At 44.1% G+C, this 144,179-nt stretch overlaps 2 protein-coding genes and 1 long non-coding RNA gene across 6 annotated transcripts in view; 1 reads left to right on the top strand and 2 right to left on the bottom strand.

Annotated features, from left to right (window-relative positions):
* The window catches only part of LOC139227715 (cell surface hyaluronidase CEMIP2-like), a 198,493-nt gene extending 195,748 nt beyond the window's left edge, over positions 1 to 2,745 (bottom strand). For 2 of the 3 annotated variants that reach the window (XM_070858683.1, XM_070858682.1), the window contains exon 1: positions 2,553 to 2,744. In XM_070858683.1, the coding sequence (XP_070714784.1) occupies positions 2,553 to 2,572 (20 nt within the window). In that variant the 5' untranslated portion in view covers positions 2,573 to 2,744. Of the gene's footprint in view, positions 1 to 2,552 lie in introns of all 3 variants that reach the window. The other variant, XM_070858684.1, reaches the window with a different exon arrangement.
* A 27,266-nt stretch (positions 2,746 to 30,011) lies between these two features.
* abhd17c (abhydrolase domain containing 17C, depalmitoylase) lies at positions 30,012 to 101,855 on the bottom strand. Of its 2 annotated transcripts, XM_070858686.1 has the most exons (3): positions 100,997 to 101,855; positions 55,803 to 55,982; positions 30,012 to 31,694 (listed from the first exon to the last, which is right to left on the bottom strand). In XM_070858686.1, the coding sequence occupies exons 1-3, from the start codon at positions 101,572 to 101,574 to the stop codon at positions 31,475 to 31,477; spliced, it is 978 nt and encodes a 325-aa protein (XP_070714787.1). In that variant the 5' UTR covers positions 101,575 to 101,855; the 3' UTR covers positions 30,012 to 31,474. The 2 variants fall into 2 exon arrangements, with proteins under 2 accessions (XP_070714787.1, XP_070714788.1); XM_070858687.1 differs by lacking the exon at positions 55,803 to 55,982.
* Positions 101,500 to 116,705, top strand: LOC139227719 (uncharacterized). The gene is made up of 3 exons (XR_011587455.1): positions 101,500 to 101,736; positions 105,765 to 105,986; positions 111,746 to 116,705. It is a non-coding gene; the product is annotated as an uncharacterized lncRNA (long non-coding RNA).
* The last annotated feature ends 27,474 nt before the right edge of the window (positions 116,706 to 144,179 follow it).

Below are 144,179 nucleotides of genomic sequence, written 5' to 3' on the forward strand. Positions count from 1 at the left end.
CTGAAGTCCATTATTAAGGAAGCAGTAGCAGGACATTTGGAAAACCATAACTCAATCAAGCAGAGTCAGCATAGTTTTATGAAAGGGAAATCATGTTTGACAAATTTGCTGGAGTTCTTTGAGGATGTAACGAGCAGGGTGGACAAGAGGGAACCAATAGATGTGGTGTATTTGGATTTCCAGAAGGCATTCGATAAAGTGCCACATAAAAGGTTACTGCACAAGATCAAAGTTCACGGGGTTGGGGTAATATATTAGCATGGATAGAGGATTCGCTAACTAACTAACAGTAAACAGAGAGTCAGGATAAATGGATCATTTTCCGGTTGGCAAACAGTAACTAGTGGGCTGCTGCAGGGATCAGTGCTGGGGCCTCAACTATTTATAATGCATATATTGACTTGGATGAAGGGACCGAGTGTAATATAATCAAGTTTGCTAATAATATAAACATAAATGGGAAAGCAAATTGTGAGGACACAAAAAATCTGCAAAGGGATATAGACAGGGTAAGTGAGAGGGCAAAAATTTGGCAGATGGAGTACAATATGGAAAAATGTGAGGTTATCCACTTAGGCAGAAAAAATAGGAAAGCAAATTATAATTTAAACAGTGAAAAATTGCAAACTGCTGCAGTACAGAGGGACCTTGGGATCCTTGTGCATAAACACAAAAAGTTAGTTTGCAGGTACAGCAAATAATCAGGAAGTCAAATGGAATGTTGGCCTTTATTACAAGGCTGATAAGAGTATAAAAGCAGAGAAGTCCTGCTACAACTGTACAGGGTATTGGTGAGGCCACACCTAAAATACTGTGTACAGTTTTGGTCTCCGTATTTAAGAAAGGATATACTTGCATTGGAAGCTGTTCAGAGAAGGTTCACTAGGTTGACTCCAGAGATGAGGGGGTTGACTTATGAAGATAGGTTAAGTAGGTTGGGTCTATACTCATTGGAATTCAGAAGAATGAGTGGTGATCTTACCGAAACATATAAGATAATGAGGGGTCTCGACAAGGTGGATGCAGAGAGGTTTATTTCCACTCATAGGGGGAATAGTCTCAGAATAAAGGGCTGCCCATTTAAAACTAAGATGAGTTTCAGACCCTCTCGGAGGGTTGTAAATCTATGGAATTCTCTGCACCAGAGAGCTATGGAGGCTGGATCATTGACTATATTTAAGGTGGAGATAGACAGATTTTTGAGCAATAAGGGAAGAAAGGATTATGGGGAGCGGGCAGGGAAGTGGAGCTGAATCCATGATCAGATCAGCCATGATCTTATTAAATGGCCTACTCCTGATCCTATTCCTTATGTTCTTAAATTCACTCAGCTATTCTGCTGTAACCATTTACACCTCCTCCAGACCCACCTTTCGTTTCTATACCTGTCCCATTGCCTTACACCATCATCCCTTTTGTCATTTAATCTCTTCTGCCTTCCAACCTTTCCCTTTTGTTCTTTGTCCCCCTTTCCCTGCCCCCGCTCTTGCTTAAAACCCGTCACATCTCTAACATCTTCCAGTTCTGATGAAAGGTCCCAGATCTGAAACTCTCTCCACAGATGCTGCCTGACCTTCTGAAGGTAACCGGGTTATTCTGAGAAGATTAAAAGTAGTTAGTCTTTAGTTGCAATTTCTGTGACTAAAGAGGCCAGATGGCGAATTAGAAATGTGGTTAGCGGAAAAAATGAGACAACTTTATTTGAATTTATGTGCTCTGAAAATTCTAGAAAAAGTAAAAACGGTGGGCTGAAAGATTTGTATTTTTTTTCATCCAAATTACTTCCGGAATAAATGCCAGCGGGGTGTAAGGTGCTGTCGGAGAGTGATGGGAGGATTTCTGGGTCACCTGTGGGGCGCAAAGATCAGGTCGGGAGCACCTGAAATGTAACAAGTGAAATTCACCGAAAGATTCAGTGACATACGGACAGCGGGCTGTGGGCATTGGCACTTAAGAACTTCAAGTCATGTTGAAATAATCGCAGTCTTTATGTTGGAAGTGCACGGGCGGCCATTAATCACTGCTGTACTGCAAGTTCTCCGCACTATTTAATTAAATAGGTCAGTTCAGGAAACCACAATGTCGATTGCATCAGAATGTTTCCTTAAACTAAAAACCCCGAATAGCCTGAGACTGTGGTTCAGTCTGTGACAGGGAATAACGTGTATAGTAAGTGGAATGCAACAGTCCTAATTCACACGTTGTACAACTCAGAACCAAATTATCATCAGCATATGCAATTATTCCAAACTGTGTCTTGACTCCCTTTATGATTGAACCAATCTCACTTTCGTTAAAGGATGGAGGGTAGGATTATCTGTGGATGTAACAGGCCTATGTATATATACACACACTTTTTGTCTTACAATCCCGATTTCACCGGGTTGTGAGTTAAATCTGCAAAAGATTTAAACCTGAAAGACTCTCACTTTCTGCACTTCCAAACTTACACTTCTTTAGGACTTTCAACAAATGTTGCAGCACAATAAGGGGTTAAACGAAAAGTCAAGAACCAGCCCGTCAAGATACAAACGCCTCCAACTCTCACTTACCTTGGTCCAGTCGCTTCCATCCCTGGTTTGTATTTTTTTCAAACTAAGAATAAACTATTTCTCCCCTCCAGCCTGTCTGCTCTCACACTCCCGCCACGCTGCTCCGCTAAATCACAATCTAACATCCCAAAGATCCAACTGCAGACTGGCCAGCCCTCCGACTGATCTCCTCAAGCTTGGACCTGACAACCAACACAGAGGTTAAGTCCCCACCGGAAACAAACGTCTATTTGTTCCCTTTTAGCCACTTTAATTTGTTTTGATGGTTTTTGCAAAGGATTCTGCGCACTGAGATCTGTCTGGCAGATGCATTTGTCAGTTTGCAATAATGTTACACAAGACCCAAGGGCGGGAGCTGCTGCTCTGTCACTTTCCGACAGTTACACGGAAATGGGAAACATGAGCAGAAATAAGGTCAATGGCATTAAAAATTGGATGGAGTTCGGATGGTTGAGGTCATCTGGTTCAGACAGAAACTGAGGGCAATCGAGATTTGCCCTCAAAAGCCGATGTGATGCAGAGCCCTGACAGTCAAACTGTTACAAACACTGAAGTATAAACTAAATTAAAAGTTGGTATCAGTTACATTTTTTTCCTAGATCGAAATATTTAAAGCCTGAATTTTATCCATTGGGTTAGGGAATCTTTTCCACGTGACTTCTGCTTTGCTTTCTAATTTAGAACATTTTTTAACATAATCTGCGTTTCCCGCAGCGCTAGGGAATTAACGTGCAGCCTGGAAGCTTTGCTCCGGCTGCCTGGAAAGACTGGGGGAATGCGAGCAATTGCCGCGGCTTGCTGCTGGAGGTGAGCAGTGCCCGGGGTCCCAGCTTCTCATTCGGGGCTTTCTCCCGCTGACCGCGGCCGGAGCCAAAACACAATCCACGTGGCAGCGCCCGGAGCCCCTGGACCAGTCAGTCCGCACCTCACCTGGAAACAGAACTGTCCGGGACCCTGGGCCACAAATCAGGCTCCTGAGTCTCCCTCCCCCCCGTCCCTCAATTCACAACATAAACCAGCCTCCCTCCCCCAGAGCAGAGTTCGCCCCTCACTCACTGGTCAGTGCAGGAGGTTCTCGGGGGGCTAGGCACCGAGTCCGGGGGCTGCACGCACCTCGGTCACAGCCCAGTGATGGGCTGCAATAGGGGGGTCGCGGAGCCTCGCTTCCACAGCCTGACTTTCAACTCTCTGTGCATCAATTAAAGATACTGCAAGTTCAGCTGGAGACTGCAATCTGCCACGGTTCTCCCTCTGGTACCTGCGATTCGAAGAAAGAAAGACTTGGATTTATATAACGCCATTCATAGCGCTTTACAGCCAATGATGTACTTTTGAAGTGTATCATTGTTGCAATGTAGGAAACGCACCAGCCAATTTGTGCACAGCAAGCTCCCACAAACAGCCATGTGATAATGACCAATCTATTTTTTTTATGTTAATTGAGAGATACCTCCCCTGCTCATCTTCAAATACTGACATGTGATCTTTTACGTCCACCCGAGAGAGCAGACAGGCCTCGGTTTAACGTCTAATCCGAAAGACAGTGCAACACTCCCTCAGCTCTGCACTGGAGTGTCAGCCTAGGTTTATGTGCTCAAGTCCCTGAAATGGGACTTGAACCCACAACCTTCTGACTCAGAGGCTTGTATGCTGCCCACTGAGCCACAGCTGATACTGACAGGATCCCAAAGCCACACAATTACAAATCGAAATAGTGTAACCATTGGATATGAAATGGTATAGATCAACAGATTAGTAACATCCAGGAGGTGGTTAATTCAGTTTTTATTGTATTATGGAATAAAACTGAAAAAAACGTCACATATAATAAACATTTAAATACCTGACCAAAATCATTTGAATTGAGTTATTTGGAGCATTTCTTTCTCAGGAATTTATGCTCCATATATAAAATTGGATCAGGTCCATTCAGCAGGGATGCTTTACAGCCCCTGTAATGCATTATACACGGTGACGTGATCACAATGCACCAACCCCATTCATTTACATCATTCAAGTGTTAGAAAGTGTGACAGTTGCAGACACTGGTGATACCTTGCATGAGTTCTTTTGGAAAATAACTCACCTTAACATGAACCAACATTTGCAAAGTAATAAAATTAGGGAGTGAGTATTGATACGACTGTTTCAGCCAATCAGTTGGAGGCAGGGTGTGACTTACTCTGTTTAAACAGTCTCTGTAAACAGAATCTATTTACTTAGCAGACTCTACTCAAAAAACAGAGTCTATTTACTCAGCAAACAGAGTCTAGTTACACAACAAACAGAAAACAGTCCATTTACTCAATCTCTACGAACTACAGCAAACAGAGCTCATGGCCAAAATTACAGCAGTCTCCCGATAAAAGCAAGATTATTTCTCCAGCAAAATGCAGTGAGTGGGGGATAGTTATATAATACAAATTTTATGCATAAAATTAATCACAGTCATTTGTAAGATTATCATGAATTAGTTTTTATACTTACTTTACTATCTTTAGTGTTATAACCATCAGTAATGGATTTATAATTGTGTATAAGAGGGCTGCTATAGATGAATAGGGAAGTTGTGGGTGAATTGATGGAAGTTGAAAATGAGCTAACAGTAAGGATGAGGCATAGGGTGGAGCTAGCTGTGTATGGGAACCAAAGTCAGTTGTAATTAACCGTGTTGGAATGTTTTGAGAAGGAAAAAGGGAGGAATGGCATCTGGCCGGAAGCTGGAACATGGGACTCTCACAGGACCATCAAGGATGCGGTATTTCTCCAGTATAGAGATATTGTGTTGGCATAACTGCCCCAGATATCAGTCTTGGTCATAAACAGCTGATGTCGGGGGTAACAAGACCAGAAGCTGATTACGCAGAGGTGCAGTGCACGAGGCATCTTCGTGATTGGATTTGGGAGAATTGGGTGTAAGCCAATGATTGGTCAGTGAGGCTCCATTAGTTTTGAATGTTAGTAGGAGTCTAAAAAGGGGGTCCCGACAGCCATAAAGGGTAGAAATTTTCAAGAAGCATTCAGGGGTCACCTGGGAAACAGGTGAGAGACAAAAGAGAAACACAGGGCACAGCCTACTCACAATTGCGACTTCTGCCCAGAGCATAACGGGGTAATATAAGTCTGAGTTATACTCTGTAAACTGCTGCTCCAACACTGTAATGTATTAAGTCTGGCTTCTGCTGAATAAAGTTAAATCACTGTTCCCAATACGAGTCAACTTCGAATCATTCGGAATCAGGATCCCTCTGGGATTCTTCCAAATTGGCAAGCCAGCCAGGTATTGATTGACAGTTGCTCCTTTTATAAACTACTCAGCAATGAAAAGATCCTAGGACTAGCGTGGTTAGTGTGATCTAGCCAGTTAAGGAAGAGAACCTTCGGAGTGTAGGGCATTGCGACCTAGAAGTAGTAATAATAACAAGTCCTATGTGGAGAGATTGAGTAGATTGAGCTGATACTCTCTGGAGTTTAGAAGAATGAGCGGTGATCTCATTGAAACATATAAGATTCTGAGTGAGATTGACAGGATAAATGCTGAGAGATTGTTTCCATTGGCTGGAGTGTCTAGAACTAGGGAGCATAGTCACAGGATAAGGGGCTGGCCTTTTAAGACTGAGATGAGGAGGAATCTTCACTCAGAGGGTTGTGAATCTTTGGAATTCTCTGCCCCAGAGGGCTGTGGATGGTCAGACATTGAGTATATTCAAGGCTGAGATCGATTGATTTTTGGACTCTGGGGGAATCAAGGGATATGGAGATCGGGCGGGAAAGTGTATCTCTGAGGTCGAAGATCAGCCATGATCTTATTGAATGGCAGAGCAGGCTCGAGGGGCCAAATGGCCTACTCCTGTTCCTATTCCTTAATGTTCTTACGTTGAGTTAGTAGAAATGGTGGCTTGCCAGAAGTTGAGCAGGCCATGGATAAAAAGTTCGGAAAATTATGTGCAACTGATTTAGTATCAATTCTGACAAGTCTGGAAGGAGACTCTTATCCGAAGGCGCTAGATTAGATGCAGAGCCAAGTACCTCTGGAAAAGATCAAATTAGACAAAGGGAAGCAATTGTTAGCCTGCGTGGTTCAGTTCTGTGTGCAGCACAGTGAAATATGAGAAGCAAAGCATTTGGAAGCGCATAAAATAATACAGGGAAAAAGAACGGCAGCAGCTAGAGATCAGGAATGGCGATCAAAGCTGTATGCTACCCAACCCCAGGCAGGGAATGCGGTAGCAGTGGCAAAAGCACTGCGAATTCAGCAAAAGAATGGCAAGAAGACGGAGATGGAGAACTAAAACAAGCTGCTGAGACAACAGTTTAAAAGATGTAAGAAAAGAAACTTAAAGTTGAAACCAGCGCTGAAGCTGATGGTAAATGCTTTTTTTTATTCGTTGCGGGATGTGGGTGTCGCTGGCAAGGCCAGCATTTATTGCCCATTCTTAATTCCCCTCGAGAAGGTGGTGGTGAGCTGCTTTCTTGAACCACTGCAGTTCGTGTGGAGAAGGTACTCCCATAGTGCTGTTAGGGAGGGAGTTCCAGGATTTTGACCCAGCGACAATAAAGGAACAGCGATATATTTCCAAGTCAGGATGGTGCGAGACTTGGAGGGGTACTTGGAGGTGCTGGTGTTCCCATGTGCCTGCTGCCCTTGTCCTTCTAGGTGGTAGAGGTCATGGTGTTGGGAGGTGCTGTTGAAGAAGCCTTGGCGAGTTACAGCAGTGCATCTTGTAGATATCATCATCATAGGTGGTCCCTCTAGCGAGGATGACTTGCTTCCATGAGTTCACAGATGTTTCGATGAAGAATCCGATGTTCCAGTCCTGAACTCCAATTGAGGGGGTGGAAGATGCCTATGCGTGAATTTTTTTAATGTGTGGTGACCGTTGCACATCAGCCACCACACGGGCTTGACAGAGCTATGCCTTTATCCAGTGGCAAGGATTAACCAAGACAATTGGAGACCTGCTCTGCTGCACGGACCTAGTGCGCACACATATCGCAGTGTGGGCTGGCCTGTGCTGCTCCTGGGCCCTTGGCTTTTTTGGGCCCCGTACCCTCATCTGTCGCACCTCCACCATAAACATTTACCGTATCTCGCCACAAACACTCGCCGCTCATCCGCCCCGACCTTCCCATTCCTCTGTACCTGGGTCCTGCCGATGTTCCTGCCCACACTCCCAAATGGCGACCAGGGTTTTGATGACGTCACCCAGTCGCTCATGCTGGAGGTTGAAGTGGTATGCTGCTCCAGCTCTTATATAGCCCGACCTGCGGAGCTGCTCTCTCACAGGTTGGGGGGCCACGATGTTCCAAGGCCTGCTGCTCCAGCTCTTTTAGAGCACGACCTGTGGAGCTGTTCTCAGTGGGTAGCACCCTCGCCTCTGAGTCAGAATGTTGTGAGTTCAAGTCCCCTCCAGGGACATGAACACAAAAATCTAGGCTGATACTCCAGTGCAGTGCTGAGGGAGTGCTGCACTGTCAGAGGTGCCGTTTTTCAGATGAGACGTTAACAGGTCTGCCCTCTCAGGTGGCAAAAGGTCCTATGGCATTATTTTGAAGAAGAGCTGGCCAATATTTATCCCTCAATCTGCATCTAAAAACAGATTATCTGGTCATTATCACATTGCTGCTAGTGGGAGCTTGCTGAGTGCAATTTGGCTGCCGCATTTCCTACATTAAATACTTTTTGAAGTGTTGTAATTAGCTGTAAAGCACTTTGGGACGTCTGGTGGTTATGAAAGGTGCTATAGAAGTGCAAGTCTTTGTTTTTTCTTTAATCGCACAAAGCTCGAGGGTATTTTATGCTCAGTGGCGATGCGAAAGCCATTCACGACTAGTTGGGGTGTCACTGTTCAGGAGGAAGCCACCAATCATGTCTTGTTCTGAGCACAGCAGGAATGCCCAATAGAAAGTGCTGAAGGCATACTATCTTGTAGATAGTACACACTGCAGCCACGGTGCGCCGGTGGTGGAGGGAATGAAAATTTAAGGTCGTGGATGGGGTGCCAATCAAGCGGACTGCTTTGTCCTGGCTGGTGTCGAGCTTCTTGGGTTTTGTTGAAGCTGCACTCATCCAAGCAGGTGGAGAGTATTCTATCACACTCCTGACTTGTGCCTTGAAGATGATGGAAAGCCTTTGGGGAGTCACTGCAGAATACTCAGTGTTTGACCTGCTCTTGTTGCCAAAGTATATATGTGGCTGGTCCAGTTAAGTTTCTGGTCAATGGTGACCCCCCAGGATGTTGATGCTGGGGGATTCGGCGATAGTAATACCATTGCATGTCAAGGGACGGTGGTTAGATGTTCTCTTGTTGGAGATAGTCATTGCCTGGCACTTGTGTTTCTTGTCAATTATCAGCTCAAGCCTGAAGGTCATCCAGGTCTTGCTGCATGCAGGCATGGACTGCTCCATTATCTGAGGAGTTGCAGATGGATCTGAACACTGTGCAATCTTCAGCGAACATCGCCACTTCTGACCTAATGATGGAAGGAAGGTCATTGATGAAGCAGCTGGAGATGGTTGGGCCTAGGACACTGCCCTGAGGAACTCCTGCACCGATGTCCTGGGGCTAAGATGATTGACCTCCAACAACCATAACCATCTTTGTGTTAGGTATGACTCCAGCCAGTGGAGAGTTTTCCCTCTGATTCCCATTGACTTCAATTTTACTCAGGCTCCTTGATGTCACACTCGGTCAATTGCTGCCTTGGTGTCAAGGGCAGTCACTCTCACCTCACCTCTGGAATTCAGCTCTTTTGTCCATGTTTGGACCAAGGCTGTAATGAGGTTTGGAGCTGAGTGGTCCTGGCAGAACTCAAACTGAGCATTGGTGAGCAGGTTATTGTTGAGTAAGTGTCGCTTGATAGCACTGTCGACAATATCTTCCATCACTTTGCTGATGATTAAGAGTAGACTGATGGGGAGGTAATTGGCTGGATTGGGTTTGTCCTTTTTTTTTTGGGCAGGACATACCTGGGCAGTTTACCACATTGTCGGGTAAATGCCAGTGCTGTAGCTGTACTGGAACCGCTTGGCTAGAGGCGCGTCTAGTTCTGGAGCACAAGTCTTCAGCACGACAGCCGGGATGTTGTCGGAGCCCATACCTTTGCTGTATCCAGTGCATTCAGCTGTTTCTTGATATAACGTGAAGTGAAGTGAATTGGCTGAAGACTGGTTTCTGTGATGGTGGGGACCTCAGGAGGAGGCCAAAATGGATCATCCACTCGCCACTTCTGGTTGAAGATGGTTGCAAATGTTTCAGCCTTGACTATTCCTCTCGCGTGCTGGGCTCTGCCATCATGGAGCCTCCTCCTCCTGTTAGTCATTTAATGGTCCACCACCATTCATGACTGGAGGTGGCAGGACTGCAGAGCTTTGATCTGATCCCTTGATTGTAGAATCCCTTAACCCTGACTATAGCATGCTGCTTTCAATGTTTAGCATGCATGCAGTCCTGCGTTGCAGCTTCCCCAGGTTGGCACCTAATTTTTAGGTACATCTGGTACAGCTCCTGGCATGCTGTTCTGTACTCCTCATTGAACCAGGGTTGATCGCCTGGCTTGATGGTAATGGTAGAGTGAGGGATATGCCAGGCCATGAGATTACAGATTATGATGGAATATAATTCTGCTGCAGCTGATGGATGCTCAGTTTTGAGCTGCAAGATCTGTTCTGACTCTATCCCATTTAGCACGGTGGTAGTGCCACACAGCACGATGGCAGGTGTCCTCGGTGTGATAACGGGACTTGTCTCCACAATGACTGTGTGGTGGTCACTCCTACAATGCTGTCATGGACAGATGCATTCGCGACAGGTAGATTGGTGAGGATGAAGTCATGTAAGTTTTTCCCTCGTGTAAGTTCTCTCACCACCTGCCGCAGGCCCAGTCTGGAGATATGTCCTTCAGGGCTCGGTCAGTAGTGGTGCTATCGAGCCACTCTTTGTGATGAACATTGAAGTCACCCACCCAGAGTACATTCTGTGCCCTTGCTACTCTCGGTGCTTCTTCCAAGTGGTGTTCAACATGGCAGAGTACTGATTTATCAGCTGAGGGAGGGTGATAGGTCGTAATCAGCTTGATGATGTCCGGAGTCAATGTTGAGGACTCCCAAGGCCACTCCAAGCCTCCCGTATACCACTGTGCCGCCACCCCTGGTGGGTCTATCCTGCCCGTGGGACAGTACATATCCAGGGATGGTGATGGAGGAGTCTGGGACATTGGCTGAAAGGTATAATTCTGTGAGTATGACTATGTCAGGCTGTTGCTTGACTAGTCTGTGGGACAGCTCTCGCAATTTTGGCACAAGTCCCCAGATGTTGGTGAGGAAGACTTTCCAGGGTCGACTGGGCTGGGTGTGCCGTTGTCGTGTCAATATCTGGTGCCGAGTGGTCATTTAAAAAAAATTCTTATTGTTGTATTCTGTAGCGGTTGATACAACTGAGTGGCTTGCTAGGACATTTCAAAGGACAGTTAAGAGTCAACCACATTGCTGTGGGTCTGGAGTCATGTATAGGCCAGACCAGGTAAGGACAGCAGATTTCCTTCCCTAAAGGACATTAATGAACCAAATGGGTAGTTTCTTGGTCACCATTTAGCTTTTTATTCCAGATATTTATTTAATTAACTGAATTTAAATTTCCCAGCTGTCCTGGTGGGATTTGAACTCACGTCTCCGGATCAAGGGAACTAAGGGATATGGAGATTGGGTGGGAAAGTGGAGTTGAGGTAGAAGATCAGCTATAATCTTATTGAATAGTGGAGCAGGCTCGAAGGGCCGTATGGCCTACTCCTGCTCCTATTTCTTATGTTCTTATTAGTCCGGGGCTCTGGATTACTAGTCCAGTAATGTAACCATTATGCTATTGTTCTTGTTAATGCTGCCAGATTCTGTGCTGAAGAAAATGAAGCACCAGAATTACTGAGTGAAAAGAAAGTTAAAGGATGCTGGAATTTCAGTTTGTGTGAGAGCGTGAGTTTTAAAGTGTGGGATTTCTCCTGACTATGAATGTTTAAGAAGTTACAGCATCTCTTTTGTTTGAAAGTCTGTGTTTAAAAAATAACTATTAGTTTGTTTCAGTGTCATTATGAATGTGGTTGATTAAGTAATGGTGTGGTTGATGGGGACCTTACCTAATCATCTCCATTCTGCCCAGGACTTGTGGTGTCACTATAATGCGCCTTGTTTAATAGTAAATTTTCTATAATCATTGAAATACAGGGTATTAACCGGTCTTCAATGTAGATCTAATTTCAAACTGTTTGTTATGGCATCTGGCGGCAAAAGACTAAGTCCTGTGTTTTCCGGTGCCTGTGGGTGTGTATGTGGTGCTTACGCACACGTACGGGCCCCAAAAGCACATGGGCGAAAACACGGAACGTGCAATCTGTCAACTTCTTGACAGATCATAGCCATCTCCAGGAAAAGGACATTTGCCCATCTACTGCCCAGCGAATGCCCATGTCATTCTTACACCTGGTAATAAGAACTTAAGAACATAAGAAATAGGAACAGGAGTAGGCCATATGGCCCCTTGAGCCTGCTCCGCCATTCAATAAGATCATGGCTGATCTGATCATGGAATCAGCTCCACTTCCCCGCCCGCTCCCCATAACCCCTTATTCCCTTATCGTTTAAGATACTGTCTATTTCTGTCTTAAATTTATTCAATGTCCCAGCTTCCATAGCTCTCTGAGGCGGTGAATTCCACAGATTTACAACCCTCTGAAAGAAGAAATTTCTCCTCATCTCTGCTTTAAATGGGAGGCCTCTTATTCTAAGATTATGCCCTCTAGTTCTAGTCTCCCCCATCAGTGGAAACATCCTCTCTGCATCCACCTTGTCAGGCCCCCTCATAATCTTATACGTTTCGATAAGATCACCTCTCATTCTTCTGAATTCCAATGAGTAGAGGCCCAACCTACTCAACCTTTCCTCATAAATCAATCCCCTCATCCCCGGAATCAACCGAGTGAACCTTCTCTGAACTGCCTCCAAAGCAAGTATATCCTTTCGTAAATATGGAAACCAAAACTGCACACAGTATTCCAGGTGTGGCCTCACCAATACCTTGCATATCTATAGCAAGACTTCCCTGCTATTATACTCCATCCCCTTCGCAATAAAGGCCAAGATACCATTGGCCTACCTGATCACTTGCTGTACCTGCATACTATCCTTTTGTGCTTTTGTAAGGCCTGCTTTTACCAGCACAATAGTGTAAATGAATATAATAATTTTTAAAATCTTAAACTTTAAAACACCTGTAAAATAAATTAAGGTTATTTTTAGCCTCTTTAAAACATTTAAATTTATTTTTCAAAAAATTATATTCTTGTTTTAAATGTTTAATTAAATTGTATTTAAATTAAATTAAAATATGTAATTTTTTGTTCATTTGTTTAGTATGTAAACGTGTTTTTTTATGTGATCCACATTCATACATACAGAATCCTCATAAGCATGAATGGGGATCCTCCTTTTTTCATTGGTTGGGCCGGCCCATATGATACCAGGGGCACTTGTGAACTGCCTGCGCCCCTGCGATACATGGGCCTCTACGTATGTCTGTGGATTCCGAGGCAAAAGGTAAGCGTGGATTTTATTTGCGGATCGGAGGCATTTCCCCCGCGGAAGCCTCAAATTCAGGCCCTAAGAGTCCAGTTACCCTGGAGACACCTTATAGGAGAGAAGTATTTGTTATCAGGGCTATGAACTGCAGTAGAAATTGTAGTCTTAAATATGATTTAGGGCTGCTGACCAAGGGCCGTGCGGCTCTTTGTCGGCCAGTGCGGACATGATGGGCCGAAATGGCCTCCTTCTGCGCTGTAAATTTCTATGTTTCTATGACTCAATATTGTGCTCCCAGCTCCAAGATCTCAGCAGAAGCACGGTCAATTGTAACCATGCTATTAACGATAATAGGGACAAGAGTATCACAGAAAACCACCAAGGCAGAAGTACAAGACACACAAGGTCAATGAGGAATAATGAGTAGCTGACATTGAGTTTGGTTTTGAAATGTTTGGAGATTGGAAGAGTAAGGAGAGACAGAGGAGTTTTGGTTTTAAGATCCACGTATTGAGTTTCAATTTCAACACGGTGAGGATGTAGTGAGGAAGAAGTGTAGGTTGGTTAAAATATTTGGAGCTTGGAGGAACAAAGAAAGTTGAGTGGAACACAGTGTTTATAAACTAAGGAAAGACAAGAAAGAATCACCGGAAAAGTTGGAAGCTAGTGGTGAGAGAGATTGCCCAGCAAACAGCTGGTTTATTTTCCATAACCCGTCCAGGAGTGTGTGAAAGGTGAGGGCAGTGCCTTCCCAGGTATGGGGTAGGATTCAAGTCTTGGATGGACTTGGGCTTTATACAGAGTTAAGAGTTGTTGAGGAGAAAAGCAGTGATTGATATGAAAGAGGAAATGGAGCTTATTGGAATCAGCTTTAGCAATGGTGAAGGTGTGAAGTTCAATTTGTGGTCACCGCCCCATCAATGCATATAGAGGCGATATGGCAATTCAACCAACATGCTGCAAGACAAATAAAGATTGTGTGTACTGTAACCTACAGGGCTACGGACCAAGAGCTGGAAAGTGGGATTAAGCTAGATAGCTCTTGGTTGCTCGGCGCGGACACGATGGGCCGAAATGGCCTCCTTCCATGCTGTAAATTCAATCTGCAAGACATTCATTTTTGTAAAGTGCAGTCATCAGCAGAATTACTGGACAGGGTTGGATGATGATGAGATGAAGTCACTGATATGAAGAAGAACAGAGAGAGGACAGAATTCTGGGGAACCTTGAGTTAATAGAAAGCGAGTTGGTGATAAGCCATAAGCTGTAGCATAGAAAGTCATTTGAGAGGAAACTGGGTAACCATAATTTTGGTGGAAGGTCATATAATAGTGAATTGTTCAAACGTACATGGATCAGATCTTGACAAAGGCTTTAAGGGATGCCCTAGACAATGACAGCTAGTTGTTATGAGCAAAGTAGCAGTCTTGTGTAACATCGGCAACATGATCAGCTTTAATCAGAGGAGACTGAGAGGAGACCTGATTGAGGTGTATAAAATTATGAGGGGCCTGGATAGAGTGGATAGGAAGGACCTGTTTCACTTAGCAGAGGGGTCAACAACCAGGGGACATAGATTTAAAGGGGGTAGGTTTAGAAGAGATTTGAGGGGAAATGTATTTACCCAGAGGGTAGTGGGGTTCTGGAACTCACAATGAAAGGGTGCTAGAGGCAGAAACCCTCACATGTAAAAAGTACTTGGATATGCACTTAAAGTGCTGTAACCTACAGGGCTACGGACCAAGAGCTGGAAAGTGGGATTAAGCTAGATAGCTCTTGGTTGCTCGGCGCGGACACGATGGGCCGAAATGGCCTCCTTCCATGCTGTAAATTTCTATGATTCTATGATTCTAACTTGTGAGAGGGAAAAGTCAGAAAAAGATAAAAATTTGGTTTCAGTGAGAATAACGAACAATCTTGAACTTAGGTTTGAATGAACAATAGATGAGGGCGGGATGACTGGAGATGGATATGGCCTGAGTCAGGATTCAAGGAGGTGCAGAATAAAATGATTAGAGGAAGCAGATGAGGTGGGCACGATCTTAGGTGTCTTTAGGTTTTACTTTCATCCTGTTGATGATATTGTTATTAGCTACCATGTTTCCCTACATTACAACCCAGCAACTACACTTCAAAAGTACTTTAGCGGCTATGAAATTGATGTCCTGGGTCGTGAAAGCTATGGCTCAGTGGGTAGCACTTTTGCCTCTGAGTCAGAAGGTCGTGAGTTCCAGTCCCACTCCAGAGACTTGAGCACAAAAATCTAGGCTGACACTGCAGTGCAGTACTGAGGGAGTGCTGCACTGTCTTTCAGATGAGACGTTAAACGGAGGCTTTGTCTGCTCTCTCAGGTAGATGTAAAAGATCCCACAGCACTATTTCAAAGAAATATCCCTGGTATCCTGGCCAATATTTATCTCTCAATCAACATCACTAAAACAGATTATCTGGCCATTATCACACTGTTTGTGTGCAAAATTGGCTGCTGCGTTTCCTACATGATAACAGTGATTATACTTCATTGGCTGTAAACTGCTTTGGGACATCCTGAGGCTGTGAAAGGCGCTATGTAAATGCAAGTCTTTCTTTATATTAATGCAAAGATAATAGCACACGCAGTTAGGGAGGCTGAGCGATCCCATGCAATATCCTGTGTGGTTAATCAGTGGGAGCCCCCTCAAGTATAACTGCATGGTAAAAGCACCCACCCAGTTATGGCCTAGCAGTGCAATAGCTGGGTGTGTACCTGCTGATGAAGCAGCTTCGTAGAGTGCACTGGCTGCTGGCCCCGAACGATCAAATGACTGCCCCACAACACTTATTTCCAAGATATATCTCTTTCCATTTACCATGATTAGGACAGCTTTATGATTTATTGCTAGAAAATTCAGTTCTGAATAATCCCAGGATGGTGTCATACTAAAGCAGATTTTGTAATCATGTGTTACTTAATTGATTCCATCTTTTTTTCTGCGTGAATTTGTCCACCCATAGTTTACCCAGACAGCTGTTTTATGGATTACAGCACCAGTCCTTGGCAGGAAACGGTCACCCGATCCCAATAACTCAGTAATCTCAATAACCTTCAAGAACTCAACCTCACTATAATTCTTATCAAAACACTTGCACGGCTTTAGCTGCTTTACACAACTAGCTGCTTTATAATTCCTGCATCAAATAGGGTGACTATTCGTGATAACTGGTGATTCGCACCAATTTCAAGAAAAACCTTGAAATTGCACCATGCACTGGCTTCTGAAAATTCCTCTCTCCACCATTTTAGTGGAGGCTTATAAATGGGCTGATGCCTCTGCTAAAATAGGGAACTAGGAATCTCAAAGATATTAAAGCATTTATACACTAGTATCCCAGAGTAATTTCAAGGCCTCAGTATCAGAAGCCTCAGTCTGTGTCATTTCCAGGTGTTGGTAGCTTTATATAGCTTCAAGTAGTTGGGAGTTAAAATGGAGGCTATCCTCTCAGCTAGATACATAATGGAAAGCAGAGGACAGCTATGCTGAGAGAAAGGGAAAATACCATTTGATCTGGGATCAGTTGATGACTGGACAATGTGCTTTGACAGATGAACATGTAATTTATGGCTGTGTCCATGTCTGAACAGTAGTATAGGGAAAATATGTAAAGGATATTAAATTGATGCAGGTCATTATACATTTTCTACCAAGGGTTGAAGACTGTCATCATTTTATTTGCTTGTTAACTTAAAAAGAATTGGTTTCACATCAAAGAGGGTCCATGGGATAAACAGCCAGGTGGCAGCTACTAGACTTCAACTCCGGCCGACCTACAGGTTCTGTGGCATGCTTGTGATTCGTGCATTGTACGTGTAACATTATAGTCCTGGAATACTGCAAATTATATATCAAGGAAAGACAGCGATTAATCGATTTGTCCGAAGGAATTTATAACTTCCAAAAGACTACAGAGGCACCCTTTTGAAAATTCTACCAGTATTGTGTTGTTTAGTACTTTGCCTATTATTAGACCGAGGCTATGTTGTCCCAAACAATGCACTGAAGGTTTAAATTCACAGACTAGGTTTGCTTGTGAAACTGTTAACAAGCCATCTGCATGGGAAGGAAACAGTTTATAAGGATTTTCAAAAAGCAGTCGATAAGGTACCACATAAGAGACTTATGGCAAATGTTTAAGGAGAAAATGCTGACATGGATAGAGGAATGTTTGGAGGCAGACAGCAAAGGGTTGTAGTAAGAGGAAGGTCCCCAGACTGCTAGGAAAGTGCATTGCTATATGCATCAGAGAATAGTTAGATTACCTACTCTGTATAGTCTGCCTCATGATTGATATAAAACCTCCATGTTTGGAATAAATCCTAGCTGCATTGGTTATAGGGAAACCACTTGCTTAGCACATAACTAACTGCTTTATAATGATGTTATAGATAGCACATGATGTTATCAATGGATGATGCCACCTATGCATCATCATCATAGACAGTCCCTCGAAATCGACTTGCTTCCATTCCAAAAGTGAGTTCTCAGGTAGCTGTACAGTCCAATACAGGAATGACAGTCTCTGTCACAGGTGTGACTGATGGTGGTTGAAGGAAAGGGTGGGTGGGGAGTCTGGTTTGCCACATGCTCCTTCCGCTGTCTGCGCTTGATTTCTGCATGCTCTTGGCGACAAGACTCGAGGTGCTCAGCGCTCTCCCGGATGCTCTTCCTCCACCTAGGGCGGTCTTGGACCAGGGATTCCCAGGTGTTGGTGGGGATGTTACACTTTATCCAGGAGGCTTTGAGAGTGTCCTTGAAGTGTTTCCTCTGCCCACCTGGGGCTCGCTTGCCGTGTAGGAGTTCCGAGTAGAGCGCTTGCTTTGGGAGTCTCGTGTCGGGCATGCGGACGATGTGGCCCGCCCAACGGAACTGGTCGAGAATGGTCAGTGCTTCGATGCTGGGGATGTTGGCCTGAGCGAGAACACTGACGTTAGTGCGTCTATCCTCCCAGTGGATTTGCAGGATCTTGCGGAGGCAGCGCTGGAGGGCGGGTATCACTACTGCCTTGTAGACCATAAGCTTGGTGCCAGATTTGAGGTCCTGGTCTTCAAACACTCGCTTCCTCAGGTGGCCAAAGGCTGCGCTGGCACACTGGAGGCGCTGTTGGACCTAGTCATCGATTTCTGCCCTTGCTGATAGTAGGCTCCCGAGGTATGGAAATGGTCCACGTTGTCCAAGGCCGTGCCGTGGAGTTTGACGACCCGGGGGGGGTGGCGGTGGGGGTGCTGTGAAGTGGGGTCAGGTTGGTGGAGTACCTTTGTCTTACGGATGTTTAGTGTAAGGCCTATGTTTTCGTACACCTCGGTGAAGATGTTGACGATGGCTTGGAGTTCGGCCTCTGAATGTGCGCAGACACAAGCGTCGTCTGTGTAATGTAGTTCGATGACAGAGGATGGGATGACCTTGGATCTAGCCTAAAGGCGACGAAGGTTGAACAGGTTCACATTGGTTCTATAGTTGAGAGATGGAGCATTTCAGCAAGGAAGATCGAGAAGAGCGTTGGCGCGATGACGCAGCCTTGCTTGACCCCGGACCACACGTGGATTGGGTCTGTGGTGGGTCCGTTGGTCAGGATCACGGCTTGCATGTCATCGTGGAGCAGGCGGAGGATGGTGAGAAACTTTTGGCGGCAGCTGAAATAGAGGAGGATGTTCCATAGTCCCTCACGGTTGACACCTATGATGTTATTGATGGATGGTACCACTTGTGATGTTATCGATGGATGGTGCCACCTGCGGTGTCCTACTCCTGAATCCTATAAAGCCTCAGGACTTGCACTGTTATAATGATCGACAGTTACACTGAAATAAAAAAAAAATTCTGCATTTCTATCGTGACTTCCATAAACTCAGGCATGCCCACAGCGCTTTACAGCCAATTAAGTACTTTCGAAGTGTAGTCATTGTTGCAATGTAGGAAATACAGCAGCCAATTTGGGCATAGCAAGGTCTCAAACAGAAAATGTGATACTAACCAGGTAATCGGTTTATAGTGATATTGACCAGGACACTGGGGACAAGTCCTCTGCTCGTCTTTAAAATAGTGCTGTGGGATCTTTTATATATTGGTGATTAAGAGGATATGGGGTCAGAAGCTTAGCTCAGGGTCAAATAGGATGGCAAGATTGTGAACAGTCCAATTCAGCCTCAGACAGTGGTTAAGGAGGTGGATGGAGTCAATAGGTAGGGAACGGAGTTTGTGGTAGGGACCGACTACACTGGCTTTGGTCTTTCCAATAATTAATTGGTTGAAATTTCTGTTAATTCAATATTGATATAGAATAAACAGTGTGACAAATCAGAGGCACTGTTCACAATCTTGCCATCCTATTTGACCCTGAGCCAAGCTTCTGATCCCATATCCTCTCAATCATCAATATATAAAAGATCCCACAGCACTATTTTGAAGAAGAACAGAGGAGTCGAGAGAGGTCACGGTGGGGTAGAGTTGGATGTCGTCAGTGTACAGTGGAATCTGATGTGTTTTTGAACGTCGCCGCCAAGGGGCAGCTTGTTGACGAAAAATAGAAGGGGGCTGTGGCTAGATCCTTAGGGGATGCCACAGATAACGATGCGGGAGTGGGAAGAGAAGCCTTTGAAGGAAATTCTCTGGCTACGACTGGATATATAGGAATGGAACCAGGTGAGAACAGTCCCACCCAACTGGACAACGAAAGAGATGTATTGGAGGAGGGTGAGGAGGAGCCATGATTAAAAACTAAACATAGATAATTGATATTTCAAAACATTGAAAACTTAATTAGTTAAATAAAATACAATAGAGATGGTGGGGCGGGCGATGTGTTGCAGCTGCAGCATGTGGGAGCTGGTGGACACCAGTGTGATCCATGGCGACCACATCTATAGAAGTGTTGGCGGCTTGAGGAACTTCCGCTCAGAGTTGATGAGCTGGAGTCTGAGCTTCAGATAATGCGATACATAAGGGAGGGGGAGAATTACCTGGATGGTGTGTTCCAGCAGGTAGTCACACCTCTTATTTAGTTCCTTCAAATTTAGGCCATGGTCAGGGACAGGAGGGTGTGACTACTTGTGAGGCAGGTATGGGGATACAGAAGGTAGCACTGGAGGAGCCTCAATCCTTGCACTTGTCCAACAGGTACAAGGCTCTTGCAGTTCCTGCTCTCATCCACACAGGGAGCAAGGAGGATGAGCAAACTGACCACAGCACCGTGGTACATTCAAGTTGGGGGAGTAAAAAGAAATGTAATAGTGACAGCAGACAGTATAGTTCGGGGGATAGATACTGTTCTCTGCAGCGGAGAGTGTGAGTCACAAAGACTGTGTTGCCTGCCAAGATTAAGAATATCTCCTCTGGGTTGGAGAGGAACTTGGAGTGGGAGGGGAAAGATTCAGTTGTCGTGGTCCACATAGGTACTGACGACATAGGTAGGACAAAGAAAGAGATTCTGCTGAGGGAGTATGAGCAACTAGGGGCTAAATTAAAAAGCAAACCTCAAAAGGTAATAATCTCTGGATTACTACCTGAGCCACGAGCAAATTGGCATAGGGTAAATAAGATCAGAGAGATGAATGTGTGGCTCAAAGATTGGTGTTGGAGAAATGGGTTTCAATTCATGGGGCACTGTCACCAGTATTTGGGATAAGAGGGAGCTGTTCAATTGGGAGAGGCTTTATCTGAACCATGCTGGGACCAGTGCCCTGGCAAATTCAATAACGAGGGCTGTAGATAGGGCTTTAAACTAAATAGTGGGGGGGGAGAGTTCAGGTGAGGGGAAATTTTAAAAAGTCAAAGAGAAAGGAGAAGGCAATTGTGCAGGGTAGCGATAGGGGTAATGATAACCAGAGTGTGACAGGAAGGGACAGAGCGTATATAAGAGTGCATCAGAAAGTGGGGTCAGAGTGGGGAAAAATAGTAAAGACACAAAATTAAAAGGTCTTTATCTGGATGCAGGCAGCATTTGTAACAAGATTGATGAGTTGACAGCACAAATAGAAATAAATGGATATGATTTGATAGCCATTACAGAGACGTGGTTGCAAGGTGACCAAGGCTGGGAACTGAATATTCAGGGTTATTTGACATTTCGGAAGGATAGGCAAAAAGGAAAAGGTTGGTGAGGTAGCTCTGTTAATAAAGGATGAGATCAGAGCAGTAGTGAGAAATGATATTGGCTCAAAAGATCAAGATGTAGAATCACTTTGGGTGGAGATAAGAAATAATAAAGGGAAAGAAGTTACTGGTGGGAGTAGTCTATAGGCCCCTAACAGTAGCTACATTGTAGGATAGAGTATAAATCAAGAAATAATGGAGGATTGTAAGAAAAGTACTGCAATAATCATGGGTGATTTTAATCTTCACACAGATTGGACAAATCAAATTGGCTATTTTATATCTGGTAATGTGGAATGAGCTAGGATTAATGAATAATCTCATAGAAAAGGATCCTCTAGGGAAGAGCAATCATAGCATGTTAGAATTTCAAATTCAGTTCGAGAGTGAGAAACTTGGGTCTCAAACTAGTGTCCGGAACTTAAATAAAGGCAAGTACAAAGGTATGAAGAAAGATTTGGTTAAAGTGGACTGGGAAAATAGATTAAAGGGTAGGACAGTAGATAAGCAGTGGCAGACATTTAAGGAGATATTTCATAATGCTCAGCAAAGATGTCCAGTGTGAAAGAAAGATTTTAAGAGAAGGATGAACCATCTGTGGCTAACTAAGGAACCAGGGCAAGCATTCTACTCGGAATTCCTCTATGGCAAGCGAGCCCCAGGTAGGCAGAGGAAATGTTTCAAGGACACCCTCAAAGCCTCCTTAATTAAGTGCAACATCCCCACCGACACCTGGGAATCCCTGGCCAAAGACCGCCCTAAGTGGAGGAAGAGCATCCGGTAGGTGCTGAGCACCTAGAGTCTCGTCGCTGAGAGCATGCAGAAAACAAGCGCAGACAGCGGAAACAGCGTGCGGCAAACCAGTCCCACCCTCCTTTTCCTTCAACCACTGTCTGTCCCACCTGTGACAGAGAATGTAATTCCCATATTGGACCGTGCAGAACCCTGTGAACTCACTTTTGGAGTGGAAGCAAGTCGTCTTCGATTTCGAGGGACTGCCTATGATGATGACTAAGGAAGTTAAGAATGGTATTAAATTGAAAACAAAGGCATACAATGTTGCAAAGATTAGTGGTAGGCCAGAGGATTGGGAATTTTTTAGAAACCAGCAAAGGACGACTAAAAAAGATAGTTTATGAGAGTAAGCTAGCAAGAAATATAAAAACAGACAGTAAGAGCTTCTACAGGTACCGTATATACTCGCGTATCCTGCGATCTCACGTATCATCCCCAAATCATGATTTTACCATATATCTCATGTATCATGCGAGTCACTTTTTTGAGATCGAATACAGACCTTAACATGAAACATCGAGTGGATTCTGCTGTGAAAGCTGTTCGGGAATCGAACACCGATACAGCAATCGTTCCAGCTGGCTTGACTAGCGTCGTTCAGCCACAGCCTCTACTGTGTTTGCGGGTAAAAGAAGCATGGGCTGAGATAGATGGAGCCTCTAATAATGCAGCAAACTTCAGAGGGAGTTGTGGGTGGCGGAGGTCGGGTCGCCGGGGGGTGGGGGGGGGTGAAGAGGAGGTCGGGTTGGGTCACCGGGGGGAAGCGGAGGTCGGGTTGCCGGGTGGGGGGGGAGTTGGGGGAGCGGAGGTCGGGTCGCTGGGGTAGGGAGAGCGGGGGTCAGGTCGGATCCGGTCCGGTCTCTTTCCTCCCACCCCCGACCTCCGCGACTCTCTCTCCCCCCCCCGACCTCCGCGACTCTCTCTCATCCCCCCGATACAGTACAAGCGACAATAGAGGCTGAAATCCAGCCCAGGAGATACCTGCCGAGATTCAGCGTGGATACGGTCTGCTCAACAGCCTAACAGCCTAATCTTGGCCAGCACTTCACACCCGCAAATTTTGTATCTCGCGTATCATGCGACCCCCCAAATTTAGGTTACAATTTAGGTCTTCAAAAGTCGCATGATACGCGAGTATATACGGTATATAAAAAAGAGCTAAAGTAAATGTTGGTCCCTTAGAGGTTGAGACTGGGGAATTAATAATGGGAAACAGGGAAATGGCAGAGACTTTGAACAAATATTTTGTATCAGTCTTCACGGTAGAAGACACTAAAAGCATCCCAACAATAGATAATCAAGGGGCTATAGGGAGGGGGGAACTTAAAACAATCACTAGAGAAAAAGTACTAAGCAAACTAATGGGACTAAAGATGGACAAGTCCCTTGGACCTGATGGCCAAAATTCGCCAGATTCTGGAGAGATCCCAGCGAATTGGAAAACCGCAAATGTAATGTCCCTATTCAAGGAGGGAGACAGAAAGCAGGAAACTATAGACCAGTTAGCCTAACATCTATAATTGGGAAATACATTATTAAGGAAGTAGTAGCAGGATGTTTAGAAAATCTTAATAGAATCAAGCAGAGTCAGTATGGTTTTATGAAAGGGAAATCATGTTTGACAAATTTGCTAGAATTCTTTGAGGATGGAACGAGCAGGGTGGATAAAGGGGAACCAATGAATGTGGTGTATTTGGATTTCCAGAAGGCATTCAATAAAGTGCCACATATGATTACTGCACAAGATAAAAGCTCATGAGGTTGGGGGTAATATATTACCATGGATGGAGTATTGGCTAACTATCGGAAAACAGAGAGTCAGGATAAATGGGTCATTTTCAGTTTGGCACAGGGATCAGTGCTGGGGCCTCAACTATTTACAATTTATATTAATGACTTGGATGGAGGGACCAAATGTAATGTAGTCAAATGTGCTGATGATACAAAGATGGGTGGGAAAGCAAGTTGTGAAAAGGATACAAAGAATCTGCAAAGGAATATAGATAGGCTAAGTGAGTGGGCAAAAATGTGGCAGATGGGAGTATAATGTGGGAAAATGTGGGGTTATCCACTTTAGTTGGAAGAATAAAAATGCAAATCATTATTTAAATGGAGAGACTACAAAATGCTGCGGTACAGAGGGATCTGGGTGTCCTTGTACATGAAACACAAACAAGTTAGCATGCAAGTACAGCAAGTAATTAGGAAGACAAATGAAATGTTGGCTTTTATTGCAAGGGGGGGCGGGGGGGGAAAAGAGTATAAAAGTAGGGAAGTCCAGCTACAACTGTACAGGGCATTGGTGAGACCACCCCTGGAGTACTGCGTACTCCTCATTATTTAAAGGAGGGATATACTTGCATTGGAGGCAGTTCAGAGACGGTTCACAAGGTTGATTCCTGAGATTAAGGGATTGTCTTATGAAAAAAGGTTGCGCAGGTTGGGCCTATACTCATTGGATTTTAGAAACTGAGGTGTGATCTTATTGAAACATATAAGATTATGAGGGTGCTTGAAAGGATAGATGTAGAGAGGATGTTTCCCCTCGTGGGGGAATCTAGAACTAGGGGGCAACATTTCAGAATCAGAGGTCGCCCATTTAAAAACGGAGATGAGGAGGAATTTCTTCTCCCAGAGGGTCATGAATATTTGGAATTCTCTACCCCAGAGAGCTGTGGAGCCTGGGTCATTGAATATATTTAAGGTGGAGATAGACAGATTTTTGAACGATATGGGCATCAAGGGTTATGGGGAGCAGGCGGGGAAGGGGAGTTGAGGCCAAGATCAGATCAGCCATGATTTTATTGAATGACGAAGCAGGCTCGAGGGGCCAAATAGCCTCTCCTGCTCCTATTTATGTTTTTATGGTGTGGTCAACAGTGTCAAAGGCTGCAGACAGGTGGAGAAGGCTGAGGAGGGATAGTTCAGCAATGGTCACAGTCACATATGATTTTGATAACAAGCATGTATGATGTGGGAAATCCTGGATCTAGAGAGTATCCAATGAGGACTATACATGCAAGCAGCGATGGAGGTTTTTCTTGCTCAAGCAGTTGATTACTGAGCTTGAGGACCAGCTGGCTACACTCCATAACATACGTGGGCAGGAAAGGTTTTCGGAATACATATTCCAGTCGGTGGCCAACCTAGTACAACAAAGGAAGGGAACTGGACAAATGCATTCAACCAGCCTTCTGGGCTACTTTCGAACAAAGTGGTTAACAGTAGAATTCACTCAATCGTCATGTGTATTCACCCTGCATGGTACACTAGTCTAGTCAGGTCTACATCATGCAATACTATACACATCACTCCAGATTCGGATTCTGCCTTACCTATTTATGTACTTATAACAGTAGATATTCTTTTTAAGTAGTTTACTGAATTATTTCTATTTACTCACTCAATAGTTTATTATATATCATGTGCTTGCACTGACGGAGGCAGGTACACACACACACAATGTGCAAATATGTACTTTTATCCCTTCTGAATCATCTCCCCAGGTTTTGCCAGCAGGAGTGTGAGAGAAAGGTCTTTGCCCATACTCTATTTCTACATTACAGTGGTTCAGTTGTCAGGCATTTTGCCTGCCCTTTAGCGTTTGTTCCTTCCTCTCCCACAGCTCCTCGCTACTCTCCTGCTGATGTTCATTATTCTTCAGCTTCAGGCTAATCTCCCAGCTCTTTAGCAGCTGCTTTGCCGTCTCACGCCACTGGTTTCTTGCTGGCTGATCATGCTGAGAACACTGCACTTAAAAAGAAAACAGATTTCATTTAATGCTGGATAGTTGATTTTAACACCTCCTTGGTGCACTAACCAAATGGTTATGGCACTGGTCTAACAACCCAGAGTTGCCAGCTCAAAACCCACTGTAACAAGTTGTGAAATCGAATCCAATAAATCCTGTTATTTGTGGACAAGCACCAGAAAAAAACTACGAGAGCTACCATTTTGTCATTAAAACCCAAATGGTTCCCAGACATAGGGATATGGTACCACAGTGATTATGTAATCCAGAGACACAAGTTCAAATCCCACCACAGCAGCCGGAGAATTTAAATTCAATTAAATAAATCTGGAATTGAAAAGATAGTATCAGTAATGGTGACCATGAAATTACCGAATTGTCGTAAAAACCCATCTGGTTCACGAGTATCCTTTAGGGAAGGAAATCTGCCATCCTTACCTGGTCTGACTCCAGGCCCACAGCAATGTGCTTGACTCTTAACTGCCCTCTGAACTGGCCTAGCAACCCACTCAGGTATATTCAAGGCGGCGGCTCAACCCACCTTCGCGAGGGCAATTAGGGATGGCCAATAAACGCTGGTCTCGCCAGCGCTGTCCACATCCTGTGAATTAATTTTTTTTAAAGTCGCACCCTACAAAGCTGACTCTTAATTCCCTCCGGGCAACTAAGGGTGGACACATCAAGAAATTTTTTTTTTTTTTAAATTGCAGAACCTTTTCAAACATCAAGGTCACAAAATCAAAATAATGAATTTGATTTAAAATCTACTCCTAAATTTTTTAAGCTTAGTTATCATACAATGGACCACAGCTGTTCCCTGGTCTGTATACTCAATTCTACATCACACAATACGTCCATTACTAGGGGAGATGGGGGGGGAGGGCTAACTTGGGTGCCCATTAATGCCTCCTAAAAGTATATTTAGGATTTGGGCTGCTCTTCACTGGAGAATAGTTTAAAGTGCCAGTTATATTTTTGGGTTATACCTTTTTTTTAAAAAAACTCAGTATTTTTTCAGTTCTCATATCTTGAATGTCATCTCCCTATACCTTAAACTAGCTACACGATCTACAATTTATTCAGTAACATGCTTGGGACAACTAATCTTGGTGTGTTATTTATTATTAATCTACTGGTGTTCTTTTGATTCCACAGGATCTTTCATCCATCCTCATTAAGCAATATAAATTGCATCAGGCTTTGTTCTCATTTTAATAAACAATGAACAAGTAAATAATTTATTTACAACAGGTTAAATATATTACATCTATATTTAACCTGTTTGTCTATACACAGCCCCCCTCCTTGTTCCCTTACAAGTTGTAGGAACAGGCTAAAATCTACCTGTATTTCTGTGAAAGTTTCAGTTTGGTCGATTCAACTTTATTCTCCAAACAATTCTCAAATTTCTCTTTTTAATAACCTCAATCAGTTGCTACAACTGCCAACCTCACTTAAATAATAGCCCATCACCACCCAGGCCTGAAACACTTGCCGCCCAGGCCTGAAACACTCACCAAGTCTGTATATATTTAAAAATCATATAGTGGATTCCATCAAGCATGTTACCAGGAGACAATAGAGACTAACTTTGCTAAAGATGTCATGGTTTAGGCTGAGGTCACAGAAGTGTCTTTTTAAACTCTCGTATTGCATATAATTTAAAGGGACAGGTACCAGACCAAGGCAGAACTGCTTCATATTTGTCACAACCACCAATTTGCAAAAGCAGTTCCATTCGCAGTTGTAAAACTGCTGAATCAAATCGGCATCGGAAATGACAACGGTCTTGATGACCCAAGTAAGCTCGCTTTGAGAACTTAGCTTATCCATTGAATAGGACATGTCCATCAGATGCAAGCTCGATACATGAACTCTTCCAGTTTTGGGGACAAAGAACACAGCTAACTCTGCCAAGGAATAAGTTTTACTTATTTTACTTTACTTTAATACTGAACATCCCTCTCAAGTTTAGAGTAAGCTATACTTTGTGAAACTGTGATTGAGAAACATCGAAGACAAGAAGCAGTTTTCTGTACATGCAGAACTTGAAACTTCATACATGGGAGCCAATTGTTCCTCTTTCCTTACACCTCAGCGCTAGACAAGCCACAGTGCACTTCGTCTAAGCTGAAGCCACCCATATTGGTGAGTTCAGGTCATTAGCCTCGACAAATGCACTCCTGTCGCAGGTTCCCCTCTTCGCGGGGCCTTGCACTGGAAATGGGTGTGGGAATACAGCTGCTGTTGTAAGTCGAAGAGACCTTCAGTAGTGGCAAAAACTGCAGTCAGAAAGCTTCCGGTGTTGCTGCCTCTGAAAGGAAAAGGAACTCGCCTCCTTTGGTCTTTGCTGCCTGCCCCTCTCAAATCTGCCTATTGGAGTGGGGCTGAACACAGGACTTAAGCTCCAGTTCTTCTGGGCGTCGTGTAAAATGGGTGTTCTTCCAACGTTGGCAGGGTGGGGGGTGGGAAAGAGAGGAAAATGAAGAGGTGCAGCCGGTTATGCCCCCTATTTCCTAATTACCATGCCTGTCCTTTTCTTGCATGTACCACAGGAGCAAGTACACCACCGTGGAACCTTGGAAATCAATGGGTATAAGGTGGGTGGCGACAGATCAGGGAATTACCCCCTGCACTTTACACCCAAGCATTCCATGAGCTTGATGAAAATATCTGATATTTAAATAGTCAAAGAATCTTACAACACAGGCATTCATTAATTTTGAACATCTCTACTAAAGTTCCCCTTCACCTTCTCTGCTCTTGTCTGGAACAGTCCCAGCTTCTCCACATAACACAAGTCCCTGGTACCATTCTAGTAAATCTCCTCTGCACCCTCTCTAAGGCCTTGACATCCTTCCTTTGGTGTGGTGCCCAGAGCTGGTCACAATATTCCAGCTAAGGCATAGCCAGTGATTTATAAAGGTTTAGCATAACTTTGCTTTTATACTCTATGCCTCTATTTATAAAGCCCAAGATCCCATATGTTTTTAAAAACAGCTTCATCAACTAGCCTTACCAGCTTTGAAGAATTGTGTATGTGAACCCCCAGGTCTCACTGCTACTGCACCTCATTTAAAATTATACCATTTTATTTATATTGCCTCTGCTCCTTCTTCCTTCCAAAATTTATAATTCTCATTTCTCTGCATTGATAGCCATTGACAATAGCTTGACATTATAAATTTTGCCTTTGCTTCAAGGCAATATAGAATCGAGTTAGACTAACTGGGCTTTCCTCAAAAGATCAAAAGCAATGAGTGACAAATATGGCAGGAGGAAAACAAACTGAATTGAACAATGTAGGTCTCTGCATCCTTAACAGCAGGCAGGAAGTTGGGTTTCCAATTGACTATGTGCAGTTAATCAGAATGAGTACCATTTTAGCCTTTCAACATGTTTTTAAAGTCATGCACATCACCATAATGGTACCAGGAAAAATGATTCAACATTGCATCATCATCATCATCATAAGCAGTCCCTCGAAGTCGAGGAAGACTTGCTGCCACTCAAAGTGAGTTCACAGGTGATTGAACAGTCCAATATGGGAACCCCAGTCTCTGTTACAGGTGGGACAGACAGTGGTTGAAGGAAAGGGTGGGTGGGGAGTCTGTGGTTTGTCGCATGCTCCTTCTGCTGCCTGCGCTTGATTTCTGCATGCTCTCGCCAATGAGACTCAAGGTGCTCAGCACCCTCCTGGATGCTCTTCCTCCACCTAGGGCGGTCTTTGACCAGGGACTCCCAGGTGTCGGTGGGGATGTTGCATTTTATCAAGGAGGCTTTGAGGGTGTCCTGGTCAATATTTATCATTCAACTAACATCACTAAAGCAAATTATCTGGTCATATCTCATTGCTGTTTGTGGATCTTGCTGTGTTCAAATTGGCTGTGGCGTTTCTCCACACTAGAATAGCGACTACACTTCAGGTACACTTATTTGGCCGTACAGCACTCTGGGACATCCTGAGGTTGTGATAGGCATTTTATAAATGCAAGTTCTTTATTTCTTCTTTACACACCTTCTTGCTGCAGCTTTCAGGATGGCATTGATATGTGGGTCTGCTTCTCATCTTCAATTGATCAAAGCACAGGGAGTTTGAAAGAAAGACAACTCACTAATATTTTTGGAGTATAGAAAGTCAGAATAAAGTTTGCATCTTGCTTTGGTACAAAAATCTAAATAATTGAAAAAAAAAGGAACTGTACAATTAGTCAAAAGGCTTGTTTTACACAGTATTTCCAATGTTTAATCCAGATTTGAAATCACAATTTCTTTTGGCAGATCACACCAAATGCAATTGTGTGATTGTTTCTTGTTGCATTTTACTGTACACAAACAGTTCTGCTAATTTAAAAGTCTCATCCTAAATTCCATGCATCCTTCATTCCATTGCAACTATTTGTTGCTTGTGTAACAACTTACAACAATGAACTACTGAAATCAAATATACAGCAATCGGAGGCTTACAGTACATTTAAGGCTTTGATTTGTTTGTCTAGTAGTGTTATTCCCAATGTCTTGCATTCTTTATGCATATGCATAATGTGATTCCAGTGTCAAAATCATAACCTCAAATCACTGGTTGTTCCAACTAAAGTTAGCAAATTACATCTGTTCCCGTATAAAATACAGATGTGTAAATTTATGAAATTAAATGGTAACAGATTTTTTAAAGTTGAATGTTAAGTAGGGTAAAAATAGTTACATTGACGAATCAAACACGTTTCACAGGATAAAGCTGTATCAAATTAGGCAGTTATCACATCTATTCTCAACACTTTTTGAAACAGAAAATGTTTCTATAACCTTGAAAGACATCATATACAAACATTGCAATTTATGAAGATACAACAGTTATTTTAGGAATACGAACTTCAGTGGGGATTGCGAGTGAAAAGTGTTATATTACCTATTCTGAAAGACAATACACAGCAAAATTTTAAAAGTCAAAATAGTTCATAAATTTACACATTTGTGAAAAAAAGTATTCGGCTACATGCCATGTTTTGCACCATTAGGAAAGTACTTGAGGTATTGTTCACATCTTTACTATGGAAAAAAACCTCCCACAAATATTGGAACATTAAGACCATTCAAAATAACTTGTGTTCATTAGCAAAGAAGTGGAAATTTTCTTTCCAAATTCACAGTTTTCCAAATACAGTACTTTGAGGCAATGTTAGAAATATCAAGAATGTGATAAACATTCAGGTCACATTCATCATGTTGGATTGATCAATCCTTCAATGAAGAGCTGTTTTATTTATGAAGCCACAATCACATGACCTGCCACATTGTGTTACGTTATACGAGCTGCAAAACAAGTCAAAAGTCTGTGTGACATACAATTGTGGCCAGAAAAAAAATTCGATAACCCCGATGAATGAATTACAATTTTAAGGAATGCAGGAAACAAAATGGAAAGAAAGGGTTGATAACCATCAAAAACTGCTTCAAAATTACAGTAGGTGAACATTCTCATGTGCAAAGTACATAAATCACATGAATTTCCCTGGTATAAAGAGACTGAGATTTTGTTCAGTGTTTCAAATGAATCAGCCTGAAAGTTGATAGCTTCTTGCATTGTCGAAAGCTACAGTTATCCAGTTAAACCATGTGCAAATTACTTCACAGATCAGTTCTCCCATTCACAATTGCCTGGGAAACATCCATACAACAGTCTTCAAGAGATGGGTAACTCATGACCTATGAAATGTTTCAGTCTTTCAAGGTACTGTGCATAAAGCTCAATGTCATTATGTCCGGCTCCCTCAACCCAGAGGGGCTCCACTGCTCTTGGACATTGCTCGTACATTGCGAGACCATGGGAAAAATCAATCACCTCATCTTCGGTGCCATGAATTACCAGCACAGGAGAAGTTACCTTGGTTATCTTGTCAATGCTGAAAGAGATGAAAACAAAGTTGAGAAATAAAAGCAATTATAAAGTATTAAAGCATTAAACATCAGCACTAGTTTTATCACATTTATTAGCCAAATAGTTAGGTGTCAAAAAATTAAACAGAACGCCAAGTTTTAGATTTACTTGCTCGAAACGGCCCAATTTAGATGAGCTGTCAGTCTTGGTTCAGTGGAGCACTCTCGTCTGAGTCAGCAGATTGTGGGTTCGAGCCTCACCCCAAACACTTGAGCACATAATCTAGGCTGACAGTTCAATGCAGTGCTGAGGCTGAGCCACACTGTTCACAATCTTGACCCTGAAATGAGCTTTCGACCACATATCCACAGCATAACTAAGACCGGCCTATTTCCACTTCCGCAACATCGTCCGTCTCCGCCCTTGCCTCAACTCATCCGCTACTAAAACCCTCATCAATGCCTTTGTTACCTCTAGAGTTGACTATTCCAATGTACTCCTGGCTGGCCTCCCACATTCTACCCTACGTAAATTTCAGGTAATCCAAAACTCAGCTTCCTATGTCCTAACTTGCACCAAGTTCTGTTTACCCATCATTCCTGTGCTTACTGACCTACATTGGCTCCTGGTTAAGCAACGCTTTGATTTCAAAATTCTCATCCTGGTTTTCAAATTTCTCCATGGCCTCGCCCCTCCCCATCACTAATCTCCGATTCACGTCCCCCACCGCCCCACCCCCCCCACCGGCCTCGCTTCTCTAATTCTGCCCTCTTGAACATCCCGAATTATAATTGCTCAACCATTGGTGGCTGTGCCTTCTGTTGCCAAGCTCCGGAATCCCTTCCCTTGGGGAAGTCCAGAACCAGGGGTCACAGTCTAAGGATAAGGGGTAAGCCATTTAGGACCGAGATGAGGAGAAACTTCTTCACCCAGAGAGTGGTGAACCTGTGGAATTCTCTACCACAGAAAGTTGTTGAGGCCAATTCACTCAATATATTCAAAAAGGAGTTAGATGTAGTCCTTACTACTAGGGGGATCAAGGGGTGTGGCGAGAAAGCAGGAATGGGGTACTGAAGTTGCAGGTTCAGCCATGAACTCATTGAATGGCGGTGCAGGCTAGAAGGGCCGAAATGCCTACTCCTGCACCTATTTTCTATGTCTATGTTTCTATGTTTCCCTAAACCTCTCCACCTCCCTCTCTCATTCCTCCTTTAAGACGCTCCATAAAACCTACTTCTCTGACCAACTGCCCAATTTTTCCTTATGTGACTCTGTCAAATCTTTTGTTTGATAATACTCCTGAAGTGCCTTGGGATGTTTTACTATGCTAACGTTGCTATATAAATACAAGTTGTTGTTGTTGCTACTACAGTGTCAGAGGTGCTGCCTTTCAGATCAGACACTGAACCAAGATCCTCTCAGGTGGACATAAAAAACCCCATGGCACTATTTGAAGAGGAGCAAGGTAGTTCTTCCAACATTATGGCCAATATTTATCCCTCAACCAACATCACTAAACCCAATTATCTGGTCATTTATCTCAATGCGATTCCTGGGGCCCTGCTGGGTGCAAATTGACTGCCACGTTTCCCTACACAGGATATACGGAACGGAAACAAACCATTCGGCCCAACCAATCCACGCCGGCGTTTATGGTCCACTCGAGCCTCCTCCTGTCTTTCCTCATCTAACTATATCAGCATAACCATCTATTCCCTTCTCCCTCATATGCTTATCCACATTACAACAGTGACTACACTTCAAAAGTAATTCATTCACTGTGAAACGCTTTGGGATGGCCTGCTGTGGCGCTATATAAATGCAAGTTCATTGGGTCTAAAAAGTTCATCAATGAAGCAAATGGCTAGGCAAAGCAAATGATTATGCTTAATTCTGTAGAAAGCTTTCTGCTAAGAGTTAAATAACAGCACTTTTCACTGCTATTAATACAAACTGCTGTTTTATATCCCTTGGTGCAAGATATCCATGAAGGAAGATTTAAAACCCGCTCTTCGACTCAGTAAACCAGTGTTGGCCAATACAGTAACCACGAGTCACATGTAGCTAACTGCAAATCCAAATGTGGCTAATTACATTTCTTAATTGTAACTAAAAACTGAATAATAGGAACATAGGAATGCGAGTAGGCCATTCAGCCCTTCAAGGGTATTCGGCCATTCAATTAGATCATGGCTGATCTGTACCTCAATCCCATTTAGCTGCCTTTGACCCATATCTCTTAATATGATTACCCAAGAAAAATCCAACAACCCCAGCCTTGAAAGCAATAGTTTTGCCCACTCTCAATCTGTCCATGTCCCTTTGTAACTTCCTGCTCCCATCCCAACTTCGTGTCATCTGCAAACTTGGATATACAGGTGCAACGTCCCAAATCTGGAACTCGGAAAACTGGACTTGTCCGAAAAACGGACATTTTGCGCATCCCAGATAGAGTCGTCCAGAATTATTGTTTGAAAACCAGACATTTTTCAGGCGGCCAAGATGGCGACAGATGAGGAAACCAGTAAAAAGCGTAGCGCCTGGAGGGGGGGGGCGCCACGGGAATCGGCGAGAAGCGGAGGATTGGCGGGTGGCGAGGTCCGAAATCTGGCAAAACCTGACACGGATTCAGTCGAGGATTCAGGATTTGAGAAAAGAAAATCAATAGTCTGAAATCCGGAATCCTCGATTAAATCCGTGTCAGATTTTGGGTTTTGCCGGATTTCGGACCTCGTCGCTCAAAACCCAGCATGGATTCGGTCGAGGATTCCGGATTTCAGCCCATTGATTTTCTTGTCTGAAATCTGGAAAAACCCCAAAACCGGCACGGACTCCACGGACTCCATCCAGAACATTCCGGATTTCGAACGTTGTACCTGTATTCCTTCATCCAAGTCATTAACAAATAGTGATAAGATGAAGCCACAGTACAGATCCCTGGGGAACACCGCTGGTCACATCCCTCCAATCAAAGTACATATCTTTTATTTCTACTTTGTCTCCTAACTCCCAACCAATTGATACCATCGTCTGGCATGTGATTTCAATACTCTGTCATGTGTACTTTAACCGTTTTGTGTTTGTTAGTAGAATGGTAAGATGAAAAGCAGTGTGTTTTGATTATTGAGTGATTACATCCTTGGTTACTGAATGGTGGTAGATATTTGTTCAGTAACGTGATGTACCTGTATGGTGCGAGTGTTTGTAAGGTGCCTTCTACTAAAATTAGTAGATGTGGCTAACACATTGGCATAGACACACTTATGGCTAGTTAACAATTTCTATTGGGTGACACTGCATTAAATTGACATTGTTTCACGACTGTTTTTCTCTCTAGTTCAGATCTGAGAAGTTTGAATTCCAGTGTAATTATATACTGGACTCCCCCAGTTCATTTTATTTTTCGGCATCAGCCCTTTATTTTCACAGCAAAGTGCTTAATCAATTTAATGTTCGACAGAGATTTGAGTGTTTCTGCCAGAGAACTACAGCAGTTAATTGTCGATCTCTGCTCTTCCACTACATAACTCAGCAGCTGTAACTTTCAAAACAACCAGTACCTTTTTTTTTCAACTTTTCACATTACACTTAGTGACTGTACTGCATAAACTTTAGCACAAATTACAAGACTCGTGTCCTAATCATGTCACAGTAAATCAGATGATACACAGTTTAATGACAGGTGGGTTAAATCCGATAATGCACAATGTATTTTTCTGTTGCTAAGATTGAGCTGTGCTTCTTTAAGGCCAGAAAGTCAGCTTTAAATCACTTTGTTGAGGAAACGGCACAAATTAGAAAATATTTGCATGTTTCAGGCTCCAGGCCAAAAGCACTAGTCTTAAGCAACTAGTGTACTTTTTTCTTTAGAACGTTTTTATTTTGCACCTGTGACGCGTGACACATGGATGCAATACACTACCAAATCTCCTGCGGCATATTCATTGACTCACGATGAAGGATACAGTCGCCTAGTGGGTATGGTATGGTACTGGATTAGCAACCCAGAGACCGAGAGTTCAAATGACATCGTCAATAAATCTCGTAATTTGTGACTATGGAAGGCTTCCAGATTGTTGTAGCAATCCAATTAGTTTACTAATGTCCTTCAGGGAAGGGACCTGCCACCCCATACTTGGTCTGGCCTACATGTGACTCCAGTCCAACACCACTGCCAATAAATATTACCTTGTAATGTTGCCCCCATCCAAAGAACAAATTAAAAAAATGTAACATTATAACAATACCATAGCCCAGATATTGCGGTCGGAGGCTTCCTGCCGGCGAATACCTCCAACCTCAAAAATAATTACGAAAGTACCTGGTGGTCCCACAGCAATGAACACTTAGGCTCCGAGGTCTAGATGCGCAGCCCAGCAGAGGCCCACGCATCCCAGGAGGGTAAACGCATCTAGGGATCACGTGGGCTGGACCAAAAATGAAGTCCTTTCTCATTGATAGTAATGGGAATACCCCCAAAAAACAAAGAAAACAGAATACATAAATTTAAAAAAACCTCACTTATTTAAAATTCATAGAAATTGAATTAACTGTTTTAGAAAAAAAATTTGCATTTAAAAAAAATGTTTCAATAGTGTTAATAATAAACTTACCTTAGTGTTTTTAATATAAAAATAACCCATAAAATTAATTTTTTCTATCTTTTAAAACAAGAGTTTTAAGGTCATTTGCCGGACAGGAGTTGGGCCCAACTCTCCACCTGCGGAGGCCCTTTACTTACGCATTCATAGGAGATCGCAAGTGCCGGGTTTAGGCACATGCGCAGTGCACGCCTAAACCCGGAACTTGCGGGGCCTCTTCGACCGCGTGCGCAATTTACGGCCCCATGTGGCGCACAACATATCGTCAGTGATTTACAGTGACCGAAGTCAAGTTTTATTTGTGTTACATGATTTTCTGTGTTTTGTACTGTTTTTTGGCCATCAAATTCTGTGAAAAATAAGTGGCTTTTCAAAATGGAAGATACACAAAATGATGTACCAGTTGAAGATAGGTACTTGGTATTTACCAGTATTCGGCAAATGTGGGGATTCATAGAATAACAGCACAGGAGGTGGCCATTCGCCCATCATGCCTGTGCCGGCTTTTTGAAAGAGTGATCCAATTAGTCCCACCACCACTCTTTCCCCATAGTCCTGCAAATGTTTCTTGGTTAAGTATATACCCAATTCCCTTTTGAAAGTTATTGAATCTGCTTCCACCACCCTTGGTAGTGCATTCCTGATCATCATAACTTGCTGCGTAAAAAAGTTAGCTGCACTTGGGGCAATTCTGGGCTTTGGCAGCTCTGGGGAATGGTTCTGAGGCCGCCATTCGTTGTGGAGGGAGAGCCTGGGGTTGCCAAACTGGAGGAGTAGAATGAGTGATTTTAAAATTGATTACTACAACAGTGGTGCAGGGGCTTGGGAGTACTATAAACGACTTGCGGGCAAAGGCAGGTTAAAGGAATGGGAAGATGCAATGTGCAGAAGTGTGAGGTAACAAATCTTGGGAACGAAAAAGAATGGGTGCACACACGCAAAAATGCAAAAGGGTATGGATAAAGGGGTTCTAATTCATAATTCCCTGAAAGTGCGAGTGCAAGTAGATAATACTGTATAAAAAGGCCAGTAGTATTTTGGGTTTTATAAATAGCAACTAAGAGTACAAAAATGAAGTAATGATAAATTGGTACAAGGAAATGGTCACAGGGTACTGTGTGCAGTTTTGGGAGGCCAATTATAGGGCCCATGTTTCCACATGATTTGCGCCTGATTTTTTAGGAGCAACTGGTGGAGAACGGACTATCTTAGAAATTGCAATTCTCCACATTTTCTTTTCTGCAGTTCTAGTCAGGTAGAACAGTTCTACTTTGGAACAGAATTTTTTCTTCAAAAGGGGGCATGTCCGGCCACTGACGCCCGATTTCAAAGTTTCCACAGTGAAAACGTATTCCAAACTAACTTAGAATGGAGCAAGTGAAGATTTTTGTAGAACTGAAAAAACCCGTTCTACACATTAAAAAAAATCAGGCGCCGGTTACAAATTAGGCGTCTAGAACGAGGTGGGGGGGGGGGGGGGGGGGGGAAGGGAAGTCATTAAATTCTACAATAAATCCTTATTTATACTTCTACAAATAAATCCAACCTGAATAAACATTTATAAGCAAAGAAAAGATTAAATAAACCATCTTCCAACCTGTGTGAAAGTGTTTCAGCCAGCCTCACAAGTTCGTTCGTTCCCAACGGCGGGAGGGGGGGGGGGCGGGGGCGGGGGAGGAGGAAGCCGTTCCCGACGGCGGGCAGGAGGGAGGGAGTGCGGGACCGACCGACCGCAGCAGGGGAGGGGGGGGGGGGGAGGAAGCCGTTCCAGACGGCGGGCGGGAAGGAGACAGTGAGAAGGCTGCAGGAAGCCTCAGTGCTGATGGCAATGTGCTTTTATTAAAAAATTTTCAAAAATTTAACAGCTACAAAGAACTACAAAAATGGCCGAGTGCCAATGTTTCCTTCACACTGCGCGTGCCCGAATGCTCCAACGCGCATGCGCAGGGTTGTCGGCAGGAAAAAAACTAATTTAAATAGTACCCGCCCCCTCCCACTTACAAAATCGGCGCGAGTGTAGGCTCCGCCCCCCTGGGCGCCGCACCAAACAGACAGGGAGCTGCAGGGCTCTCCAGAATCGCGAGTTTTTTTTCCGGCGCCATTTTAGGCGCGAAAAACGGGCACCCAGCTCGGAGGGGCGCCCGTTTTTTATCATGTGGAAACTTGGGCCCATAGAAAGGACATTGAAGCCACTGGGAGCGTACAGCTAGATTCACCAGAAGACCCTAGGAATGGGAAACTAAAGTTATTTAACAATTGAGATACTTGGAATACTTCCACTGGAGCAGAAAAGGCTAGAGAGAGATTTAACAGAGGTTTTTAAGATTCTGAAGAGTTTAGTTAGGATAGCGTTTCCTTCTTTACCAAAAGATTGGGAGGTAACGGATGAGAGGTCATCAATTTAAAACGGCCACATAGTACAAACAGATGATAGGGGAATTTTCTTTATCTATTCTAGAGGGTTATTACAGCATGAAACAGTGAGTTGAGCTTCCAGCCACATATCCGCTCCATCACCAAGACCACCCACTTCGCCAGTAACATCGCCAGACGCCGCCCCTGCCTTATTTAAGCCTTTGTTATTTCCAGACTTGACTATTCCAATACTCACCTGGCCAGCCTTCCATCTTCCACCCTCCATAAACTTGAGCTCATCCAAAACTCTGCTGCCCAGTGTCCTAATTCGCACCAATTCCCATTCACCGTGCTCACTGACCGACACTGGCTCCAGGTCTGGCAACGCCTTGATTTTAAAATTCTCATCCTTGTTTTCAAATCCCTCCATAGCCTTACCCCTCCCGATCTCTGTAACCTCCTCCAGCCCTACAACCCTCCACGATCTCTGTGTTTCTCCAATTCTGGCCTCTTTCGCAACCCCGATTGGTGGCCGAGCCTTCAGCGGTCTAGGCCTTAAACTCTGCAATTCCCACCCTAAGCCTCTCCTCCTCCTTTAAGTCACTCCTTAAAACCTACATCTTTGGCCAAACTTTTGACCATCTGTCCTAATATCTCTATGTGGCTCGGTGTCACAATCATAAAAAAATGGGTATGATTTGGTGGCCATTATAGAAACATGGTTGCAGGGTGGCCAGGACTGGGAATTAAACATACAGGGGACTACATACGATTCGGAAAGATAGGCAAGAAGGGAAAGGAAGTGTGGTAGCTCTGTTAATAAAGGATGATATCAGGGCAGTTGTGAGAGACGATATTGGCTCTAATGAACAAAATGTTGAATCATTATGGGTGGAGATTAGAGATAGTAAGGGGAAAAAGTCACTGGTGGGCGTAGTTTATAGGCCCCCAAATAATAACTTCACGGTGGGGCGGGCAATAATCAAGGGAATAATGGAGGCATGTGAAAAAGGAACGGCGGTAGTCATGGGGGATTTTAACCTACATATCGATTGGTCAACTCAAATCGCACGGGGTAGCCTGGAGGAGGAATTCATAGAATGCATATGGGATTGTTTCTTAGAACAGTATGTAACAGAACCTACAAAGGGAGCAAGCTATCTTGGATCTGGTCCTGTGTAATGAGACAGAAAGCATAAATGATCTCCTAGTAAAAGATCCTCTCGGAATGAGTGATCACAGTATGGTTGAATTTGTAATACAGATTGAGGATTAGGAAGTTGCGTCAGAAACAAGCGTACTATGCTTAAACAAAGGAGACTACAGTGGGATGAGGGCAGAGTTGGCTAAAGTAGACTGGAAACACAGACTAAACGGTGGCACAATTGAGGAACAGTGGAGGACTTTTAAGGAGCTCTTTCATAGTGCGCAACAAAAATATATTCCAGTGAAAAAGAAGGGCGGTAAGAGAAGGGATAACCAGCCGTGGATAACCAAGGAAATAAAGGAGAGTATCAAATCAAAGACCAATGCATATAAGGTGGCCAAGGTTAGTGGGAAACTAGAGGATTGGGAAAATTTTAAACAACAGCAAAGAATGACTAAGAAAGCAATAAAGAAAGGAAAGATAGATTACGAAGGTAAACTTGCGCAAAACATAAAAACAGATAGTAAAAGCTTTTACAGATATATAAAACGGAAAAAAGAGTGACTAAAGTAAATGTTGGTCCCTTAGAAGATGAGAAGGGGGATTTAATAATGGGAAATGTGGAAATGGCTGAGACCTTAAACAATTATTTTGCTTCGGTCTTCACAGTGGAAGACACAAAAACCATGCCAAAAATTGCTGGCCACAGGAATGTGGGAAGGGAGGACCTTGAGACAATCACTATCACTAGGGGGGGTAGTGCTGGACAGACTATAGGGACTCAAGTTAGACAAGTCCCCAGGTCCAGATGAAATGCATCCCAGGGTATTAAAAGAGATGGCGGAAGTTATAGCAGATGCATTCGTTATAATCTACCAAAATTCTCTGGACTCTGGGGAGGTACCAGCGGATTGGAAAGTAGCTAATGTAACACCTCTGTTTAAAAAAGGGGGCAGACAAAAGGCAGGTAACTATAGGCCGGTTAGTTTAACATCTGTCGTGGGGAAAATGCTTGAAACTATCATTAAAGAAGAAAAAGCGGGACATCTAGCTAGGAATAGTGCAATCAAGCAGATGCAGCATGGATTCATGAAGGGGAAATCATGTTTAACTAATTTACTGGAATTCTTTGAGGATATAACGAGCATGGTGGATAGAGGTGGTGTATTTAGATTTCCAAAAGGCATTCAATAAGGTGCCACACAAAAGGTTACTGCAGAAGATAGAGGTACACAGAGTCAGAGGAAATGTATTAGCATGGATAGAGAATTGGCTGGCGAACAGAAAGCAGAGTGTCGGGATAAATGGGTCCTTTTCGGGTTGGAAATCGGTGGTTAGTGGTGTGCCACAGGGATCGGTGCTGGGACCACAACTGTTTACAATATACATAGATGACCTGGAAGAGGGGACAGAGTGTAGTGTATCAAAATTTGCAGATGACACAAAGATTAGTGGGAAAGCGGGTTGTGTAGAGGACACAGAGAGGCTGCAAAGAGATTTGGATAGGTTAAGCGAATGGGCTAAGGTTTGGCAGATGGAATACAATGTCGGAAAGTGAGGTCATCCACTTTGGTGGAAAAAAAAACAGTAAAAGGGAATATTATTTGAATGGGGAGAAATTACAACATGCTGAGGTGCAGAGGGACCTGGGGGTCCTTGTGCATGAATCCCAAAAAGTTAGTTTGCAGGTAATCAGGAAGGCGAATGGAATGTTGGCCTTCATTGCGAGAGGGATGGAGTACAAAAGCAGGGAGGTCCTGCTGCAACTGTATAGGGTATTGGTGAGGCCGCACCTGGAGTACTGCGTGCAGTTTTGGTCACCTTACTTAAGGAAGGATATACTGGCTTTGGAGGGGGTACAGAGACGATTCACTCGGCTGATTCCGGAGATGAGGGGGTTACCTTATGATGATAGATTGAGTAGACTGGGTCTTTACTCGTTGGAGTTCAGAAGGATGAGGGGTGATCTTATAGAAACATTTAAAATCATGAAAGGGATAGACAAGATAGAGGCAGAGAGGTTGTTTCCACTGGTAGGGGAGACTAGAACTAGGGGGCACAGCCTCAAAATACAGGGGTATTTTAAAACCGAGTTGAGAAGGAATTTCTTCTCCCAGAGGGTTGTGAATCTGTGGAATTCTCTGCCCAAGGAAGTAATTGAGGCTAGCTCATTGAATGTATTCAAATCACAGATAGATAGATTTTTAACCAATAAGGGAATTAAGGGTTATGGAGAGAGGGCGGGTAAGTGGAGCTGAGTCCACAGCCAGATCAGCCATGATCTTATTGAATGGCGGAGCAGGCTCGAGAGGCTAGATGGCCTACTCCTGTTCCTAATTCTTATGTTCTTATGTTTGGTAACACTCATGTGAAGCACATGGACGTTTTACTACATTAAAGGCACTATATAAACGCAAGTTATTGTTGAAGTGCTTTGCCACTGAGTGCGGGTGAGGCACAGACTCAGCTTACAAGGAAAAAGTAGATAAATATTTGAACCGGGGAAGATACAAGGATTAGTTTTAGATTGCTCAAGTGAAGAGCTGGCGCACACAAATGGGTCAAATAGTTCCTTCTGTGGTGTAAACTTCTGTGGATTTCTAGTGTCCGACATCAAAGTGGTGACAGCAATGATGTGACTGAAAAATCATGACAATAGGAGGCAAAGTGAATGTATACAGGAAGTGTGCATTATATGCAAGGCTTACAATGTTACTAGTGGATCTTCTGTGGCACCGTTCAGTGAGCTGGAGCATTTGGCCTCTTTCTTACCAGTCTTCTGTGTCAGAGTTGCTACTTCTCTTTCTTTCTTGGTTGTCTTTTCCTTTATCTTTCACGTGTATTTTCTCAGTCTTTTTTCCTTTCCATTCTGATAGGAAGTGGAAGAAAGGCAGGGAAGGGAGCAATGAAGTGACAGATGCTGCATTTTGCAGTGATGAAAGCTGGGAGTAGCCATCTCCAGGATCTAGTGAGGGTCATAGGCCAAGGGTTCCTGGAATGTAAGGGAAGGATCCAGGTGGGTCTTTGGGTTTGTTTTGGGGGTGGTATGTAGGAGGGCAACTTTTGGATTCAGTGCGGGGAGGTCATGACCAAGACATTGACCTTTCCACCCCATCCCTTTTGCAGAACCCACTGCTAGCTCATCTCCCCACCACCGCACCATTTCTCTTTCTTCCTCCTCCCAATTTCATCCTTGCACGGGACCCTATTTCCTAGCTCTGTCAGTTCATTGCATTGTGCAACGCTCTTTCAAATTTAGTAGTCTATGTTTCCTCACATCACATCACCATTTGTGCTCATGTTTCGTTTCATGCCCAATCCATGCTACATCACCCTATCCTCCTGCATTATAGCTCAAATGGGCTCCTTTTATATTTTCCACCAGCTACACATCATTGCTGTACTCCCTCTCTTAACTGATTCAGCAAAGGACCCTCTAAGTCTTCGCCATAGTCCATGCTGAGCCTGACCCTTCTAGTGCCCAGAGATTGATGGATCATGTTATGTCCCATACTTGAAATAGTCCTCTTAAAACATTGAAGAGGCATATCTTCAGAGGCGTATTCAGACAAAAATGAATGGGGTAAGCAAAAGAGTTTAGAACTCTTTTTTCTTAGTCTGGGATAGGATATCGGCAGAAGTGTTTTCGATAAGCTGAAGTTTAAGAAATGATGGGTGCCAGGTATTGAAATACTTGAGTCTGGAGGTGACAAAGACTTCAGTGGCAGATGGGCTGAGGCAGGGGTAGAAGCAGGTAATGTTACAAAAGTAAAAGTAGGCTGTGTTGGAGAGTATATGGGGTTAGAAACTCAGCTCAGGGTTGAAAAGTCTGGATCAGCCTGAAACAGTGGCCAGGGAGAGGGATGGTGTCGCTGGCAAGGGTATGGAGTTGGTAGTGATTAAAAGACGATGGCTTCAGTTTTCCCGATGTTTAACGGGAGAAAATTGTGACTCATCCTTGGTATCAGAAGAACAGAGGTAGTGAAGTGGTAGAGCTAGGCGTTGCCAGTATTCATGTGGAAGCTGACCCCATATCTACAGATGATGTCACCAAAAGGGCAAATGTAAGTGAAGATGAGAATATGCCAAGGATACATCCTTGGGGGACACAGAGGTAATGGTGTGGGGGTGGGAAAAAAAGCCATTGCTGGAGATGCTGTAGCTATAATCTAACAGATAAATGTCCAACCAAGCAAGGGCAATTCCATTGAGCTGGACAGGAGAGGAAAGGCACTAGAGGAGGTTGACAGTTGACTGTGTCAAAGGCTGCAGAGAGGTCAGAGAGGAAGGATAATGCACCATGGTGTTATTTTCACAAACACCACCATGGTGCATTATCCTTCCTCTCTGACCTCTCTGCAGCCTTTGACACAGTCGACTGTCAACCTCCTCTAGTGTCATTTTGGTGCTGTGGCAGGGATGGGAACTTGTTTGGAGAAATTCATAATTGGAGTTAAGGGAATGAGGGGCACAGATTTGGGAAGCAACCACACGTTCCAAGATTTTTTTTGAGGTACAAGGGGGTGATGACTGTTTTGCAAGAGAGGGGAATGATAACTGAGGAGAAGGATCCATTTACAATATCAGATAATATGGCAGCAAGGGGAAAGTTGGATGATCAGCAGTTTATGTAACCAAATAGGGTCAATAGGAGAAAGAGGTGGCTCTCATGGACAAAATAAGCCCAGAACAGGAAATTAGAGGAGATGGGAGAGAAGCTAGAGACAGACGTGGGTTCAGGACTAGGGCAGGGGAGCAAGTGGAAGCTGGAGAAGCAGCAGAGGCAGCTGAACGTAGGCCTCAATTTTAGTGATAAGTGAGTCCTTGCACTTGTTATTGGTGGCAAGGTGGGTTTAAGGAGATGATGATAGTGGAGAAAATGCAGGGATTTGCTCTCCAGCATGATCCTGGAACAGAGGGTGGTTGTGTCAGTAGAGTTAGAGGTGGTGAGCAACTTGGCCAGAAGGCACAATAGTGTTACTTAATGCTGAGAAACCTGCAATAACATGACAGGTAAATGCTGACTTAAGGGTTTTCCCATGTAAAATGCAGTCACAAAAAGCATAACTAAAACTTGCAATGCATGAAATAGGTTGTGTGGACAGGAAATGCAAGCTACACAGGAGACTTTCAATAGATTAGATAGATGTATTACGCAGATCTTCCACAGCGTTACTCACTATGATGAATGATGTACAAAGGACACAAGCGATACGCCTTGTAATATACAACATATATTTTGCTGCTATGGTGGAGCTATCCCTTTAAGGCCATAAAGTTTAATTATTGTCTTAAGTAAACATAGGCTCAGGTGAATCAGAGTTGAATTGTTTGGTGAAGGGACAGTGTAGGAGTTTAACTGCTCTTCTGGCTGCAGACAGTATAGAGGATGAAATGTCTGGCTTTCTTTCTCTTCACTCCACTCCACCCCTCAGATAGATTACTATCATTAACTTTTAAAGTGATACAAGATCCTGATTGTGTGCAGCCCATTAATAAATTTTCAGTTGGTGGGAGAGTTTCTGTTCATTCCAAACAACTGGTCTTTGCAAATAGATTTTTGCCTATAATTCTGACAGAGAATAAGACCACGATACAATTAAACCAAACCTCTGTGCAGTGTATTACTAGCTACTCTCTTGTGGCACTGACCAAGAAGAAAACAGAAAAAGAAATTGGTATAAAACTGCAATAAATGTGAAAATACACCAGATCACCTGTGAAAAAGCTCAGTTAGTTGGAAGCTTTAGAACGGGATTATGCAAAGTAGTATGACTAGGGCACCAACCTCAGCATTGGGGTAGCCTTTGGATCTGGGAGCCCTGAGAAAGTGGCCTAGCTTGTGGCAATATTGGGATGAGGTCTCAGGAGGTCATTGTTTTGGACAAGAGCCAGGGGGATGGGGGTTGTTTCAGGAGCCAGCAGTATTGAAGGTGGTCTTGGTCAGGGAGACTAGGAATCGTTCCCAGGTTCGGAGATCACTGGGAGAAAGATCTGCTGTTGGCCCCTTTTGAACCTTCAGGGCTCAACCCACATGTATTCCTGCCCGTCAGCTGACACCTTTTCAGCTGTTTTGAGCCTTCAAGCATCCCCCCATAACAGTTTTCCCCTTGTCAGCTGATTCATAACTTTATGTTCCTGACAAAGCATTGAAGCAAAAGTGTTTATTTCTGATCATAAACTGGGCATGCACAACTTCCTGATGTGCACTCCTGGCATGTACCAGGAGTGTGAAAGTATAACATTTTGTATGAAACTAACTTATGTAGTCTTTAACAAACATAAATTTCCATAAGCAAACATTCTCAAAACACTGTTTATGCAGTTTTCAAGTTTTTAAAATCCTTACGCCTCAAAAAAATTTAGGAATTTTCTTTAACCAAATTTGATACACTGTTTCTTCTCTAACCACCAATGAAGAAACCAGATTGCAATTTATAGTTGTCCAACTGCTATTAAGTGGAGACAACATTGTTAATAAATCTGAACAACAAATCTGCCTAAAATACAGCTTTGGGAATCCAGATTTCCATTACCCTTGGTGTGAATAAGTGCTTTCTAACATCACTTTTGAACGGCCAACTTCTCATTTTAAGGTTGGGTGTGTTCCCCTGGTTCTGGACTCTCTCACCAGAGACCCTACCACATTCTATAATCATCTTAAACACTTTCAATTTAGATCACCCCTTAATCTTCTATAGGAATAGCACCTAGTCTATTCAACCTGCCCTCAATTTAACCCTTTTAGACATGACTTGCCTGTTAGAAATACATGCTGGCTCTCTGATCAGCTCATTTGTCCAACTGCTCAATCACTCTGTCCCCAACAGATTCTAGTAACTTCCCCACAACTGATAAGAGTAATAGGTCTATAATTTTCTAGTTTCTCTCCCTTTCCCTTCTTAAACAGTGGAATGGCAATTTTCCAATCCAAGGGGTCAATTCCTCAATCGAGTGTTTTTTGGAAGATCATGATTAAAGCATCAACAATTTTCTCGCCTACTTCTTTTAATAACCTGTGGTAGAAACCATTGGGTCCTGGAGATTTGTCTATCTTTAAATAACATTATGTTTCTCCATCAGCATTTAAAAAATATATTGAATCTAGTTAGCTCCACCCCTTGATTTATTTATTTTTTCTTTGTAGCTCTGGTATTTTATTTTCATCCTCTACTGTGAAGACCAATACAAAGTGGTTATTTAGCAAGTCTGTCATTTCCTGGAAAAGGAGTGTCCAATTTTAGTTGATTATCTGTTGGAGAATTCAGAGATCTGTGCTGCAGAATCAGTGGCAAGAGAAACTAGTACAGGTTTGCAAAACCAATCGGAGATGGATTGTCCAGCAAAGTAACGAAAGGGTTAACAACATTCACAGCTATCACCATCATGATAGGCAGTCCCTCAAAGTGAGGATGACTTGCTTCCACGCCAAAAAGGGATGCGTTCACAGGTGTTTCCATGTTCCAGATCCCAAACTATATCCTGAAGGGTGGAAGATGTCTGTGCATGGATTTTAAAAAAAAACATGTGGTGGCCATTGCACACCAGCCACCACAAGGGCTTGTCAGAGCTAGGCCTTGGTCCAGTGGCAAGGATTAACCAAGACGACTGGAGACCAGCGCTGCAGCACAGATCTAGTGCGCACACATATCGCAATGTGGGCTGGCCCATGCTGCCCCTGGGCCCTCGCCTCTTGAGGCCCAAACTCACACCTCTCCTGGGCCCCGGTCACTTCCATATACAAAGTCTTGCCGCTCCTTCGTCCACCCCTGCTGTGCCTGCCTGCACCGCAATCAGCGACCTGGCTTTGCAGCAGTCGCCCTCCTGCAGCAGCACCAGCTGCTCCCTGCAGTGGTATGCCGCCGCCGCACGCTACTCCCTCTAATGGCCCCGGCCTGCTGATGGTCTTGCAGGCAGGGACCGTGCCAATTTCCAGGCCGGGCCACCGCACGCTGCTCCCTGCAATGGCCATTACCTACCACCATTATCTACAAGAGAAGAGGTTTCTGTACATTTGTTTAGGTTTAGTGCTGCAGCTAACACAGACAAAGAAGTGATAACGAATCTTCAAGAGATGCTACAATGATGAAGGTTTAGAGAGATGGTATAGCTATTGAAATTGGAATTGTGCTGTAACCCACCTAGATACTATCTTAACTACATTTTGTAAAGTGCAATTTTCTTTAGCAAGATTGCAAGTCCCTTCCACATAAAGACCAAAGTGACAATGAAATAGTAATGGTTAAATATGCACTCATTTGATGTTATGGACAGCTAGAGTCATATTCTCCTATTCTGCCCAGAATGGAGATCAATATTCTACAGAATGTGCGAAGCTATTTCAATATGAATGAAGACAGTGAAGCTAAGTTTAATAAAAACTGTAATTCTCATAGACACAGCTATCCAACCCAATGAACCCCATTTAAAAAAGGAGGCAGACAAAAGCAGGAAACTATAGACCAGTTAGCCTTACATCTGTGGCTTGGAAAATGTTGGAGTCCATTATTAAAGCAGTGGCAGGACATTTGAGTGAAGAAGTTTCTCCTCACCTTGGTCCTAAATGGCTCACCCCTTATCCTTAGACTGTGACCCCTTGTTCTGGACTTCCCCCAATAATCAGGAACATTCTTCCTGCATCTAACCTATCCAATCCCGTCAGAATTTTATATGTTTCTATGAGATCCCCTCTAATTCTTCTAAATTCCAGTGATTATAAGTCTAGTCGATCCAGTTTTTCTTCATATGTCAGTCCTTCCATCCCAGGAATCAGTAAGGTGAACCTTCGCTGCACTCCCTCAATAGCAAGAATGTCCTTCCTCAGATTAGGAGACCAAAACTGTACACAATATTCAAGGTGTGGCCTCACCAAGGCCCTGTACAACTGCAGTAAGACCTCCCTGCTCCTATACTCAAATCTTCTCGCTATGAAGGCCAACATGCCATTTGCCTTCTTCACCGCCTACTGTACCTGCATGCCAACTTTCAATGACTGATGTACCATGACACCCAGGTCTCGTTGCACCTCCCCGTTTCCTAATCTGTCACCATTCAGATAATATTTTGCCTTCCTGTTTTTGCCACTAAAGTGGATAACCTCACATTTATCTACATTATACTGCATCTGCCATGCATTTGCCCACTCACCTAACATGTCCAAGTCACCTAGCAGCCTCTTAGCATCCTCCTCACAGCTCACACTGCCACCCAGTGGATGTGGTGTATTTGGACTTCCAGGAGGCATTTGACAAGGTGCCACATAAAAGGTTACTGTACAAGATAAAAGTTCATGGGTTGGGGGCAATATATTAGCATGGATAGAGGATTGGCTAACGAACAGAAAACAGAGTTGGGATAAATGGTTCATTCTTGGGTTGGCAATCTAACTAGTGGGGTGCTACAGGGATCAGTGCTGGGACCCCAACTATTTACAATCTATATTAACGACTTGAAAGAAGGGATGGAGTGTAACAAAGCCCAGTTTGCTAACGATACAAAGATAGGAGGAAAAGCAATGTGTGAGGAAGACACAAAAAGTCTGCAAAAGGACATAGACAGGCTAAGTGAGTGGGCAAAAATTTGGCAGATGGAGTATAATGTTGGAAAGTGAGAGGTTATGCACTTTGGCAGAAAAAAAATCAAAGGGCAAGTTATTATTTAAATGGAGAAAGATTGCAAAGTGCTGCAGTACAGCAGGACCTGGGGGTACTTGTGCATGAAACACAAAAGGTTAGTATGCAGGTACAGCAAGTGATCAGGAAGGCCAATGGAATCTTGGCCTTTATTGCAAAGGGGATGGAATATAAAAGCAGGGAAGTCTTGCTACAGTTATACAGGGTATTGGTGAGGCCACATCTGGAATACTGTGTGCAGTTTTGGTTTCCATATTTATGAAAGGATATACTTGCTTTGGAGGCAGTTCAGAGAAGGTTCACTCGGTTGATTCCAGGGATTAGAGGGTTGACTTATGAGGAAAGGTTGAGTAGTTTGGGCCTCTACTCATTGGAATTCAGAAGAATGAGAGGCGATCTTATTGAAACGCATAAGATTATGAGGGAGCTTGACAAGGTGGATACAGAGAGAATGTTTCCACTGATGGGGAGGATTAGAACCAGAGGGCATAATCTTAGAATAAGGGGCCGTCCATTTAAAACTGAGATGGAGAAATTTCTTTTCTCAGAGGGTTGTGGATCTGTGGAATTCGCTGCCTCAGAGCTTTGGAAGCTGGGACATTGAATAAATTTAAGACAGAGATAGAGTGTTTCTTAACCGATAAGGGAATAAGGGGTTATGGGGAGCGGGCAGGAAAGTGGAGTCCATGATCGGATCAGCCAAGATTGTATTAAATGGCAGAGCAGGCTCAAGGGGCCGTATGGCCTACTCCTGCTCCTATTTCTAATAATACCCCACCTACACCAGACAGGTGGAAATGCTGACCTATGCAGGAGCTAGCTCATCAAGGCTGAATCGACAGACAACAACTTCCATTCAAAGGTTTGCCCTTGATGCGGGCACATCCTCATTATCTAGGAGCCTTTATTAAATGATTAGTGAATTAATTAAAACATGCATCAATAGCATTTTCCGCTCGCCATGCTTCAAGGCCAGCAGTACCAATGAAAGCATGGACATGGCAGAGACAGAGGCTTTACAGCAACCAAACTGGCTTCTCTGCAGGATCTGCTGAAAATATTCTTGTGTTTGGATTTGTTACCTAATGGGCTTCAGTCTATGTTTAAGAACACGGAGATTTGGATACAGCCCACAGAGGTGTATAAATGAGAAAAAGTAATGGATTATTTTACAGTTACTGACATTCTGATAACAATAAGGTGGTTCCATGCCAAGACTTTTATTATTATTGGATGCTGGTGCTTCAATATGCAGATCCATCACGTGTTTTAACGCAAAAGTTTGTACCTACTACTTTATATCCAGTTATATCTTTAAGGGTTTCCTATGGATCATAGATACAGAAGTGGAGCACATAAAACCTAAAGTTGTGTTAAATTATCCTTATAGGAAAGTCCTCTTTTGAACGTGCACAGGTATTGATAAAAGTTCTGTCAAACCATACAACTCATTGTCAGTTGAACACTTCTGATTTTTAAAGGAATTACTAACCAGCAATTCAACAATTCCTGCACAGCTTCGATCGTCATTGTCCTCATTAGAAAATGTGAGGCTACCTTGCAGATATCCTTGGCATAATCCAAGTGCTGTACAACCAATTGCAGTTAATTACTTAGCAGAGGTTGACACATGCAATGGCCACATTCCAAGTAGTTTTGTCCTGTTTCCTTACACACCCGATCCAATTTAACAAGTACATTAGCAGCATGTCAAAATCACTATTGGGAGATCATACCCTAAAGTCATAACCTCAAGTAATTGCTTGCTTATAGAATCATCGACTAGTATAGCACAGAAGTCTGTACCAACTCTTTCGAAGAGCAATCTAGTCAGTCCCACACCCCTGCTATTTCCCCATACCCCTGCAATTTTTATCCTTCAAGTATTTATCCAATTCCCTTTTGACTAAATTGATAAAGTTACAAAGAATCCCTTATCTGATCAGCATTGCGAGTACTCAGTGGTGTTAGAATTGTTAGTCGCAGATTACCTTGTGGGAACCTGGCCTTGGTGCTTGTTCAATGCTTCTCCTAATATCTATTGGCTCTCTAGAAAAGGTTTGGGAAATGCTACAATTGAAGCTTATAGAAAAATACTCTACTAAGTGATTTCTGTCATAAATGAGAAGTCTATAGCCAACCATCTCAACAGCTGAGGCAATTTCAAGCATCTCCAAGATAAGCTGCAAGGGAATTATGAAAAATCCTATGCTTATCATTTGGCACTTGCAATGGAGTTTTTCCTTGAAAATTAGAATGACAAAGTGTGAGCTGCAACATTTAATGTACTTGAGAAGCTGATCAGATTTGGGCACATGCAACGGAACCCTGGATTTATGGTTAACAGATTCCACCATGGTCTCGTGCTGCTGTATAGAAAGGACGAGAGCAATGAGGTAATAAAGATCTGCTGAATTTGATTGCATATGTTTTCTGACTCCGTTATTGGACCAAAGTGTTTCAAGAGTTTTTATTGGAGAACCTCACTGGATTATGAGAAATATTTGAGCGCTATCTCCAAGCACATTACCAAAGACATGCCCGATGGATTATCTTCTGCATTACAGGCCGTGTTGTCTTCTTCAGCGATGTACAGGAAATGAGAGAAAATGCAGTTATATTTTTGCATACTTCAGACCATTTTCCATAGATCAGATTTGTGAAGAGATTTTCTTCTGGCCATTTTCACTATCAGAATTCCTCTACTTCAGGTGTGCTTTTTCCAGACACAATGCAGGAACTATCCCCCACTCCCTTGCACAACTTTTGTTCTGATGGTCCTTAATATATGTAGAGGTACCAAAGCACCATCACTCCCGTGCTAAGTGTCAGGATTAAAGGAGTGATGGTGCTTTGGTACCTCTACATATATTAAGGACCATCAGAACAAAAGTTGTGCAAGGGAGTGGGGGATAGTTCCTGCATTGTGTCTGGAAAAAGCACACCTGAAGTAGAGGAATTCTGATATTGAAAATGGCCAGAAGAAAATATCACTATGGAAACAGCCTGAGCTATTCTACAGAGAACACAAATGCTCCAATGGAAAGCTGCATCCTTTTTACCCTCTTGCACATTATTTCCATTTGCTCTAATTATTAGCAACAAGCTGCAATATGACTTATTCAAAAGTGATTTTATGAATAATAGGAGTTTACTTAATGAACTATTGGCATGAATTTTACCAATAGTATTTATTAAGCAAACCCATTTAAAAAACGCCTTTTTCTGTTTTGGTCCATGCAGGACAACCTACACCATTCCCTAGCTAAGAAAGGTGGACAAATTGTTCCAGGTCTTTGGCAGTGCCATTGTACCATGCCTCGTGCTCTAAATTACTTCCTTCACTGTGGAAAAGTGCCCATCTTCTACTTGACTCCTCCCTCCCAGTGGAGATTGAGGGAATGAAGGATTTGTTGTATGAGGAACTTTGGGCACAAACCCACATCTCACCATTCCTTGGTGCAGTTTGCTGAACCCCGTTCTATGCCACTGCCAGTTAATTATTTATCTTCAGTATTTTTGAAGCAGGACACTGGGTCCATAAAGAACTACATTTACTTCAAAACTGAAAACACCTGTATCAGTGGACTGTGTGGGGAGAACTCATCAGTTCATTCTCAATAGCTATCAAAAATGGATGCAATCCAGCTCATCCATTTCTGCTTTTGGCAGTTTCTATAGTGCAAATTAACTTTTGAATGATATACTTTAAAATACATAAATTGACTGTGTCTTCTTGATAATCACAACACATTTATGTTAGAATCAATCCTTATTCAGTCGGTATCAGCCTGAATGCATCAAATGTTGGTACTGAGAAAAAGATGTACCCAATAGCTAAATAAAATCACTCCTTCACTGTCCTGAAGATTATAAATCACGCAATTTAATTCTACACATGCCGTGGTGGGATTTGAACTCATGTCTCCAGATCATCCAGGCCTCTTGATTACTAGTCCAATAACATTACCACTATGCTACTGTACCAGAACCCTTCCTCCTCTCAAACGCCACATACCGATCTACAACTGCAAGATATTGCATACCATCTTCCTGTGTAATCTGGGTTTTAATAAAGACAAAATAAAGAAAAAAGACAACCTGTGAAAGTTATTGACTGTTTCATAGGAGGGAAAAAGACTGAATGATGACAAACACCCAATACCATGTACTGAAAACTGAATTTGTTAATCACCAGTCAATGGCTTGGATACGTTGCACATTACATGACATAACAGCATGCGAACACTGCCACAGGAGATCCTCTAGTACATATAATATATTGCATCTAGTGCATGTTTTCTCTGTCACACGTCCAGTGTTCGACCACAAGCATTGTACTGGATATGCAAAATATGAGCCATCCTTGCACCTGATTGGTGCACATTTTAGGGCCAGCATTTGCAGTTGGCGAACAGACCTGCCCCTGACCATTTAATTTCTATGACGATTTACACTGGAAGTTGCTGCAAGTTAGAGATACAAACAACCTCTATAGGGCATCTGGGCCTATGAACAGGGCAAGCAACTGTGTCTCCTTAACAAATCAGATTGAAGCATTTTTAATGAACAGTGGAGAGTCTAAAGCAGGAAATGCATGAAAGAAGTGTGAATTCAATGTCAAATCAGGTACAGAAAGCGAAATAAAGAGAGGGAAGAAAAGATTGGGTTAAGAGAGAGAGATAAAAGACAGAAAAATAGAATTTAATTATTTTTTAACATTCCTTCAGATTTTCATTGTTGGAGATAAGACTCCACGCCCGTAAAAGTTAATTTTCAGTGCCAGAGAGGTTGTTTGGCAGAAATTAAGAATTATAATTCCATTAAAAACAGTACTTCAATTGAAATGGAAAAGCCCCAACTTTCTGTGGTGAGCTTAGTCCATAGTTACGATGCAGGTACTGGTACTTCACGCAGTTCAATACATTTGAATGGGGAGCCAGACAGCAAGATGCCATTTCCACGCAGCTTACGGAGGAGCGGCCCATCTCAGGCAGCAACTTCCGCTTTTTGCGTTCAACTGGGCACCTGCGCTTGCCTGAAGTTGCTGTCTGATTTGCGCAAAAATAACGGCAAGCGCCGTTAGCCTCACCATTATTTTTTAATAGTAAATTCTGGCCAATTGTGTGTAAAACAACCTCAAATCACAATTTGTTTGAAAACATTTCTTGCCACCAGCTTATTTTCTCCACTAAATCAAGCAGCTGAACTACGAACTAGGGTTTATGGAATAATAAAGACAGAAAAATATTACAAGAAAAAGAGCATGTTCTGTGTTTGAAATGCTTGTAATAATATTGTTTATGTTAGAAGCTTCAGCTTGAAGTTCATGAGGGTTCCCCACAACCATCATTCTCAGTTGGGAGACTCAACAAACCATAGCAGGAATTTGTTCCTTCAATTCGCACTATTCTTTTGATGATTTAACACCAAGGCTAACCATTCACAGAACATTTTATGTCTCAGCCTTCTCTGCACTCCTCTGTATTGATGCAAAATGACTGCAGAAAAATAGAGGAAGCCATTACATCAAGAAGTTACGGTCATTTTGACTTTTTGTGTTTGTGAAACAAGGGAAAGAATGAATGGACTTGCATTTATTATAGCGCCTTTGACTGCATCAGAATGTTCCACAAACAGCAATGAGATAAATGATGAGGTAGATTTGACATCACACTTATGAATGGGACGACAGCTTGCCTCTGACTTTACATTTGCCAGGGTGATGCAGTACAATGGTGTGGCTGATGTATGGAAATAAATTTGTTACCAATGAAACTGCCTTTCCCATATGGTCCTGGCTACTGTCGTGATACAGTACTTCAAAATGTTCCAATTCATTAAGCTGAATGGCAGCTCTGACCTGGAGTAAAAATACTCAACTCAGTTTTCAATTTAACTGCGTAGCTGTTGAATGATGCACAAAATCCCAAAAATTAGCTCGTTTCCCCGCCCCCCCCCAAAAAAAAACCCAACTTTTCACTAATGTTTTATAATCCAGATGTGGTGGGGTAGGAATCCACCAGTTTTTAAAAATTCATACCTACCATTTCACAAAAACTAAAAAGATAAGAATTTTGGCCACAAATGTTCTTGATCGCTCATGCTATTGAATGGCTTCGATACTTAGTGGCGGGCTGGGGGAAGAAAGAGGGAAGATGGTATTTTGGAAATCATGTTTGAATGCTAAACTAATTTCTGTAGTTTAAACTTGGTTAAAACATACACCCTATAGCAAAATTAGTAAGAAAATATGTAGGTGTTCCTGCTGTGTCTTAAAATATCAGTTGCATTAGCTCACAAAAGAAAGTGCCAATTTTCACTCTTCAGTTATAAACTTTGTAAATTGCACAAATGTACAAGTTTTAGTGCTTCAGGTCAACATCAACTACACTTACCTTGGAAATGCATCAAAACAGTATGTTTTCCTCGTATCAGGGAATGCCACACGTAAGCCAGACATAAGAGGAGAATGGAGGATAACAGCTGCACATTCATAGCGTGATGCAAGATCTACTGTCGGGACAGTGCCAATGCTTTGACCATACAGAATGATGTTCTCTGGGCTAACACCATACCTATAAGAAAATGTACAAATCTCAGGTATTTGAATAAAATAAAACACTATACAATGCAGTTATTCAAAGTGAAATGCTGAATGTACCCCTTCCCTGATGGTACTGGTATATGATTCTACAGGTCGTGCTTACTGCCAATATGTTGTACATGTCTCTATTCTCCATGTGTGAGATTAAACAGTGAATATTGGCTATCTCTTAACCCTGGGAAGCATCACAGTCAAAACCAGCTCTCTCTCCTTACCTGATCTCTAAACAAGCTTCCACTCAAATCAGTGTGTTGGAATACCTTCTCCTTCAACTCAGGGGTTCCTCAAGGCTCGGTCTTCTATCCAGCTTTGCTTGTTCTTCATATTAATGACCTCCTCCACACATTCAATACTAGCACTCCTTTCCAGATTATTCTATTTGCATTGATTAACTTCTTTCAGACAGCACAACCTCAGTACACAGCCTTCATTTCTCTCCATACAATGACTGATCACTACATTTTGCTCTCTTTTAGGTCTTTCAATCAGGCAAGGAAAATCTTAGGTTTTTTTCAGTACTTTGAATACTTCATGTCTCTTGGAAATCCAACGACCCATTATCTTTCATGGCTCTACTCTTGACAATGCTGGACCTCTGAACTCAATGGAACTCCAAAATCTTCTCTATTGCTACAGCTGTCTCAAAGAAGTTCACTTTTATGATGACCACATTTTCCCTCAACAACTCATCGCCCTAAAAAGACTAGTTTACAGACTTGAATACTACTCCCAAAATCTCGAGTTCTCATACTCCTGATCTAGACTGAAAAAAAACTTTCCATTTGACAGGTGATCCGTTTCTCACCTCCAGCATCTCTTTTCATCATAAACCTTCTAGTCTATAGTTATAAACAAGACCCCATCTGCTTATTCAGGGGAATGCAAGAGAGATCCCATGTTGTTCTGGTCAACATGCGTCCCTCAATATTACCAAAAACAGTCATTTACTGTTTGGAGGAAATTGCTGTGTGTAATGCCTATTAAACAGTGACTATACTTTAAAAGCAGTTAATTTGCTCTGAAGCCCTTTGGGGCATTCGGAAGATACAAATGACATTAAATAAATCCAAGTTCTTTATTATTGTCAGTCGATATAGAAAATAAGCCATCTGGCATGCCTCTATGAATCAGCACTGTTAAAATCAAGTAAACCCCTCCTGTAAGTCATTCAATCTTAGAATCTCAAAACTGAAAGACTGTAATTTCCATCAGCCTTTTCTGTCCCCCAAAAATCTTTAGACTTTTAAAACCAGAGGGTTTGAATCTCCCAATCATTACTTCCTGATCTACCTCAGGTTATTTTCCACAATTCCAGAGACGACACGAGGCAAGACTTCCTTACACAACGAGTGGTTAGGATTTGGAATGTACTGCCTGCCTGAAAGTAGCCTTCAAAAGGGAATTGGATAAATACTTGAAGGAGAAAGAATTGCAGGGATATGGGAATAGAGCAGGGGAGTGGGACTAACTGGATTGCTCTGAGAGTCTGTGCGGCTTTTTCGATGGGCCAAGTGGCCTCCTTCTGTGCTGTACTACTCTATGATTCTATCATTTTCAGCCTTGATGGTATCCTGCTCATGGATACTGACCTTTCACCCATGTTTCTCAAAAACATTTAAAGCCAAGCACATTTAGAACAGCCACATTCAGCGACTAATTGGTAACATTTTTTGAACAAAAACAAAACAATTGAAACTCTGCAAGAACAACACAATTAATTTTCCAAATTGAAAATGTTTCCCATCACGACTATAGAATGGGCTATGAAGAACATAACTGGCAGTGGTTTTATTGTATCCCCTACATTAGAAAATAGAATTTCCTGTACATGAGTTGTGTGCCAAACAGCTTTCTTCATAACCTCTTAGGAAAATATGAGTAGGCATTTGTTCAAACAGGGAGATACAACTTGAACCTTTGGAAACACAGATGTTAAACTCCAACAGTATTGGATGAAAAACCTGGGTGGATGAAGCCAGCCAAAGAAGATTAATTTGAACCCAGAAAGCTGCAGCTTTCAGAATAACAGGAGGACAGCCATCCTGGAGGTCAATGGTACCTTAGCAGTACCAAATACAAGTAGTCTCTGTATGATGTTAAGCAAGGTTCCACATGTTCAGAAGTATGTTCCAAGTTTCTTCAAATGGACCTTAAGCTTATGTTGTAATACAAGCTTGCTATCCTGGCAGCGTACAGTATTTAAACAAACAGTCCAACAATAATAGCCAGCCCCATATACTGAAGAAAGTGCTACTGAAAATTTCTCATGCTCACAAAAGCAACCGATGCAACTGGTGAAGAAAATAAACTGATGAATTGCTGAGAGGCAGCTCTTAGTATTTATATACAGCAAACACAAATATTTATATCCCACATGCAAAAATGCACTTTCTAAATTTTCACATGTGGGAAAGTGAATACAAGATCCTGGCGATTCTTAAAAATGAACAAAAATCCCCTGTGCAGATTTATCACTTTAGACAACTATCATCCATAATATGTTAACAAACTGAACTAAAGAAAATTGAAGAGTGAAGTAAAAATAAAAAAGAAACCTTTTCCCAACTTATTATTCATAAAGCTGAACTTTGTGTGATGTGATCTTACACTAAAAAATAAATACAAACAGTGGGATGACAGGACTGACATACGAGGAGAGACTGGATCGACTGGGCCTGTATTCACTGGAGTTTAGAAGGATGAGAAGGGATCTCATAGAAACATAAAATTTTGACGGGACTGTACAGGTTAGATGCAGAAAGAATGTTCCCGATGTTGGGGAAGTCCAGAAACAGGGGCCACAGTCTAAGGATAAGGGGTAACCCATTTAGGACCAAGATGAGGAGAAACTTCTGCACTCAGAGTTGTTAACCTCTGGAATTCTCTACCGCAGAGAGTTGTTGATGCCAGTTCGTTAGATATATTCAAGGGGGAGTTAGATATGACCCTGCCGGCTAAAGGGATCAGGGGGTATGAAGAGAAAGCAGGAAAGGGGTACTGAGGTGAATGATCAGCCATGATCATATTGAATGGTGGTGCAGGCTCGAAGGGCCGAATGGCCTACTCCTGCACCTATTTTCTATGTTTCTATAGGAACGAGCATAAAATATCTGAAATGACAGCATTTCAATAGTATGGTATAAAATTTGTTTTACAAAATTATAGATTGACCAAATTTATCAGACAAGCCCACAAAATGACTTCAGCTATGAATTAGAATGCATACAAAAGCTCATTTTAGGACTGATTTAAAATTCTGTAGCTGTTCTGAGCTTCAGTGGAAATATTTGGGTCACCCCTGATGTGCACTGTTTGTATGGCCTGCAATCCAAGCCGCATTTTCCTTCAGTAAATATTAGAGGAATTGGATTAGTAGCATGCTTCACTTAATACCAAATCCAGTCAATATTTTCTACAGTGAAGGAATCACAAAATTACATTGTAGCAGATAATTTGAAATAGTACAAATGGATAAAACTTTATCTTTAAAACAGACATTGCAAAAATGTAAATGTAGCTGCAGAGGGTTTTTAATGGATTTATTCATTAAGTACATTTCATGTGCCAAAAAACATCAACTGACTGACTCTTGGCTCTACTTCGGGGAGCCCAAACGAAGGCACGGATAATCAAGTAGCTTACAAATTTTAATTAACAAAAAACAAAGGGTTACATCAGTTACAATCCAAAAGAATCCTGTAATATGCAGCAAGTCAAATTGGACAAAACAGCTACAAAGAAACCTCAGTACAGTACTAAATATGCAGTTTCAGTATTCTTACCCAGTGCATAGGATTAATATTAAAAAGGTAATATAAATATGCTTAGAGCGGAGACTGGAAAATGTTAACCTTTGTAAATGTTGTTGCATTACAGGTCAGTGTTAGCAGGTAATGTAAACAGTTGCGAAGCTTGATTTCTTCCAGTTCTCCTTATTTGAAAGGAGAGCAAAAGCAGAAGTTAACTACAAATCATAACTCATTCCAGGTGTACAGTGAAATATTGGGGAAGAAAGGAAAACGTATTGTATTGGAACAATCACAATACTGTTCAGATTTAATTCCAACTGCAATAATGTGCTGTTGACTCGCACATAAAAAGACTTTAAACTGGCAGCATTTTTGGAAGCTCTTGACTTTCATAAAACTGCAATTTGTATATATAGAAATGTGAAAGAGCAGAGCACATGAATTGGGGAATATGATGATAAATTATTCCTGTCTTTGTGACATTCCAATTTATAATTTCTGCCTTTTCTCCCCCTTTTAAACCAGGACGACTATGTATTACTGGTTTCTGATCTCATAACCCATTTATATTGCAACCCAGCCGCTAAAGTGAACCCTGCAATATACAAGAGGGAGGGTACGAGCCTCTGAGGGAACGCTTCAATGCCTGGCACTTCAGGAAAGGTAAATGACTGCTGCTGTAATTGGTCAACGGGCCATTCATTTTATCTTGCTGTACCCTCATTAATGGCTGAAGAAAAAGTTAGTTTTTTAAAAAAAAAACAGCAGCCACTGACTCAACAGTCGAACAGGGATTTTTGTCTGCTGTCCTTGCGACTGTGGACTCTGCCTGTAATATAAAATTGAGCCGTTTCTGCAGCATTGCGAACTTGATAACAGAACCATCTCTTGGAGGGGTTTCTCAAGGAAATAGTCTGGAGAAAAAGTTTGAATTATGCACTTCATTTTAAAAGAAAAAATATTTCAAGAAATCAACAAAAATGGAAGAATTGCTCGATTGAATGCAAATCCACTTTACTAGCCTGCATGACTAGCAGTCAAAAAATGGTTTCCTCTAATGGCAATGTTTGTGTTACAACCGAAGCAGCCATTTATTTTATGTCGTTGGTGGTACTTTAGGTAAAGAAGGAAAGAAAAACTTGCATTTATATAGTGGCTTTCCCGACCTCAGGACATCAAAAACTGCTTGTATTTTTGAATTGTAGTTACAGTTGTAATGTAGGTAACACGGCAGGCAATTTGCACACAGCAAGCCCCCACAAACAATGACCAGTTACTCTGTTTTTTTTTTTAAAAAGTGATGTTGATTGAAGGATAAATATTGGCCAGGACACCGGGGATAACTCCCCTGTTCTACTTCGAAATAATGCCATGGATCTTTTGTGTCCACCCGAGAGAACAGACTCGGTTTAACATCTCATTCGAAAGATGGCACGTCCGGCAGTGCAGCGTTCCCTCAGCACTGCACTGGAGTGTCAGCATAGATTTATGTGCTCAAGTTCCTGGAGTGGGATTTCAACCCACAACCTTCTGACGCAGGAGAGTACTGCACCACCCAAGGCAGTGCTGCAGTATCAATAAAACAACTGTTCCCTCACTCACTTAAGGTCTTTCAGTGACAATTCTCCCCGAAATTGGCACTCTATTTTTGTGTGTTCACCAAGGTGAGGAATGGAACAATTTTCATTATTGGATGCCCACTCTTCCCTATTCACTCCTTTAGTCTCTCTCACTTGCTATCCTCCTCTTACCCGTTTTCTCTCAGTTTCTGACTGTCTCTCCATTTTTTGTAAGTCTGTCCCCTCTCCCCACATCTCTCTCTCTCTCTCTCTCTCTCTCTCTCTCTCTCTCTCGTCTTACTACTCTCTCCCAACCAGAGCTACTCAAGACCACAGTTCGCTTAGCTAAAAGTCCAGTTTGCTGATCACAAACATTTTTTTTTTAAAAAGTCAACACAAGTTAAAAAAGGACACTAGATGCATAGTTCTGGGATCAAATTAATTTCTGATGGCTCATCTCCCACTTCCTATAGCCACCTAAGCCACACACTATAGAGCCAAAAGCCTAGAAATATCACCTTTGTAGGGGGCAGGAGGATAGTTTAATTTATATATTTTCAACGCTGGCACTAGATTAGAGATGTTAATGAAGTACTGAAATAGCAAGCCATACTAGTACCTTACAATTTATAATTGTTCTGACACCAAGATAATCTCCTTTTCTTACCATTATATGTATTTGGTGTCTAGAATAGTTTTCACTTAAAATGTATCCAATCCTGAAGATACAAGTCTTTCACTTCAGAGAATTTTCCAGGACAAATATTTGTTATAGGTCCTCAGAGGAACTCTTGTCAGATTTAGCTTGTGCTGGGATAGTGCAGCCAGTAGTTCCAAAATAGCTGGAAAGGATATCTAGCTTCAACGTACTAAATAGTGAAAGTCACGGGTGAAGTTATATTACTCTACAGTATTTGGAGTTTTGTAGCTAATATCTAAGGAATTATTCCTTTCTTGGAAAATGTAAAGCCAAACAGCATTTGCTAAACATAGATGAGAGCCCTGCAATTTCATCAGCAGAGGCGACTGGAAGGAATTCTGTTCTGTCAGTTTATTTTTCATGCAATCAACAACTTGCATTTATAGAGCACTTACAACAGAGAGAAACTTCCCAAGATGCTTCAAAAGGAGCAAAATGGATGAAAACTGAGTCAAAGGTGGAGCTATTAGTAGGCGTAACTAAAAGCTTGGTCGAAGTAGTCGGTTTTAAGGAAGGTCTTAAAAGGAGAGATAGGTGGAGAGGCAGAGAGGTTTAGAAAGCGAATTCCAGAGCTGAGGGCCTAGACAGCTGAAGGCATGGCTGTCAATGGTGCAGCAAAAGGAATGGGGGATGCACAAGAGCTCAGGCTTCTCACAGGGTTGTAGGGCTGGAGGAGGTTACAGAGATAGCAGGAGGAGAGGCCAGGCCATGGAGGGATTTAACACGAGGATGAGAATTTGAAATTCAAGGTATGCTGTGCATCGAAAGATAAGAACTGAATCCATTCTTTCCCAGTAAGTGCAATCTGAAGTTTAATACCCCAAGTCAGAGAAAGGGACAGTGGTGTAAATAAGCTCCTTTTAAGCTCAAGTCAGCATTGAGATCAAGTCAGTACTTATGCTGACTTTTCTTTAAACTTGGTTCTGACATAGTAGAGTGCAGGGAACAATGGCCTGAATCGGTCGTGCCAAGGCTGAGAGAGCTTTTCCATGTAGGGAGGCCTTGCAGCTTCAGCTTAAGTTTCTCGCAGCTCGGCATACCCACAATAAAAGCACCAACATTCCTCAAGAGCTATTCCTTTCAATTAATCTGATCAAGCAGCTTGTTACTTGTTTTGCTACTGTACAAAATCAGAAAGAAACTCAACAGTAGGCTAGCAAGGTTAAATTCCTTACTCCAAGGCCCTGAAATGATGTTGTGGAATAAGTGCTGAGCAAATTCATTCGTAGTCTGTCTGCAATTTTAGTTTCAATGAATTGGTTAATGCAGCCACCAAAATAGGAAAGAGAGGAATGGTGTTAAGTATTCAGATGCCATTATCCCACTGCATAATGTTAGGGCCCAAATATTTTCCTATTCAAAAATTACGGCAATTAACAACCTCACCTGGAATTATGTAAAAGGACACAAACTTAGAAATTGCTATTAAGGTATATGGAGAATAAACAAATGAAGTCAGTGAAGTGACAGCACAGTTACATTATTTGAATATCTGTGGTTGCAATTACTGACAGTTTTGAAGTTTGGAATCACTTTTTACAGCCGGAACGCAACATTCTGTATCAAAATGTTCCATTAACAGCACCCCCACCTCACCTCACTGATGAGCCAAAGAAAAGAATTTGGCCACAAGTTAGTCTGTCCCAAAAGCTTCACTTTATTGTACAAGTCTAGATGACTGATGAAAATCAGCTGCTCTCCTTGCATAGCTTTATTTCAAGCGATTGTTAACCAGCATTCTCCCATCAGAGTAGAAATAGTAGAAGCTGTGCACATTTGTAACAATGGGATTAAAATCAAACCACAACTATGGACTAGTGCCCTCGCTGCTAATTACTCATGAAACTAAAGTCAGTAAACTGTTCCTATCCAGTTAACCTAGATTCACAGCAGTTTGGAGGTGCGTGGAGAGGCAGTCGGGACTTCAGCGAGAGGCCTATAAAAGGCACAGCAGGGTGTCCGGGGCCCAGCGTCGGAGGTGCGTTGAGAGGCCCAGCTTGTGCAGCTACAGGGAGAAGGCAAAAAAAGTAGAAAGAAATAGAAAGGTGACATCACAGCCAAGGGAGTAAGTGATTGGCGAGTAGTTTTAATTTTTTCTCTTCTATAACAGTGAGTAAACTTTAGCATTGTTGTTGCCAATTTAAGTGTATCTAAGGCTTAAGTCATGGCAGGAGAGCTCGGACACGTGTTATGCTCCTCCTGTACTATGTGGGAAATCAGGGACGCCTCTGGTGTCCCTGACGACTAAGTGTGCGGGAAGTGTATCCGTCTCCAGCTCCTGACGGACCGCGTTGCGGAATTGGAGCTAAAGGTGGATTCACTCCGTAGCATCCACGATGCTGAGAATGACGTGAATAGCATGTTTAGTGAGTTGGTCTTACCGCAGGTAAAGGGTCCACAGCCAGATAGGGAATGGAAGACCAACAGGAAGAGTAGTGCAAGGAAGGTAGTGCAGGGATCCCCTGCGGTCATCCCCCTGCAAAACAGATTCACTGCTCTGAGTACTGTTGAGGGGGATGGCTCATCAGGGGGGAGCAGCACAGCCAAGTTCATAGCACCGTGGCTGGCTCTGCTGCACAGGAGGGCAGGAAAAAGAATGGGAGAGCGATAGTGATAGGGATAGGGGATTCAATTTTAAGGGGAATAGATAGGTGTTTCTGCGGTCGCAACCGAGACTCTAGGATGGTATGTTGCCTCCCTGGTGCAAGGGTCAAGGATGTCTCGGAGCAGGTGCAGGACATTCTGAAATGGGAGGCTGAACAGCCAGTTGTCGTGGTGCACATTGGTACCAACGATATAGGTAAAAAACAGGATGAGGTCCTACGAGACGAATTTAAGGAGCTAGGAGCGAAATTAAAAAGTAGGACCTCAAAAGTAGTAATCTCGGGATTGCTACCAGTGCCACGTGCTAGTCAGAGTAGGAATCGCAGGATAGCTCAGATGAATACGTGGCTTAAGCAGTGGTGCAGCAGGGAGGGATTCAAATTCCTGGGGCATTGGAACCGGTTCTGGGGGAGGTGGGACCAGTACAAACCTGATAGTCTGCACCTAGGCAATGTCCTAGGAGGAGTGTTTGCTGTTGGGGAGGAGTTAAACTAATATGGCAGGGGGATGGGAACCAATGCAGGGAGACAGAGGGAAACAAAATGGAGACAGAAGCAAAAGACAGAAGGGAGATGAGTAAAAGTGGAGGGCAGAGAAACCCAAGGCAAAAAACAAAAAGGGCCACTTTGCAGCAAAATTCTAAAGGGTCAAAGTGTGTTAAAAAGGCAAGCCTGAAGGCTCTGTGCCTCAATAGTATTCGGAATAAGGTGGACGAATTAACAGTGCAGATAGCAGTGAACGGATACGATGTGGTTGGCATCATGGAGACATGGCTCCAGGGTGACCAAGGCTGGGAACTCAACATCCAAGGGTATTCAACATTTAGGAAGGATAAACAGAAAGAAAAAGGAGGCGGGGTGGCATTGCTGGTTAAAGAGGAAATTAATGCAATTGTAAGAAAAGACATTAGCTTGGATGATGTGGAATCGGTATGGGTGGAGTTACAGAATACCAAAGGGCAGAAAATGATAGGGGGAGTTGTGTGTACAGACCTCCAAACAACAGTAGTGATGTTGGGGAGGGCATCAAACAGCAAATTAGGGGTGCATGCAGTAAAGGTGCAGCAGTTATCATGGGTGACTTTTATATGCATATAGATTGGGTTAACCAAACTGGAAACAATACGGTGGAGGAGGATTTCCTGGAGTGCATAAGGGATGGTTTTCTAGACCAATATGTAGAGGAATAAACTAGGGGGGAGGCCATCTTAGACTGGGTGTTGTGTAATGAGAGGGGATTAATTAGCAATCTCGTTGTGCGAGGCCCCTTGGGGAAGAGTGACTATAATATGGTGGAATTCTACATTAGGATGGAGAATGAAACAGTTAAGTCAGAGACCATGATCCAAAACTTAAAGAAGGGTAACTTCGAAGGTATGAGGCGTGAATTGGCTAGGATAGATTGGCGATGATACTTAAGGGGTTGACAGTGGATGGGCAATGGCAGACATTGAGACCGCATGGATGAACTACAACAATTGTACATCCCTGTATGGCGTAAAAATAAAAAAGGGAAGGTGGCTCAACCGTGGCTATCAAGGGAAATCAGGGATAGTATTAAAGCCAAGGAAGTGGCATACAAATTGGCCAGAAATAGCAGAGAACCCAGGGACTGAGAGAAATTTAGAACTCAGCAGAGGAGGACAAAGGGTTTGATTAGGGCAGGAAAATTAGAGTACGAGAGGAAGCTTGCCGGGAACATTAAGACGGACTGCAAAAGCTTCTATAGATATGTAAAGAGAAAAAGGTTAGTAAAGACAAACATAGGTCCCCTGCAGTCAGAATCAGGGGAAGTCATAACTGGGAACAAAGAAATGGCAGACCAATTGAACAAGTACTTTGGTTCGGTATTCACTAAGGAGGACACAAACAACCTTCCAGACATAAAAGGGGTCAGAGGGTCTAGTAAGAAGGAGGAACTGAGGGAAATCCTTATTAGTCGGGAAATTGTGTTGGGGAAATTGATGGGATTGAAGGCCGATAAATCCCCAGGGCCTGATGGTCTGCATCCCAGAGTATTTAAGGAGCTGGCCTTGGAAATAGCAGATGCATTGACAGTCATTTTCCAACATTCCATAGACTCTGGATCAGTTCCTATGGAGTGAAGGGTAGCCAATGTAACTCCACTTTTAAAAAAAAAGGAGGGAGAGAGAAAACAGGGAATTATAGACCGGTCAGCCTGACATCGGTAGTGGGTAAAATGATGGAATCAATTATTAAGGATGTGATAGCAGCGCATTTGGAAAGAGGTGACATAATAGGTCCAAGTCAGTATGGATTTGTGAAAGGGAAATCATGCTTGACAAATCTTCTGGAATTTTTTGAGGATGTTTCTAGTAGAGTGGACAAGGGAGAACCAGTTGATGTGGTGTATTTGGACTTTCAGAATGCTTTCGACAAGGTCCCACACAAGAGATTAATGTGCAAAGTTAAAGCACATGGGATTGGGGGTAGTGTGCTGACGTGGATTGAGAACTGGTTGGCAGACAGGAAGCAAAGAGTAGGAGTAAATGGGGACTTTTCAGAACGGCAGGCAGTGACTAGTGGGGTACCGCAAGATTCTGTGCTGGGGCCCCAGCTGTTTACATTGTACATTAATGATTTAGACGAGGGGATTAAATGTAGTATCTCCAAATTTGCGGATGACACTAAGTTGGGTGGCAGTGTGAGCTGTGAGGAGGATGCTATGAGGCTGCAGAGCGACTTGGATAGGTTAGGTGAGTGGGCAAATGCATGGCAGATGAAGTATAATGTGGATAAATGTGAGGATGTTCACTTTGGTGGTAAAAACAGAGAGACAGACTATTATCTGAATGGTGACAGATTAGGAAACGGGGAGGTGCAACGAGACCTGGGTGTCATGGTACATCAGTCATTGAAGGTTGGCATGCAGGTACAGCAGGCAGTTAAGAAAGCAAATGGCATGTTGGCCTTCATAGCGAGGGGATTTGAGTACAGGGGCAGGCAGGTGTTGCTACAGTTGTACAGGGCCTTGGTGAGGCCACACCCGGAGTATTGTGTACAGTTTTGGTCTCCTAACCTGAGGAAGGACATTCTTGCTATTGAGGGAGTGCAGCGAAGGTTCACCAGACTGATTCCCGGGATGGCAGGACTGACCTATCAAGAAAGACTGGATCAACTGGGCTTGTATTCACTGGAGTTCAGAAGAATGAGAGGGGACCTCATAGAAACATTTAAAATTCTGATGGGTTTAGACAGGTTAGATGCAGGAAGAATGTTCCCAATGTTGGGGAAGTCCAGAACCAGGGGTCACAGTCTAAGGATAAGGGGTAAGCCATTTAGGACCGAGATGAGGAGAAACTTCTTCACCCAGAGAGTGGTGAACCTGTGGAATTCTCTACCACAGAAAGTTGTTGAGGCCAATTCACTAAATATATTCAAAAAGGAGTTAGATGTAGTCCTTACTACTCGGGGGATCACGGGGTATGGCGAGAAAGCAGGAATGGGGTACTGAAGTTGCATGTTCAGCCATGAACTCATTGAATGGCGGTGCAGGCTAGAAGGGCCGAATGGCATACTCCTGCACCTATTTTCTATGTTCTATGTTTCAAACATCCTATGTTAGCATCCAACTTCGAATGGGGCAAAGCAGGGATGGCGAAAATGTCCATCAAATTCCAATCCAACTTGCCTCAGTTGACAAATGTCTAAAATGTTAATAAAGATAGTGTAGCTGTTTGGGAAAATCTACTGTATCAATATGATGTGGCAGTTAGCCTTTCCCATCACCCTTACATTATACAGCGTATTAAGCCAGACGATTCCAAAGGATTAATGTTTGAGCGAGTCACTGAACACAGAACAGCTGCGCTCTCTCACTTGGAAGAAACTGGAGTTTGATGCAAATCAAATCAGACTTCCATATGAAAACAGCAACATTTTGTGCTCCAAATCAATCCCAACATCTGAAGCAGGTTTTATTGAGTTAATGCAAATTCAGATTTGTGATCCAAACTAAATCTCCCAGTAGTGATATATTACAAACTACAAGTGCGCAGTAAAATAAATGCAAATCTCTAAAAGCCGCCATTTCAGTTAATAGAGAAATCTTTGGAGCAAGTGCTGGCATAGAAATATGGCATATGGGTTACAGGATTCTGCAGCAGGTACGTTTATACCCCAATAGAGCTCCAACATTAAAGTAGCTTTTCAAATCAGTGGTTTAATAATCTCCACAAAGAGTTGGTGATCAAACTTGATTTATAGGTTCCTATTAAAGTTAGCAATTAAGAATAAAGGAAGGATATAAAATGTGTAGAAGAATTTGTCCTCTACATAATTCTGCACAAAATTTGAACATAACCAGCCTAAATCTGCAGGGCTCATTTGACTAATTATGATTTTATAAAAAGGTTGCTTGTACTCAGAGCTTAGCCGTCAGCCTTGGCTCAGTAGTAGCAGTCACCCGAGTAAGATTGTGGGTTCAAATTTCACTCCAGGGGTACTTGAGCACATAATCTAGGTCGGCATCAGTGGAGTACTGAGGGAGTGCTGCACTGTCAGAGGAGTCATCCTTAGAATGAGACATTAAAATAAGGCCTAATTAGCTCACTCGGGTGTAAAATGTCCCATGGTACTATTCAAAGAAAAGCACTGAAGTTCGCCCAGAATCTGGTTATTTATCTCATTGTTGTTGTTTGTGGGATCTTGCTGTGTGCAAATTGGCTGCCGCATTTCCCTACATTACAACAGTGACTACACTCTAAAAGTACTTCATTGGTTGTAAAGTGCTTTGTAAAAGGCACAAGATGCAAGTTCTTCCTTTACAGCTTAAATGCATATGTAGTGTTTTCTCATTCCTGCCAAAGAACTGATCCCAAGTGATGAGCACAATTGCACAAAAAGCAACGTACAGACACTGGGCCACAAGTTCCAAAGTGAACCCGTCAAGCTTCTGATCATATGGAGTTACATGTTAAAGATGGCAACCATTACCACAAACTGAGCATTGTCAGGATCACTGATTTGAATCTAATTTAGAAAGCACTTCCTCGAGGCAAAGTATAACCAGTAGAATCAATGTCATGCAGACAGCACAGAAGCATTAGCAGTAGAGTTGATAACCAGAGGACACAGATTTAAGATAATTGCCAAAAGAACCAGAGGTGAGATGAGGAGAATTTATTTTACTCTGAGTTATGATCTGGAAAGCACTGCCTAAAAGCATGGTGGAAGATTCAATAATAATTTTCAAAAGGACTTGGATAAATACTTGAACAGGAAAAATTTGCAGGGCTATGGAGAAAGAACAGGGGAGTGGGACTAACTGGATAGCTCTTTCAGAGCCGAATGGCCTCCTTCTGTGCTGTATCATTCTATGATTCTAAGCGATCAATGATTAAACATATTTTTGTATAAAATCAACCTCATGAAACGCACAAGTGCAAGAAACTATTACAAAACAATAATAGTCAGTACGTCGCCTGTCAATTCAGATGACGGAACATATCACACTGTGAAACCACTTTATACAGGCTATTTTTTTTAGCTCGCCAAGTGTCTAAACGCACAGAAAATCATCAGCATGTTTATCAGTCTCGGCACCAAGCTGCTGAGAAATCTAAACCTTAATAATAAGTTTGCCTGATACGCAGTACACATAGGAACACATCCCACTTATTTAAGCCCAGTGAGCCTATGTGCAGGTTGGCATCGGGATTTCCAAGTATACACGCTTGAATTTAGCCACCCAATACTGCACAGTTCCTCAGTACAGAGCAATGGTAAGCTTCCTGCCATCTCTCCAACTAGAGCCACTCTCCCCATTAGGGCTTTCCAAACTCTTCTGAAGCCGAGTTACGAACATATGAACAATGATGGACAGGTAAAGACCATCTGGTCCATCAAGCCTGTCCCACAAAATTGCAATACCTTGTGTATCACAACATAGACACTCCACCCCACCCAAAACCATGTGATCTCCTGGGAGAGGCAAAAAGAGAGATAAAAAACCCAGGCCAATTTAGGGGGAAAAAAATGTGGGAAATGCCTCTCCAACCCATCTAGGCGATCAAAACTAGTCCAGGAGATCACTGTGGCCTTCAATTCCCTGCAGTGCTTACCTTTGTAATAGGTGATCTCCGCCGCAGCCAGAAACAAATCTAGCTTTCGCTGAAGGAATTCAGCAAGTCTGCATCTACATGAAATGGCAGCTTGTTCCAGAGGTCTAATGTTCTCTGGGAAAAGAACCACCTTCTGACATCTAATCTAGATCTAGCCCTTTACAACTTAAATTTGTGACCCATGGTCCTGCCTAACCTATTTAAATTGAATAAACTGTCAACTGGAACACTGTCTATTCCCTTCATTAACTTATAAACCTCAATCAATCAGTCTACATTGCTGTAAGGTATAGAGTCCCAACTCTTTTAGCCTATCTTGATAACCAAGATGCTTTAGACTGGAATTAATCTAGTGGCCCTCTTCTGCACCCTTTCCAGAGCCTCAATATCACCCACCAAATTGGACACAGTATTCCAAGTGTGGCCTGACTAAGGTCTTGAACAAGGACAAAACAGTAGGCCTCGTCTTATACTCAACTGTCCTATGGATACACCCCAACACCCTATTTGCTCCAGCTATCACTGCACTGCATTGCTCATGTACCTTTAAGGATATATGCACTAGAATGCCCTAATCTCTTTCTATCTCCACCATCTTTAATGCCTTTCCTCCCACCCCCCCGCCAGGATGTAGGAATGTTGAGCATTTGCCCTGCCCACATGCATAACACTGCACTTATCAAAGTTATACATCATTTTCCAGTCTGGAGCCCAATCTCCCAACACATTAAGATCTGCCTGAAGCAGACAAGCATCTTCTACAGTTCTAACACTCACAGATCTTGGTATTATCTGCAAATTTGCAAATTGTGACCCCAACCTCAAAATACAGATCTTAATAAAAACAGTAAAAAGCAACAGTCCCAACACTGACATCATTGGTCTCCAAACAGATCCAAATCCGTCTATAACTACTTTTTGCCTGCGTCCTGGTCAGTCAGTTCTGAATCCAACTCAATATATTTCCACCAATACCAGACACTCCGATCTTAGAGAAGCTCTTATGTTGTACCTTGTCAAAAGTTTTTTGGAAATCTAAGTAGACAATGTTTACTGGGCTTCCCTCATCCACCAACTTTGTAACTTTTTCAAAAAATACAATTAGATTTGAGAAACATGATCTCTTTTTTTATGAAGCCATGTTGGGTTTCCCCAATATATCATTCCCTATACAAGTATTCATATATTACATCTCATGATTCCTTCAAGCATCTTACCTATTACTGATGTTAAACTCATGGGCCTATAGTTACCCGGGTCTATCATGTCAACTTTTTTTTTTAAATGGGGACTACATTAGCTTGCTTCCAATCTGTAGGAACCATTCCAGAGTGCAGGGAGCTCTTAAAAATACAGGCCAGGGGCTTGCCCAGCACATGTCCCACCTCCTGGAGAACCCTCAGGTGGCTATCATCCAGCCCGGCTGCTCGATCTAATTTCAAGTTCTTAAATCTTTCTAAAACAATATGTTTTTCTATGTTAATGTTACTAACAAAACTAGTGTTACTAAATTCGAATATTTGAGCAGCATCTTCAAGGGTGAAGACTGATGCAAAGTACTCATTTAATATTTCCATCATGAGTCCTTTGTAACCTGTCCTTAAACACCCTTCAGTAGCCCAAAACAGTCTTTGATCATTCTCTGATTCTTTATGTAATTAAAACTCTTCCCACTACTGCCAGTTGTCTACAATCCTTTTTGCTGATCTAACAGCAGCCTTCGTTTTCTTTAGTTGTTCCTTGTATTCAACACAGTTTATTTGAGTATTAAATGTTTTTAATTTATAGAAACATTTCTGTTTACATCTTATTTGTACATGGCAAACGAGCCAAAGGCGGGCAGCGGAAACGTTACAAGGACACCCTCAAAGCCTCCCTGATAAAAGCGCGACATCTCCACTGACACCTGGGAGTCCCTGGCCAAAGACCACCCCAAGTGAAGAAAGTGCCTTTGGGAGGGCACTGAGCTCCTTAAGAGCATGCCGAATTCAAGCGCAGGCAGCGGAAGGAGCGTGCGGCAAACCAGACTCCCGTCCCACCCTTTCCTTCCACCACTGTCTGTCCCACCTGTGACAGAGACTGAGGTGGCTGTACAGTCCAATACGAGAACCAAAGAACTCATGCTAAGAGTGGAAGAAAGTCTTCCTCGATTCCGAGGAACTGCCAATGATGATGACAAAGCCAGTCATTTCCTTCTTTTGATTTTGGGTACATGTTTGTTTTCCACATTTTTTATCTTGTTCTTAAAAACTTTACATTTATATTCAACATCGGTTGCATCACCACCAAGGAGGGTTAGCCAATTTACCCATTCCAAGTCATCTGCCATTTTGGAGACGTTTGTTCCCCCACATGGAGGCCTAATACAAGGTCAGGCTCACTACTAAACACCAGATCCAATATATGATTATCCCTAGTTACATTAACATGTTGAGTCAGGAAACAGTCTTGTATAGTTGGAATAATCCAAGCCACAGTGACAGGTCTATCCCTCCATGTACTATTCGTGAGCCAGTGTCTTGGAGCACTGCAGACCTCACTCAGGTATCAGATTATGAAATCTGCCACAGGATAGTGACTTGATTCTGAGCTTCCACTGCCATTTAGATTGCAAAGAACGGCACTTACTCCCCACCCCAAGGAGTTAAACAAATTGGATTATGAACCCTCACCAGACCACAGGTTAAATTTACAAATAAAATTATTCAAAGGAAACATAAACACAGTATAATCACACCACATACAAACTGGCTGGACAGTTTAAAAAGTTAATGATTTTGGCAGTTTCTTATATCCTACTGAAAATGTTAAGTTTCCCATATGATAATATGACAGAGCCTTAAAACAGGGGCTCTCAACCTTTTTGCCTCTGAGCACCCTGCACCCCGCCCCCCACCCATGTTACAAATATTCCACAGACCCCCTGTAACAAATATTTTTTCTGAATAAATACAATTAAACATATATATTTATCATTTTTGTTTTACTTACATAATATGAAACTTGTTGCTGGTGCAGAGCAACAATTCTCAATTCTAATGCTGGAAACACTCAGCAGGTCCGGAAGCATTTGTGGAGAGAGAGAAAAAGAGAGTTACTGTTTCAGGTTGATGACCGTTCATCAAAACTGGTCATGCACCTGAAATGTTAATTCAGTTTTTCTCTCCTCCTGCTGGGAGTTTTCTAACATTTTGTGTTTTTAATTTCACATTTCCAGCATCCGCAGTATTTTGCTTGTATGTGGAAACTTAACAGCACAATAATCCATCCCCAAGAAAGGTTATATATAGGAACTTTACAGTTGGAAATCAAAAAAGCAACATGTACATTGTGGAAGGGGGATAAAGTTATAAAATGATGAAACTAAGACTTGTGAATCTCATGCAGGTGTGATTTACTCAGGGTGGTTTAAACATGACATACTGTAGATGCCACTGAGGATTAAACACCGCTTCATGTATTGAGAAGGGCTGCAATCCACCTCACTCATTAATGATAAACCTGATGCACACCATTGTCCCGAATCCTTTCTAACCGCTCATTCCCTGCTGCGAGCGTGGCCAAAGTGTTTTGAATCGCACAAAACCAGTCAAAAATTCTTATCTTTATCACATTCTCTTCAAGACCTGACTCCGAGAGAGCAGACCCGGTCATTAGAAGAGGATCAGGCAAGTTACTAGAAGGAAGATTCTGGTCAGCTAAAGAGAAAGAATAATCCACCATTTAAATCTCTGACATCAGCACCTCTGCTGTCAATACTGCCTCTCCTCATTCTGCACCATGCATTAGTTAACCTGTAACAAAACAGACCACAAGGTTGTACTGGACCACTCATGAAGCAGCAGACCTGGACTGCCAATTATCAATCAATAACCTAGGAAAGAAAGCAGACTTGCATTTATATAGCGCCTTTCACGACCACCGGACGTCTCAAAAGCACTTTACAGCTAATGAAGTACTTTTGGAGTTTGGTCACTGTTGTAATGTGGGAAACACGGGAACCAATTTGCGCACAAGCAACCTCCCACAAACAGCAATGTGATAATGACCAGATAATCTGGGCTTTTTTTTTTGTAAAGTTGATCGAGGAATAAATATAACCAGGACACCGAGGATAACTCCTCTGCTCTTCTTCAAAATAGTGCCATGGGATCTTTTACGAGAGTTTAACGTCTCATCCAAAAGACGGCATGTCCAACAGTGCACTACACTGGAGTGTCAGCCTACATTTTTTGTGCTCAAGTCGCTGGAGTGGGACTTGAACCTACAACCTTCTGACTCAGAGGCCAGAGTGCTGCCCACAGAGCCACAGCTGACAGAAAGCCATCATCAGGACTCTTAAAAGATAGAACCCAGATGGTGGCTACGGCCACCATTCAGGCATCAACAACTCCAATTCTCAGATAGGCCCATGACTGCCAAGCAGGTTCTATTCTCTAACCAAACCCCAGAATGCCTTTCCTAATCAAAGGACTCCATTTGGCCCTGTATAGCTTTTCTTAAAAGGGTTGTACATGTACATTTTGTGCATCCACTTGCATTGGTTACTGGCTTCCAGCCCAAACCCCAACTCCTCTGTCTCCCATTCCCAGTTTTCCCTTTACACCAGTCTATGTATCCCTCCACTCTCTCTCAGCAACATCTACTGCTGCCTTTCTCATTGCAGTAATGCCAACTGGCTCATCCACCTTTCTTAGCACATCTCCGACCAAATCACAGCAAAGTTTGCAAAATGTATTAGTGTATGGATAATTTACCAGCTGGCTGAGCATGAACATGAACATCAAGCATCTCCTTAAGTTGCTTAAAATTCTAGCAACCTACAGCAGAGTACACAGCAGTATCCAGCTGATACTGCCTTACACAGGGAACTTCTACTTAATATTCCAACTCATTTCAAATGCCTATGCATAGAATCCCCAAACTACTTCCTGATGCACAGGCCATCTGTAATTCAACTCTCTTGTGCTGGCGGGGGAATGGGAGGAATGCTCTGAAATAATGGCTCAGATGTTCCCATAGCAGGGCATCCAACAGCATCTGCCATTAGTCAGATTTGCCCTTGCCCGTTTGTGCGTGGCAAGTTGATAAATGTGCGAGCGGATAATGGGACAAGGGAAACAGGGCATCTGGGACCTAAGTGAATAGGGCAAGCAACTGTGTATCTCCTTAACTAATCAGATTGTAGGATTGTGAAATAAATAGCGCAAGGACTGAGAAGGAAGTGTAAATTAGAGTGGGTGAATTCAATGTCAAATAAGGCACCAAAAGAGAAATTAAAAAAGAGGGAAAGCTCTGAGCAAGAAACAAAGGAAAAATATTTTTTTTTTAAATTACCCTTTTAAAATCTCCAACAATTAAAACATGAAGGAATAAGACAACACCTGTAACTGTTCATTTTCAGTGCAAGACAGGTTGATTGGCAGTAATGAACTATTATCACATTGTTAAAAGGACACTTTGAATGGGCAAGACTTAACTTTCTGTGGCGAGTTTAGTTTACCTCTATCGCGCGGATACAGCAATTTCACCCCATTTAATGAATTTCAATGCTGAGGCATTGGGGAACTCATCACAAAATCTCACGACAGTACCTGCTCAGACTGCATTTTAAAACAGTAACAATTTCATCTACCCCATCCCATCAAGCAGGAACAACGACCCGGTATATTCAAATGGATATATAGTTCTGCATCTTTATCACATAGGGACACATCCCACATGTATGATCTCACATGATCTGTGCTTTATCTCATGTAACCTTTTAAAAATTCAATTAAATTAAAAATCATGATTCCAGACCAGAATGCCGGTTTCAGATTTTTTTAAAAACGGGTTATTTTATAAAGCAAGTGGTTTAACTAATGCGAAACCACAGATCACTGTAGTAAATATGGCTTCGACATGAGGAATCTGACCAGCACTTCTCCAGTCAATTCACTCCAATAAAACTTAATCTTTTGTGGTAAACTAGGCTTCGTGTGTGTTTAGTGTAGGGAAGGGACAAGACTGCCAGCACACACCACCAAGCAGGGTTGAATAGAGTAAAAAAGACAGTAAAGTAAATCAAGTAGAAATCAATCAAGCTGCGTTAACAGGTTCTGTGGTAGCACTCTCACCTGAAAGTAAGGAGGTTGCAAATCAAGACCCATTATGGACCAGCACATAATTCAGTGAAGTACTGAAGGGATACTGCATTGTTGAAGGTGGTGTCTTTCAGAGGAGATGGTAAATCAAGCCCCTATCTACCTGCTCTGCTGAATGTGAAAGATCACTTGCCACTATTGGAGGGAGAGCAAGGAATTCTTTGATGTCCTGGCCAACAATCCTCCCTCAACCATAACCACCAAAAACAGATTATCTGGTCAATCACCTCATTTGCTATTTGTGGGGTCTTGCTATGCAAGTATTGGCTGCTGCATTTGCCGACTAACAGTGACTAGACTTCAAAAAGTAACAGAGCACTAATTAAAATCCAGGCCAGGGTATAGTATATTTTTATGGCTGCAAAAATTTGTATTTTTAGATTTCTATGTCAAAGTTGCAGCAAAAGAATAAGGCTTAAGACAGTGGAAATGACCGGTAAAAAAAAAAATCTGCCTTAATCTCCTTCAGAAGTTAATGCTAAACAATAGTGAAAAGATTAGTAAAGAATTTAAGACAACATTTATCAATGCTCACTTTTAATGTAACTTGAACGGAGCTTCCAAGCATTTTCAGTGTTTCTAAACAGCATACATTCATAACTATTGCTCAGTCTATGCCAGATAAATTTAATATCAATAAACAATGGAAAGCTCCGTTAGACTGCAGAGATGCTGCTGTGGGCAAAAGGCAGATGTGGAATGAACCTGCTCACTTTATTCCTCAAGGATGCCAGAAATACGATAGAATAAAATATGTAAACTGTTGATGTGAAATTTAATAGAAACACAGGCAAGCAGAGGACTGGAAAAGACTGCAGCCCCCCTCTCACCGATCCAACAACTATTACCCTTTAATCACCCACTCCTTCAAACATCGATCTAGTTCTCAGATTACATGCACGGGCCGCAAGCATTTTGCAGTTCTACATAAAACCTCCATTGAAGCTCATAAAACAATACTGCAAAGCTGAAAAATGAGTCTCTCTTAATGGACTACAATCTTGAAGCCTGCATGGACATATCCTACCCAAGGAACTGCTGTACTAACTTCACAATAGTATTCATTTCTACATGATCCACAAGATCAATATACAGAAGGAACGCATTCCGATCCATCGTAACTCAACCATCCAGAAAAATAACATAGCCTCCCCATCCTGGCGCCCAAGTGATTCTTAAATGATTGCAGAATTTTTCCTTCACTACTTGAAAGTGTTTCCATGGGCTTATCATTCTGTGTTAAGAACTGTCTGGCATCGACGCTAAATATGCCTTCGCTACTTCATGCTCCCAATCTACCTTTTTGCTCTCCTATCTAATATACAGATGCAGCATCGAAAATCCAGAGTTCCGGAATCCAGAACGATCGGTGACAGGGTCGTCCGGAATCCATAAAATGTTCCAGAATCCGGACCCGCCGCTGCCCGACCTCGGGCCTTGCCTCACCCGCCTCCGCTGCCCTTATCTTGGGGCCTCCTCGACAGCTGGAACACCTCCTCGGCACCCCCATGTCTTTCTGACGTCCTGAGATCCGGAAATACCCGAACCTGGGCTCGGGTGTTTCCAGATTCATGACGTCACCAAGGCAATAGAAAGTCCACAAAAACCCGGAATCCAGAACGGCCTCAGTCTCGAGGGTTCCGGATTCTCGATGCTGGACTTGTCCGACCTCTTTTCAAACTGGGGTCTTCAAACACTAGGGGATCTGCGGGAAGATCACAGGGATGGATGAGATCATCCATCTGGCATTCTGTATCGTTCTCAGTTTGTTGTATTACTAGCACCTGACTTCCATTGCTTTATACCAACAAATGCTTTTTGCAACAAGTTATCCTTTGGAAAGCACGACGGCCAATTTACCTTCTGCTGCCGCCGCCCCCCCACCCTCCCTTGCATGGGCAAAAAGTCAAGAATAACGAATCTCGAGTGTCCTCTGCCTGAATTAAAACCCACCTGTATTTGCAGGTCATTACCATAGACCCTACATACCCAGGTGCAGACTGTCCCCTTCAAATGGTCCTGTGCCTGCAAAGGTGGGAGGAAGTGGAGGGCAAGCCCGCCAAATGCTGCTGTAAACCCAAGACAACCGTCACATTTGTAATGCTGCAGGGCCATCTGGTTGTTGTCCAAAAACAGCAAACAGAAGACCTCTGGCCCCAATCTTTTACCTCCTTAATCTGCAAAAGAAGGTACTTGCTTTGGGCTCCAACAGGTGGCAGTCAGGCCTTGCTCAGATCCACTGATTCATAGAAACATAAAAATTTATAGTGCAGAAGGAGGCCATTTTGGCCCATCGTGTCCGCACCGGCCGACAAAAAGCCGCACAGTCCTTAGTCAGCAGCCCTAAAGGTTACATATAAACCTTGAACAATGACGGAAAGGCAAAGTGCACCCAACCCAACCATTCCACCTCACACAACTGCGGCATCCCTTATACTGAAACATTCTACACTCCACCCCAACTGGAGCCATGTGATCTCCTGGGAGAGGCAAAAATCAGATAAAAACCCAGGCCAATTTAGGGAGAAAAAAAATCTGGGAAAATTCCTCTCCGACCCATCCAGGCGATCGAAACTAGTCCAGGAGATCACCCTGCAGCAGGAGATTACCATTATATCTGCGCGTCCAACAAAAGGTCATCCAGTCTAATCCCAATTACCAGCAGGTTACTGCACTTTAAGTGCCCATCCAACCATCTCTTAAAAGTGGTGAGGGTTTCTGCATCCACCACTCTTCCAGGCAGCGAGTTCCAGAATCCCCACAACCCTCTGCGTAAAGAAACCCCCCTCAAATTCCCTCTAAATCTTCCACCAACCATCTTAAAACTATGCCCCCTCGTAAAAGACCCCTCCACCAATGGAAATAGACCCTTACTATCCACTATGTCCAGGCCCCTCAATATTTTGTACACCTCAATGAGGTCTCCTCTCAACCTCCTCTGTTCCAATGAGAACAAACCCAACCTATCCAATCTGTCCTCTTAACTAAGATTCTCCATTCAAGGCAGCATCCTAGTAAATCTCCTCTGCACGCTCTCTAGTGCAATCACTTCCTTCCTACTATAGATTTTTGGATATTTAGGGAATTGAGGGATATGGGGATAGTGGAGTTGAGGTAGAAGATCAGCCATGACCTGACTGAATGGCCTACTCCTCCTCCTATTTCTTATGATCTAATTTTTTTTTAAATTTGTTCCGGGACACGGGCGTCGCTAATAAGGCCGGCATTTACTGCCCGTTCCTAATTGTCCTTAGGGTGGTAGTGAGCTGCCTTCTTGAACCGCTGCAGCCCATGTGGTGAAGGTGTTCCCACAGTGTGGTTAGGGAGGGAGTTCCAGGATTTTGACCCAGTGACGATGAAGGAACAGCGATATACTTCCATTTCAGGATGGTGTGCTGGAGAACGCAAGCCAACATTTCTGAAACGCTTTGCTTCAGCGCAGTCTGGAGAAATCGAAAGGGTTAAAAGTAGAAGATTGAAGTTTGGATTAAAACATAAAAATATAGAAAATAGGTGCAGGCGTAGGCCATTCGGCCCTTTGAGCCTGCACTGCCATTCAATAAGATCATGGCTGATCATTCCCTCAGTACCGCTTTCCTGCTTTCTCTCCATACCCCTTGAGCCCCATAGCCGTAAGGGCCATATCTAACTCCCTCTTGAATATATCCAATGAACTGGCATCAACAACTCTCTGCGGCAGGGAATTCCACAGGTTAACAACTCTGAGTGAAGAAGTTTCTCCTCATCTCAGTCCTAAATGGCCTATCCCTTATCCTAAAACTGTGTCCGCTGGTTCTGGACTTCCCCAACATCGGGAACAATCTACCCGCATCTAACCTGTCCCGTCCCGGCAGAATCTTCAATGTTTCTATGAGATCCCCTCTCATCCTTCTAAACTCCAATGTATAAAGGCCCAGTTGATCCAGTCTCTCCTCATATGTCAGTCCAGCCATCCCGGGAATCAGTCTGGTGAATCTTCGCTGCACTCCCTCAATAACAAGAACGTCCTTCCCCAGATTAGGAGAACAAAACTGAACACAATATTCCAGGTGAGGCCTCACCAAGGCCCTGTACAACTGCAGTAAGACCTCCCTGCTCCAATACTCAAATCCTCTAGCTATGAAGGCCAACATATCATTTGCCTTCTTCACCACCTGCTGTACCTGTATGCCAACTTTCAATGACTGATGAACCATGACACCTAGGTCTCGTTGCACCTCCCCTTTTCCTAATCTGCCACCATTCAGATAATATTCTGTCTTCGTGTTTTTGCCCCCCAAAGTGGGCAAAAATAACCTCACATTTATCCACATTATACTGCACCTGGCATGCATTTGCCCACTCACCTAGCAAGTCCAAGTCACCCTACAGCCTCTTAGCTTTCCCCTCACAGCTCACACAGCCACCCAGTTTACTGTCATCTGCAAACTTGGAGATATTACACTCAATTCCTTCATCCAAATCATTGATGTATATTGTAAAGAGCTGGGGTCCCTGCGACACTCCACTAGTCACTGCCTGCCATTCTGAAAAGGACCCGTTTATCCTGACTCTCTGCTTCCTGTCTGCCAACCAGTTCTCTATCCACGTCAGTATATTACCCCCAATACCATGTGCTTTGATTTTGCACACTAATCTCTTGTGTGGGACCTTGTGAAAAACCTTTTGAAAGTCCAAATACACCACATCCACTGGTTCTCCCTTGTCCACTCCACTAGTTACATCCTCAAAAAATTCCAGAAGATTTGTCAAGCATGATTTTCCCTTCATAAATCCATGCTGATTTGGACCGATCCTGTCTCTGCTTTCCAAATGCGCTGATATTTCATCTTTAATAATTGATTACAACATTTTCCCCCACTACTGATGTCAATCTAACCGGTCTATAATTACACACTTTCTCTCTCCCTCCCTTTTTAAAACAGAGGATGTTTGAATCGAAACAGGCTGCTCGATGATATGGAGCCATTCAAATCTGGCTATCTGATCACCTGTGTGTTTACAGTACTTCATGGTGGGAGTCGATTTATGGCAGTGAGACTTGACTTCAGGATAATTTATCTGTATGTTAACTATTTGTATGCATCATCGATACACCAACAAAATACCACCAACGATGTCTCCAGAAGATCCTGCAAATCCCCTGGGAGGACAGACACACCAACGTCAGTGTTCTCGACCATGCCAACATCCCCAGCATCGAAGCACTGACCACACTCTAGCAGCTCTGCTGGGCGGGGCACATTGTTCGCATGCCTGACACAATACTCCCAAAGCAAGCGCTCACTCGGAACTCCTACATGGCAAGCAAGCCCAAGGTGAGCAGAGGAATTGTTTCAAGGACACCGTCAAAGCCTCCTTGATAAAATGCAACATCTCCACCGACATCTGGGAGTCCCTGGCCCAAGACCGCCCTAAGTGGAGGAAGTGCATCTGACAGGGCGCTGAGCACCTCGAGTCTCAACGCCGAGAACATGCAGCAATCAAGCGCAGGCAGCGGAAAGAGCATGCGGCAAACCAGTCCCACCCACCCCTTCCCTCAACGACTATCTGTCCCACCTGTGACAGTCTGTGGCTCTCGTATTGGACTGTTCAGCCACCAAAGAACTCACTTTAGGAGTGGAAGCGAGTCATCCCTCGATTCCGAGGGACTGCCTCAGATGATGATGATGTTAACTATTTGTATGCATCATCAATACCATCTATGCATGGAATCAAAGAAACTTCTCTGTTTCTGATTCCTATGCGAGGAAACTATCTGGTTTGTGTATAGTAATTCATGACCTCATTAGTGTTAATTATCTGCATGTACTATGCAAGGAAACGAGAGTTCAAAGGCTTTTTTGGTATAAAGATGATAGACACTGGAAACTCGAATGGGGTGTGTGTGTGTGTGTGTGTGTGTGTGTGTGTGTGTGTGTGTCACAAGCAGCCACGGAAATCGGAACAAGCAGAGAGCTGCCTTTGTGAAGTGTCTCAGTAACTTTCATACATGGTTTGTATAGAAACATGGAAATTAGGTGCAGGAGTAGGCCATTCGGCCCTTCGAGCCTGCATCACCATTCAATATGATCATAGCTCATCATGCAACTTCAGTATCCCATTCCTGCTTTCTCTCCATACCCTTTGATCCCTTTAGCCATAAGGGCCAAATCTAACTTCCTTTTGAATATACCTAACGAACTGGCCTCAACAACTTTCTGTGGTAGAAAATTCCACAGGTTGACAATTCTGAGTGAAGAAGTTTCTCCTCAGCTCGGTCCTAAATGGCTTACTCCTTATCCTTAGACTGCGACCCCTGGTTCTGGACTTCCCCAACATCAGGAACATTCTTCCTGCATCTAACCTGTCCAGTCCCGTCAGAATTATATATATTTCAATGAGATCTCCTCTCATCATTCTTCTAAATTCCAGTGAATATAAGCCTAGTCGATCCAGTCTTTCTTCATACGTCAGTCCTGTCATCCTGGGAATCAGTCTGGTGAACCTTCGCTGCACTCCCTCAATAGCAAGAATGTCTTTCCTCAGATTAGGAGACCAAAACTGTAAAAATATTCAAGGTGTGGCCTCACCAAGGCCCTGTACAACTGCAGCAAGACGTCCCTGCTCCTATACTCAAATCCTCTCGCTATGAAGGCCAACAAGATATTTGCTGCCTTCACCGCCTGCTGTACATGCATGCCAACTTTCAATGACTGATGTACCATGACACCCAGGTCTCGTTGCACCTCCCCTTTTCCTAATCTGTCACCAATCTGGTAATATTCTGCCGTCCTGTTTTTGCCACTAAAGTAGATAACCTCACATTTATCTACATTATACTGCATCTGCCATGCATTTGCCCACTCACCTAATCTGTCCCAAGTCACCCTGCAGCCTCTTAGTATCCTGCTCACAGCTCACACTGCCACCAGCTTAGTGTCATCTGCAAACTTGGAGATATTACATTCAATTCCTTCGTCTAAATCATTAATATATATTGTAAATAGCTGGGGTCGCAGCACTGAATCTTGCGGTACCCCACTCGTCACTGCCTGCCATTCTGAAAAGGACCCGTTTATTCCTACTCTTTGCTTCCTGTCTGCCAATCAGTTCTCTATCCACGTCAATACAGTACCCCGAATACCATTTGCTTTAATTTTGCACACTAATCTCTTGTGTGGGACCTTGTCAAAAGCCTTTTGAAGGTCCAAATACACCACATTCACTAGTTCTCCCTTGTCCACTCTAGTAGTTACATCCTCAAAAAATTCTAGAAGATTTGTCAAGCATGATTTCCCCTTCATAAATCCATGCTGACTTAGACTGATCCTGTCACTGCTTTCCAAATGCGCTGCTATTACATCTTTAATAATTGATTCCAACATTTTCCCCACTACCGATGTAAGGCTAACCGGTCTAATTCCCTGTTTTCTCTCTCCCTCCTTTTTTTAAAAAAAAGTGGGGTTACATTAGCTACCCTCCAATCCACAGGAACTGATCCAGAATCGATAGACTGCTGGAAAATGACCACCAATGCATCCACTATTTCTAGGGTCACTTTCTTAAGTACTCTGTGATGCAGACTATCAGGCCCTTGGGATTTATCGGCCTTCAATCCCATCAATTTTGTTAAGTATGGAGAAAGAGTCAGACTGAACACTGTGAGCTCAAAGTAAAGTCTGACAGTCTTTTATTGCAGTCTCGAGTGCCTCTCCAACCTGTGAGGCCTCCTTAAATACTTGTGCTCCCAAGGGATTATGGGATCCCTTGGGACTCCAGGGGATGAGCCCTCTGGTGGCTGTACAGAGTAAGTACAAGTTCACGTATATAACAAATTTCCCTAACACAATTTCCTGACTAATAAAGATTTCTTTCAGTTCCTCTTACTAGGGGACCGAGGGTCTAGAGAGAAATTCCAGAAGGTTGTGTGTGTCTTCCTTAGGTGAAGACAGAACCAAAGCATTTGTTCAATTGGTCTGTCATTTCTTTGTGCCCCATTACAAAGTCACCTGATTCTGACTGCAAGGGACCTACATTTGTCTTCACTAATCTTTTAGTGTAAATGTCTAAATAAAAGACCTGATCCTGCCATTTATTACAACTACTGAGTGTGTGTGTGTGTGTAAAAACAGTAAAAGGGAATATTATTTGAATGGGGAGAAATTACAACATGCTGCGGTGCAGAGGGACCTGGGGGTCCTTGTGCATGAAACTCTTTTGAGTTTATCTGTAAAATAAAAAAACATTAAACCGTGCCACCCGCCCTGGATGACACAGCAGACATTTACAAGGCCCTTTTTTTTCCTTTTTTGTGTTTTTTTTTGTGTTTTTCTTTTTTTTGGTTAAACTCTTTTTGGAGTTCATCTGCAAAACAAAAAACATTAAACCGTGCCACCCGACCTGGGTGACAAACCAGACATTTACAAGGCCCTTTTTTTTTTTTTTCCCCCTTTTTTTTGGTTTTTTTTTTGTGTTTTTCTTTTTTTGGGGCACTAAAATCACAATTTTTCCCCAGTGCCCCCTATAAAAGGGAAGGGGGGCACTAAAAGCACCGGCAATTAAAACAAATTAAACTTTAAAACGTAAAATCAAATTAAAATTTGGTTGCCGGGCGTGATGATGCACTCCAGTCCCTCCGGTGCCCACCTCTCGCGGAAGGCCGCGAGTGTACCGGTGGACACCGCGTGCTCCATCTCCAAGGACACCCTGGACCGGATGTAAGAGCGGAAGAGAGGCAGGCAGTCAGGTTGAACGACCCCCTCGACCGCCCGCTGCCTGGACCGGCTGATGGCACCCTTGGCCGTGCCCAGGAGCAGTCCTACGAGGAGGCCTTCGGACCTACCCGCTCCCCTCCGCACAGGGTGCCCAAAGATCAGGAGAGTGGGACTGAAGTGCAGCCAGAATTTCAGAAGCAGCCCCTTCAAATAATAAAACAGGGGCTGCAACCTTGTGCATTCCATAAAAACATGGAACACGGAAAATTAACTGAATCAGCTGCCATGATTTGAACTCATGTCTCTGAATCATTAGTCTCGGCCTCGGGATTACTAATCCAGTAACATAACCACTATGCTACTGTACCCATCTGTCCCAAAAAGTTAGTTTGCAGGTGCAGCAGGTAATCAGGAAGGCGAATGGAATGTTGGCCTTCATTGCGCGAGGGATGGAGTACAGAAGCAGGGAGGTCCTGCTGCAACTGTACAGGTGCGGCCTCACCAATATCCTGGAGTACTGCGTGCAGTTTTGGTCACTTTACTTAAGGAAGGATATACTAGCCTTAGAAGGGGTACAGAGACAATTCACAAGGCTGATTCCGGAGATGAGGGGGTTACCTTATGATGATAGATTGAGTAGACTGGGTCTTTACTTGTTGGAGTTCAAAAGGATGAGGGGTGATCTTATAGAAACATTTAAAATAATGAAAGGGATAGACAAGATAGAGGCAGAGAGGTTGTTTCCACTGGTCGGGGAGACTAGAACTAGGGGGCACAGCCTCAAAATACAGGGGAGCCAATTTAGGACCGAGTTGAGAGCAAATTTCTTCTCCCAGAGGGTTGTGAATCTGTGGAATTCTCTGCCCAAGGAAGCAGTTGAGGCTAGCTCGTTGATGTATTCAAATCACAGATAGATAGATTTTTAATCAATAAGGGAATTAAGGGTTATGATGAGCGGGCGGGTAAGTGAAGCTGAGTCCACGGCCAGATCAGCCATGATCTTTTTGAATGGCGGAGCAGGCTCGAGGGGCTAGATGGCCTACTCCTGTTCCTAATTCTTATGTTCTTATGTTTAAAGCAACAAAGCGAAAAGAGCAAGAAAGCTGTACAACAGTGTGCAATTTGGAGGGGAACTTGCAGGTGATGGTGCTCCCATGCGCCTGCTGCCTTGTCCTTCTAGGTGGTAGAGGTCATGGGTTTGGGAGTTGCTGGTGAAGAAGCCGTGGCGAGTTGCTGCAGTGCATCTTATAGATGGTACACATTGCAACCACATGCGCCGGCGATACAGGGAGTGAATGCTTATGGTGGTGGATGGGGTGCTAATGAAGCAGGCTGCTTTGTCCTGGATGATATGGAGCTTCTTGAGTGCTGTTGGAGCTGCACTCCTCCAGGCAAGTGTAGAGTATTCCATCATACACCTGACTTATACTTTGTAGATAGTGGGAAGGCTATGGGGAGTCAGAAGGTGAGACACTCACCACAGAATATTCAGCCTCTGATCTGCTCTTGTTGTCACCGTATTTATGTGGCTGTTCCAGTTAAATTTCTGATCAATGGTGACCCCCCAGGATGTTGATGGTGGGGGATTCGGCAATGGTAATGTCGTTGAATATCATGGAGAGGTGGTTAGACTCACTATGAAGTAGTTCTCACCCACTTCTTCTGGATATTCCTCCAATTGGGTGCCACCCATCATTGAGCACACAAAATAAAAGGTAGGTGGTGCCCTCATGTCACTTCTACTTCAGCTGCACGGGATCGAAATCTGAATCTGGAGCACTTTCATAAGGAAATGGTCATCTTTGATCATATCATCAAGAATCATTGCTGTTTTGTTACAAATAGTTCATCTGTCATGAGTATTAATTGTACATTATAAGTTGTCACTTTGGTTATTATTCCCTCCCCCCACCTCCCCCTAAAATGCATTAGATCTTTTCCCTAGATTCTTTTTTTTTTAAAAACTATTTCTTCATCAAATATTGGCATTTTAATAGTGCCTTTAACATGCAAAAATATCCCAAGGCATTTCATAGAGGCATAAAGAAACTGGTTCTACTGACAGGAGGGTCAGTTGCCGAGGACACAGATTTAAGATTATTGACAAAAGAACTAAATGTGTGAGGAGAACAACTATTTTTACACCGCGAATGGTTCTCATCTTGAGCGCACTGCCTGAAAAAGTGGTAGTTGCAGATTCAATGGTAACTTTTAAAAGGGAATTGGAAATATACTTTAAGAGGAAAAATTTGCAGTGCTATGGGGAAAGAGCAGAGCTGAATGTCTCCCTTCTGTGCTTTAAGATTCTGAAGGTTTCAGTGGAAGATAAACTGAGGTATGGGGCGAAGGTAAGCAATTTGGAAATAGGTGAAGAGGATGTGTCAGAAACTCAGCTCGGAGTCAGACAGAATACCAAGACTGCCAACAGTCTGCTCCAGCTGGAGACAGTGACCAGGAGGGGAACAAAGTGGCAATGGAACAGAGTCTGTACTGACTTCAGTCTATCTAATGTTTAGTTAGAGGAAAATACGGCTCATTCAAGATTGGATGTTGGACATGAAGCCGGACAGCATAGATGCAGTCGAGGGGTCAAGAGATCTAGAAGAGAGATAGAGCTGGGCGTCATCGGCATATATATGGAAGCTGACCCCATGGATGTTGCAAGAGGGCATATGTAGATAAGGAAGAGGAAGGGACCAAGGATGGACCTTTAGGAGACTCCAGAGATGGAAATGGTTTGGGAACAGAAGTCAATGTTAACTTTATCTGCTTTTACTGATAGATGTGATATTCTGGTAACAAGGTCCCATCTCCACTAGTGTTGTGTAGTCTTTTTAATTTAATTTCAGTTCTTTGCTTTGTCTCCATTTTGGCTGGACCCTAATCCATTATCTTGTGTATTATCCTTGTTATTACAATTTTATACAGTATTCTATTTTGAGAAATATTTTCCTTTGTTAAATTTTGCATCTATCCTTTTCAGTCTTTATCAAACCTTGAAGCCTGAAAGACAGTGTGAAACAGAAATGTTCCACTTGAGAGAACATCCAAATCAAATCGCCACTTTTATTTTGGCTTATTCTTTGTTTTTCTTAGACCAACAAGTTCGCCAGTCTATGGAAACTGGACCAAACAACCATCAACGCCAGCAGTCCACTCCTGCATGCACGGCTCGCAGAATCTAACTTAAAAAGACCAATATAAAAAGCCCTGTTGAGTGTCTTCAGACATCACAAAACCTCATTCCCAATTACTCAAAAGTTACAATTTACAATGGCTATTATACACTGACTAAATTCGTGGCTATAGTACAAAATGGCTACAGGAAACAATACACTATACTCTCAGAAGACTTATTAATGTTTAATCGCTTCCATTAAAAGCTGATGCAAGTGCTTACATTTCCACTAAATGAGGAAACAGAAAAGGGAGACATGCTTTTATGCTCTATTTCGAAAACAGAATATTCCCTAAATGCAGGCTATGAGTAAAGGCCACTTCACCGAGAACGCCATTTTCTATTGAATCTTTGAACATGCAAATAAATTGTGGTAATTTATCCATGGTGCTTTAACATTAGCAGTGCTAAGTCTGAAGGTCATGCACTACAAATCAGTATTAACCAGAAATAATCTGGGTCGGGTATCAAATCAAAGCACACTTACAGCACTTAGAATTATGACATTCCATTTAAAAATAAATTAATTATTTTACCCAGGATTTCAAAACGTCTCCCTCATTTACAATTATGCATTATTTTATACAGTACTGATCAGTGCAATTCAAATGTAAAGAAAAAAAGCCAGAAAAATTACCAGGCCCAACTGGCTCACCCTATCCATTAGACAGCGCAACGGAGAGTTGGACAAAAAAAAAAGAGAAAATAGCCGTGGTCAATTTCAAGAAAAACAAATGCTATTTTGAACTTATGAAAGGATGTATACTTGAGAATGAATACAAGAATAGTTATCTTGAATTTCTGTACAGGAAGGAAGAGAAAAATCAAAGAGGTCACTGGAGATCATTTCATTTTGTAGATTTTTTTCAGATCATCATCATTAGGAAAATAATATTTAGAACAAGGATACCCAGCATAGGCACTAAATAAATACTGCTCAAAAAGAATATAAAGCGAAGAAAGAACTTGCATTTATATGGCACCCTTCACAACCTCAGGACATCCCAAACCTCTTTACAGCCAATGAAGTATTTCTGAAGTGTAGTTACTGCTGTAACGTAGGGAAACAACTGCCAATTTGCACACAGCAAAGTCCTACATACAGTAATGAAATGACTGACCAGACCATCTGTTTTAGGTGTGGACTGAGGGACAAATGTTGGGAGAACTCCCAAGCTCTGCTTCAAGTAGTGGCGTAGGATCTTTTACATATCATCAAAAAGATGGCACCTTCAACAGTGCAGCACTCCCTTAGTACTGCACTGGTGTGCCAGCCTAGATTATGTGCTCAAGTCTCTGGCGAGGGCTTGAACCTACAACTTTGATCCAGGTGGTGAGAATTCTACCACTGGATACCTCAATATGCTGAACCTTTGTTGAGCACACTGGGCTGGATTTTCGCCTTTGCTCATTTCGGGGCAGTAATGGCGGCAAGGCGGTAAAGTTTGCGTCTGGGAAACGTTTGCGCCTCAGTCAGCAAAATTGGGGAGCTGGGCCACGGGTGCGGGGCAAAGCGCTAAGGGAGGAATTGCACACCTCTCTTAGGGCACTAGGCTGGCTGACCATACGAAAATCCCGAGCAAAACAGCCGGCCTGGGAACGCTCAGAGGCCTGGGGAGAAAAAAAAAACCTGAAAAGAAAATAATCAAAAACATACCTCGTTGCAGCCGGTATAGGTCAGACCGCCCGTTTTCACCGGCGGTCCCAGTATGCAACGGGTCGGACTCAAATCGAGCCGGTGTCGCAACCAGGGGCGTTGCACACTGGCTCGTCTCTTCCAGGCAGTAATACTCTGCGTCCCGCCACAACCGACCCTGAAAACCCCGGCGGGGCGCTGGAAACTGGCCGGCCGCCCAGAAGAGCTCACCGCTGTCATTGCCGCCCCTTTAGAGCCAAAACAGCGGCGGACCGGACCAGAAAATCCAGCCCTTGCAAATCTTTCTGGAAAATAATGTGCTTAAGGCAGGCTCCTTTCCCTGAAGGACGTGTGTGGACCAGCCTGGTATTTTCTGGTGTCAGCCCAAAATTACCAGATTTTATAGGATTCAATTACACCACTTGCCCTCGTGTGATTTCAACTCAAACTATTAGACTGTGTAATAGCACATATGCGGCTAAAAAAAAGTGAAAACTAGAATGAAGAATTTACATGGGAAATATTATTTTCAGCAATGGAACAGATGACAGATCAGGTCTGTTTCTAAGTGAAGGCACTCTTCATGCTATACACAACACAAAGTAAATTTCTAAAACTCTCTGGATCTCCAACATAACTTGTTAAAGAGAACACTTCCCATCAAGCTTTCAAACATCCTACATTTCTTGCATGTTTTCCCCAACCTATGAATTTCCAAGTTCAGAGGCCTGCATACAGAACCCCCCCCCACCCCCCCAACCCAGGTCCAACTTGCATCGCAATCCGATGTGCGTCCCTAATGAGAGGAGAATTATCAGGAAACACTACAAGGAGCTCACATCTCTGCTTCTTTCCATGACCTATTCCTTCCTGATCTATGTTCTTTACATGGCCCAAAGCCATTGATATCTACTTCCTCAGTGGGCCACTGTATGTCACGGCAAAGAGAAAGAAGAGAGGGGAGGACAGGTAGAGGGTGAAAAGAGAGGTGGAGGGAGAAGAGATGAGGGGGTAGAAGGGGAGAGGAGAGAGAGGAGTAGAATGGGCAGAGGGAGATGGAGACCATTCCTGAGGGGGCATCGCTGGCTCTACTGGTAGCTGGACTGGTAACATTTTGTGCAACTATGGGCCCAGACAACATCCCAGCTGTTGGGCTCCAAAACCTCTAGTCAAGCTGTTCCAGTACAGCAACAACACTGGTAGCTACCCTACAATGTGGAATATTGCCCAGGTATGTCCTATCCATAAAAGGAGGACAAATCCAATCTGGCCAATTACTGCCCCATCAGACTACTCTCAGGTCTTCAGCAAATTGATGGAAGATGTCATCGACAGTGCTATCAAGCGACACTTACTCACCAATACTCAGTTTGGGCTGATAAGTTGGAAGTAACATTTGCACCACACAAGTGACAGGCAATGACTATCTCCAACAAGAGAGGGGTAGAACTTCACCCCCACCGGAAACGGGTCGCACCTACTGTTTTTCCTGTGTTTTTACGCGGTGGCCTCTTGCGCAAAATTCAGCTCTTTGTCTTTTTTTTTAAACCCCGAGCGGGGCTGAAGGCGGTCATAATGGGGGTGGAATTGGGGCGGAGAGCAGAAGATTGGTCATAAGAGGGACGGAAGTGGGGGTGGGCAGAGTGGCCGTAGTTGTCAGTCATCAAGTTGGTGCGTCACCACGTCTCACCCCTTCATTTAAACGGGAGAGCCGCTGAGAGTTCTGCGATTATTTTAGTTGGGTCCACTGGGCCACCAGGGAGCGTTTCAGCCAGGCTAGCGGTCTGGCACCCAAGAGGTGACTAGAACCTGGCAGTCGGCCGACAAAAAAAAATAAGATGGCGGCCGCGACAGTGCGCCCTCTCCTTTTCGGCGGCCACATTGCCATTTTACACACACTGCAAACAGTGCACAGACAGAAAAAACCATCAGGGGCATAGCGTGGCGGCCTCAAGAAATGTTTTCGATGAATTTTGCATGCGGTGCGGGAGATTGGCGGTGCGTGTTTGATGACGCACTTAAGAGGTTTCAGCAGCAGCGGGGCAGAAGTAGGGACCACCGGAAAAACCAAAGAGAATTTCGCGAGCGGCGGCCATTCGACAAAAACAGGCCTTATCGGGAGGCTGAATTATGCACACATGCACCCGCACAGAATTGCTAAGAAATCCATTTTAACTATATATGCTTTTGCTATGATGAAAATATCTGATGGATTACATACTGAATTCCTTCTTGCTGGTTACAGCACACACTGGGTTAATACTGGTTACTACTAGCCATTTCCGCAAGCTGCAAAACATATTCATTACAGTCAGGTACACTGAAGGCCTTGATGTGCGATGTTTACCTGCTTGCTGTGGCTCGTTTTGGACGAATTAATGTCAAATGGATTGCTGCTGCAACTAAAGAAAGATATTTGGATGAGGGCCTGTTTTAAAGGTCAAGGTGTTTGGAACAGACCAATGGGTCAAGACACTCAACTGAAACACCATGTGGTGGTAAATATCTATATTTATGTGGATGCATTGGTTGTAATTTACCAAAATTACAACCAAAGCAAAATTCCCTGGACTCTGGGGAGGTCCCAGCAGATTGGAAAACTGCAAATGTAACGCCCCTATTTAAAAAAGGAGGCAGACAAAAAGCAGGAAACTATAGACCAGTTAGCCTAACATCGGTGGTTGGGAAAATGTTGGAGTCCATTATTAAAGAAGCAGTAGCAGGACATTTGGAAAAGCAAAATTCGGTCAGGTAGAGTCAGCATGGATTTATGAAGGGGAAGTCATGTTTGACAAATTTGCTGGAGCTCTTTGAAGATGTAACGAACAGGGTGGATAATGGGGAACCAGTGGATGTGGTGTATTTGGACTTCCAGAAGGCATTTGACAAGGTGCCACATAAAAGGTTACTGCACAAGTTTAAAAGTTCACGGGGTTGGGGGTAATATATTAGCATAGCCAGAGGATTGGCTAACTAACAGAGAGTCGGGATAAATGGTTCATTCCCTGGTTGGCAACCAGTAACTAGTGGGGTGCCGGAGGATTAGTGCTGGGACCCCAACTATTTACAATCTATATTAACGCCTTGGAAGAAGGGACTGAGTGTAACGTAGCCAAGTTTGCTACGATACAAAAATGGGAGGAAAAGCAATGTGAGAGAAGGACACAAAAAATCTGCAAAAGGACAAACAGATTGTGAGTGGGCAAAAATTTGGCAGATGGAGTATAATGTTGGAAAGTGTGAGGTCATGCACTTTGGCAGAAAAAAAATCAAAGAGCAAGTTATTATTTAAATGGAGAAACATTGCAAAGTGCGGCAGTACAGCAGGACCTTGGGGTACTTGTGCAGGAAACACAAAAGGATAGTATGCAGGTAGAGCAAGTGGTCAGGAAGGCTAACGGTATCTTGACCTTTATTGCATAGGGGATGGAGTATAAAAGCAGGGAAGACTTGCTACAGCTATACAAGGTATTGGTGAGGCCACACCTGGAATACTGCGTGCAGTTTTGGTTTCCATATTTACGAAAGAATATACTTGCTTTAGAGGCAGTTCAGAGAAGGTTCACTAGGTTGATTCCGGGGATGAGGGAGTTGACTTATAAGGAAACTTATGAGGAAAGATTGAGTAGGTTGGGCCTCTATTCATTGGAATTCAGAAGAATGAGAGGAGATATTATCAAAATGTATAAGATTATGAGGGGGCTTGGCAAGGTGGATGCAGAAAGAATGTTTCCACTGATGGGGAGGACTAGAACTAGAGGGCATAATCTTAGAATAAGGGGCCACTCATTTAAAACAGATGAGGAGGAATTTCTTCTGAGGGTTGTAAATCTGTGGAATTTGCTGCCTCAAAGAGCTGTGGAAGCTGGGACAATGAATAAATTGAGACAGAAATATACAGTTTCTTGAGCGATAAGGGGATAAGGGGTTATGGGGAGCGGGTGGGAAAGTGGAGCTGAGTCCATGATCAGATCAGCCACGATCTTATTGAATGACGGAGCAGGCTCGAGGGGCCGTATAGCCTACTCCTGTTCCTATTTCTTATGTTCTTATAACAACTTATATTTATATAGCGCCTTTAATGTAATAAAACGTCCCAAGGCACTTCTCAGGAGTGTTACAAAATTTTTTTTGACACTAAGCCATACCAGATGTTTGGGCAGATGCCAAAAGCTTGGTCGAAGAGGTAGGTTTTAAAGGAGCACCTTAAAAGGAGGAAAAAGGAGGCGGAGAGATTTAGGGAAGGAATTCCAGAGCTTAGGACCTAGGCAGCTGAAGGCACAACCGCCAATGGTGAAGCATTTAAAATTGGGGATGTTCAAAAGGCCAGACTAGAAAAGAAAGAAGAAAGACTTGTATTTATATAGCGCCTTTCACAACCATTGGACGTCTCAAAGTGCTTTGCAGCCAATTAAGTACTTTTGGAGTGTGGTCACTGCTGCAATGTAGATGAAGTGCAGAGGTCCAGGGGAATATAGGGCTAGAGGAGATTACAGAGATAAGGAGGGGCGAGGCCATGGAGAAATTTGAAAACAAGGACGAGAAATAAAAAATCAAGGCATTGCTTAACTGGGAGCCAATATAGGTCAGCAAGCACAGGGGAGATGGATGAGTGAGCAAGACTTGGTGCGAGTTAGCACACGGGCTACAGAGTTTTGGATGACCTCAAGTTTATAGAGGGTAGAACTAGGGAGGCCAGCCAGGAGCACATTGGAATAGTCAAGTCTAAAAGGTGATAAAGGCATGGATGAGGGTTTCAGCAGCAGATAAGCTGAGGTAAGAGCGGAGAAGGGTGATTTAACGAAGGTGGAAATGGTCAGACTTAGTGATAGAATAAATCTCTGTTCAATCCCTGGTTCTGGCTACATTTAAACTAGACATTAGGCAGGTAAAGGCACACTGGTTTGGAGGGAAGCAAGATCTGCTTCTGAGAGTGGCCAGTGACGTTAAACACAACAAAAATATCTAGTGTAAAAATCCAAAGACATAACTAGTGAGATACACTGCAAAATCTTATCATACAACTATCATTCTAATCCATTGTATGTCATAAGACTGTCATATTAGGAAACCAATATTGCAATCTTCTCAAATGCAACAGGTTGAACACTGCAATCTCACTAGAATACTTTATAAAAAATAAAATTGCCAAAAGGTTCAAATGTTATTTTAGCTTGTAACAATATAGTATACAGCCCTAAACAAAATCACAAACATTCTCTAATCCCTCCTTGACCTCTCAGCAGTTTGACAGTACATCCTTTTCCATCCCCTCCAACACCTCTACTCTAGTGACCAACTCCATGAGCTCATACCTATCTGATTGCAATCAAAGCATCTACAACAATGCCTTCTCTGCACTCCCTCACACTATGACCCATGGTCCATCCTCTTCCTCATCTACACACTGCCTCAATGCTAACATAAGCGTCCACACGTATTCCAATCACAGCCATCTTTACCTCTCCACCAGCCTGTTCGACCCCGCCACTTGTTCTGTATTGTCAAGACTGCTGGCCCAATATCCGATCTTGGATGAGTCTTAACGTCCTTCAACTAAACAGAGAAGACCAAAGCCATTGTCTTTGGCCCTGCTACAAACTGCATTCCCTGGTCACTATCAGGCTGAACCAGACGGTGCACAAATTTAGCATCTTGTTCTGACCCCAAGCTGAGTCTACTACCTCATATCCTCTCCATCACAAAGTCTGCCTACTCCACCTCCGCAGTACTGTCTGCTTCAGCCCATCTGCCACTGGCATCCTATCCCGCACCAAGTCCCACTTGCCCATCCTTACTCACTCCTTCCTTCTCATGCAACCTGTTCATCCCCACTTTAAAGAATACAAAGTTCTTTCTCCTACATCTCTTAAGAAAAAAAAACATGCTATTAATATCTTTCAATCCTCCTCAACAGAGTGATTCAGCTCCCTTTTAAAACGTGTTAATTAATCTAAAATCAGCCACCATCTCTCGGGGTCTGTGCCTCCTGCAGTGGTGTATTTGGGGGAGGGGGAGGGAAGTATTTTGTAATGTCAAATTACTGACATTCAAATTGTAAGATTAAACAAACTATGTTGATAATTTTTTCTCTCACTAATAATAAAAATAGTGTGTTGTTTTAGAGGGAACTGGATGCAGTGAGTCAGAACATAACCCTTTCATTCGAGACCTAGATTTGAATCCATTTCCGACAAATGGGATGAAAGGAATGCAACATGAAGACAGTTTGGGCAAGTCCCATCCACTGCTTATTAGAACAAATTCACAACAGAAAACTAACATTAATTATCAGTCTCACTCAGGAGAGACACTGTATGGATGGCTAGTGTGATCACTGGGGGCAAAAGTTTGCCCTCGTTGAATTTAGAGTGAGTAAGTTTGGTCTGCACCTGCTCCATGCTGCACCAGACCTGAAAACACTTGCTCAACCAGAGTGCTCATGGCAAAAAATAAAGAATTCTTATGTTCTCTGGATGTCCCAAAGCACTTTACAGCTAATAAATTACTTCTGAAGTGCAGTCACACTTATTAGGAAGGGAAATACAGCAGCCAATTTTCTCACAGCTAGACCACAAACAAACTGCAAATGAGATGAATAACCAGTTAGTGGTTTTTTTTTTAGTGGCATTGGTTTAGGGAGAATCTCCTGCTCTTTTCAAACAGTGCTGGGAATCTTGTTTGCCCACCTGAATAGGAAGACAAGGCTTCAGTTTAATCTTTCATTGAAAAGACAGCATCTCTAACAATGCAGCACAGCCTCAGTATGGCACCAATTACATGCTCAAGACATAGAACAAGGCTTGAACCCACAAACATCCTACTCGGATATGAATGCTACCAACTGAGCCTGGCTCTATTCCCCAATATTGACATCTATCATAACAGAATACAAAAACTTTTCAAGAAGTGACTTTACTAAGGAAGGCTATATACACAGTAAGTCATCCATGCCTCTGATCCATACAGGAGGGCGGGTATTACTACAGCCCTGTAGACCATGAGCTTGGTGGTAGGTTTGAGCGGAGAAGTCGCTGGAGATATATCACCAACGATGTCTCCGCAAGATCCTGCAAATCCCCTGGGAGGACAGACGCACCAACATCAGTGTCCTCGCCCAGCCTAACATCCCCAGCATTGAAGCACCAATCACACTCAATCAGCTTTGCTGGGCAGGCCACTTAGTTCGCATGCCAGACACGAGACTCCCTAAGCAATTGCTCTATGTGGAGCTCCTTCATGGCAAACAAGCCAAAGGTAGGCAGCGGAAACGTTACAAGGACACCCTCAAAGCTTCCCTGGTGAAGTGCGACATCACCACTGACACCTGGCCGAAGACTGCCCTACATGGAGAAAGTACACCCGGGAGGGTGTTGAGCTCTTCGAATCTCAACGCCGCGAGCGTGAAGAAGTCGGGTGCAGGCAGCGGAAGGAGCGTGTGGTAAATCAATGCCAACCCCCCCGCCTTCCCCCGACGAATATCTGTCCCGCTTGTGACAGGGTCTATGGCTCTCATGTTGGACTGTTCAGCCACCAAAGAACTCACTTTTGAAGTGGAAGTGGGTCTTCCTATGATGATATACACGCTGTAGGAACTCCATAACATGTGGCACAAAGCATGACGACCACTGGGGCTAAAAGATTTTTACAGATTAATAAATTCCTGTACTTCAATTATTGTGATGCTGCAAAGCTTTATAAAATATGACTTTCAGCAGTAATTATTTTATTTCTCTCCAATGAAAGATCTTGTTTCAATTGACAAGAAATACATTTGACAAATGTATCAAGGTATTAATGATGGTAAAATCATGATCGTCGATTTACATAGCAATGAATCATTGTATTTCCAGCACCTATGATGTGAATGTTTGCTTTGTTTTGGGATATGCTAAGTGATAAACTTATCTTGCACATACATGCTGGCATACCTTGAAACAATGCAAAGGAAATATTCAAATTTAAATATTAGTTCCTGCATGATACGGATGTGGGAACTTGGTTAGGTTGCAGCAATGTCTGGAGAAGGCATACCGAGGAAAATTGTTGCCTATCTCCAGGAATATCTTTGTCTTTCTTCTGATGAGCATTGTCCACACATCATTGCTCCTGCCCAACCTTTCCTTCGGTCCTTGCAGTTCTAATTTCAATCTACTTTTGACATACAGCAACATAGCAAACTGAAGTCGAGGTGTGGAGCTGGCCTTATAAAGAATGCGAGAGTAGGAAGAAGTCACGAGTGACCTTTCTGATGTCACAGTACCATGATACCACAAATCTCAAAAGGGGAGGATGGCCCTCATGCACTATTTTCTCCCAGGAACATGCTGGCTTATTCCAGCAGTGCGAGGAGAGTACTCCCTTAGATGAAAGAGAAAGACTCTCTGCATTGCAGGCAAGAGTTTGAGAACTATTGCCAAACCTGTTCTCAACTTTCAACCTGAAAAATTAAATGTCTGTATCCTATAATGGCCATCAATAATTTGGTAATCTACACAAGTGAGTGTATTTCCTCTATGCTTCCAGAAGGGATTAGGTTTTTGAATATTGTGAATTATATGGTCTTATCAGCAAAAATCTGTCAAGAAAACACAAATCATTTTAAAATAGGAGTTTGTTATTTTCACCTAGAACTATAAATGAAACATCACAACTATTCAAACACTGTACGTTTGGAATATGAAGAACAATTACTAATGTTACAATTTGAAAATCTAGACCGCTATATAAATAGTTGATAGGTAAAAGGATATTTTCAAGTTGACTTGAGTGATTTGACTAAACTAGAAAGTGTGATGTCACTGGCACATCATGACATCCAATCCGCACGTTGTACACATATACTATTTATATAACGCAAGCTGTGAAAATGTTCAGCTCCTTCATCATATCTGATAAGATATTTTAAAGTTGGACCATGTTTCTCGTCTCCCTTGAGATAACTCATCATCAGGGCCAATATCATTCCGTATTATATCGATGAAATAATCTCTCACACTAACCCTAATCAAAGGGTGACATGTAGTTAAAAGAGATGTTCCATCAGAACATATCCAGGAAAAAGATGGTGAGGAACTGGAGAGGGCACAACCAGCAATAAAGAAAATCCAACTGTGTAGAGGGAATTCCCAAGACAGCTCAAGTTATTGCCCTTCAGAAAACACATCAGATCATTCAAGAGGTCGTTCTTATTGCATATTACAATTATACACCTTATGTCCTCATAACATCCAAATCAGTTCACAATCAATTAATTTCTTTTAAAGCGAGGGCATATATTATGTTGACAAACACAGCAGCCAGTTGCACACAACAAACAAGATGAATGATCAAATAATCTGGTTTTGGTGGCATTTGAGGGAAGAATGCCAAGCAGAACACCGGTAGAATGACCTACTCTACTTGGAACAGTGCTCCGAGATCCGTTACATCCCAGCGGAACAGGCTAGCGTCTGACGCAAAAGATGGAGCCGCCAACATTGCAGCACTCCCATCATTCCGCATAGAAGTGTCCACCCGAATGGAGTAGGGCTTGAACCTGCAACCCTCTGACTCAAGGCAAGAAATCTAGAAATCTATCTCTGCAATATTTATGTGAAGAGAAATAGGAACTGCTTGATGAAAGACCAAAATCCATCTAGTTCACCTTCTACCATCCTGGTAGTCGTATGTTACAACGATAATGGAGTTGTTGACTAATCATAGCAATCAATCTCTATCTGTGAGTCTACAACGTGACAGGAGTAAAACCCTTGGAGAGCTTTGGGAACCATAGGTCCAAAGTCACCTTTTTCCTCCTGAGCACACTACAATTAACAAGTCATGTCTCAAATTACTCATGTACTGCTTCTCAATATGTTCTTTTCTGAAGGAAATCAGATTTACATTTAAATTAATCAATATTAACTGATAGAAAAAGATTTACAAAAATGGTTCTAGGGATGAAGGATGACAGTTAAATGGAATAAACTGGAGAAGCTGGGGTTGTTATCCTTAGAACAGAGAAGGTCAGGAGGAGATTTGATGGAAGTGTTCAAAATCATTAGGGGTCTGGACAGAGTAGAGAGAAACTGTTCCCATTGGCGGAAGGGTCGAGAACCAGAGGACACAAATTAGCAGAAGAACCGAAGGCGACATCAGGAAAAACCTTTTTATGCAGAGAGTGGTTAGGATCTGGAATGCACTGCCTGAAAGGGTGGTGCAGGCAGATTCAATCGTGGCTTTCAAAAGGGAATTGGATAAGTACCTGAAGGAAAACAATTTGGAAGGCTATGGGGAAAGGGTGGGGGAGTGGGACCCGCTGAAGTGCTCTTGCAGCCGGGCCGAATGGCCTCCTTCTGTGCTGTAACCATTCAGAAATTCGTAATCGGGCGGTGACACAAAACAGGCGGTATTGGATCAGCTGCCCGTCCAATACCGCCCATTTGCGCCATCGCCCGAGATAATTTTTTAAGTCATTGTCTCTTTAACTCTAAACAGTGTGGTAAGCAACAGTCTAACAAAAATTGAGAGATACAATCCTTTGACGGAGTGATACACACCCACATATAATACTTGATTGTAGTTGATGAAAGTGGAAGCCCTGGACTGACCTCTCTCTCCCCCACCCACCAGCATTTACACAGCGCAACTGACCTTGTCCGGAGCGCCGTCCACGCCGCCTCAATGTCAGCGTAGAGGTTCTTCTCGGACGGTTTGCCGTCGCTGGCCCCGTAGCCCGAGTAGTCGTAGGAGAAGACGTTGCAGTTGATGCGGGAGCCGAGGCCGATGTAGAAGCTGCACATCTGGCCCAGGTCGACGGCGTTGCCGTGCGAGAAGAGCAGGGTGTAGCGCGAGTCGGGGGCGCAGCGGACGAACATGCAGCCGAGGCGGCTGCCGCGGGCGGTGCGTGCGAAGAACACCTCGAGCGAGTCGAGCTCGCGTTGTGTGTACTGCCAGTCGGCCCGCTCGGTCAGGTGCAGGCAGCCGGCGGCGGTGGCGGCGGCAACGACGGCCACCCCGCCGCCGCCGCCCGCCGCCTCGCCGGGCAGCAGCGTGTAGGTGGGCTCGGGCGGCAGGAAGGCCAGCTTGGCGGCGATGCGGCTCGGGCAGGGCGGGCAGCAGAAGAGCCAGCACAGCTCGCCGAGCGAGAAGCCGTTCATCCTGGGTGGAGGCGGGGGTGAAGACGGGCTGCCTCCGCCGCTGCCCGGCTGCTCCCTCACCACCGCCGGCATGCGGGCCCGGTTGCCAGGGACCGGCGCGCGCGGCGAGGGGGAGGGGCCGGGGCTGCTGGCGCCGCCGCGAGCTGCCAGCAACGGTCAGTGGCCGGAGCGAGACGGCGGCGGCGGCATGGCGCGCAAGTCGGCGCTTGTGTGGTTGTCCGACAACTCGGTCAGGTAAAGCGGCCGGAATTAGCATCGAGGCATGTTAAGGCTCAACGGGAGACCCCCCCACGCACACTTTACTCATTCTCTTACACAGCAGCCATTTCGCGAGGGGCGGCCGGTGCGTCAGGCCCGCCCTGCCAACCAACACTTCCGGCTCATCTGGGGCCACTTCAGCTTTACCTTGACAGCTTCCACTATTTGAAGGGGAGGGGGCTGCTCCTCGATTTTTGGTTGCACTTCATTCCCACGCTCCTGATCACTGGGCACCACCGGTGCGCGGAGCGGGCAAGCTGACTGCGGCTCAGTGGGTTGCATGCTCGCCTCTCAGTCCGACGGTTGTGGGTTCAAGTCCACGACAGGTCTAGGCTGTCACTCCAGTGCAGTACCGAGGGAGCGCTGCAGTGTCGGAGGTGCCATCTTTCGGATGAGGCGTTAAACTGAGGCCTCGTCTGCTCTCAGGTGGAAGCAAAAGATCCCATGGCACTATTTCGAAGAAGAGCAGGGGTGTCCCAGCCAATATTTATCCCTCAATCAAGATAACAAAAAAACAGAATGTCCGGTCATTATCACATTGCTCTTTATGGGAGCTTGCTTGAGCACAAATTGGCTGCTGCGTTTCCTACATTACAACAGTGACAACACTTCAAAAAGTACTTCATTGGCTGTAAGACGCTTTCAGATATCCGGTGGTTGTGAAAGGTGCTATATAAATTCAAGTCGGAAGACCTCGTACAACTGCTCCTGGGCCTGGCCAATGTGGCCACCAACAGGTCCACACAGCGAGCGGTCGAGGGGTTCGTTCGGCCCAACTGCCTCCATCTCTTCTGCGGCTATGTTCGCGCCCGGGTGTCCCTGGAGATGGAGCACGCAGTGTCCACTGGGACACTTGAGGCCTTCTGCAACCGGTAGGCACCGGAGGGACTGGAGTGCATGATCACAACCGGTAACAAAATTCTAATTTGATTTATTAAGTTTCCCTTTAATTTGGTTTTAATTTACAGTCTTATTGGTTGTGCTCCTTTAACAAGGGGGCACATGGTTGACTTTTAATTGCCAGAAATGAACGAGTCAGCACACACTGACCTGGGCCAGGTGCACACAGTACTCCCTTTCCAGACTGGAGCTGACAGGGAAATACCAGATGTCTTTCTCATCAAAAGGAAGAAAATAGAGACATTTACATTGATACTAGAACCAGAGGTGACTTGTCCCTTTTTTTATTCATTCATTCATTCAAAAGAACATAAGAAAGGAGCAGGAGTAAGCAATTTGGCCTCTCGAGCCTGCTCCGCCATTCAATAAGATCATGGCTGATGTTCTACCTCAACTCCATCTTCCGGCCCTATCCCCATATTCCTTGATTACCTTAATATCCAAAAATCTTATCGATCTCTGTCTTGAATATACTCAACAACTGAGCTTCCACAACCCTCTGGGGTAGAGAAATCCAAAGATTCACCACCTTATGAGTGAAGAAATTTCTCCTCATCTCAGTCCTAAATGACCGACCCCTTATTCTGAGACTGTGACCCTTGATTCTAGGCTCCCCAGCCAAGGGAAACATCCTCCCTGCATCTACCCTGTCAGAATTGTGTATGTTTCAATGCGATCACCTCTCATTCTTCTTAACTCTAGAGAATATAAGCCTAGTCTACTTAATCTCTGCTCATAGGATGTGGGTGTCGCTAACAAAGCCAACATTTATTGCCTTTGAGATGGTGGTGGTGAACCGCCTTCCTGAACTACGGTTTTGTTACAATTGAGTGGCTTGCTAGGCCATTTCAGAGGGCAACCACATTGGAGTTGGTCTGGAGTCACATATAGGCCAGACCAAGTAAGAATGGCAGATTTCCTTCAGATGGGATTTTCATGGTCACTATTGCAGATACTAGCTTTTTATTCCAGATTTATTTAATTAACTGAATTTAAATTCCATAGCTGCCGTGATGGGATTTGGACTCATGTCTCCTAATCATTAGTTCAGGCTTCTGGTTTACTAGTCCAGTAACATAACCGCTACCATTCCCATGTTCTTACCATCTCCTTTTGCTTTGTGCTATCATCCCTTTTGCCATTTAATCACTCCTGCCTTCCACCCTATCACAGACCTTCCCTTTTGTTTTCTTCCCTCCCCCCTTTCCCGGCTCCTGTACTTGCTTAAAATCTGTTACATCTCTTAACTTTTTTCAGTTTTGACATCAACCTGAAATATTAGCTCTGTTTTTCTCTCCACAGATACTGCCTGACCCGTTGAGTATTTCCAACATTTTCTGTTTTTATATTATATGAGGAATCATTTTTCACACAAGGGGTGGTTAGGATTTGGAATGCCTGATAGGGTGGTGGATACAGATTTAATCGTAGCCTTCAAAAGGGAATTGGATAAATATGAAGGAAAAACATTGCAGGCATATGGGGAAAGAGTGGGACCAATTGGATTGCTCTTCGAAAGAGCCGGTGTAGACTCGATGAGCTGAATGCCTTCCTCCTGTGCTCTGCGAATCTATATAGTGTCTTTCATGACCTCAGGTCATCCCAAAACACTTTACAGCCAATTAAGTACTTTTGAAGTGTGGTCACTGTTGTAATGTATGGAATTTGTACACAGCAAGATGCCACAAACAGCATTGACAAAATAATCAGATAATCTGTTTTAATGATGTTGGTTGAGGAATAAATGTTGGCCACAACACCAGGAAGAGCTACCCTGTTCTTCAAAATAGTGCCATGTCATCGTGTACGTCCACCTGAGAGAGCAGACGGGACCTCAGTTCAACGTCTCATCCGAAAGCCTGCACCTCCAACAGTGCAGAACTCCCTCAATACATCACTGGAGTGTCAGCCTAAATTATATGCTCAAGTGGAACATGAACACACAACCTTAAGTAAGATTACAAGTAAAGCTGTGATTATTTTCAGCAATGAGACGGGTTAAATTGACCTCCATTTGAAAACCAAAGTGAGTGGGACTTGATAATTCCACTCCTGAAAAGACCAGAAACCCGGCTCCAAACAATTTGAGGCAAAGCATCAGGGTAAATTTTCTAATTGCACGTCCCCAATGTGGAGGCTCGCTTGTCTGGAGCACAGATCAGGAAAATGTGTGCACACAGTTCACAATTTGTCTTCCGTTGCTGGATATAAAAATCGTGGGATGCATGTACACAATTCCTGATGTAAATCCAGCAGTTGAGGCTCCTTACCAGGAGAGTACAATTGGAAACTCTTATCTTATGGTATTGAGTTCTCCCGGTGTCCTGGCCAACATTTATATTTCAACCAACACTTAAAACAGATTATCTGGTCATTTATTGCATTGCTATTTGTGGGAGCTTGAAGTGCACAAATGGCTGCTGTGTTTTCTACATTACAACAGTGACTAAAGTTCAAAAGTAGTTAATTGGCTGTAAAGCACTTTGGGATGTGCCGAGGTTATGAAAGATGCTATATAAATGCAAGTCTTTATATAGTTGAAGGGAAGAAAAGTCTAGGAGAAGTACTTTTTGTTCAACACTCCCCATTCTACAGGTGTATGCATCACTGAAGAGATCCAGTTGTGTTATTGGATGTAGGGTGTGAGCATTTATCACAGAACAGATGCCCTTTTTTGGCATTTCATATTGATTTGAGATTTTCACAGTAAAAGGGGTGGAATTTGTAATGTATTTGCTTCATGGATTTCTTGCTTAAGAATTCATAGCAACACAATGCTATTAAGAACTAGTTGGTTTATTAACAAACGTTTAACAATCAAACTACACATTACCAGTTCGTCCACTATGCTCAAAACTGCATACCTCATCGTGGATGACCTAGACCCAACTGACTGGGGTTTTATTGAGTCTTGTGAACATCACATGACTGGCTATGCCACTCACATTGCAACAGCTCTACAACACTTTTAAATTATAACTTTAAGCCAAGTGCACCCTTTTGTAAAGGGGCACAATGACTAGAACCCGCAAATTAACAAATAAACATTAAAGGGAACCTTAACAAATCTAATTAAAACTCTGTTCCCTGTTGTAATGATGCAGTGCAGTCCCCCCGGTACCCATCTCTCATGGAAGGCCTCAAGTGTACCAGTGGACACCCCGTGCTTCATCTCCAGGGACACTCTGGCGTGAACGTAGTCATGGAAGAGAGCCAGGCAGTCGGGCTGAACGACCCCCTCGACAACCGCTCTAGAAACCTGTGAGCATACTCACAGGTGCATACATTACAGAATTCAATTCCCAAAATACTGGTCAGAATTCCAGGTAATGAAAACTGAATGTATTCAGCATCGTAAATCAGTGGTCCCTGTTATTGGAGATATCTCCTTCCTTACTCGTGCACAGTATAGGAGTATTTTGAACCGGACCAGTAGAGTGGCACTGGGATCGTCCAACGTCACCAAGATAAAAGCATCAGGAGGAGGGCACTGCTAGTACAAATGGCCCATTCAAACTAAGTTGTATACAAAATTATAATCCAGTTCTTTTCAATAAAAATACTGTTGACATCCTGCAGTGCCCACCGGTCCAATAGTTTTTCCAATCTAGGCTCAAAATTATTTTTTCTTGTGTAATTCAGCTTTAATTAATATGCCAATTATTTCATTGTAAATGTGACCATTTAGACTCTCCTTACTCAAGATCACAGCACAATGCAATTTCCACAGACAACCCATGTTCCTTAAGATCAAAAACATACGCCCTATGTATGCCTTGAACAGCAGTAGCGTGTCACATATTAACAATTGCCCTTTTACCGTCATGTTTTATTCTGGAGATTGCACAGATTACGTACCATGCTCTCCTGTCCCCTCCAAAGGAGACGGGTTGACATTTTAAATATGTTAAGTAGGCTGGAAGCCTTGGATCTAACCTGCTGGACAGGTTTAACAATGGCCAGCCGGGCTTCCCAGTCCTCGGGAAACCCGGCAGCTGCAGCTTCTTCTTGGTTACCCTCATTATCAGACCCCCTGAACCCTCACCCCTTACCACCCCACCTCTGCCAGGATTGGACCCCTCCACTCAGGATCTAGAACCGGAAACCCCTTGGGATTGGACCCCCCCCCCCCACTTGGGATTGGACCTCACCCCTCACCCCCCCGGGGTCATGGATCAGACCTACCTGGTCCTGCGGGGTGTTCCCCTCCTGTCTGGAAGCCAAGCATGTCACTCAAGACTGACATCCAGGTGGGGAACCTGTCAATGATGAAAGATTTAACTCCACAGTACATGTGGAGACCCAGGCCTCCAGGGTTTCCCACACGTTGCAGGACTCCCCCAATCCCGGTGCGTCGGTAAGTAAAATCTCCCCCTATGGGTCTGTACTCAGATTGGCAGGATGTGACTCGTGTACGCCAGAGATGTGTACTGGGGTCTCATCTTTTATTTATAAATGATTTGGATGAAGGAATAGAGAGACGTATATCTAATAAAAACAGAAAATGCTGGAAATACTCAGCAGCAATGTTTCCTCTAATTTTGTGTGGTCCTGTGCATCTCCTTCGACTGCACAGGTTCCTTGGAGCACTCATAGCCACGCAGCTTACAGGGAACATTGCTCAGCAGGTCAGACAGCATCTGCGGAGAAAAAGAGAATTAACTTTTTCAGGTCGATGACCTTTCAATCAAACTAGAAAAAGTTAGAAATGTAACAGGTTTTAAGCAAGAACAGAGGCAGGGAAAGGGTGCGAGGGTAGGAAAGAACAAGAGGGAAGGTGTGTGATAGGGTGGAAGGCAGGAGAAATTAAATAACAAAAGGGATGATCTGATCATAACCAATGCTCCCATTTTTTCAGATAACGGCTGGTGATGATTCTACAGGTGTCATTTACAGCTCTCGACCGTCTTTTGTTTGTTTCTTGTCCCATTACCATCCCTTTTGCCTTAGAAACATAGAAAATAGGTGCAGAAGTAGGCCATTTGGCCCTTTGAGCCTGCACCGCCATTCAATGTGATCATTCCCTCAGTACTCTTTTCCTGCTTTCTCTCCATACCCCTTGATCCCCTTAGCCATAAGGGCCATATCTAACTCCCTCTTGAATATATCCAATGAACTGGCATCAACAACTCTCTGCAGCAGGGAATTCCATAGGTTAACAACTCTCTTGAGTGAAGAAGTTTCTCCACATCTCAGTCCTAAATGGCCTACCCTGTCCCCTGGTTCTGGACTTCCCCAACATCGGGAACATTCTTCCCGCATCTAACCTGTCCAGTCCTGTCAGAATCTTACATGTTTCTATGAGATCCCTTCTCATCCTTCTAAACTCCAGTGAATAAAGGCCCAGTTAATCCAGTATCTCCTCATATGACAGCCCAGCCATCCCTGGAATCAGTCTGGTGAACCTTCGCTGCACTCGCTCAATAGCAAGAACGCCCTTCCTCAGATTAGAAGACCAAAACTGAACACAATATTCCAGGTGAGGCCTCACTAAGGCCCTGTACAACTGCATAAGACCTCCCTGCTCCTATACTCAAATCCCCTAGCTATGAAGGCCAACATACCATTTGCCTTCTTCACCACCTGCTGTACCTGCATGCCCACTTTCAGTGACTGATGAACCATGACACCCAGGTCTCGTTGCGTCTCCCCTTTTCCTATTCTGCCGCCATTCAGATAATATTCTGCCTTCGTGTTTTTGCCCCCAAAATGGATAACCTCACATTTATCCATATTATACTGCATCTGCCATGCATTTACCCACTCACCTAACCTGTGCAAGTCACCTGCAGCCTCTCAGCGTCCTCCTCACAGCTCACACTGCCACCCAGTTTAGTGTCATCCGCAAACTTGGAGATATTACACTCAATTCCTTCATCTAAATAGTTAATGTATATTGTAAAGAGCTGAGGTACCAGCACTAAGCCCTGTGGCACTCCACTAGTCACTGCCTGCCATTCTGAAAATAACCCATATATCCCGACTCTCTGCTTCCTGTCTGCCAACCAGTTCTCTATCCACGTCAGTACATTACCCCCAATACCATGCGCTTTGATTTTGCACACCAATCTCTTGTGCGGGACCTTGGCAAAAGCCTTTTGAAAGTCCAAATACACCACATCCACTGGTTCTCCCTTGTCCACTCTGCTAGTTACATCTTCAAGCATGATTTCCCTTTTATAAATCCATGCTGACTTGGTCCGATCCTGTCACTGCTTTCCAAATGTGCTGTTATTTCATCCTTAATGATTGATTCCTAACATTTTCCCCACTACTGGTGTCAGGCTAACCGGTCTATAATTAACCCGTTTTCTCTCGCCCTCCTTTTTTAAAAAGTGGTGTTACATTAGCTACCCTCCAGTCGAAAGAAACTGATCCAGAGTCGATAAACTGTTGGAAAATGATCACCAATGCATCCACTATTTCTAGGGCCACTTCCTTAAGTACTCTGGGATGCAGACTATCAGGCCCCGGGGATTTGTCGGCCTTCAATCCCATCAATTTCCCGAACACAATTTCCCGCCTAATAAGGATATCCTTCAGTTCCTCCTTCTCACTAGACCCATTGTCCCCTAGTACATTCGGAAGGTTATTTGTGCCTTCCTTCGTGAAGACAGAACTGAAGTATTGGTTCAATTGGTCTGCCATTTCTTTGTTCCCCATTATAAAGTCACCTGAATTTGACTGCACGGGACTTACATTTGTCTTCACTAATCTTTTTCTCTTCACATATTTATAGAAGCTTTTGCAGTCCATTTTTATGTTCCCTGCAAGCTTCCTCTCGTACTCTATTTTCCCTCTCTTAATTAAACCCTTAGTCCTCCTCTGTTGAATTCTAAATTTCTCCCAGTCCTCAGGTTTGTTGCTTTTTCTCGCCAATTTATATGCCTCTTCCTTGGCTTTAACACTATCCTAAATTTCCCTTGTTAGCCATGGTTGAGTCACGTTTCCTGTTTTATTTTTACTCCAGACAGGGATGTACAATTACTGAAGTTCATCCATGTGATCTTTAAATGCTTCCCATTGCTTATCCACCGTCAACCCTTTAAGTATCCTTTGCCAGTCTATTCTAGCCAATTCACGCCTCATACCGTCGAAGTTACCTTTCCTTAAGTTCAGGACCCTAGTTTCCGAATTAACTGTGCCACTCTCCATCTTAATAAAGAATTCTACCATATTATGGTCACTCTTCCTCAAGGGGCCTCGCACAACAAGATTGCTAATTAGCCCCTTCTCATTACACATCACCCAGTCTAGGATGGCTTGCTCTCTAGTTGATTCCTCGACATATTGGTCGAGAAAACCATCCCTAATACACTCCAGGAAATCCTCTTCCACCACATTGCTACCAGTTTGGTTAGCCCAATCAATATGTAGATTAAAGTCGCCCATGATAACTGCTGTATCTTTATTGCACACATCCCTTATTTCTTGTTTGATGCTGTCCCTAACCTCACTACTACTGTTTGGTGGTCTGTACACAACTCCCACTAACGTTTTCTGTCCTTTGGAATTCCGGAGCTCCACCCATACCGATTCCACATCATCCAGGCTAATGTCCCTCCTTATTATTGCATTAATTTCCTCTTTAACCAGCAACGCCACCCTGCCTCCTTTTCCTCTCTGCCTATCCTTCCTAAATGTTCAATACCCCTGGATGTTGAGTTCCCAGCCTTGGTCACCCTGGAACCATGTCTCCGTGATGCCAATTACATCATAATCGTTAACTGCTGTCTGCACAGCTAATTCGTCCACCTTATTCCGAATACACCTCGCATTGAGGCACAGAGCCTTCAGGTTTGTCTTTTTAACACACTTTGCCCCTTTAGAATTTTGCTGTAATGTGGCCCTTTTTGTTTTTTGCCTTGGGTTTATCTGCCCTCCACTTTTACTATTCTCCTTTCTATCTTTTGTTTCTGCCTCCATTTTATTTCCCTCTGTCTCCCTGCATAGGTTCCCCCCCCCCCCCCTGCCATGTTAGTTTAATGCCTCCCCAACAGCACTAGCAAACACTCCTCCTAGGACATTGGTTCCGGTCCTGCCCAGGTGCAGGCCGTTCGGTTTGTACTGGTCCCACCTCCCCCAGAACCGGTTCCAATGTCCCAGGAATTTGAATCCCTCCCTTCTGCACCACTCCTCAAGCCATGTATTCATCTGAGCTATCCTGCGATTCCTACTCTGACTAGCATGTGGCACTGGTAGCAATCCTGAGATTACTACTTTTGAGGTCCTTTTTAATTTAGCTCCTAACTTCCTAAATTCATCTCTTAGGACATCATCCCGTTTTTTACCTATATCGTTGGTACCTATATGCATCATGACAACTGGCTGTTCACCCTCCCTTTTCAGAATGTCCTGCACCCGCTCCGAGACATCCTTGACCCTTGCACCAGGGTGGCAACATACCATCCTGGAGTCTCGGTTGCTGCTGCAGAAACGCCTATCTATTCCCCTTGCAATCGAATCCCCTATCACTATAGCTCTCCCACTCTTTTTCCTGCCCTCCTGTGCAGCAGAGCCACTCACAGTGCCATGAACTTGGCTGCTGCTGCTCCCCCCGACGAGTCATCCCCCTCAACAGTACCCAAAGCGGTGTATCTGTTTTGCAGGGGGATGACCGCAGGGGACCCCTGCACTACCTTCCTTGCACTGCTCTTCCTGTTGGTTACCCATTTACTATCTGGCTGTGTACCCTTTACCTACGGTGAGACCAACTCGCTAAACGTGCTATTCACGTCATTCTCAGCATCGTGCATGCTCCAGAATGAATCCACCTGCAGCTCTAGTGCCGCAATGCGGTCCGTCAGGAGCTGGAGATGGATACACTTCCCGCACACGTAGTCATCAGGGACACCGGAAGTGTCCCTGACTTCCCACATAGTACAGGAGGAGCATAACACATGTCCGAGCTGTCCTGCCATGACTTAACCCTTAGATAAACTTAATTTGGCAACAGCAAGGCTAAATGTTACTTACTGATACAGGAAAGGAAAAGAAAAGCTACTTACCAATTACCAGCCAATCACTTGGCTGTGACGTCACCTTCGATTTCTTTCTACTTTTTTGCTTTCTCTCCCCACTGCAGCTACACTGGTAGGCCTTTATAGGCCTCGCGACGCTGCTCCCGCTGACTGCCGCCGCCTCAGGAACTCCCGCTGGGCCTTTATAGGCCTCCCGACGCTGCTCCCGCCTCTCACCGACTGCCGCCGCCTCAGGAACTCCCACTGGGCCTTTATAGGCCTCTCGACGCTGCTCCCGCCTCTCGCTGACTGCCGCCGCCTCAGGAACTCCTGCCGGGCCTTTATAGGCCTCTTGACACTGCTCCCGCCTCTCGCCTTGCACCATCATCCCTTCTGAAGCTCAACAGATGCTCCAGGAACAGCATCTCATCTTTCAATTAGGTACTTTACAACATTCTGAACTCAATGTCGAGTTGAACAGTTTCAGACCATATCCACTGCTCCTTTTTTCCCCAGACAGCAGTTGCTGGTAATGATTCTGGTGTTACCATTTACAGGTCATCTAATTGAGCTGTTTAAGATGATCAAAGGAATTGATAGGGTAGGTGGAGAAACTATTTCCTTTGGTGGGGGAGTCCAGAACAAAGTGCATAACCTTAAAATTAAAGCAAGGTCGTTCACGGATGTTGTCAGAAAATACTTCTTCATACAAAGGGTAGCAAAAATCTGGAACTCTCTTCTCCCAAAAAGCTGTTATGGATAAGTCAATTGGAAATTTCAAAACTGAGATCGATATATTTTTGTGAGGCAAATGCATTAAGGGATACAGAACCAAGGCAGGAGATGGAGTTAAGATACAGATTAGCCATGAACTAATTGAATGGCGGAACAGGCTTGAAGGACTGGATGGCCTCCTCCTGTTCCTATGCTTACACAGAAGCAAATCATATTAAGCAAAACATACTAAGCAAATAATCAATACAACACTTGACTTACTATTTTAAATTGGCTCAAAAATAATGAAGTCTTACAGTTCTTTTAACTGATGTTTTGCTTATCATAATGTGGGTGCACAGAAGGAGATTATTCGACCCACTGTGTCTGCGCCGGCCAAAAAAGAGCAATCCAGCCTAATCCCACTTTCCAGCTCTTGGTCCATAGCCTTGTAGGTTACGGCACTTCAAGTGCATATCCAAGTTTTTTTTAAATGTGATGAGCGTTTCTGCTTCTACCACCCCTTCAGGCAGTGAGTTCCAGCACTCAATACATTTTGGGTGAAAAAAGTTCTCCTCAACTCTCTAATCCTTCTACAAATTACTTTAAATCGATGTCCTCTGGTTATTAACCTCTCTGCTAAGGGAAACAGGTCCTTCCTACCCACTCTATCTAGGCTCCTCATAATTTTATACACCTCAATCAAGTCTACCCTCAGGTTCCTCTGTTTCAAAGTAAATAACCCCAGCCTATCCAATCTTTCCTCATAGCTAAAATTCTCCAGTCCTGGCTAAATCTCTGTACACTCTCTGGTCCACTCACATCTTTCCTGTAATGTAGTGACCAGAACTGTATGCAGTACTCTAGCTATGACCTAACTAGTGTTTTGTACAGTTCAAGCATAACCTCCATGCTCTTGTATTCTGTGCCTTGGCTAATAAAGGAAAGTATCCTATATGCCTTCTTAACCACCTTATCTACTTGTCCTGCTATTTTTAGGGATTTGTGGGCATGCAGTCCAAGGTCCCTCTATTCCTCTACACTTCTCAGTATCCTACCATTTATTGTGTATTTCCTTGCCATGTTAGCCCTCTCCAAATGCATTACTCCACACTTCTCCAAATTGAATTCCATTTGCCACTTTTCTGTCTACCCGACCAGTCCATTGATATCTTCCTGCAGTCTACATCTTTCTTCCTAACTACAGGCATCTCTCGATTATCCGGGCACCTCGGGGATTGGGCTATGCCGGGTAAATGATTTCTCTGTTAGAACGATTAACATTATAAAGTTAAAACCCGATGCCTTCCTGGGCCTTCAGGACTCCGAACGCACCGGCCCGATGCTGTCCCGGGCCGAAAGGACTCCGAACGCACCGGCCCGATGCTGTCCCAGGCCGAAAGGACTCCGAATGCACCGGCCCGATGCTGTCCCAGGCCAAAAGGACTCCGAACACACCGGCCCGATACTGTCCCGGGCCGAAAGGACTCCGAACGCACTGGCCCGATGCTGTCCCGGGCCGAAAGGACTCCGAATACACCGGGCCGAAAGGACTCCGAACACACCGGCCCGATGCTGTCCCAGGCCGAAAGGACTCAGGCCGAACACACCGGCCCGATGCTGTCCCGGGCCGAAAGGACACCGAACGCACCGGCCCGATGCTGTCCCGGGCTGAAAGGACTCCAAATGCACCGGCCCGAATGCTGTCCCAGGCCAAAATTTTAAATCCCGTTACAACAGTTTCCCGTTGGATCCGTATGTGAATAATCGCGAGTTGCCTGTACCTCCTTAACATGGAAATTTAGCAGGCTTTCCAAGCTGGCTTTCACTCATTCCTCAAAGGAGACTCAACTTTTTAGCTTTTATTTGTTAAATGAGTTTCCATGTTCAGAATAATCAGTGGGAATTAAAAGAAATACCAAGCAGAGACAGTTTTTAGCTGATAAAAATTTCAGCAGTGGATAGAAACATAGAAAATAGGTGCAGGAGTAGGCCATTCGGCCCTTCGAGCCTGCACCACCATTTAATGAGTTCATGGCTGAACATGCAACTTCAGCACCCCATTCCTGCTTTCTCGCCAAAATCCTTGATCCCCCTAGTAGTAAGGACTACATCTAACTCCTTTTTGAATATATTTAGTGAATTGGCCTCAACAACTTGCTGTGGTAGAGAATTCCACAGGTTCACCACTCTCTGGGTGAAGAAGTTTCTCCTCATCTCAGTCCTAAATGGCTTACCCCTTATCCTTAGACTGTGACCACTGGTTCTGGACTTCCCCAACATTAATAAGAACATAAGGATAAACAAGCTCCTTTGTTATAGGAATATATAGCTACGGGTTATCTCCTCAAGGGCATATCTGTACATGGCAAGTGATGACATCGCCCGTAGAGGGCCTTTGTTCATTAGCTCTCTGTAACTGTCTCCAGTTGAATGATTTGATTGACATTTCAGTCAAGGTGAAGCTGGAACAGTGTTTGGGAAGTTAAAACTGCAGCTAATGAAGTGAGGTAATATCATAGAATCATAAAATGGTTACAGCACGGAAGAAGGCCATTTTGCGCGTCAAGTTAGGTAATCAGGAAGGCGAATGCAATGTTGGCCTTCATTGCGAGAGGGATGGGGTACAAAAGCAGAGAGGTCCTTCTGCAACTGTATCGGGTATTGGTGAGGCCGCACCTGGAGTACTGCGTGCAGTTTTGGTGACCTTACTTCAGGAAGGATATACTAGCTTTGGAGGGGGTACAGAGACGATTCACTAGGATGATTCAGGAGATGAGGGGTTTACCTTATGATGATAGATTGAGTAGACTGGGTCTTTACTCATTGGAGTTCAGAAGGATGAGGGGTGAAACATTTAAAATAATGAAAAGGATAGACAAGATAGAGGCAGAGAGGTTGTTTCCACTGGTCGGGGAGACTAGAACTAGGGGGCACAGCCTCAAAATATGGGGGAGCCAATTTAAAACCGAGTTGAGAAGGAATTTCTTCTCCCAGAGGGTTGTGAATCTGTGGAATTCTCTGCACAAGGAAGCAGTTGAGGCGAGCTCATTGAATGTATTCAAGTCACAGATAGATTTTTAACCAATACGGGAATTAAGGGTTATGGGGAGCGGGCGGATAAGCGGAGATGAGTCCACGGCCAGATCAGCCATGAGCTTGTTGAATGGCGGAGCAGGCTCGAGGGGCTAGATGGCCTATTCCTGTTCCTAATTCTTATGTTCTTATGTTCAAATCTCAGCTAGTCCCACTCCCCTGCCCTTTCCTCGTAGTCCAGCAAATCTTTTTCCTTCAGATACTTATCCAACTCCCTTTTTAAAGATAAGATTAAGTCTGCCTCCACCACCCTTCAGACAGTGCATTCCAGAACCCGCTGCATAAAAAAGTTTTTTCTTACATTGGCTCTTTTGCCGATCTTGGTTCTTTTGCCAATCACCTTAAATCTGAGTCCTCTGGTTCTTGACTCTTCTGGCAATGGGAACATTTTCTATCTGTTCTGTCCAGACCCCTCACCTCTATCATATCTCCTCTCAATCTTATCTGCCCCAAGGAGAACAACCCCAGCTTCTCCAGTCTATCAATGTAACTGAAGTCCCTCATTCCTGGAATCATTCTCATAAATCTTTTCTGCACCTTCTCTAAGGCCTTCACATCCTTCCTAAAGTGTGGTGCCCAGAATTGGACACAGTACTCCAGTTGGGGCTGAACCAGTGTTTTATAAAGGTTCATCATAATTTCCATACTTTTGTACTCTATACCTCTATTTATGAAGCCCAGGATCCCGTAAGCCTTTTTAACTGCTTTCTCAACCTTCCCTGCCACCTTCAACGATTTGTGCACACATACTCCCAGGTCTCTCTGTTCATGCACACCCTTTAGGATTGTACCATTTAGTTTATATGTCCTCTCATTCTTTCTACCAAAATGTATTACTTCACACTTTTCTGCGTTGACTTTCACCTGCCATGTGTCCGCCCATTTCACCAACCTGTCTATGTCTTCCTGAAGTCTATCACTCTCCTCCTCACTGTTCAACTTTCAGTTTTTGTCATCTGCAATTTTGAAATTGTGCCCTGTACACCCACATCCAAGTCATTAATATACTGTATATCAAGAAAAGACTATCTTGGGGATTCTCAAGTAGCTAGGTTGAAAAAAAGTATATAAAAGTTAGTGTCAACAGAGATACCTCAGAGTTTGATGAGGCCTGATCAAGCATAAACCCCTCGAGCTCGAGAACTGTAATACGTGAATTCTCCAGTGAATGCGTAAAGTACTGCCGTAAGTGTGCTATCACGTGTATGTGTAATTATTGTCAAATAATAGTTATCACTATGCGCAAAGCTCCATGAACATCAACAATAAATGCTTTTGAACCCTATTATTTTGAGGAGTATCTTATAATTAAGGACCACCCATTCTCTAACAAAGGTACCATTGACCCAGCCTGCTCTGCTTTGTATGCTTACCCTACCTTATCAAGAGGTACTGATCAATTCGATGCTCAGCAACACATCTTTGGTACCAGCAAATTGCATTCCTTCAGTGTTTTGTAGAACATCTCTGACAGACCTGTTGAGCTGGTCTGAGAAGCAGGACAACGCTATAACCTTAAGATGAATCTTTTGTCTGCCAAATCTGCTCAGAGCTCAGAGAAAACTTCTGAAAAGTAAAGCTGCAAGGCAATGGTGCTCTCGCCTCCATTATCAGATTTGCTATATTTAACAATGGTAATGTGCATTTGATGAAGTGATCCCGTCAGCACTGTTCAGCAGCACAACTCCACCAGTGGGAACCTCTGATTCCCTTTCAAACGCTTCCTGTTCTCGATTTATTGTGGCCATACATGGTGCGATTATAACTCTCACTATGTTTTCCACACATTAAGTCCACTCTCTCCAGTTGATTGCAGATGTTTGTATTTCGCATTCAACAACAATTTACATTTATATAGCGCATTTAACATCGCAAAATGTTCCTAAGTTTGTCTACACTCAGAGAAGATCAGAGCAGTGTGTCTGCGTATAAGGTAGCCAAGGTTAGTGGGAAACTAGAAGATTGGGAAAATTTTAAACGACAGCAAAGAATGACTAAGAAAGCAATAAAGAAAGGAAAGATAGATTACGAAAGTAAACTTGCGCAAAACATAAAAACAGATAGAAAAGCTTTTACAGATATATAAAACAGAAAAGAGTGACTAAAGAAATGTTGGTCCCTTAGAAGATGAGAAGGGGGATTTAATGGGAAATGTGGAAATGGCTGAGACCTTAAACAATTATTTTGCTTCGGTCTTCACAGTGGAAGACACAAAAACCATGCCAAAAATTGCTGGTCACGGGAATGTGGGAAGGGAGGACCTTGAGACAATCACTATCACTAGGGAGGTAGTGCTGGACAGGCTAATGGGACTCAAGGTAGACAAGTCCCCTGGTCCTGATGAAATGCATCCCAGGGTATTAAAAGAGATGGCGGAAGTTATAGCAGATGCATTCGTTATAATCTACCACAATTCTCTGGACTCTGGGGAGGTACCAGCGGATTGGAAAGCAGCTAATGTAACGCTTCTGTTTAAAAAAGGGGGCAGACAAAAGGCAGGTAACTATAGGCCAGTTAGTTTAACATCTGTAGTGGGGAAAATGCTTGAAGCTATCATTAAGGAAGAAATAGCGGGACATCTAGATAGGAATAGTGCAATCAAGCAGACGCAACATGGATTCATGAAGGGGAAATCCTGTTTAACTAATTTACTGGAATTCTTTGAGGATATAACGAGCATGGTGAATAGAGGTGTACCGATGGATATGGTGTATTTAGATTTCCAAAAGGCATTCGATAAGGTGCCACACAAAAGGTTACTGCAGAAGATAAAGGTACGCGGAGTCAGAGGAAATGTATTAGCATGGATAAAGAATTGGCTGGCTAACAGAAAGCAGAGAGTCGGGATAAATGGGTCTTTTTCAGGTTGGAAATCGGTGGTTAGTGGTGTGCCACAGGGGTCGGTGCTGGGACCACAACTGTTTACAATATACACAGATGACCTGGAGGAGGGGACAGAGTGTAGTGTAACAAAATTTGCAGATGACACAAAGATTAGTGGGGTAGCGGGTTGTGCAGAGGACACAGAGAGGCTGCAAAGAGATTTAGATAGGTTAAGCGAATGGGCTAAGATTTGGCAGATGGAATACAATGTCGGAAAATGTGAGGTCATCCACCTTGGAAAAAAAACAGTAAAAGGGAATATTATTTGAATGGGGAGAAATTACAACATGCTGCGGTGCAGAGGGACCTGGGGGTCCTTGTGCATGAAACTCTTTTTGGAATCCCAAAAAGTTAGTTTGCAGGTGCAGCAGGTAATCAGGAAGGTGAATCGAATGTTGGCCTTCATTGCGAGGGGGATGGAGTACAGAAGCAGGGATGTCCTGTTGCAACTGTATAGGGTATTGGTGAGGCTGCACCTGGAGTACTGCGTGCAGTTTTGGTCACCTTACTTAAGGAAGGATATACTAGCTTTGGAGGGGGTACAGAGACGATTCACTCGGCTGATTCCGGAGATGAGAGGGTTACCTTATGATGATAGATTGAGTAGACTGGGTCTTTACTCGTTGGAGTTCAGAAGGATGAGGGGTGATCTTATAGAAACATTTAAAATAATGAAAGGGATAGACAAGATAGAGGCAGAGAGGTTGTTTCCACTGGTCGGGGAGACTAGAATTAGGGGGCACAGCCTCAAAATACAGGGGAGCCAATTTAAAACCGAGTTGAGAAGGAATTTCTTCTCCCAGAGGGTTGTGAATCTGTGGAATTCTCTGCCCAAGGAAGCAGTTGAGGCTAGCTCATTGAATGTATTCAAATCACAGATAGATAGATTTTTAACCAATAAGGGAATTAAGAGTTATGGGGAGCGGGCGGGTAAGTGGAGCTGAGTCCACGGCCAGATCAGCCATGATCTTGTTGAATGGCGGAGCAGGCTCGAGGGGCTAGATGGCCTACTTCTGTTCTTAATTCTTATGTTCTTTTGTTCTTATGCCCTCCTTCGGCTTAGCAAAACATTCTTCATTACCAAGTTTGATTCAACGGTTGATAGCTAAGAAAACATTTAACCCTACATGTCAAGCAATGTTTCCTTGATCCTCCATGCCAATAGCATCTACTCCAACTGCACAAACTCTTTCATTGTCTAAAACTACAGGGGATTTGGAATTGAACCCTGATGATCAGCAGGCCATTCTGGTCATGGGTATTCACAACCAATTGGTGAAACTTCTTAAATCTTTCAATGCTAGTCCTTCTCAACTCGGTTTTAAATTGGCTCCCCCGTATTTTGAGGCTGTGCCCCCTAGTTCTAGTCTCCCTGACCAGTGGAAACAATCTCTCTGCCTCTATCTTGTCTATCCCTTTCATTATTTTAAATGTTTCTATAAGATCACCCCTCATCCTTCTGAACTCCAACGAGTAAAGACCCAGTCTACTCAATCTATCAACATAAGGTAACCCTCTCATCTCCGGAATCAGCCTAGTGAATCGTCACTAGTGTACCCTAGTAGTCTACAGTCTGGATATGCCATCCCGAAAAGTCTCTCAAGGAGTGGAACTCAGCTCAAATCCCATATCAATTTTAGTGACATTGATCCTGCTCTCATCCATCCAGATGTAATATACTTGTCCATTGTTCCACAGTCATAGGATGATATTCTTGACTCAACATCTTATTAGATTGAATATTACAAAAGCTAATGCCTTAAATCACTCAGTAATTCATACTCATGAGTGGACGATCCATAGTGTAGTCAAATTTATCTTCAGGATTTGTAGCATCTGCTCCACAGACTTCTTTTTATCACTGGAGAAACACCAACTCCTGTTACTCTGCTCAAGAATCATGAACAAAACAGCCCAGTACTTGGATGGTCTCCTCTTTTCTTGTAGTTTGTATGTACACATCTTCCAATTCCTTTGATAACCAGGGTGTTGTAAATGGGAGTGATAATGATGCCAGTAGCTCCTTATTGAGCTTGCAAACTATGATTCTCAGAGAACTAACTGTGCCTGTCTGATTCCACAACCCCCAAGGATCATTAGGCTAGAACCTATGCCCAAACCCAGTAGGCTTTCAAAGTAGAGAAGATAAACTTGTATCGAACCTTGGTTCGACCACATTGCGTACAGTTCTGGTTGCCATTATAGAAACGTAGAAAATAGGTGCAGGAGCAGGTCATTCGGCCCTTCGAGCCTGCACCGCCATTCAATGATTTCATGGCTGAACATACAACATCAGTACCCCATTCTTGCTTTCTTGCCATACCCCATGCATGAAATTGTTGAGGCAAAGCACCGGAAGCTAACTGAGTACCATGACCAAAATTCGAGGGGGAGGTGGAATGAGATAGGGGACAAAGTGTTTGTGCTAAACTATGGCAGGGGTCCCAAATGGCTTGCAGGGACAGTAACAGGCAAGGAAGGAAACAGGCTACTGGTTGTACAAATGGACAATGGCCAAACCTGCCGGAGGCACGTAGACCAAGTAAAAAGTAGATTCTCCAACAACACTGCAGAACCAGAGGCAGACTATAATGTGGAACTCACACCACACCTTGTGGACAGACAGAGGGAACAACCTGAGGAAAGGGCAGTCTCAACAGACAGCCCAGGCGAGATGCCAGCAATCACACCGAAAGAAAAACAGGCACCAAGGCAAACAACTGAACCACAACTAAGACGCTCCACGCGAGAGCGCAGACCACCTGAGAGACTGTATCTATAAAGACAAGAAGACCTTGGGGGAGTGTGATGTCATATATGTCACACTACTGTATATAACTGTATCTTACCATGCTCTACATGACTGTAACTAGATATGACCTGTAACCACAAGCATACTTTACCACCAGGGGTGCACTTGCAGGAGACACTGCATACCTGTTCCACACAGGTATATAAAGGTAGGTCTCAGGTAAGTGCGGCACTCAAGAGCTGTGAAATAAAGGTGCAGGTCCTGAGTGACCTTGACTTCAGCATGTGCCTCGTGTAAGTCTGTACTGCAGGGTCAGGACTTTACAGATTTGAAACTGCAATATCCTTTTGTGGGGGCTGTGCTGGCACTGGACCTCGCCCTCCAGCTTCAACGTCGAAGGCAACTGAGGCACAGAGAAAGAGTGCAAAATGTGGCCAGAAGTAGCAAGGCCAACAAAGCTCTCAACAGTAGGTCTTACCCACCCAGGGTATTCCGGCAGCAGTTCTACATGAATTTCACTGTGGTATAGTGTGCTCGAAGGTTCTGCTTCAGCAAGAACGTTGTCACAGAGCTCTGCCACGTCCTGCAGCCACACCTCGAGTCTCAGACCAGGGTGAGGACGGTTCACTCAATGGCAATCAAGGTCACCATCGCATTCAATTTGTACACAAGCGGATCCTTCATGCGACATCTCCAACATTTCCCAGTTTGTCATCCATTGTTCCTTCTGCCAGGTCGCAGATGCTTTGGACAGAAGGAGAAGGGACGACATTTCATTCCCCATGACTAGAACATGTGGCTTTGCCAGGATAGCGGGCTCCCCCAAGGCGCAGGGCACCATTGACTACACCCATGTCGCTTTGAGGGCATCTCATAACTATCCTGAGGTATTCCGTAACTACAAACGCTACCCACTAAATCTGCAGTTGGTGTGTGACCACACGTGGCGAATCCTTACCGTCAATGCCCGCTATCCTGGCAGCAGCCACGATGTCTTTATCCTGTGCCAGACCGGTGTGTCAGCTCTCTTCCAGCTACCATATGAAGCTTGCGACTGGTTGCTGGGAGACCAGGGCTATCCGCTCTCCACCTGGCTCATGACTCCCCTCCGCAACCCCACCACTCCTGCAATGAGTGCCATGCTGCCACCAGGAACATCATTGAGCAGACCGTCAGAGTGCTCAAGCAATGGTTCCACTGCTTTGACTGCTCATGAGGAGTCCTCCAGTACTCGGCTGAGCGGGTGTTCTTTTTTGTAGTCATCTGCTGCATGCTGCACAACTTGGCCTTCATGAGGCCGCAGCCATTTCCACCAGACAAAGCTCCACCACCTCAGGAGGAGGAGGGCAAGGATAAGAACATAAGAATTAGGAATCGGAGTAGGCCATCTAGCCCCTCGAGCCCGCTCCGCCATTCAATGGACTCAGCTCCATTTACCCGCCCGCTCCCAGTAACCCTTAATTCCCTTATTGGTTAAAAATCTATCTATCTGTGATTTGAAAACATTCAATGAGCTAGCCTCAACTGCTTCCTTCGGCAGAGAATTCCACAGATTCACAACCCTCTGGGAGAAGAAATTCCTTCTCAACTCGGTTTTAAATTGGCTCCCCCGTATTTTGAGGCTGTGCCCCCTAGTTCTAGTCTCCCCGACCAGTGGAAACAACCTCTCTGCCTCGATCTTGTCTATTCCTTTCATTATTTTAAATGTTTCTATAAGATCACCCCTCATCCCTCTGAACTCCAACGAGTAAAGACCCAGTCTACTCAATCTATCATCATAAGGTAACCCCCTCATCTCCGGAATCAGCCTAGTGAATCGTCTCTGTACCCCCTCCAAAGCTAGTATATGCTTCCTTGAGAAAGGTGACCAAAACTGCATGCAGTACTCCAGGTGCGGCCTCACCAATACCCTGTACAGTTGCAGCAGGGCTTCCCTGCTTTTGTACTCCATCCCTCTCGCAATGAAGGCCAACATTGCATTCGCCTTCCTGATTACCTGCTGCACCTGCAAACTAACTTTTTGGGATTCTAAAAGAGTTTCATGCACAAGGAACCCCAGGTCCCTCTGCACCGCAGCATGTTGTAATTTCTCCCCATTCAAATAATATTCCCTTTTACTGTGTTTTTTTTCCAAGGTGGATGACCTCACATTTTCCGACATTGTATTCCATCTGCCAAACCTTAGCTCATTTGCTTAACCTATCTAAATCTCTTTGCAGCCTCTCTGTGTCCTCTACACAACCCACTTTCCCACTAATCTTTGTGTCATCTGCAAATTTTGTTACACTACACTCTGTCCCCTCTTCCAGGTAATCTATGTATAGTGTAAACAGTTGTGGTCCCAGCACCGATCCCTGTGGCACACCACTAACCACTGATTTCCAACCCGAAAAGGACCCATTTATCCCGACTCTCTGCTTTCTGTTAGCTAGCCAATTCTCTATCCATGCAAATACATTTCCTCTGACTCCGCGTACCTTTATCTTCTGCAGTAACCTTTTGTGTGGCACCTTATCGAATGCCTTTTGGAAATCTAAATACACCACATCCATCGGTGCACCTCAATCCACCATGCTCGTTATATCCTCAAAGAATTCTAGTAAATTCGTTAAACATGATTTCCTCTTCATGAATCCATGTTGCGTCTGCTTGATTGCACTATTCCTATCTAGAGGATAGGAATATAGAGGCACTGGGGAGGATGCAAAAAAGATTTACAAGGATGATACCAGAAATGTGAGGTTATACCTATCAGGAAAGGATGAACAGGCTGGGTCTCTTTTCTCTTGAAAAAAGAAGGCTGAGGGTTACCTAATAGAGGTCTTTAAAATTATGAAAGGTTTTGATAGAGTAGACACAGACCAAGTGTTTCCACTTGTGGGGAAGAGCAAAACTAAAAACCATTAATATAAGATAGTCACCAAGAAATCCAATAGGGAATTCAGAAGAAACTTCTTTACCCAGACAGTGGTGAGAATGTGGAACTCACTACCACTGGGAGTGGTTGAAGCGAATAGATGCATTTAAGGGGAGATTAGATAAGCATGAGAAGGGAATATAATTTAAAATATTTATATATTTCTTCCTGGGATCGCTGGCAAGGCCAACATCTATTGCACATCCCTAATTGTCCTTGAGAAGGTGGTGGTGTGCCCCCTTGAACTGCTGCAGTCCTTGTGGTGAAGATACTCTCACAGTGCTGTTAGGGAGTTCCAGGATTTTGACCCAGCGATGAAGAAGTAATGGAAATATATTTCCAAGTCAGGATGGTGTGTAAGTTGGAGGTAAGCTTGCAGGTGATGGCGCTCCCATGCGCCTACTGCCCTTGTTCTTCTAGGTGGTAGAGGTCACGGGTTTGGGAGGTGGTACACACTGCAGCCACGGTGCGCCAGTGGTACAGGGAGTGAATGCTTAAGGTGGTGGATGGGGTCCCAATCAAGCGGGCTATTTTGTCCTGGATGGTGTTGATCTTCTTGAGTATTGTTGGAGCTGTACTCATCCAGGCAAGTGGAGAGTATTCCATCACAATCCTGATGTGGTTGTAGATGGTGGAAAAGCTTTGGGAAGTCAGAAGGTGAGACACTCACCGCAGAATACCCAGCCCTGTCCTGCTCTTATAGCCACAGTATTCATATGGCTGGTCCAGCTAAGTTTCTGGTCAATGGTGACCCCCCCCCCCCCAGGATGTTGATGGTGGGGGATTCAGCGATGGTAATGCTGTTGAATGTTAAAGGGTGGTGGTTAGACTCTTGTTGGAGATAGTCATTGTCTGGCACTTATGTGGCGTGAATGTTACTTGCCACTTGTCAGCCCAAGCCTGAATATCATCCAGGTCTTGCTCCATTTGGGCACGGACTGCCTTATTATCTGAGGAGTTTCGAATGGAACTGAACACTGTGCAGTCATTAGCAAACATCCCCCTTCTGACATTATGATCGAGGGAAGGACATTGATGAAGCAGCTGTAGATGTTTGGACCCAGGACACTGCTCTGAGGAACTCCTGCTGCAATGTCCTGGGGCTGAGATGATTGACCTCCAACAACTACAACCTTCTTCCTTCGTGCTAGGTATGACTCCAGTCAGTGGAGAGGTTTCCTCCTGATTTCCATTCACTTCAATTTTACTAGGACTCCTTGATGCCACACTCGGTCAAATGCTGCCTTGATGTCAAGGATGGTCACTCTCGCCTCACCTCTGGAATTTAGCTCTTTAGTCCATGTTTGGACTAGGGTCGAGTGGTCCTGGCAGAATCCAAACTGAGCATCGGTGAGCAGGTTATTGGAAGTGCCGCTTGACAGCACTGTCGATGACAATCCCTCCTGGAGAAGTCTAGGATAATTAATGCCACAGAATGGCTTCATTGCAATCTGTGAAAACTGTTCGAGCCACCTGAATGCAGGAAACTGCATTACTAACGGGGAAATCTTTATTACCAACCTGTAGCATGGTTTTCCAGGGTTCTGCAGTTCCAAGACTGATTCCAAGTCATCCCTCATTTCAGTTTTCTATAGAAATGCTGAAGAACCCTCTTTATTAGTGATGTTACTGGGGTGACCTAGAAGGAACACTTCTGAATGGCCTCCTTGCGTCCAAGAAAACTTTAAGTCTTGTAAAATATAGAACAAATATGGCATTGTTTTCTTAAATAAAAAGGAATTTTTGGGTTTCTTTTAGTTTTGCACCTTTCAAATCAAATTGTCATTGTGCTTGTAACACCAAAGGTATTTTTCATTTTGCACCAGTAGAACTACCATGGCATTGCTCACAAGTAGCCAGTAACGTGGAATGTGGTCCTGTAACAACTTAAAGATGGAACAATGGCTTGCCCATCACTGTAATACATCAGTGTAAAACATCAACATTGTTGAAGCATTATATTGTGTGACTAACGTCAGGGAAAATTCTACATTGCTGGTACTGAGAGACGCAGACCTCACAGATATACTATTATCTACTGTTCTACAATGCAAGTAGTTGTGTTCTTCCTTCTCCAAGACCTCTTACTCTCACTTATTTATATTATAACATGTTTTTATCCTCAGTGAACACTTGGTATTTGCTAAAGAGGCAAGTACATTTAATTTATTGGTTTCTTCTTCCTTCCTCAAAACTTTTTTTATCAACCACTTACATGGCCATAATTATTTTTATTTTTCTCCCCTACTTGCTGTAACAATCCTAGGCTGTGGGAAGGTAGAATTATGGCTAGGCAAAACCCAGAAAATTCTGCGGCAAAAGAGAGCAAGTGGCTGTTACAGTCCATGGTTTGTATCATTGCAGCTAGTTGTTGTTAGTAATACTCTGTTCTGTATACATAACTGTTTGGAAATAAGTTAAGAACTTGTCATCTCGTGCTCACATAGGTTATCACGCCATTATAGATTAGCACTTTTTGCTGAAATTGTTGTTGGTGTAGCATTACAATGAAGAGTTATTCCCATAATAGACCAGCAGTTTAAAGAGGCATCAACAAGCACCTGGTCACTTGAAAAATTAAAAGAGCAAACCTTTCTTTCCACTGCCGGCTTGGTTGGACCGCTCTGATTTCCCAGGCGGTCATTGTGGGCGCACTTCCGGTCGGACGGGTCGAGCCGGAGCTCAAAATTGTGCCGGTGTCGCAACCAGGGGCGTTACACACCTGGCACAGTTCTTCCCGGCGGTGCTGCTCAGCGCCGCCGCAAAACCCGACCAGAGGATCGCGTTGGGCGCTGGAGACCTCACCAGCACCTTTCACGCCACTCCGGGCGAAGAGGACCGGAAAATCTAGCCCCTGGAGCTGGATTGAATGCAGTCTTGTCCTTCAGGAGGAAGGTACAGTATCTGAATGCAATTTTGGTCCTCTGTGTCCCAAGGATTCATCTTCTGGTATTTTTTATATTCTACAGGTTGCTAATTCTCAAAATAGCTGTCCTGGGACTCCTTGCTGTTATAGCCACTTAAATGCTGCAACAGAACCAGATTTTCTTCCCTCTCAGAGGCTAGTTCCCAATAGGGGCTGGAAATAGTGCTGCGAACCCACCTACAATCGCACAAGGGGTTGGTCCCAGGAGAATTGGATAGGTCACAGTGGGATAACCAGAATGCTGGAAGTGTAGTCTTGGTACTGTAGAAGATAATCTAGCTCATAGAATTTGTCCACAGGAGCTGGAAATCCCCAAGACTCAAGGGAAATGTCCAACTTTGGGGACTTGTGGAATTCAAAGCTCTGAGAGTGGCATGCATCAGAACAGAAACAAGGTGTAAAAATGTGGAATACCATAAAGATAGCTCTATGAATTTTTTTTTGTTCCAGGGATGTGGGTGTCGCTGGCAAAGCCAGCATTTATTGCCCATCCTTAATTGCCCTTGAGAAGGTGCTGTTGAGTCGCCTTCCTAAACCGCTGAAGTCTCTGTAATGAAGGTATTCCCACAGTGCTGTTAGGAAGGGAGTTCCAGGATTTTGACCCAGCAACGATGAAGGAACGGCGATTTATTTCCAAGTCAGGATGGTGTATAACTTTAGGGGAACTTGGAGGTGTTGGTGTTCCCATGCATCTGCTGCTCTTGTCCTTTTAGGTGATAGAGGTCGAGGGTTTGGGAGGTGTAGTCGAAGAAACCTTAGCGAATTGCTGCAGTGCATCTTGTAGACGGTACACACTGCAGCCATGATGGAGGGAGTGAATGTTTAAGGTAGTGGATGGGGTGCCAATCAAGCGGATGGTGTCGAGCTTCTTTGAGTGTTTTTGGAGCTGCACTCATCCAGGCAAATGGAGAGTATTCTATCACACTCCTGGCTTGTGCCTTGTAGATGGTGGAAAGGCTTTGGGGAGTCAGGAGGCGAGATATTGCAGAATACCCAGTGTTTATGTGGCTGGTCCAGTTAAGTGTCTGGTCAATGGTGACCCCCAGGATATTGATGGTGGGGGATTCGGCGATGGTAATGCCAAGGGGCGGTGGTTGTTGATGAATAAATTCAGTACTTTTAGTAGGATTTCTAGTTTCTTTGCTACGTTTGTCATCCAGCTATATTCAGGTGGATCAGAAATTTATAAAATGGTAACTGGTATCATTTTAATAAAATACATTAAACTGTTTACAATAGTTGAAATTAATTTGAGAATCTGTAGGATAATTGCTGATATGTATTTCAGCAAATCAGTTATTTCCTGCTAGTGACATAAATGTGACACTTGCCTGGATGTTAGGCTTTCTCTGTTTTGGGGCGAAAACGGATGATGCGTGAAAATTACTGCCCAATTAGCGTTAGCGATTAATTGCCTAACTTTCAGCACCTGGCGTCTGCGCCGGGGCACAGTGCAAAGGGAGGCATTGCACTATTATTCGGAGCGCAAAAACAGGATCCTCGCCAACTTTAGTGCAGGGCCGGGAACGCGCTAGGAGAGGCCTTGGGAGGGAAAAGACATTCAAAAAACATTGCCAACACCCTTACTTGACAAATCGCTGCAAAAATATTTAAAAAATAAAAACTTTAACTTACCTTTTTTCAGTTTTTCCAACTTACCGCTGCTGGCAGGGCTGGACCGTCGTGTTTTCCCTGGCGGTCTTCAGGGTCGGGTGAGTGCCGAAACTCGGACATTGTCACAATCGGAGTCAGTGCACCCCAGTGCAGCTCTCCCCGGCGGTGCTTCTAAACGTCGGCGCAAAAACCGAGCTGAGGATCGCGACCGGGCGAAAAACAGCTGAGCGCCCAGTTTTTCGACGTGGATGGTCAAAACATGGTGAAAACCTTGTCGCAAACCACCCGAAAATCCAGCCGAAGATATTTTTTACTGCTGGTCATACTTAGTATTTCAGCTTATAGATTTAATGTGTGACACACTATATGCAAGAGGTATAATTATACACTAGTGGATCTTCCCTGGCATTGCTCACAGTAAGTCAGATGACTTGCTGTTTTATAAGGACATGCACAATGTATTATTCTGCTACAAGAATGCCCAATTGGTGATAAGTAAACACTGCATGAGTCTATTCAGTATTTCATTGCTATTCAGGCTGCAAATCAGAATCATCACTTTGTCTTTCTTTTAAAAGTATGATTGGTAAAGTCAAAGAGGAGGCTGTAGATATACTGAGATAGATTTTCATCTTTAGCACCTGGATATAAATCATTTCCTGAGTGCACCTCAGAGCAAATTTGGGCCTGGAGGATCGCATGCCCCTAACAAAACCCACACAATTTTCTTTTCAATATTTAAATTTGAATTAATTCTGTACACCTTTATTTATGATATTATAAATTGTTACCTATTTATCTGTGAAGGCAATTTTCACAAAAGCCACCATGTTTTTCATAGAAACACTTCATATATTATTTTTAAAACCTTTATTTATTAAAAAGGATGTAATGCTTATTGATGTGTTATAGAATATTCTTTTGCAACACCATCCTTTGATAAAAAAATGTGGAAACTTTCATATTTGTGAAGGAAGTTTCTTTTTGGCCATAAGAAATGTTAAACAGTAGTTGGTGACCTTCCAAAGAAATCATGTTTTCTAAACATCCATCTTAACAAGAATAATTTGATCCTTCCAAGACCACATTTTTAATGTACTGTGAACATTAAATGATGCCCATTTTCTGCAGGCTTTGAAGAAAATTCCATACTCATATAGTTGGCCATCCCTTGTGCATTCTGTTTTGTTTTTCTTACATCAATGTTCCCTGAGGTTATTACAACAGACATAATTGAGCCCCATTTAGCAGCAGTCACTTTCATTTCCATTTTGGAATATGTAAAATAATCTTGGATCAAATATCCCTTCATTCTATTTGCCAATTACTCTTTCCATTTCTATAAGGTCAATCTTTTTTGTCAAAGAAAAAACCTGCTGCAAATGCTGGAAAATCTGAGAAAGGTGCAAAACCCAAACATTAACTTGACTGCTGATGGACATGTCATGCATTTGCAGCATTTTACAATCATATTTGCCAGTTTGTTTCTACTGGCAAGAACACTAACTGGTAAAATGTTACTTTCAAACTTCCTTACAGTGACTTCTACATTAAATCAACTATAAAAAAAATTGGCCTAAAGATTGGCTGTTTTTGGAGTGTAGATCTGGCAGACTGGGTATGGCAGCAGGAAATTGTGGGCACGGCTGGTGGGATCTGCTGGAAATCCTCCCAGTTACAGGTTTTGTAATTCCCCGTGATGAAGCAGGCATACTTGCCATAAAGGGGCATTTGTGAGTCACAATGCTGTATTGAAATGGCAATTGATCCCAGGGAGATTGATTGCTGTTTGGATATGGAAAGAGCAGCATTGAAGGGGAATCTGGCACTTCAAAACCTTTAGCCAGATCACCTACAGCCCCCTCCCACATCAAATGGCGTGGCAAGGTGCTACTTCGAAATCTAAGCAGTTTATTATCCATATTCTACTTATTCTACAAGGCCATCAATTCCATACGCCTCACCCTCAGCTGGCAGTCACTGGTGGAGAACCTCCATTGAAAATGATTGCTAAAGAAGGTTCATGAAAACGGGTAATTATAGACTGGTTAGCCTGACACCAGTAGTGGGGAAAATGTTGGAATCAATCATTAAGGATGAAATAGCAGCACATTTGGAAAGCAGTGTCAGGATCGGTCCAAGTCAGCATGGATTTATGAAAGGGAAATCATGCTTGACGAATCTTCTGGAATTTTTTGAGGATGTAACTAGCAGAGCAGACAAGGGAGAACCAGTGGATGTGGTGTATTTGGACTTTCAAAAGGCTTTTGACAAGGTCCCGCACAAGAGATTGGTGTGCAAAATCAAACCACATGGTATTGGGGGTAATGTACTGACGTGGATAGAGAACTGGTTGGCAGACAGGAAGCAGAGAGTCGGGATAAACGGGACCTTTTCAGAATGGCAGGCAGTGACTAGTGGAGTGCCGCAGGGCTCAGTGCTGGGACCCCAGCTCTTTACAATATACATTAACGATTTAGATGAAGGAATTGAGTGTAATATCTCCAAGTTTGCAGACGACACTAAACTGGGTGGCGGTGTGAGCTGTGAGGAGGATGCTAAGAGGCTGTTGGGTGACTTGGACAGGTTACATGAGTGGGCAAATGCATGGCAGATGCAGTATAATGTGGATAAATGTGAGGTTATCCATTTTGAGGGCAAAAACACGAAGGCAGAATATTATCTGAATGGCGGCAGATTAGGAAAAGGGGAAGTGCAACGAGACCTGGGTGTCATGGTTCATCAGTCATTGAAAGTTGGCATGCAGGTACAGCAGGCGGTGAAGAAGGCAAATGGTATGTTGGTCGTCATAGCTAGGGGATTTGAGTATAGGAGCAGGGTGGTCTTACTGCAGTTGTACAGGGCCTTAGTGAGGCCTCACCTGGAATATTGTATTCAGTTTTGGTCTCCTAATCTGAGGAAGGACATTCTTGCTATTGAGGGAGTGCAGCGAAGGTTCACCAGACTGATTCCAGGGATGGCTGGACTGTCATATGAGGAGAGACTGGATCAACTGGGTCTTTATTCACTGGAGTTTAGAAGGTAGAGAGGGGATCTCATAGAAACGTATAAGATTCTGACAGAACTGGACAGGTTAGATGTGGGAAGAATGTTCCCGATGTTGGGAAAGTCCAGAACCAGGGAACATAGTCTGAGAATAAGGGGTAGGCCATTTAGGACTGAGATGAGGAGAAACTTCTTCACTCAGAGAGTTGTTAACCTGTGGAATTCCCTGCCGCAGAGAGTTGTTGATGCCAGTTCATTGGATATATTCAAGAGGGAGTTAGATATGGCCCTTACGGCTAAGGGGATCAAGGGGTATTGAGAGAAAGCAGGAAAGGCGCACTGAGGGAATGATCAGCCATGATCTTATTGAATGGCGGTGCAGGCTCGAATGGCCAAATGGCCTACTCCTGCACCTATTTTCTATGTTTCTATGTTACTATGCAAGGGAATTGGATGTGAACTTGTAGATCTGCTGCTGGTGGTCACAATCCTTTGAAATTTATGTAAATTCCAGATTGTGGGTGAAAACTACATGGTGCAGCAATTACTGTCTAACACATTTCAAAAGTGTCAGATTAAGATGTTCTTTGTTTGTCCTTTCTTTGGGACAGGTCAATGTAATTGACCTACAATTCAGGGTCATCAAGTTGGTGTTACCATCAGTCAATCATAGGCAGTCCCTCAGAATTAAGGAAGCTGAGTCCTCAGGTGGCTGAACAGTCCAATATGAGAACCACAGTCCCTGTCACAGGTGGGACAGATAGTCGTTGAGGGTAAGGGAGGGTGGGACTGGTTTGCCGCACGCTCTTTCCAATGCCTGCGCTTGATTTCTGCATGCTCTCGGCGATGAGATTTGAGGTGCTCAGTGCCCTCCCGGATGCACTTCCTCCACTTAGGGTGGTCTTTGGTGTCAGTGGGGATGTTGCACTTTATCAGAGAGGCTTTGAGGGTGTCCTTGCTGGTGGCGTTACCATAGTCGATTTGGCTAAGGTAAGACTAATTGGAATCCAATGGTAAAGTGAAAAAACAACAGATTTGATATAAAAGTTTGTGGAATACAACTAGAAGCAGGTTCAAGGGGCACTGAAAGTCTTATCACCTTCTCCTGCTACTCTTGCTCTGGCAGAAGTTGATGAAAATGACAATGTAAGAATTTAGGGCATCAGTAGCTTCCTTTATGTAGTGGTGGACATTTGGTAGATATCCCCTGTGGGGGACTGGAAGATGTAAGTAGCATAAAAGTTCTGGGTTATCTTTTATCTTACTGGCAGTGTTATCAAGATTGTGGTGCATTGCTGTAGCAGATTATATATGTGGTTCACTCTTCTTCTTAGGCAGTCCCTCGGAGTCGAGGATGACTTGCTTCCACACTAAGATGAGTTCTAAAGTGACTGATGAAACCAATGCGGGATCTACAGTCTCTGTCACAGGTGGGGCAGATGGTGGTTGAAGGGACGGGTGGGTGGGGTGCTTGATTTGTCGTACGCTCCTTCCATTTTTTGTGCTTGGCTTCCGCGTGCTGCCGGCGAAGAGACTCGAGGTGTTCGGTGCCTTCTCGGATGCTCCTCCTCCACTTTGAGCAGTCTTGGGCCAGGGATTCCCAAGAATCGGTGGGGATGTTACATTTTCTCAAGGAGGCTATGAGCGTATCCTTGAAGTGTTTTCTCTGCCCTCCTGCGGCTCACCTGCCGTGACGTAGCTCGGAGTAGAATGCTTGTTTCAGGAGTCTAGCATCGGGTATGCGGACAATGTGGCCCACCCATCGGAGCTGGTCGAGCATGGTCAATGCCTCCATGCTGGGGATGTTGGCCTGAGAGAGAACGCTGATGTTGTCATGTATCCTACATAGCCACTGTTGGTACTATTACAAGGTGTGCCACCAGAGGGCACAGCAGTGGGAGACTCGTAGGTTACTTGTACAGGTGTGCCTGGCCTAGTATAAAAGACAGCCCACCACTCCTCACTCTGGAGTTAACTAATAAATGACTAAGGTCACTACAGTTCAAGTACAAAACACTGCCTCGTGGAGTCATTACTGGAGCATCTAAGGACACAACAATTGGCGACGAGATTACGAACTTTCACACAGAAATGGCTACCCTTGATATGTTGCAGCAGTTCTCTGATGGTGATGATTGGGACACCTTTGTGGAGAGGCTAGAACATTTCTTCACAGCAAACGACCTGGCAGAAGATGGCCCAACCGCAGTGGCTGATAAGCACGCGCTATCTTGCTAACCAGTTGTGGGCCCAACGTCTATGGCCTCGTCAGGGACTTACTGGCACCAGCGAAGACAACGACCAAGTTGTACAAGGAGCTCATAACCCTGATGCAGGAGCAACTCAAGCCCAAGGATAGCATCCTCACAGCCAGACACCAGTTCTACACCCACTGACGGCCCGAAGGCTAGGAAATCGCGAAGTATGCCGCAGACCTCAGGAGGCTGACAGTACCAAGCGAGTTTGGCACCCACCTCAACGAAGCGCTGCGGGATATTTTTGTCATTGGAATTGGCCATGAGGACCTTCTTCACAAGCTACTGTCGGCGGATCCCACAGTCACCCTGCAGAAGGCCATCGCTGTGAGCCAGTCATTCATGACCTCGACCTGCAGGTCTAGGCAGATGTCTCACCCTCAGGGCTCAAACCCGGCAGGTACTGTGCACATGGTGGCGCCGTTTAGAGGCTGGACTGTAGAATGCAAACCCTCTCGGGGAAGAGTGAAAAGGCCCTCGAGTCCCTTAACTAAGAGTCCGCCGAGGGGGGCTAATCGAATAGTACCATGCTGGCATTGCGGAGGGAATCACAGGGCTCACCAGTGCCGTTTTCAAGATTATGTATGCAAAGGCTGCAGCACAAAGGGCCACCTCCAGCGAATGTGTAAGAGAAATACGACTCACTGTGTCGATGAAGAATCTGCAGATGGCCATGAATCCAGCGTGGATTATGAATCGATAGGCAGAGAGGCAGCCCAGTCCCATGGGGAGGTACGTAGCATGTTTACCTGAATCACCGAGTGTTCCCCGCTGAAGGTGGAAGTCGAGATAGAGGGAGCTCCAGTCTTCATGGAAGTGGACCCAGGGGGAGAGCCAGTCAGTGATGAATCACGGAGCCTTTGAGAGGCTATGGGACAATCCGGCTGAACGATCCGAGTTGGTCCCGGTTCAGGCAAAGCTGTGCACCTACACCAATGAAATTATCCCAGTCGTTGGTAGTGCGAATGTAAAGGTACTCCATGATGGGGCGATGCACAAGCTACCTCTGTGGATTATTGCAGGTGATGGGCCAACGCTGCTCGGCAGAAGGTGGATGGAGAAGATCCATTGGAAGTGGGAAGATTTCACCCCTCCAGCGATCGAAGCCCTCTGTGCTCAGAGTCAAAGCAAGCCCTCACCTGAGAGTGGATCCGGCACCAGAGAGCAGACCAGCACGGCACCCAATACACAGACCGCTCAGCACAACTGCGTGGAGATGATCCAGCTGAGACGACCCGAACTCACCTTCAAGGCTACAGTGGCAGGACTCCGGAGGAAGAAAATCGGATCCAGAAGCGACTTCCCAACTGCGGAGGCAGAACCTGGGGAGAAGAGGATCACCGCAGTCGACATCGTGGACGAAGGAAAGATGGCGCCCAAACCACCAGGTGATGCGCTGAAGACAAAGATGTCTGCTGCCAGACCACGAGGTGCAGCGCGGATGGAGCAACACGTGGCACCTAACGGAGAAGCGGATTGATGTAAAGCAAGCAAGGCTCTCTTAAAGGAGGCCTGCAACCCACTACAATTAAAGGGACAGTTCCACACACTCAAGCAATGTAATAAGAACTGTAAATCAGAGACAAAATGTGTAATGGATAGTGTAAAATGTGTAACTGATAAACTGAATTGTGTACATGCAACCAGCGAGGAAAAGTCACGCGATTATGTAAAATGTGTAATTGATTATCTGAACTGTGCACATGCAAACAGCGAGGAAAAGTCGCATGATCGCAATCAGACCCACAGAGTGTCCGTCATAAGTAAGGAAAAGTTATGCGATGCAGGATTTCTACTGCACGCAGCCAATGCAGCGGGCAGACACTCATCGGATGCACACAGGTCCAGCGAGCTACCCAATGCTGTAGCCCGCGTCCCGGGGACCAGAATCATGCACCATGAAGTGTGGCCACAAGCAACCAACACACATGAGCTGCAGAGCAAGCAACCTCAGCAGGGCAACGGCACAGGCATCGATGCCATGCCCCGGGTCGGCTCCACCACTCAGGCACTTGATGGCACCAACTGCCACGAGCCTGAAGGAGCAGACTGCAACAAGGCCATACCCCTAGATGTAGGGTCACCCACCACTGTTCCCCCGAAGGAAACAGGCACCGGCCAGGATCCCAAACCAAACAACGCTCAGGCCAGCGAGTCAGCAGTTCCCTGTGCACTGTTAGACGACAGCTTCTCAGGGAGCAGCCGTGACTAGGGTGCAAAGAAAGGACAGGGAGATCACAGACGTCTGTGAACCGGCCCGATGCTAGGGACCACAGCAACAGCCCCGAGAGCAGGCTACGCGAGCCATACGGGTTCCCACTGCCAGCACCGGGCACTGAGCCACCACCAGACTGCAGGAAGACAACCCAACAGCTCCGGAATTAACTTGTCCTCACGCATTGGTCACTGCATCGATAAGGCATCTAATGTATTTGTCGCACCACGGAACCACACACAAAAAAACCCGCAAAATCCACTTACACTTACACACACACACAAACAGCAACCACTAGCACGCTACTGCACCAACCACTCACCCAAGATTGAAGTGACCTGCCAAGGGTCAACCAGACAGAGCCCACATAGAGCTAAGCCCAGAGCACAGTCAATGCAGAGGCGATTTGTACTGAGGGCTCAGGGGGGAGTGATGTCATGTACCCTACATGGCCATTGTTGGTACTATCAAAAGGTGTGCCACCAGAGGGCACAACAGTGGGAGACTCGTAGGTTACCTATACAGGTGTGCCTAGCCTAGTATAAAAGGCAGGCCACCAGGTGTGATCCTTACTCTGGAGTTAACTAATAAAGGACTAAGGTCACTACAGTTCAAGTACAAAACACTGCCTTGTGGAGTCATTACTAGAGCATCTAAGGACACAACAGGTGTGCCTATCCTGCCAATGAATTTGCAGGATTTTGTGGAGGCAGTGTTAGTGGTACTTCTCCAGTGCTTTGAGGTGCCTACTGTACATAGTCCATGTCTCTGAAGCATATAGGAGGGCGGGTATCATTACTGCTCCGTAGACCATGAGCTTGGTGCCAGGTTTGATATCCTGGTCTTTGAACAGTCTTTTCCTCAGGCGGCCCTGGTACACTGAAGGCGGTGTTGGACTTTGTCATCAATGTCTGCCCTTGTTGATAGTAAGCTCTCAAGGTATGGGATGTGGTCCACAGTGTCCAAGGTCTCATCGTGGATCTTGATAACTAGTGAGCAGTACTATGTGGTGGGGGAAGGTTGGTAGAGGACTTTTGTCTTACTGATGTTTAATATGAGGCCCAGACTCTTGTATGCTTCAGTGAAGGTGTCAACAATAGTTTGGAGTTCGGACTCCGAGTGTGCACAAACACAAGCGTCATCAGGATTTTGTAATTCAGTGACAGAGGTTGGAGCAACGTTGGATCTGGACTGGAGGCGTTGGAGGTTGAACAATTTCCCGATTGTCATGTAGATTAACTCCACTCCAGCGGGGAGCTTGTTGAGGGTGAAATGAAGCATTGCAGCGAAGAAGATTGAGAAGAGTGTTGGTGCGATGACAAAGCCTTGCTTGACCCCAATCTGCACTTGTATTGGGTCTGTGATGGATCCGTTGGTAAGGATCACGGCTTGCATGTCATCATGAAGCAGGCGGAGGATGGTGCGAATTTCTGAGGACAGCCGAATTTGAAAAGAAGGCTCCATAATCCCTTGCAGTTGACAGAGTCGAAGGCCTTTGTGAGGTCAAAGAAAGCCATGTACAGAGGTTGATGCTGCTCCCTACATTTTTCTTAGATTTGTCGCGTGGTGAAGATCATGTCCGTTGTGCCCCTTAGTGGGCAGAATCCGCATTGCAACTATGGGAGGAGCTCTTCAGCCACTGGGAGGAGACGATGAGGAGGATTCTTGCGATGATTTTCCCTGTGGCAGACAGCAGGAAACTCCTCTGTAATTACCGCAGTCAGACTTGTCTCCTCTCTTGAACATGGTCACGATTATGGCAGCTCTGAGATCCTCTGGCATGCTCTCTTTCCAGATCAAAGAGATGAGGTTATGGATTTGCGCCAAGAGTACGTCTCCTCCATGCTTCAGTACTTCGGCGGGGCTTTCATCTTCTCCTGAGGCCTTGTTGTTTTTCAGTTGTCGGGTGGCTGGGATTGCGCTGAGGTAGTGAGGGGTAGCATGCTGTGGGATGGAGTCAAGGACACTCACGTCAAAGACAGAATCTTAATTGAGAAGATCCTCAAAGTGCTCCTTCCAGTGGACACTGAGTGCCTTTCTGTCCTTGATGAGCACATCTCTGTTTTTAGCTCTTTGTGGAATAGGACCTTGAGTGCTTGGGCCATAGGTGGACTTGACTGCACTAAAAAATCCACGCATGTCATGATTGTCAGCTAGATGCTGGAGCTCCTGCGCTTTTTCCACCCACCATTTGTTCTTTAGGTCATGAGTTTTTTGTTGGACCTCGGCCTTCAGTTTTCTGCTTTCTTTCACTCGAGTTGTGGTGTCGTTTCCAATTCAAAAAAGCTTTGCGTTTGCGGTTTATTAGCTCCTGGATCTCCTGGTCATTCTCATCGAACTAGTCTTGGTATTTTCTGGTAGAGTAACCAAGAGTCTCTTTGCAGGTGCTAATGGTGGACTTGAGTGCAGACCAGGCACTATGGACACTCTGCGGCTCCAGTTCATTGGAGGTCGTCAGGTTGTCTGTGAGACATTGGCTGAGTAGGGCTTTCTTTGCAGGGTCTTTTAGTGCTCCAGGGTCGATATTTCTGCGGCAGCATATCTGTTGCTGCCGCTGTTTTGAGGCTACATTGATGGAGCTGTCAGAGCAGATTAGGCGGTGGTCAGTCCAGCAGTCGTCAGCTCCTGTCATGGCGCGAGTGATGCGGATGTCCTTGCGGTCCCTCGCTCAGACGATGACATCGTCTAGCAGATGCCAGTGCTTGGAGCGAGGGTGTTGCCAGGAGGTCTTGTACTTGTCTTTCTGATGAAACAAGGTGTTGGTGATCACAAGGCTATGTTCTGAGCATTTTGTCAGAAGGAGGATACCATTGGAGTTGATTTTCCCTACCCTTTCTCTGCCAATCACCCCTCTCCATAGATCTGTGTCCTTTCCAACTCCGGCATTAAAGTCGCCAAGGAGAATCAGCTTGTCGCCCATTGGGACTCGGGATAGGGACTGTTCAAGGCTGGAGTAGAATTCTTCTCCAGCCTCGTCCGTAGCTTTCAGGGTTGGGGGCGTACGCACTGATGACCATAGCGCACTGGTTCCGGGCTAGAGTGAACCGAAGGGTCATGAGGCATTTGTTTATCCCATAGAGGGAATCTCCAAGATGCCAAACTAGTTCATTTTTGATGGCGAAGCCAACCCCATGGAGACGGTGTTCTTCTTCTGGTTTGCCTTTCCAGAAGAAGGTGTATCCAGCACCTTGTTCCTTGTGGTTCACTACACCCTTAGTTAGTCACAGCCTCCTCAAAGCATTACTCCGCTGACATACAGAAATAGCTTTGACATTGGAAACACACCCGCTGGATGGGATAATGTAAAGTGCGGGTGGCTTGCCTTTGATGGAGTAAAACTTCGGCAATGTGAATTTACTGTTGTTTATGCTCCTCTTCCAGCTCCATGTGGATATTGGATCCATGCCATGACTTTTCAGCTGGAAAAATGGAGAGATTTAAAGTAGAAGTTTGAATCAGTAGGGGAAAGGTAAATATGGAAAATCAACAAAAATACATGCATCAAAGAAAGGATGGAGGGAAAATATAACTATTAAGTGATAAAAGATCAAAATATGTTTTGGGACCACGCAAAAGCTGATATGCCTCATTAAATCACTCAGTCAGCTCTGAACATCAAGGTACTGCCAAATTTTATGATGAGAGATTCTCACATGGATCCTGTGATCCGCTAAGCAGCAGGATTTTCCATAAAGTTTCTGGAATGGCTATTAACAAGCAATTAGCGACCTCAATTGCTGTTATACACGCAATCAGTTATTAGGCTCATCAACTCTCCTTAAGGTGGAACTACAGACCAAATGGCCAAGTTGGTGTAACTTCAGATGCCAGGAATCTCTACTAAGCAACATACATTTTACTCACTTGTTCAATCTATGAAGAACAGAATTTAGAGACCATTGAACGTTAAGAAATCAGATTAATGTGCCTCACACGCTACAGCCCTTATTCTTCAATTAATTATATTTTATACAAAAGTTTTGGAACATGACCCATAATGATATGAACATAAGAATTTTAGAATGAGACGGTGGGGGTGGAGTTCAAAAAAGCATTCAAAAGACATTACCAAGACCCTTACCTAACAAATTGCTGCAAAAAAAAACATTAACGTACCTTTTTTTCAGGTTTTCCAACATACTGCTGCTGGCAGGGCTGCACTGCTAGGTTTTACATGGTGGTCTTCTGGGCGCGGGGTACGGGTCGGGTGAATGCCGAAACTCGGTCGATAACGCAATCCGAGTTGTTACACGTCCGGCGCAGCTCTCCCCGGCGGTGCTTCTGTTAAATCCTGACTCTAATGTGCTGACTTACACGAGACACATGCTGAAGTCAAGGTCACTCAGGACCTGCACCTTTAATTCCAGCTCTCCAGTCCTGCACTTGCCTGAGACCTCCCTTTATATACCTCAGTGGGACAGGTATGGAGTGTCTCCTGCAAGTGCACCTCTGGTGGTAAGGTATGCTTATTGTTACAGTTCATATCCAGTTACAGTCATGTATAGCATGGTAAGATACAGTTATATACAGTAATGTGAGATACATGACATCATCCTCCCCCAAGGTCTTATTGCCTTTATAGATTCAGTCTCTCAGGTGATCTGCGCTCTCGCGTGGAGCGTCTTAGTTGTGGTTCAGTTGTTTGCCTTGGTGCCTGTTTTTCGTTCGGTGTGATTGCTGGTATTTCGCCTGGGCTGTCTGTTTCGTTCGGTGTGATTGCTAGTATCTCGCCTGGGCTGTATGTTGAGACTGCCTTTTCCTCAGGTTGTTCCACCTGTCTGTCCACCAGGTGTGGTGTAAGTTCCACATTGTAGTCTGCCTCTGGTTCTTCAGTGTTATCAGTGAATCTACTTTTTACTTGGTCTACATGCCTCCGGCAGGTTTGGCCATTGTCCATTTGTACAACCAGTAGCCTGTTTCCCTCTTTGTCTGTTACTGTCCCTGCAAGCCATTTGGGACCCCAGCCATAGTTTAGCACAAACACTTTGTCCCCTATCTCATTCCACCTCCCCCTCAAATTTCGGTCATTGTACTCAGTTAGCTTTTTGACGCTTAGCCTCAACAATTTCATGCATGTCTGGGAGGATTAATGGTCTTTAAGGTTCGTTTCATCAATAGTTTCGTGGGGGGGAACCCCAGTCAACGAATGCGGACGAGATCTGTATGCCAGCAGCAGTCGCGACAGGCGGCTCTGCAGCGTGGGACCTTGGATTCTGAGCATGCCTTGTTTAATGATCTGCACTGCTCGCTCCGCCTGGCCATTGGAGGCTGGCTTGAAAGGTGCCGTCGTAACGTGATTTATACCGTGGTCAACTATAAAATCGTGAAATTCTGCGCTGGTGAAGCCCGCACCATTATCACTGACCAATATGTCAGGAATGCCGTGCGTTGCAAACATGGTTCTAAGGCTCTCCACAGTGGTGGAGGTGCTCGAGTTTAAAATGGTGCACTCGATCCATTTTGAAAATGCATCAACATTTTGCCCATGAATGGGCCCGCTTAGTCTACATGCACCCGCGACCACGGTTTAGTGGGCCAGGGCCAGGAGCTTAGGGGGGCCTCCCTGGGGGCATTACTGAGTTGGGCACAAATGGTGCACCGACGGACGCAGAGCTCCAAGTCCGCATCAATGCCAGGCCACCAGACATGAGATCTGGCTATGGCCTTCATAAGGACGATCCCCGGGTGCTCGCGATGGAGCTCCCGGACAAACGCCTCCCTGCCTCGTAAGGGCATAACTACTTGGCTGCCCCACATCAGGCAGTCTGCCTGTAGTGAGAGTTCATGCATGCGCCTATGGAAGGGTTTGACCTCCTCGGGGCAGGCATTGCGAGCCTCTGCCCAGTCACCAGTTAAAACGCATCTTTTAACTAGAGATAACGTGGGGTCGCTGGTCATCCAGGCTCTGATTTGGCGAGCCATCATGGGCGAACCTGTGAATTCAAAGGCATTGATTGCCATGACCATCTCACAGTGTTGTTCGTTGGACTCTTCTGTGGTCTCTAGGGGTAGCCTGCTAAGCGCGTTGGCACAGTTGTCTGTGCCTGGTCTGTGCCTTATCGTGTAGTCGTAAGCCGCCAGCATGAGTGCCCACCGCTGAATGCGCGCCGAGGCGTTGGCGTTGATTGCCTTGCACTCGGATAGTAGGGATGTGAGGGGTTTGTGGTCGGTTTCTAACGCAAACTTGGTCCCGAAAATGTATTGGTGCATCTTTTTGACACCGAACAAGCACGTGAGCGTCTCCTTCTCAACCATACTGTACCCGCGCTCCGCCCGCGAAAGTGACCTGGAGGCATAAGCAACGGGCTGCAATTTACCCGCATCATTGACGTGCTGTAAAACGCACCCGACCCCGTACGCTGACGCAGCACACGTAAGGACTAACTTTTTACCTGGGTCAAAAAAGGCTAAAACACTCTTGGAACATAGAAGGTTGCGTGCCTTATTGAAGGCGCGTTCTTGGGCGTCCCCCCAAAACCAATCGCACCCTTTTCTGAGTAGCACGTGGAGAGGCTCCAGCAGCGTGCTCAAGTTGTGCATAAAGTCCCCAAAGTAATTGAGTAGCCCGAGAAAGGCACGCAGTTCCGAGACATTCCGGGGCCTGGGTGCCAGGCGAATCGCTTCGGTTTTGGATTCAATTGGGTGGATTCCATCAGCGACAATCCTTCTGCCCAAAAATTCAACCTCAGGCGCGAGAAATAGACACTTGGATTTCTTAACTCTTAGGCCGACCCAATCCAATCGACTTAGTACTTCCTCAAGATTGCGGAGATGAGAGTCAGTGTCCCTGCCCGTGATGAGTATGTCATCTTGAAACACAACTGTCCCCAGGATGGACTTGAGCAGACTCTCCATGTTGCGCTGGAATATAGCAGCTGCCGACCTGATGCTGAATGGGCATCGATTGTACACAAAAAGGCCTCGATGTGTGTTGATGATGGTGAGTAGCTTAGACTCTTCGGTCAGTTCTTGCGTCATGTATGCAGATGTGAGGTCAAGTTTCGAGAAAAGTTTTCCTCCACCCAACGTGGCAAATAGCTCCTCCGCTTTGGTCAGTGGGTATTGGTCCTGTAGGGAGACTCTGTTTATGGTAGACTTGTAATCCCCACAGATTCGCACGGATCCATCAGGCTTCATGACGGGGACGATGGGGCTTGCCCAGTTGCTGAATTCCACGGGAGAAATTATGCCTTCCCGCAGAAGCTGGTCCAGTTCGTTTTCAATCTTTACCCTCATCACATAAGGCACAGCTCTAGCCTTGTGATGGGCTGGTCTGGCATTCTGTGTGATGTAGATTTTAACTTTAGCCCCTTTGAAGGTGCCCATACCTGGCTGAAAGAGATGTTCAAAACGGCTTAGAACTGTTGAGCAGGAGGTCTGTTCCTCTGACGACATGGCGTGAACATCATCCCATTTCCAATTAAGTTCTGCTAGCCAGCTTCTCCCCAACAGGGCTGGGAGATCGCCGGGGACAATCCACATGGAAAGTCGGTGCACCATCCCTTTGTGTGTGACTGAGAGCATGGCGCTGCCAAGGACTGGGACGATTTCTTTAGTATAGGTCCTTAGTTTGATGTCGATCTTTGTGAGTTTTGGTCTGTTGCTTTTGTGCGGCCACAGATGTTCAAATTGTTGATCGCTCATGAGGGATTGACTGGCCCCCGTGTCCAGTTCCATGTTTACGGGTATCCCGTTGAGTAGAACCCTCATCATAATTGAAGGCGTTTTGGTGTAAGAACAGTTGACATTGATCGTATTAACCCGCTGTACCTCGGTGACCCGTGCACTGTTCCAACCGTCCTTTGGTCCGCTTTTCGACCCTTCCGATTTGTATACCAGCCGAGCTGCTGTTTTTCTGCACATGCGAGCAAGATGCCCTGTGTAGTTGCAGTTTCTGCAAATGGCATGCTGAAATCGACACACCCTGGTTGAGTGCCTTCCCCCACATCTCCAACACAGACTGTTTGCATTGTTTCCGAAGGATGAGCTGCATCTGGCTGATCTCCCTTGAGCTTCTCTCAATCTGTTGTTGATTGCTCACATTGTGGGTTGATGAGGTGTGATCATGTGGCCCTTGATTTTGATGGTTTCTGGCGCCACTGTCTGCTGTTGAAGGCCTGCTCTCCTGCCTTTGTCTGTGTGTGGGGGTAGCGGTTTGTTTCACAATGTGAACCCCTTGTT

This window comes from Pristiophorus japonicus, chromosome 17 (assembly GCF_044704955.1).
Source record: "Pristiophorus japonicus isolate sPriJap1 chromosome 17, sPriJap1.hap1, whole genome shotgun sequence".
NCBI classification, from domain to species: domain Eukaryota; kingdom Metazoa; phylum Chordata; class Chondrichthyes; family Pristiophoridae; genus Pristiophorus; species Pristiophorus japonicus.

Coding starts and splice junctions, on each gene's coding strand:
- abhd17c (XM_070858686.1), bottom strand. CDS start 101,574: ATGCCGGCGGTGGTGAGGGAGCAGCCGGGCAGCGGCGGAGGCAGCCCG. Junction 55,983..100,996: donor TGGACGGCGCTCCGGACAAG/GTCAGTTGCGCT, acceptor ATTTTCTTATAG/GTATGGTGTTAGCCCAGAGA. Junction 31,695..55,802: donor TGTTTTGATGCATTTCCAAG/GTAAGTGTAGTT, acceptor CATCTCTTTCAG/CATTGACAAGATAACCAAGG.